The sequence below is a fragment of the Mercenaria mercenaria genome, chromosome 19 (genome assembly GCF_021730395.1).
Source record: "Mercenaria mercenaria strain notata chromosome 19, MADL_Memer_1, whole genome shotgun sequence".
Taxonomy (NCBI): Eukaryota; Metazoa; Mollusca; class Bivalvia; order Venerida; family Veneridae; genus Mercenaria; species Mercenaria mercenaria.
In genome coordinates, this window is record NC_069379.1 from 31,923,234 (window position 1) to 32,050,032 (window position 126,799).

The window sequence follows — 126,799 nt, forward strand, 5'->3', positions numbered from 1 at the left end:
ACAGTATTTTGGGAAGATAATGATTCAACTTCGTTGACTTGCTGTTTCTAAAAATAGCATTCATCATTTGTATCATATTTAACCATTTGATAGAAAAAAATTATTATGAACAGTTATTATTCTTACAAATGGTATTCACTTGTTTACTAAAACACAGCTTTTATGTGTTTGTTGTGACTTTTTAACAAATGGGATGAGTTAGTAAATTGAATAAAATTGTATGTTGGCGTTACTTAATATTTTTGAAATTTTATTATGTTATTAACAACACTTTGTTCTTAAAGTATGCTAAATTTCATAATTGTATTTACAGAATTTGCAAAGATATTGGAAAATTAGCAAATCCCGTTAGCTATTTTGTTCTGTATATATACCCTATGACCTTTAACCTTTATATATGAGCATACAATGCGTTTTCGAGTGCGAGTCATAATTTATTAATTTGATACAAGTGTATGATTTATTTAAACCTATAATTGTAAATCAAATCCTGTATAATGTGAAATTATTCATCAATCATTGCATCAGTGCCGAAAATTATGTGAAAATATTAGTTTTAATGCACGACCTTTTGATCTCTATGATTTGCATATAATAGTCATATATTTTTTGGAGATAGCACCCACATGAACCAGGAATGTTTAAACTTTAATAAAATCTTAGTCTCCAGGCATTAACATTCCGGCCCTCATAAACTTTTTTCAGGGGCTAAAACCACCAGACTAAATGTTAATTATTTGGGTTTTTTCTGACTCTTCCTTTATTATTGATTGTCAGTTATATATTTTGTTCCATTTATTCTAGGCATACATATTGTTTGTTATCTATTTGATTTTTTTCTAATCATCATCTCAGTTGTTTCCATCTTGTATAATTCTTACAAAATACAGTAAACAGTAGTCCTTTATTTGTCATATATCTTATCAGAGATCCTTTGTCATAAAGAACGTTGTATTTATTTATCATTTCCTAGATTATTGATTATCAATTTCACAACTGGTCGCTACACGTAAATCGGGAAGTAATTAATAAATACTTTGGACTAAGTGAATTTTGAACGTTCGTGGCTAACTTATGTGACTATGTATTGCTTTTCATGTAAAACCTATGACACATACTAAAATACAGGAATGAAATCCTACACATATGCTTACCCCAATACAAGTACGAATGCGCAACTTATCAGACTGTCTATGATTTGAATTCAAATTTCATGTTTATGTACAAAATTATATCTCTCTCTCTCTCTGCCGAGTGCACATCAAACATAGCATTTCAATAAATCATATCTTATAAGCTACATAACATATTATAATCAATTATTAACAAATAATCAAGGCCTTCGAGTTGTTTATCGTCTGATTTACCACGGTTCAGAGTTAAGATGCGTAGGAATTGAACAACGAGGGCGTTAGCCCGAGTGGTTAAATACTGAAGCATCTGAACGATTAACCGTGGTAAATTAGACGATCAATCACAAGAAGGCCTTGATTGTTTTCATTCTGACATGCTCATTGATATATTTTAATAAATATTATACTGGATTTCATTTACGCGAGGAATAATGTATCGGACGTCATGCGGCAATTTGACGTCATAATTGACGTCATAATGCTCTCTTGCCGGTCCGCGCGTCAACCGTTGTTTATCGCAGAATATACAGAGCTTGATTTTCTTCTTTGTTTAACTGGAAATCAAATCGAGCCATGTTAGAATGCACATTTTCACCTTTCATTTAACATGAGACATATTTACATAACCATGAAAACGATACTTGTACAGTCCAAATGCGTTGCCTTTGCATGATGAAACTGTTATACTAGGATTTTATTCAGCACAGCAAGTCGATTAATAGGTACAAAAAGGCCTGAGCACCAATTCGACGATGAAAATTTATAACATAGCAGATATTCGTGAAAATGTTATATATCTGCCATCTGATACTACGTCTGAAAAAAAACTTAAAACGACAATATATGAACTATTTAAACAATGCCAATGTTATACATCTTACTTACTGTTTTAAGAATAAAGTTCATTATAAAATTGGAGGGTTGTGATTTTAATCATGAAGTTTGAGAAGTGTTGTGATTATTATCATAGAGTTTGGAGGAGTGTACTGAATTTCATCATTAACAGGTTGATATACGGCTTGGTTGTGCCTTCTTGCCATAATAGCACTTCTGATGTCATCATTGCCCGTGTTCTTTAGCCCGAGGGCCAGCATGAAACTATGTGTGCTTTTTTTGGCTGGATGACACACACCAGCCGTTTACTTTTCTTTTCATTACATACTTTCGCTTCGTATTTATCTTGGTGTTTTCATTTTACATATTGTCCGCAAATTAATAAGCAACATTTGTACTTCCTTTTTTCATCAACAATGTCATCAATCTAAAAATGATTCAGCGCCATTTTACCCGCCATATTGACGTCGCTTCATGACGTCAACGTCAGACCGTACTGACGTTCCGTTTCCCTGCGCCATTAGGATTATGGCGCGTAAGGCACACTGCGTTATTATGGATCCATTAGTGATGGCCGTAATGGCCGTTAGTAACGTTGTTATTTTTGTAACTATTCATAGTAAGGTATATCATAAAAGTTTTATGATGCACACTTTAAGTGGCAATATGGAAGGTTAATGTAGCTGTGTGAAGTATAACACGGAAAATCAAAATTAAAACATTCTTCATTGTTTATTTATCGAAATGCATTTTAGCTCAACACAGGGCAACTACATAATTTTGATTTTGGTCGAGTCAAATTTGGGATGAAACTTATCGGTCACAGGCAAAACTGTTTAACATTGGTAGTGTACTGAAGTGTTTAGTCATATTGCAAGCATAGCATACATTTCATTTATTGTCGACCTCATTGGAGTTCTTCTTTGTTGCATACTGGGCGGAATTTCCGATGTTTTCACCAGAGCTGGAAAATCTAACCTAACACCCAGATGTAAGATTACTCTACTGTTGTGAATAAAGTATAACGTAGTACATCTATGTAGCGGATTTGTGCAGTATTTTAAAAGTAAAACTTTTTTCAGTATAATTGACTACACGTTTATTAGACCTTTTTGATTATAGTGTATTTCCTCGTAAGGAGACGTAATAATACAAATAAAACACAACGTTTCCCTGCAGATGATTAAACAACTCTAACTTTTATGTAACGTCATGACGTATTTCCTGTGTATGAACGTTAATTTCCCGCGCTTAGTTTAAAAATGCTCATGCAAGAAAAAAGTATCATTACGTTTACTATTATAGTAAAAGTGAATCGGGTTTTGTTAGAATTCATAGTTTAAGTAAATCAGAAAGCGCATTTCTTATTTACAAAATTAACAATTTTGTTCATTAAACGTTAAATATGTCCAAACTGCTTTAATCATTTAGCATCGTCAAAATTTGCCTCAGCAGATTCAGAGTCACGTAAACGGTCACGGCATGAGATATTTAATCACGATTCTTCGAAACTGTGATTATTATATACGTGTAAATCTGTTTCGAACAAATTTATGTGAAATCATTAAACCTAAAGGCGTATGAAGTGCGGACCGAACGTTTATCATAGAACGCATACGTTGTTACGCGATGTTAGAACATTCGATGCTATTCCTCAAACAACCAGTTGTTAATATTCCGTTAATGAAATATGTGACTTTAGTGTATTACTCGTTGTGGGTAACAAAACTCGTTTTGGATGTGCAATTCTTTCACGTGAGAAAGCCATCAAGAAAAACACCATTTCGTTTCTGACGAATGAGGTCAGATGTCGGATATCAATCCAAGCTTATTAAGGTTTCTTCGTCTTTCTCCGTCAAAAGGGAAAGCGATGTGTTTAGCTGTAAAAGGGCTGAGCATCAAACTTACTGTGTGTCTCAAAATAGTCAGGTAAAACCCCGAATGTTTTATAACCAATTTGGTAAAAACAGCTGTAACCCATTACCCAACATATAAATAACATGCACATAAAGAGTTTTCATTTACCGTCTTGTAGAAGTGCCTATAAACTACTATTAAATGTAAACCAAATCTGGATTACGAAAACTACTTAATAATAAATTAATATAACGGTAGCCCTAAGTTTATTTGTAATGTTTTCTGCATTCACTGAGATCCTAGAACTGTCTAATGTATTTGATTATTAACTTTGCATACGTCTATTTTCCCAATCAAATCAGTTTTCAACAACCATATTATGTGTTGATACGCCATAAAATCTACGGGCAAATCAATTGAATTAATTTCTTTTTCTTCTTCAGTTTTTTTTAATTCTGCATTGTATTTCAATAACAGTATACTATTACTGCAAGCGGTTGGTCAATACTCAAGATTCGTAAACAAAATGGCAGTAAAATGCTCCAGTTTAAGTTCTTTCAAGATAAAAGCTTAGCCTTTTTTATTTATCCTGAACACTGAAACGTAATGTCGTGACGTCATGTTAAGGCAATAATGTTCTATAGATGTTTTTCCGGTTCTTTTTTATTTCAGAATTAAGCATCAACTCGGGGACAGGTTAATGTAGTTGTGATACATTTTTACAATGAACTGAAAAGTATGAATAAAAAAACATTTTTAAGATAAACTTGTTTATTTCCTTACCTTTTACTTTACTTTGCAATGTTTGAATATCCGGTTGTTTCAAATGACAGGGCTGTTATGGTCAAATTAGGTATTAAAGGTGGTCAATCACATTTAAACAACATTTAATGACATTTTTTACTTTTTGTATATTCTGGTAGAGAATTATTTAAGGAACAAAAAGACCGATTATATAGAGTTAGATTCCTATTTGAAATGTATATTTTATTATTTTTATAAAATTTTGTAATTACTCCCCTTTAATATGAAAGTATATAAAAAGCTGGGTATTTCTTTTTATTTCGATACAATGTCTAGTTTTACATTTGCATTTGATAGACATATCAACTATTGAACAATCTGAACCAAAATGCAAGTTTAAAAGCTGTGTGTAGCTTCTGAATTCATTTATTTCCAATCTATCTTGGTTGCGCAACCAAGATAGGCAAAGGGAGGTAATAATAATTTTTCAAACTTGCGTTTCTAATGAATTCCATCTAAATACATAATTTTTAATGCAAATATTTTACAAATATATTACAATATGTCTAATATTTATACATTTCCTTAGGCAAAGTATGTTTATCAAATTTATACTTATGATAAGATAACTCTATCTTGGTTGGGCAACCAGGATAGGAAAATGAAATTTTAAAAATACCTCCAGTGGAAATCTAATTTGTATTAAGTGTTAACTGAATATATTAAAATGAGTGTAAATGATCAGATACTAAAGTTTCGAACAAATCCGTTACATGGCCAAAATCTGATTATCCACCTTTAAATGGAGGCAACTCGTGCATGAATTGTCAAGTACGCATTGTCTGGGTTGTCATTCGTTAATATACATGTAATAGGTTTATTATGTGTCTTTGTAATTAGCCTACGTAAATCGTGTTCTCCTTCAGGCCCATTTACGGAAAGTTCTGGAAAAAAATCACCTTTGTGTGTTAGTTATTCGTATCTACGATGATCAAAAAATGTATGGGTAGTGCATTGCGACCCTCTTGGCAAGTGCAGTGTAATTAAATCTTACGTATCAAAATAGCAATTACATAAAGGTAACAAACACCATAGAATATAAATTACTTATTTACATGCATGCTGTCTCCAAACAAGGACAAGCTAGGACCGGCTTTAATGTGAAGAACAAGTCACCAATATATACAATGAACTTAATTATGATGGGAAATGGTAAGTGCATAAACTGTAATAAAATATTATGTTCCTTCTCCATATGAGTGGCCACGGTAGTAAGCGCACATGCATGGTATCCGGGTCAGAGGGTACCACCGCATCCGTTGTTATTATAATGCGGTGTGCTTTTTTGCGGAGTTCTAGCCACATTTGTGAGATTGGGACGTTAAGCGGAGGTAATGGGCATCAAATTCATTCCAGAATGATTCAAAGACAAAACGGATTGCGTCGTCGGCGGTCCGATAACAATCATATGTATATATACAAGATCTAACGCAAGTTATGTTAACCCCATCAATGTTAAATAGTATGTCAAATATCGTTAATATGTAGTAATAAAAGTAAGACGTTTGATGGATAATACAGGAAATCTCATTTCGAGGGTTTAGAGCGAAACTGGTCTATCTGTATATAGAAATAGAAGCAGATAAACCCGATTTGCTCTAAGCTCTCGATTTGTTACAATTACGCTGAAAAATATATACAGAATAACGTAAAAAAGGATAAATCGAAATACATAGCTCAATTCTTATGCGTGTAAATAGCCAAGAGTTGATTTATAGATTTAGCTAATTAGATCTAAATTAAGAATAAAAGTAGGTTAGATATACATTATCATATATCTTAGTTGTTTTTAAAACACAAATTATGAAAAAATAAGTTTACATAAAAAGGCCATTAACGATAATGTATGGAGTTTTGGAGGAATGCAGTATAGTCAGAGTAATAATAAGGGAGACAACTACTCTAGTCTTACTGCAATGCTTACAAGCTGTTATTTGTTTAGCAAAATTTGAACTTAAATGTTCTTGCTGTTTGTTTGTTTTTAATTTATTACTTTTTTTGTGGGTGGGGGGGGGAGGTTAATACAATGATTAACGATAATATAACTGTTGTTTCAGCAGTGAATATAAGTTGAAGGGATATAGATGAAGAGTGCATTTCATAATTGAAAATAGAATAACTGATGAATAGAGTGTGCTTTTATTTGTTCGGTTTTAAATATTTTGACTGATCAATGAGCCGTGCATTTTTTCTAATTAAAGATTGTGTGACTGATATATGAGCAGTTAATTTCAAACAGAAGGATCAAACACGCAATGACAAATGCATGAACATTAAATTTCACAAATCAGAGTTAAAATAGGAGCAGTGTATTTCATTTATAAGAATTATAGATAGACTCTGTGACGGACTGGCGTAACGGTTGTGTTTCACTTAATGTTGCATTATATTAAAGATAGTTCTGCTGATTATTGAGATGAATTACATTTAGTTGAAATCAATAAACAAAATAATAGTATGATATGTGGAAAAGAAAGAACTTTCTCAAAACTTACAACGTCACACTTTGCGAAATTTCTTTACCCTTATCATATTCCTATAGCTGCATCAATCCACGGACGGCGTTTGATAAAAAAATCATTGATTGACTTTGTATCATTTTTGTGATTTTAACAAGAAAAAAAAAAACACTCATTTTCTAAGTACTAATCTGCATTTGTTAACAAAATGTTTTATTTTCATTATTTTATTACGGGCAGAATAATCAATAGTCTTGTTCAGTTTCAAGTAAAAGAAACCTGAATAATTTAAGGCTATGTGATTATAGTATAATATATCTTTCATCAAGATGAGAAGTCATACCTGATGGTCTCATAAAGGTATTCAATTGATATTTTGTAATGAATTTTAGGAATTGTTTTAAGAACAAAACAGTTTCATGAATATTTTATAAAGACATTTAAAAGACACTACGTTTGACGTTTACGTTGTATAATATTTCAAGCTACAGAACAAAACAAGGAATAAATCACGAACTAATAAACCTGACACAGGCTGAAATGGCTTGTTAACAACAAACAACAAACAACAGGTTGCTTAGTTTCTCAAATCTGCAAGTCACTGTCCACTGCAAATACAACTGTACTATATAACTGTAAAAACGCTTTGAATTCTTGCGATATTTGGTTTCGCTCTGACATGTCCTACTGTATTTGCGAAATGTCGAATTCGCTGCTTTGTGAAATCTGAAATCAGAAAACATTCAGATATACTTATTATATATTTTCTGATATGACATTGTCAAATTACTGTAAAATCTGGTTAATAAGCATATACGCTTATAATTATTTTAGTAGCACTTTTATGCGCCAAAACTATTCGCTTATATTTGATATGCGCATACGGACAACCCATTTGCGCCTATTATAGATATACTTGGAAGACTGACAGTGCTTGCCTCGGTTGAGAAAACGAAAATAAAACATGGACATGGACTTGCGCAGGGAACTACTTCCTTTTATTTTGTACAGTATTTATACATAATGAAAGCATAATGATCATATTGCAAATAATGTTCAATCTCTCGGACCATTCAATCACTGTTCAACACCAAAAAGATTGTAGCGTTCAAATTATACCACTTGCATGTGCGGAACTGATTCCCACATCTTTTGTAAAAGTCAACAAATTCTAATTTATTTTCCCTAAGATAGGATTTGTGTTTAAGGCATTTTATCCATATTGTTTTCAAAGATTTACACAAGAATGACCAACTGTAATGACAATGCAAACAACTTTTCTGGTTTCTTTAACGTTTATTTTCATTTACTTAGAACATTTTCTGTTCAAAAAGCATGATTATCGTAAACGATTAACATTTTACAAGACAATAGACGTTAAAATCTTTTAACGCTCATCGGCTATTCAACAGGTAAGAAAACTGGTCACTTGACTAAGGGCAAGATATGCGCTTAGTACCCCAAGACATGCGCTTATACGTAAAAACGGTAAGGCCGTTTGCGCTTACTTTTGATGTGCGCTTATATGCGCTTATGTACCAACCAGACTTTACAATATTTTCGACAACTTTGAATTCAAGGAACAAACTCACAAACATTTGTGAAAAAAAATGTTTAATATAATTATCAATATAATGAACACTTTTCTGTTTTCAGACACCATTCCACTAACTGTTTTGACCACTATAAAAATAATGAAAGAAACGATTTAAAACAAAACCAGCTTAAAATTGTTTTATTTCAAGTTCTCCGACACCGAGTTTTAGAAATGGTTATGAAGTTGTTTTCCTTACAAGATAGTAACAGAGTAACGTTATATTTCATTAAGGCTAACAGTGAAGTATTTCTTACATGATTTAATTGAGACATAAAGCCTTTACCGCAATGGACACGATAAATTTTAACTCGAAAAGAGAGAGAATGGATATTTGGCATTTACATTACTGACTTTACAGTATTTTTTCAGTGTTTAAATTTATTTAATTACTTTGTTGGGTTTAACGTCGCACCGTCACAATTATAGGTGGTATGGCGACTTTCCAGCTTTTATGACGGAGGAAGAATCCCAGGTGCCCCTCCGTACATTATTCATCACGAGTGGGCACCTGGTAGAACCACAGACTTCCGTAAGCCAGCTAGATGGCTTCTTCACATGAAGAACTCAACGCCCTGAGTGAGTCCTGAACCCAGATCGATGAGGGTGGGGGAAGTGATTTGAAGTCAACGACTTTAAACACTCGATCTCGGAGGTCCACTCAGGGTTTAGGGAGGAAAAACATGTCATTAGTAACTTAAAAGCAAAATACATGTGGTCTTTTGATGATATTTATCGAGCTTTTATTTCTGCTACTGTGTATAACGTTAGTTTTATCAAATTTGATAATGTCTGTTAACCTTACAGATTTAGTATGCTCATCTTTGATCTAAAACTTATCCATAGTACATGCAATTAACTTTTAATGTAGCAGATCGTCATCTTCTATTGTATGTCATTTGACAGAATGAATAAATCAATTTTATATGTAGAGCTGCATTCACAATTGAATATCGTATTTTAGCATTCTGTTGGTAAAAACAAATGCCATTATTTCTATTGGAAGTACAAATTGATACGGTATTAAGTTCTAAATTGATGAAGTGTGTACTATTGATACCTAAAATACAATACTGTTTATACACACACGCATGTTAATTCTGTGTTTACATACATGTATATTTGATTAAGTACCTGATCATTTTGTGACAAGAAGAATCGAGAAACAACTTAAACATGTGTTTTATTCTATATGTTAAACAATGTAATGTGCATGTAGTATGTATATGCAGACATTTAAAGGTTAGGGCAGATTTCCCGGAAGCACAGAACACACTGTCAGAAAAACAGGCAGAGCCAAACATCTCAAAATACGCCGACCATAAATAGAAACTTTAGCTGAAAATACAGGACAGGGGTTCGTTCAAAACTCCAACAACCATTACGTTTTAATTATAATTATGCAATATTAAAATTGGAATGGGGCAGGAAAAGGGTCTGGTCGTTGGGGGATGGGGAACATCAAGGATAAAAAGGGGGGATTCGCACTCCAAACACACAGCTCTCTAGTATCTAGACCACAAACTAAACAAGCATGATGCGCACAACGCCGGTGTAATGAAGTATTTCGACCCCCATAGAATAACGATCCCCCGGTCATTATTCTATAGAAAATGTGACTCCTTTCCTGTAAAATATTGACTCCCCTTATAAAACACTGACTCCCTTTCAAAACTCTATAGAATAACGACCCCCGGTCATTATTCTATAGAAAAACTGACCCCTCCAAGTAAAATACTGACTCCCTAAAGATGACTCCCTTCGAATCTCATAGAATAATGACCCCGGTTATTATTCTATAGAAAAAATGACTCCTTCCATGTAAAATACTCACTGCTGAAATTACTACATTCGAACTCTCATACAATATCGATTCCCGGACATTATTCTATTTAAAAAAGTTACTCTTTCCGTGTAAAACACCGGCTCCTAAAAAGACTTTCGACGATAATATCTATTAAAAAGTGATCCCCACCAAACCTAACGGATAATTTTACTAGATCTACAACTCTAATACCTTCCATTGCCAATAGTTAACATTTTGATTGTACTACTACTGGTGCCGCTACTTCTATTGCTATTACTACATGTACTTCTTCTTCTACTACTACTTCTACTACTACTACTACAACTGCTACTACTGATACTACTATACCTGCTTCCACTAATACGTCTTGTATATCTACCTCTTCTTCTCCTGCTGCTGTTCTTGCTGTCATTTATTCCTCTGCTGCTGCTGCTGCTGCTGCTGCTGCTACTGCAACTGCCACTACCACTGCCACTACTACTACTACTACTACTACTACTTTCTATTGTTGCCGCTACCGTACTTTACTGCCACTGCTAAGTATTGCAACTTCTAATAATACTAAGTTCTATGCTAACAGTTTCTTGTGCAGTTTTCTTCTGAAGAATTACTTCATACCGAAATTTGCAGGGATTATTGACACTGGTGTGTTTTGTGAACGTATTGTGAATTATTATTTTCCTGAAAAAAATGTATACACCAAGATACAGCGTCTAGAAATAGAATCCCTTTTCCCGTTGCGGAATGCTCTGATTTCTGTGTCAAGTGATGGTATCTGGGGCTAATGGTCAAACGGAAGGATGGACGGACGGACAAGGGCAAATCTATATGCCCCCCTCCCCCGAGCGGAGGCATAAAATGCAGCAATTAGGCCTTAGATACATGAGTTGTCACTAAATTTGACCAAATGACCGGGGTCGTTTTTGTTATGGGAGTCAATATTCTTCGTGAGGTTCAGTTTACTTCACGTAGGGGAGTCATAGTACTATGATCTGGAGGTCATAATACTATGACCGGGGGGTCACTTTTTCTATAGAATGATGACCGGGGGGGGCGGGGGGGGCGGTCATTATGCTATGGGGGGTCGAAATACTTCATTACACCGGCACAAAGCAACTTTTCACAAAAACTTGCTTACATGGAATAAAAGTGCAAAATTGATTTTTGTCAAATTATTTATTATGTAGCTATAAAAGATTTATCGTGGCGAAATCCAAACAGAAATTGCATACTTGTTGTAGATAGACTGGGGTTAGAAGAAAACTAAAATAGACAAATTTTCCTAGGAATGAAAATTATACTTAAGAAATAATAAGTTCCCAACCGTGGTTTTTCGTAGAATAACCCGAGTTTTGAGTTCTTATGTGTAAGAATATATCACGAAGGCCATAGGCCTGGATGATATATTGTTTCACATAAGAACGAAAACCCCGGGTTATTCTACGATAAACCACACTAGGGAACTTGTAATTTCGATTCTAACAAGACATACTAGTATCAATAGTTTTAGAAAAAAATGGTAACTACTTTTTTACCACTGTGCTACGCACCCGGATCGGATGACGTCATTGCACGAGAGTGGTTTATTGCAAAATAACCCGAGATAGATTTTGCTCTAAATGTATGTAGAGGTTATTTGCTGGTCGTGTTAGAATGCAATATAACATTTCAAGGATAGCTATAAAAGATTGGATTTCAAAAGCTTTCAAAACTAAGCCCATATAACAACTTTTCTACTGGTTTCCTAAAACATTTATGTAGTAAATTTTTAGTCGCTAGAAATAGGCTGTTAGTACCAACATTTCCTGACAAAATTTAAACATTTCTTATTGCAGCTACTGTTTCTATGTAATGCTAACCTCTAGTCCTTTACCTTATGATACATTTAAAGTTCGTTTAGAATTTCAAATAGATACATACAGAGCTGCATCAATGTACTGCCTGGTAGAAAGTTTTATTTCAATACAATTGACAATTGAGAATTAGCATAACATACATTATATATACTGAGGGTATAAGTAAGAGTCATCTCATCTGAGAGCCTTTTTAATGTAAATTATTCAAATAAATGTATTATCTTCGTTCATTCTGTCGTCGTATTTCGTTAAGCATAGCACGATTCATGTGCATACGAGCTTTATAGATGACGCTTGTTTTAAAGTGTGTTTAAAATATAGAACAATTGAAGCAAAGCTATGTCTCTTGTGTATGATAATTTAAAACCGCCTGAAACGTCATTCTGTATAGCTTGAGCGTCGTTTTCTACAAAGACATAACATATTTTATACGGCATATGTGATATCCAGAAAAATGCACATAGTATTTATTTTATAGCGACAAGTTCGTTCAGACAGAGAAACTTATCTGTGAGAACCCCCTGTCTATTATGTCTGTCTTCTTAGGTGGTGCTAGTAGCATAGTCACATAATATTTCAAATGCTAACATATAGTCAAGTTCATGCTTTTCCTAACAGAGTGCATGGTATATTGACATGATCATTCAAATACTAACATAAATTGTTCAAGGGTGGCTTCCTTGTCATACAGAGTATATGGTATATTGACATGATCGTTCCAGTACTAACATTAATTAGGTGAGAAGTGCATGGTATACATGTAGTGATATGATCATTCAAATACTAACATTTATTGTTCCTGTGTGCCTTCCTAATCATACACTTCATTATTATCATCATTTTTATTATACATAATAATATTATTATTATAATTAATATTATTATCACTATTACTAATATGTCCAAGCCGTTACATTATCATTACATAATATATGGAGGAAAAGGGTAAACATACTTTATATTCTAATTATTCAAAGCATGTTAGCATTATCACCTAACAAAGTAGTTTCCAAACATTACCTGGGCAACGTGCTATTTCATACAGAATACCTATAGTGCGATTTTACTCGGGCAGCGCGCTATTTCATACACCTATAGTGTGATTTTACTCGGGCAAAGCGCTATTTCATATACTTATAGTTTAATTTTACTCGGGCAACGCGCTAATTTATATACCTATAGTGTGGTTTACCTGGGCAACGCGCTATTTAATATATCTATAGTACGATTTTACTCGGGCAACCTGCTATTTCATATACTAATGGTGTGATTTTACAAGAAAGAAGTTATGTAGGGAAGTTGTGGGTGTTGTATTTTCTATATGTAAATTTTTTCTTGTTTTCGTGTAAAATTTCTTGTTTTCGTGCTGTCGTGTTTTCGCCCCGCTAACACTCCAACAAGAAATGGCAGAAATCAGCTACCATATATAGATTTTTAATAAATTACTACTGCAGAACAAAGAAAATGTATGTCTTTGTACATTAACATCTTGCTCAAAATGAGAAAATCCAACTAATTCGTCAAAAACATTTGTTGCTTAAAAGAAATATATAAAATTGTAATCCGTTCTTTTTCCACAAGAACGGATGAGCTATTATAATGTATTAATATAACTTTTGAGAACTTTAATAATAAGAGAAGGCTGCGACCGTCCTTATATGACTTTGATGAGCGTAACTAAACATCTGCAAAGGACCTATCATACAAAATGATACACTGTTGTTCACTATTATGTCTTACCTGAACAATTGCAAAACATTCGTATAAAGTAAGGTGAAAACAAAACCCGTTCCTGTCGTGTTATACGTGAAAATGTAACAGGTCAAAATTACCTTTGAACTTAACAAACGTTTGCATTCATTTTTCCCATCTGTTTTGTTTTTTCTTAACACGGCTCCCCGATATTTAAACACACAACTTATATATTTAAGCAAAAATGTAAATTATACAATGCGTTTTTCATTGTGCCTATTAGAGTGAAACTGAGATCCAGTATCTGCTGCATATTTCATGAAGCGAAAACAAGCCTCTTGAGAATTTATTCTGTCGTATTTTATTGATCAAAATAAAAGATCTGTAGTTACTATGCGCGTAATCAGTAACCACTCAGTGGGATTATTACTTAATATGCGAGTCCGTAAAGAAGTCAACGCGCATGCGCGCAACCACATCTGTTTATGGAACGCCGCAGCTGTCTTAGGTTAGGACATTTCGTGCTATCAGCGTGTGGTTTAAAATTGCCAATACAGTGTCTTATTGTTTTAAGAAATTACGTTGTAATGTCAAAGTACGTGTGGTGTTAACTTGTCAAAAAGTGTCTTAGTATGTTAACTGGTATGCTATCTTCACTAGCTGTGGTGTTAACTTGTTAAGTATGTGTCTTATTATAATATAAGCTATATTATCAGGCCTAAGTGTAATATAAACTTGTCCAAATGGTGCCTTCTTATGTCAAAAACTATGTTATCATGTCAAAGTGCCGTGTGTTCTTGTCCACACACATTGTGTTATTACTTTAAAAAGCTAGATTAGATCAAAAAAATACTTTTTAAAAAAATAATACATGTATAGCTTTTTGACATGATAAGACATTGTTTTGACAAGTTAGCATTACACTTTGACATGATAACATGTCTAGTAAGCATGTGACAAAATTGCATCACACTTTGACATGATAGCATAGCATGATTAGACACTATCATGAGAAGTAATACCACATTTTGACAATATAACATAGCTTTTTTATTGTAAAAGCACGCTCGTAGACAAGATCATACATAATTGTGATATGATAACCTAGCTTTTTGACAAAAGAATTCTTTGATTTTGAGAAGGGGGTGGGGGCACCAGTTTAATAGTTTAGAACGAAACGTTACCGGCAAGGTGCAAAGTGCCGAGATTGGATATGTGCTGGTGTAGGGCTTCCGCCCCTGTCGGTGGAGGATGTCAGTGGTTCTGCCCCAGGAATATTTTTATATACTGGTATGAAATGGTGGCCTCTGGTTTTGGTCTTAATTTTAATGTACTTGAGTACTTAAGAGGTACCCCTGCATTCTAGGTGTCAGGGGACTCATCCCCTGAATTGGTTTTAAATACAGGTACAGTCGACATTGTATTAAGAGACCACCCAAGGGACTGCTAAGAAGTGGTCTCTTAATGGAATGGTCTCTTAATGAATTTCAGTCAGATGAAAAGGAAAGTTATTTTTAACTGTTAATGTAATTGTATTTATTATGAACATACATGTATGGTTTCAAAATCTGTTTTAACATTGTGAACACTTTTCCAAGTCCACAAACCGTGCAATTTACGGCTAGATTGTACTGATAAAAAGGTCAATTGCATTCAGTCACGTTGAAAACGTACTCGCTAATTACACAGATGAAGAAATGCCCGGTAGAATTTTGGTACCCGGCCGCTTAATAGATACTTTTGTCGAATATTTTACCTATCGGGACTATATTAATGTGGTCGCTAGTCGTTTAATAAAAAAGTCGTTTAATGGAATGAATTTATATACTGAAAACGTATGGGAAGGAAAATCGCTTAATAGAGGTAGTCGCTGTATTCAATAGTGGCCTCAGGTGCGTTTTCTGGAATAAATTTTGAGGAAGTCTAGGGGGTAACCTCCTCAATTTAGGGGATTCCTGGAGTTTTTCTCCTAGAAAAGTTTCAAATATAGGTACGAAATGGTGGCTTCAGGTACTATTTTGGTCATCATTTTGAGATACTGAGGTACCCCATCATTATAGTGGAATCAGCGGGGTTCTCGCCTGGGAAATTTTTTAATTATAGGTATGAAATGGTGGTCTCTGATGCGTTTTTGGGTTTAAGTTTTGAGAAAATATTTCTTTAGCAAAAAAGGTTGGATGCATCTTTGATGTGCTTTGGTTACAACTAAGGGGGCACGTGCACCATCGGTCTGGCACTGGATCCGTCCTGTAACATGAAACGTCACGACCTACGACAGCTACAACGTTCCATACCTGTTCGTTCTGTCTGATCTCGACTGTTCTTACGGCTGTGCGTTATTCTGAACAGTTATGGCGACGATGTGGCGTACATGTTTCGGCCTTTCCTTGATATTCTTATATGAGATATCAAATGATGTTTTCGCGATCGGGAATATTAGGTTTACAAAGTATCGGCTGTTTGATGGCTACACCTGTTCTTCTAACCAGACTGTCTTTAACGCTAGAGACATAGGAAACAGAATTATGTGTGTATCAATGTGTTCCGCGTCACCGGCATGTCTTGGAGTTTTCTACCATCAAATGGAAAAGAGATGTATCGGCTGTGCATTCTACATGAACGTCAGCGCACCTGCACGTAATGGTACTACTTTTTACAGACGCGAGAGTAAGACCTTTGATGTTTCTGACTGCAGCATTTTAAATTTATTTGAACAGTTTTATTTAGGTTAGATTGTCAGTTGCCATTTCTATTACAGAACCCAAAAGAGTAAAATTTTAATATTGGCATAATTTAATATATAAAATTAAAACATCTACTATTTATACCAAACAAAATCCACTTTAAATTTCATATATCTTACGGCGACGTTTAAAAATGTCGGGAACTTATTTCAAGAGATGCTCATGTATTTTGTTATTATGTTTTACTCTATATATAAAGTGCCTTTGAACTTGTTCATCATGAAAAGGGCACTATATAAATCTGGTATGATATGTCAACCAAATAGCAGAATAAGAATATGTCCGCCGAAGAAACAACCAAGCTGTTTTTACGTCCGGTCATTTAACGAAGATTTGTTTACACTCTTCTTTACGTAAATTTCCTGAAATAATACATATAAACTTTCTTATCGAATTTGTCATTAATACAAACATATTAAACATTAATTTTGAAAAAAAAACCCAACACGTATTGGTAAAAGATAAATGAAAGATTTTCGGTATATATTTCTGTAAAAACAAAACAAAATCAAGTGTGCTACGAGAGGAGTATCCAACATTGCTCCGTCGTTTAAGGGGAGTGGGTTCAAGGATCGGAACCAGCGACATCTTTCGGACAACCTGACATTTTTAAACTATTTTGAAAATAATATAAAGTTCGGTAGACATACGCCTAGCAATATAGCAAGTTTTTTTTTCTGAAATAAAAACCGATTTTTGTTTCGTTACATATAATTAGACCTTTACACAAAACCATATACATGTACAATGATATATGAAATTCGATGATGAAAATAGAGTCCAAACTATTTTCACATATGTTAAACATCCTTTAATGCACGTGCCAAGCTGTAAATCTGAAATTAGAACTAAATACTGTGATGTGAGCTATGTGAAAAGGTATGATATAATGATAGTTGGCGTCTATATTTTGATGTAAGAGAATAATAATGAAAATATTTCAATATTTTCGAAAATTTCAGCAATGAACGGGTTGACTAATAAACCCCAAATGGCAAATTTTACAACGTAAAAGAACGAAAAACTTTTGCATATTTAATGACAAATCATAATCTAATTCCTATAATTTCCTTATAGTTCGGTAATAAATACTTTAATTTGACCTGTTAAAAAAGCTTTATATTACGACCGAAGGAAGCCGTATCAGGATACGAGAAAAAGTATTCGCACGGAATTTTCCTAATGGCGCCAGCATATCATTTTTTAAAGAATAAAAAGCAATGTTAATATAAAATTAGAACTTATTATTATAATGGAATTGTAGCAGAACAGTTTTACAACGTGTTTGACGCTTTTTAGGTATTTATAAAAATATAACAAACTACATTATGTATGTAAGGACTTTGCGTGCTTGCATGTCTAGGACTATAATGACCTCACATGTCTGCCTGTGTATGACTATAAGGAACTTACATGCCTGCTTGCGTAGGACTATAACGACATTGCAAAATTATCTGTGTATGCCTATAAGGTTCTTATATATCTACCTGTGTAGAACTTTAAGAAATTTTCATGTCTGTCTGTGTAAGACTACAAGGACTTTTCATGTCTGCCTGTGTAGGACTATAAAAACCTTACATGTCTGCCTGTTTGGGGCGATAAAGCCCTAACCTTTCTGCCTGTAAATTTAAAGGATTACGAAAACCTTACATATCTGTCTTCCAAGGCAAGGAAGTGCGGAAGGAAGAACTGAGCGTTTACGAGGACTTTCTAACGAAACTCTTCCAGCTACAATTTGCAGACAGACATGTTCTTGCCTATCATGTTCAAAATAAATCACGAAGACAAGAAGATTTATCAATGTATTTCTAGGAATTACTTTTATATCAAATCATCAATGTAAACCATAGATATTAATTTGAAACCATGCCTACAATTTTTGAAAAGTAAGGGTTTCATTCAAGTCAAAGAAGAGAAAACTAAAGGACAGCTATATGTGTTTAACAAATTCAAACGTTATTTTGTATGATATAAATATGGGTTTAAACTAAACCGTGACTAGAAATCGTATTATCAACGCAGTACTGCTCAAGAAAAAGTATATTTGTACATAAATGGACACCAACAATGTTATTTTGGCATAAGTCTATAATATTATAATATAAATATATCATATGATATGATATAATTCTTGATATAATTAGTATCAGATTTCCCTAAAATATCTTTGGATAAAAATGGCGGAGTTTTCAGTTGTAATTGTGAAGTACATAAGCTTTTATAGTCTATTACTCTGTTTTATGTAGCAATGAATACATTTTATCGCCGCGACAAAATATGAATTTACTGTTAATTATTATATATTTCACAAGAGATATCATAACAGTAATATTCACTGAAATAACAACAAAATCAACTAAACAACTAATAACGAAGAAATACACGCATAATATTATTTCTGTATCATTTTTATCTTTATACCATGCCATATGTCACACTGGCGACGTCTTTGCTCTGTCTTGTCGAGACATCCTGAATAGGTTTCACATTTTTTATTTTGGTTTAGCTTTCTATACTTATATGTCATAGATCTGTCTTGTCGCGAATTCGGGACATCCTGATTAGGTGTTTCTCATATTTTCAGTTTGGTTTAGCTTTCTATACTTATATGTCAGATCTGTCCTGTCGCAAATTCGAGACATCCAGATAAGGTTTCTCATATTTTCAGCTTGGTATTAATTCCATACTTATATATCATAGTTCTGTCTTGTCGAAAATTCGGTACATTTTGATTAGGTTTCTCATTTTGTCAGTTTGGTTTAGCTTTCTTCACTTATATTATCATAGCTCTGTCTTGTCGCAAAGTCGGTACATTTTGATTAGGTTTCTCATATTGTCAGTTTGGTTTAGCTTTCTTCACTTATATTATCATAGCTCTGTCCTGCCGCAAATTCGGTACATTTTGATTAGGTTTCTCATATTGTCAGTTTGGTTTAGCTTTCTTCACTCATATTATCATAGCTCTGTCATAGCTCTGTCCTGTCGCAAATTCGGTACATTATGATCAGGTTTCTCATATTGTCAGTTTGGTTTAGCTTTCTTCAATTACATTATCATAGCTCTGTCCTGTCGCAAATTCGGTACATTTTGATTAGGTTTCTCATATTGTCAGTTTGGTTTAGCTTTCTTCACTTATATTATCATAGCTCTGTCTTGTCGCAAAGTCGGTACATTTTGATTAGGTTTCTCATATTGTCAGTTTGGTTTAGCTTTCTTCACTTATATTATCATAGCTCTGTCTTGTCGCAAAGTCGGTACATTTTGATTAGGTTTCTCATATTGTCAGTTTGGTTTAGCTTTCTTCACTCATATTATCATAGCTCTGTCCTGTCGCAAATTCGAGATATCCTGATCAGTTTTCTCACCTTTTCAGTTTGTTTTTGCTTTCTATACTCATATGTTATAGCTTCGTCTTGTCGCAAATTCGTGACATCCTGATTAGATTTCCTAATAGTATTAATTCTCATATTGTCAGTTTGGTTTAGCTTTCTTCACTTATATTATCATAGCTCTGTCCTGTCGCAAATTCGGTACATTTTGATTAGGTTTCTCATATTGTCAGTTTGGTTTAGCTTTCTTCACTTATATTATCATAGCTCTGTCATAGCTCTGTCCTGTCGCAAATATTCTGTACATTTTGATTAGGTTTCTCATATTGTCAGTTTGGTTTAGCTTTCTTCACTTATATTATCATAGCTCTGTCATAGCTCTGTCCTGTCGCAAATTCGGTACATTTTGATTAGGTTTCTCATATTGTCAGTTTGGTTTAGCTTTCTTCACTTATATTATCATAGCTCTGTCATAGCTCTGTCCTGTCGCAATTTCGGTACATTTTGATTAGGTTTCTCATTTTGTCAGTTTGGTTTAGCTTTCTTCACTTATATTATCATAGCTCTGTCTTGTCGCAAAGTCGGTACATTTTGATTAGGTTTCTCATATTGTCAGTTTGGTTTAGCTTTCTTCACTTATATTATCATAGCTCTGTCCTGTCGCAAATTCGGTACATTTTGATTAGGTTTCTCATATTATCAGTTTGGTTTAGCTTTCTTCACTTATATTATCATAGCTCTGGCCTGTCGCAAAGTCGGTACATTTTGATTAGGTTTCTCATATTATCAGTTTGGTTTAGCTTTCTTCACTTATATTATTTGTCCTGGCTCGTCTTGTCCTCAGTTGGCCCACTCTATCTAAATTCGGTACATTTTGATTAGGTTTCTCATATTATCAGTTTGGTTTAGCTTTCTTCACTTATATTATCATAGCTCTATCCTGTCGCAAATTCGGTACATTTTGATTAGGTTTCTCATATTATCAGTTTGGTTTAGCTTTCTTCACTTATATTATCATAGCTCTGTCTTGTCGCAAAGTCGGTACATTTTGATTAGGTTTCTCATATTGTCAGTTTGGTTTAGCTTTCTTCACTTATATTATCATAGCTCTGTCTTGTCGCAAAGTCGGTACATTTTGATTAGGTTTCTCATATTGTCAGTTTGGTTTAGCTTTCTTCACTTATATTATCATAGCTCTGTCCTGTCGCAAATTCGAGATATCCTGATCAGTTTTCTCACCTTTTCAGTTTGGTTTTGCTTTCTATACTCATATGTTATAGCTTCGTCTTGTCGCAAATTCGTGACATCCTGATTAGATTTCCCATATTTTCAGTTTGGTTGTTTCAGTTCTGTCCTGTCGCGTTTTCCAGACCCTCACTTCTTCAAATTCGTTTAGCTTTCTATATTTATATATCATAGCTCTGTCCTGTTGCGAATTTGAGAACACCTGTTTATGTTTCTCACTTTTTAAATTTGGTATATCTTTCTCTCTTTTTCAATTTTGTTTAGCTTGCTGTTCTCATATTTCTCAATATTTTTCTCGTGGCGATCTATTTTGTCAGACTCTACTATTACTATTTTAAAAGTTTAACATCATGTTGCTATTTATCATTTTCAGAGTACCGACTCATTGAAGAACCAATGAACTGGAATGAAGCTAAGGTAGTTTGTGTTCTCCTTTTTTTTTTAATTTCTGTATACGAGGGACCTGCAAAAATGTCTGTCATTGGGTTCGGATTTCTTAAGTGTTAGGTTTTATCAAACTTATTTTTATTACAGACCTTCAAAGTATTCCCCCTTTATCGAACACATTTTTGCAACATGTTTACCCAATCCCGAAAAGCAGATAAATAGTCTTCTTTTGGTATCTGTTTGAGACATTGATATATGGCGCTGCCAAGAGAACTTTTTGACTTATATTTCTTTCCAAAAAGCATTTTCTTAACTAGGAAAAAAGTCACAGCGACTCTTTTTACCTCCATTTTGCTTAATATAAGCCCTTCTCTGTGGCTCGAACATGTGCATCAAGATTTCGTCACCTGTTAGCAAGTTAGAAATAACCATACTATCACAACTTTTGTATGTTTTTAAAAATTCACGTGCACGTTTAAGGCGTTGTTTCTTTTACTCCTCTGTGAGCAAATGAGGTACCTTTCTCAGTTCCAAACGCTTTTTCAGAAGCTGGTAGGCCAGTTCAACTGGCTGTATATTTCATTGACATCCTGTTCGATCACAAGTTTTTCAGCAGTGATGTTTGCCTTGGTAACAGAGGTTTAAGGCCTACAAGAACGGGTATCACCTTCGGCAGATAATTTCCCAGCTTTAAAAGGTATAACCCACATAAAAACTGTGCGCATTGAAAAGCAATTTGCACAAAATAAACGGATATCGTTTGCTCTTGAACATACAATTCAAGTGCAATGAAGCGTTTAAAAATACCTGGGAAAAACCTACGGAAACCTATTAGAGACAGAACTTTTGCAGGACCCTAGAGACGTTTTGATATTATAATAAAATCTATAAGAACATCTTTCGTTAGCAAAGAAAGCAGCGAATCAGCAATAATATCAGATACAGTTCATAGAATGTAATCTAAACGGCAATACCATTCCCTTTTTGAGAAATTACACTATGAAAGTACACTGAATGGTCCCAAAATGTCAGATATATTACTCCAGTTTCAGTTGGTGGTGCATCGGACTAATCTGTTTATAACAGTACACGAAGAAGTGTCTTAAAAACACTTCAAGACGGACAAAATACCGGGTATATACAGTTGAAACTTGGTATCTCGAATTCCAAGGAAGCGTTTTACTTCAAAATAACCACAATTTGACTTAAGATGATATTTTGTAAAAGTGTTTTCGGGACGGGACATGAAAATGTCTTTGAGATAGCCGGAATTTTGAGAAAAGTGAATTAGAGATATCGACTTTTAACTGTATTCGAAGGTTAAGAATTTAGTTCAGGATCAAGCGGACGCAAGATCAGGATTACTTTGATCTGTGAAAACGTTAATATTAGGGAAAATTGACGGACGGACGGACGGGTGGAAAGATCGACAGATAGACCGATAAATAGACTGATGAAACAAAATCAACTTTTTATTTCCACAGGATCATTGCACTGTACTCGGAGGACAACTTGCTACGATTAAATCTCTTCATGAACAAATGTTTGTGTCCGAACTCCTTAATCAAGGTACGTTTTTTCAGTGACATTATCTTGATAAACAGTTTCAATAAAAGTTTGGCAGTTTAATTTCATATACATGTGTGGTTATATAATAACCATAGAAGACAGCACTTGCAAAGAAACACGGAGTCTTTATATGCAAGTGGTCAGATGTGGACTGTCCACGTTGTACATTTACATTTAATTTGTACTATTTCAGCCTACGCGAAGTTTTAGTAGAAAATTGTATCAAAGAAATTACTGACATTGTTTACATTTTTCCGACATTCAGAGAAAAGCAATATTAAAATTCAAACCGGCAATCTAACGTTTTTATTTTAGGGATAACGTATTTCTTTGCAGAGAATCCCAATGGACTGGTTGGTGCCTTAGCACATTAGGCCGAGATAACCAACGTATCCATAAGGATAACAGAGAGCAATATGTGTTACCGCTATCTTGTCATAATAAATGTCTAAAAATTATTATTGTATTGATCAGCTTCATTAAACAACCACTGCATACTCACGAAAGTCAATATCGCGTTATCTGGTGGTATACCATCGAGCAGTTACGCTAAAAGGAAACAAAATTCATTTAGAAAAAAAGTCCCTTTGGGTTTATATATTGCAAAACCTGGTTCCCAGCCTTTCTTATGCATTTGCACTTGCTCGCACAGAAAGCAAGGTAAAACAGGCCTCCGTGCCAGCTTTTACGTTGTTTTAAACAAAAATCTTAGTGTAACATCGACCCGTTGAGACGGGCTTGAATTAAAGATTACGAAGCGCGAATCCTGCAATAACTTTGAAACTAGAAGATTTTTTTAACAAACCAGATATATAAAGAGAAGGCAATTTGGAAAATATGCATGTCATTTTCATTTGTGCGTCTGTTTGTTTGCTTGTATGTCTGTCCGTTAGTTTTCAAGGATGGATCCTATAATAACTTTAGAACTAGAAGGGATATCTTAAATAACAAGATAGTATGTCCGTGCAATTTTAATACCTAACAATTGTATTCTAATTGCCTTTTAGCTGACATTGGAGCGCTTGTATGGATCGGAGCATCAGATACCACGGCGGAAAGTACATTTGTCTGGATAGATGGAACTACCTTTTCTGCATTTACCTATTGGGAACCAGGCCAGCCAAACAACTACCTAAACCAAGACTGTGTCGAATTAGGCAACAGGAATGGAAAATGGTTATGGATGGACAGTCGGTGTACAGACAAACGGTTTAGCTTATGTGAATTTAATTGATGTTCTGCGTGCGTGCGTGTTTCGAGGTGAAAGAGGGGACAGAAATTTTGGGAAACCCTTTCTATACAAGGTGCAGCAAAGTAACAATGTTAACGTTTTGTTTCTTCAATATAACTCCTGCCTATTCCATAAAAATTGAAAGGTGAACTTTGATTTTGACTATGTAATTTTGTTCTGCATCCAATTAATTACATTTCAATAGAAAATTGCTTAGACAATAGTAAATAAACGTGCATCAGTGGCAGCAGCCATGGGGTTAATCGAATTTCAAATTCTGGCGACCTTATCTCTTTCACCATTCAAACTAATCGTTACATACGAAGTTTCGAAGTTTTAATTACTAAATATTAAAGGGAAATGATTGTAGCTGAGCAGTTTCGAAGAAGATAGCAATATACTGAATATCTGCTGGGTACGAGTCCAAATATATCTCGTATTGTACAGTACAATGTTAAATAACCTTTTCATTCTATATCTATTTTATTTTAGAATCCTGATTTCAAGACACATAATCAAACTCTGTACATAGAGCGCCTACTTCACCCGATTTACATTCGGAACATTTTTACGCGTTTCGGTTTAACATGGGACTTTTGAATCGTCCAAATACGGAAAAAATACAGGTTTTTTGTGCGTCCAATACGGTAATATATAGTATGGTCACGTGTTGCAAATAAACGTTCACGATTCGATAAATAAAATATAGAATAAAAGTCGATTTCTATGACTGAACGATATATTTGACAATATCCTTCAGAACTACTAAAGGTACATTTTTAAAATCTTTTTCACATTTAGAATATTAATATGTTTTTAATAACATATTACAATTTCAACAAAACCGAGTTATTCTATGGTATCATTTTATTTATTCTACTGTTTCGACCAAAAATATCTAGAATTTAGAAACGAGCGACTTTCGTTATAAAACAGGAAAATCATGACAAAAAAGATAAGTTCTTTATCCTGTCATATACACGTAAAGAGCGCATGCGCATTAAAGTCAAAACATCCGGTAAAACATCATGGCAGCCAATAGCGTTGTAAATCCGTATATAAGACGGGAAAATCATGACAAAAACAAAATAAATCCTTTATCATGTCATATATTGGAAACATATTTAAATTTTGTTTGATATTTGACCAAATATCAATGAAAAATCAATATCTACAATTATGTATCTTATAAATGATATTTGCGTGTTTTATAAAAAAAAAAAAAAAAAAAAAAAACATTACTTGTATGTTAATTTTTGTGACATTTTAATAATTGGTAGAGCTCGTGAAATAAATGAAATGATGTCTTTGCACTCTTCGATTTTGTTGAAACTTTAACATTTTATCGACAAGATATATTTTTTAACGTGTAGAAATTTGATATTTGTAAATTAGAGTTATAAAAGATATTGTCAAAAAATATCAAGGGTGAGTGTTGGGATGGGGTTCATAAGACGTTTTGAATAGTATAGTTAGATGGCAATATGAGGAATAAACATGTCATCTTATTTTGTTTCGCAATTGTTATGACAACATAATTTTAGACACGCTTTGTTGAAACTTATCTATATGATACGGTTATATTTTATGATACTACATGCACCTAGTGTTTTCAAAATGATTCTCATCAATATGGGTATACTATACATGTTTTTGAAAAAAATATTTTCAATGTCTAATATTGCTTACGTATTGCTTAGATACCAAGATATTATGTCTGTACAGTTTAGATACTAGTACCTAGAAATTGTATCCTGGACATTGGAGATATGCGTGTATGGATTTGTCCGGTCAGATGGAACTAGTTTTTCTGATACATTTAGCTATTGGGGCCCAGGCCAGTCAAATAACTTTTATAACCAAGACTGTGTCCATTTATTCAACGAGTATGGAAAATGGGAGTAAAATGACGCGGCGTGTACAGACAAAGCCTTAGGCTTATTTGAATTTAATTGATATCCTGTGTGTGTGCGTGCTTGCGAATTACAAGAGGGGGCAACAATTTTGGGAAACCCGTTCTAAACTTTGCAACAGAAACACAAGGTACCGCAAAATAACAATGAAAACGGTATTTTCTTCAATTTTACTGCAGCTGTTTCATAAAAATCGAAACGTTAACTTTAATTTCGATTATGTAAATTCTGCACCAAATAAAATCTTAATCACATTTCAATAAAAAAAGGAATTTATGACATTCGTTTATCTATGTGTATAATTGGCAGCAACCATGGGTCTTATCGACTTTCAAAATCTGGCTACCTTATCTCTTTCACCAATAATAATTATTTCTGTTTTGTTGCGAACAAAGTTGGAACTTAAAAATATTTAAGGAAAATTATTCTAGTTGAGTTGTTAGTAAAGGTTCTACAATTTGATTCTTAGATGAAAATATTCTGGATTATGTTCATAGCTTGAAAGGATGTCATAACTGTTATTATCATATGTACGTGTTTTTTTATAGACGTGTTTTTATCTTATTAGCGTGATTCCTAACGTGTATTTTTATCATATAGACGTGTTACTGAATATCTGATATCTTTGGAATACAGACAAAACCTTGGTTCTTTACTGTATCATGTTACTACGTGATTTATACAGTAATGATTGGTTTTGCACATATTAGAGAACACATAAAAGGAGAGTTTATGTGTATTAATACTTCCCAGAACTCGCAAAGTACGTGGTTTCGTTCTCATGCACGTTTGCAAACAAAATACCTTACTTTTACAATTTCGAAAAATATCACGACAATCTAAAAGTATACCCTTTTCTTATTGCCTTTCTGGCTGACATGAAGATTTATCAGCATCGACCAAGGACACCAGTCTCAGCATGATATCAGTTTTTTCTCAAGTCGATAAATTCTCATATTGACTGCACATACAAGGCAAAAACTGTTATTATATTTTAAAATGCAAGAACTATAAGGCTATTTGCGAAAACAGTTATTGAATTCACCAAGTCGCAGGTTACTTATGATAAATACATCAATTATCAACGTCAATCTTTAATCGTCGTGTTAATGAATTTGTTACTGATGTAACGGTAACGTCATAGTGATAACTCCGCTTGAGGATTTTCCACAAGTCGATACGCCCATGAGTCAATACCACGTTTTATTTAATTCATGTGAGTGTCTTTGAGCCGGTGGCATAACTACTGTAACACTGTAACACAATGATATAGTATGTAGGTCAGGCAAGTCATCAAGGAAGTATAACGTTATTAGAAAGGTTCTATGATTTGATTTTTACATTAAAGTATTCTGGATTATGTACATAGCTTGAAAAGATGTCATAACTGAAATTGTCATATGTATGTGTTTCTTTTTATTGACGTGTTTCATCTTGTTAGTGTGATATCTATTATATACGTGTTTTTTTATCATATAGACGTGTTACATTTTTATAGATATGTTTTTATCTTATAGAGGTGTTTATCTTTATAGACGTGTGTTTTCATCTTTAGAAGTGTTTTTATTAGTCCCCTTCGGGAACTATAGAATTGCGCTTTTCCGTCCGTCCGTCCGCAATTTCGTGTCCGGTCCATAACTCTGCCATCCATGAAGGGATGAGCACAAATGTACCTTATTATAAGACGATGTGCCATGCACAACTTTCAGACCCCTGGCTTAAAGATCAAGGCCACACTAAGAGATCAAATGTTAATAAGGTATTTTTCCTGTCCGGTCCATAACTTTATCTAAATATCAGTTGGCACAAATATCAGTTGGCACAGCTGAAAGGTCAAGGTCACACTTGGAAGTCAAAGTGCACCATGTTTTTTTTCCTGCCCGGTCTGTAACTCAACAATCCTTTATATTACTTGGCACAAATGTACCCAATTATAAGGAAATATGCCATGTGCAACACCCAGACCCCTAGCTCAAAGGTCAATGTCACACTTGGAGATCAATTGTCGATATAGTGTTTTTCCTATATGATCAATAACTCTGTCATCCATGAAGGGATTTGAATTTACTTAGCGCAAATGTTTTCAATAATGAGACAGCATGTCTTACGCAACCCAATATCCCTAACTCATAGGACAATGTCATTGACAGAGGTCAAAGTTCAGTAGGATTTTTAGCTCACCAGAGCACAAAGTGCTCAAGGTAAGCTATTGTGACCGGTCATTGTCCGGCGTCCGTCGACGTGCGTCGTGCGTCGTCCGTCAACATTTGCCTTGTGAACACTCTAGAGACCACATTTTTTACCCAATCTTTATGAATCTTGGTCAGAGTGTTTGTCTTGATGATCTCTAGGTCAAGTTCGAAACTGGGTCATGTGGGGTCAAAAACTAGGTCAGTAGGTCAACTCATAGGAAAAGCTTGTGAAAACTCTAGAGACCACATTTTTGATCCAATCTTTATGAAACATGGTCAGAATGTTTGTCTTGATGATTTCTAGGTCAAGTTCGAAACTGGGTTATGTGGGGTCATAAACTAGGTCACTAGGTCAGATCAAAGGAAAAGCTTGTGAACACTCTAGAGACCACATTTTTTACCCAATCTTTATGAAACTTGGTCAGAATGTTTGTCTTGATGATCTCTAGGTCAGATTTGAAACTGGGTTATGTGGAGTCAGTAGGTCAGATCAATGGAAAAGCTTGTGAACACTCCAGAGACCACATTTTTGACCTAATCTTTATGAAACTTGGTCAGAATGTTTGTCTTAATGATCTCTAGGTCGAGTTCGAAACTGGGTTATGTGGGGTCTAAAACTAGGTCAGTAGGTCAGATCAATGGAAAAGCTTGTGAACACTCCAGAGACCAAATTTTTGACCTAATCTTTATGAAACTTGGTCAGAATGTTTGTCTTGATAATTTCTAGGTCAAGTTCGAAACTGAGTTATGTGGGGTTATAAACTAGGTCAGTAGGTCAGATCAAATGAAAAGCTTGTGAACACTCTAGAGACCACATGTTTAACCCAATCTTTATGAAACTTGGTCAGAATGTTTGTCTTGATGATCTCTAGGTCAAGTTCGAAACTGGATTATGTGGAGTCAAAAACTAGGTCAGTAGGTCAGATCAATGGAAAAGCTTGTGAACACTCCAGAGACCACATTTTTGACCTAATTTTATGAAACTTGGTCAGAACGTTTGTCTTGATGATCTCTAGGTCGAGTTTGAAACTGGGTTATGTGGGGTCTAAAACTAGGTCAGTAGGTCAGATCAATGGAAAAGCTTGTGAACACTCCAGAGACCACATTTTTGACCTAATCTTTATGAAACTTTGTCAGAATGTTTGTCTTGATGATCTCTAGGTCGAGTTCGAAACTGGATCATGTGGAGTCTAAAACTAGGTCAGTAGGTCAGATCTATGGAAAAGCTTGTAAACACTCTAAAGACCATATTGTTGACCCGTTCTTTATGAAACTTTGTCAGAATGTTTGTCTTGATGATTTCTAGGTCAAGTTCGAAACTGGGTCATGTGGGGTCAAAAGCAAGGTCACCTGGTCAATTCATAAGAAAAACTTGTGAACACTTTAGAGGCCACATTTGTGATTCAGTCTTTATGAAACTGGGTGAGAATGTTTGTCTTCCTCATTTCTAGGCTAAGTACAAATCTGGGTCATGTGGGGTCAAAAACTAGGTCACTAGGCCAGATCAAAGGAAATTCTTTTCAACACCCTAGAGACCACAATTTAAGTTTGAAACTCATGGGAATTAGTCAGAATGTTTGTTTTGATAATCTATAGGTCAAGTTCGAATCTGGATCATATGGGGTCAAAAACTAGGTCACCTGTCAAATCAAAGGAAAAGCTTGTGAACACTTTAGAGGCCAGAGTTGTAACCAAATCTTTACGAAATTTAGTCAGAATGTTTGTCTTGATGATCTTTAGGTCAAGTTCAACTCTTGGTCATGCGGGGTCAAAAATTAGGTCATTAGGCCAGATCAACTCTGGTGAGCGATGTATAGGGACATCATGGCCCTTTTGTTTCCTTTCTGGTCCATAACTCTGTCACCAGTTAAGGTATTTCAATATTACTTAAGGTATTGGACCCCTAATAGTAATGTTTTAAAAAAGGCATTTGCTTGGTATATTCTTAAAGTTGACCATGTTTCACACTGTGTTGCAAATTTAAACAACTTTCACCGTGCCGTTTTTTGTAAATTTTGTATAATATATGGTATTTCCTCACGCTCAAGAAGAGACAAAATTCAATGTGATGGCCACTATCTAAAACGCTTGCAGAGAATTCATTACAACATTAATTTTGATAAAAGAAACATCAAACTATTGTTAAACAATTATAAAACACAAAATAAAACTTTAAAAATCATTTTTGTCTAGGGTGCCTCAAGTAAATAGATTTAATGAGACAGAATTCTAACTCAAACATTGAAAAATTAAGGTCGAATCCGGTGGGTCTGTTTTGAATTTTGCTCACTTAATTCAAAAATAACCTTGGGGCAATAGTAAAACCTACCTGCATTTCTTCCACAACATGTAATCTAACGAATGAAGGCAAAATAGAGAACTTTTACCGCACGTAACTCCGTATTTTTAAAGATGTCTAACTCTACCCCTCCTGATTCAGAGGTAAATTCACATTAAACGGCAAAAAAAATCGCTTATAAAATGAAAATGTTCCACTTTTTTACAATTCATCCATAATTAGTCTTGAAAGAAGTAAAAACTTACTAGAAAAAAAAGGAAAACATGGAAAAAAAAATGGTCCCAGTGGGGTTTGAACCTACGCCGCCCTGAAAATTGCAGTCAAAGTAGGTTTATGGTAGGAATTGAATACTCTCCAAAAAGGAGATACTCTATTACGGGTCCAATACCTTAACACAAAGTTTCCCCAAAAATTAGCCAATGTGTCATGTGCAAAACCCAGACCTATAGTGCAAAGGTCAAGGTCACACATGAAGGTCAAATGTCAAAATTAATCTTTTCCTGTCCAGTCTGTAAAATATTTTTATATAAACTCATGTGTCATATGGACCCAATTAAAACAGTTTGTGTTTTCTTCAGAATAACTTCCCTTTAATATGATGATTTCTTACAGTTTTTTCTCATATTTTCCCACCAATTTCAAAATAAAATATTTTCAAAATTGAAATTAAATACTTTTTTAGATTTATAGATGTTATGAAACAATCAACAACTGTAGAGTTTTGAATATGCACATTTTAATGCAGATGTTGTGTTATAACATATTTTACGTATAGTTCAATATTGTTTATACATCATTGACAGATATCAGATCATTATGTTAGACTGCAGTAGAGAAAATCAGCTGCCTTCCAGAAGGGACTTTGTATTGCATGGCAATACTTCATTCACTTGTTTCATAGACGTGATGTGCGTAGTTACAGATTTTATATTTACGAGAATCCTCATTTCATTGTTGTGTGCCTGAGTTTGACATTTACAATATTAGGAAAATTAAAGAGCCGAGCCACAATATTTACTTGAAAAGACAACAAGAGTAACTTGTGAGATCAAGTCAGATTAAAAACGTAATTGTAAAAGACACAACCTTACTTACCATTTGGTCATGTCAGTGCTTTAACCCTTACCATGCTAAATTTATATAATTAATTTGTTCATCTTTCAATTTGGACAAAACCATTAACTGTTAAAGGGGGTGTTTACCAAAAAAGATACTGACTGAATGACGAACAGTGAAGATCTTAACCAGACTGCACGGACGTGCAGGCTGATCATGATCTGCAGTGGTCGCAAAGGCAGAATCAATCGTGTCCAGTATAATAAGGGTTAAATGTGTTTGAAGAAATATATTAAAAAAAAGGTGAAACGCATTTGTATTACAAACATGTAGAGTAAGGTAGATATTTATATTTTATTTGAATGATGGTGCAAAAAAGTATAGACTTCAAATTATCAGTATTTAGTCTATTTCTACAATTGATAATATAGTAGCATCATGCTACACATGAAAATAATCAAACCATTGACAAATTCTCTGAGATAAAAGTTTGATGGTTCAATTTTGATATTCGATAATATATTCATCAAAGTATCATTAAGTGCAATCTAACGATAGGTAATATCTAAGAATTGTGTACGAGTATTTCGATTGGTTAGGGTAGTAATGTGACACAATGGTAGCACGTAGGTAACTTTTCAGTTAATGTATTGTTGTGTTTATTTTATTTGTTATTGTTTTAGGTAGAAAATTGAAATTATTCTTTAAAAACCTAATCAAATTGTTTATGAATCATTGTTGCAGTTAATCAATCATTGTGTTTATTTTATCTGTTATGGGTTTTGGTAGAAAATTGAAATAATCGTTAGAAAAACTAATCGTTTTCTTTACATGTCTAGATCATTGCTTATATTTAAATTACAACTCTAGAGAGCTTTGTAATGGCGGAATGTTGTATCCATAAAGTTTTGGCCTAATGACTTTGTTTACTTGTATAACTGTTCAGATATTTCGAAGTTCTTGAATGAAACTGATTTGACCTAAATTATTTTATTACTATTTTGAAACTTTCATTAATTTCTCAGAAATGTCAATTACTTTGTTTACCTGGTCAACAAATTGCTGTTATTAACAACTTAAGCAAAGTAAATCACAGTCGAATGCCTACAAGATGTGACGTTAATTATTTTGTTTGCTTCAGTACCAGTTACTTATTTATAAAAATAACCAAGATTTAGAAGGGATTTCAGTGGTAAGATTATTGTAACACAGAATTTGGACAGGCTTAGAATAATAAATAATTCAAAAGTTTGGTATGGGACAAAATCATTTAAGAAGCTGATGTATCTATATTTACCTAGATTGTATAATTCCTTTTGTAAATAAACCTCTGTGTGTGTGTGTGTGTGTGTGTGTGTGTGTGTGTGTGTGTGTGTGTTCACAACTGACTTTCTTATTTTATGCAACCTACATTGAGGTGTGTGGTGTTACAGCTTTTTCCAAATAAATCCGTAACATAAATGAATTAAACAGACATATAACAGACAGATTCCTGGAAAATGTGTTGAAAGGAGTTTAATAGTTGAATTCACATTGTGCATAAAGTTTCATTTCATTTTAACAAATTCTACAATGGTAAAGTCATCGATCCGTAACATGTTCCAAAGATCAAAAATAGCAAAATCTTAATCAAAAATGTAGGCTCCATTAAATCTAAGATTTAAAGGTGTGTGTGGCAACGTTAAATGTCGCAACGCCGCTAAATGTCGCAACCACCGTTAAATGTCGCAAGGTTGACGTTAAATGTCGCAACCACCGCTAAATGTCGCAAAATCGTCTGCCACTAAATGTCGCACCTTTAACGTTAAATGTCGCAAAAATTTGCCCACCGTTATATGTCGCAACTCCAACGCTAAATGTCGCACAGCAAAATAAGGTAAGTTAAACAGTCTTTACAACTTAGAGATCAGATTGGGTAATGCATGCTTACATGCATCAGTATGAAATTTGTTGATTTGGGAAGGCATGAAATGACTTTTCACTCTAATCTTCACGTTTGCTTTTCAGTGGTCCCGCACCATTCATGCGTTATATATTCTATATGTAAAGGTTTGAGCACTAACGTAGTACTCGCCACAGTACTAAATTTATTTCAGGTCTAAACTATGTAATTCTATGGAGTCCTGTTTAGCTCATGAGAAATTATTGTAGCGCGTTGTCGCGCGTTGTACACATGTCGCATATCTTGAGTAGAAATAAATTTCATTACACAACAGCCCGGGGCCAGAAATCGCTGATGGGGGAGGTGGGGAGGGGGGTGGGGGCACCAGTTTAAAACAAAAGCGTCATCGGCGAAGTGCGGTAGGTACGGGGTTCCCCTATCCGTATTTGTGGGAAAGTTTTTTATGTACAGGTATGAAATGCTGGTCTGTGGTGCATTTTTGTCTATTTTTTTGAGGCACGTACTAGAGGGGCAGTCCCCTTATTTTAGGTGGTTAGGGTCTTTTCCCCTTGACAATTTTGAAATACAGGTATGGAATGCTGGACTTTTATTGCATTTTTTTGTTCAAATTTACGGTGTATGGGAGGGATTATCCCTGCCGTTTTCTAGGGCTCAGGGGCTCTCGCCGGGAAAGTTTGAAAAACAGGTATAAAATGGTTGCCTCTGCTGCATTTTTTTGTCTTAATTTTAAGGTGCTGGAGGGGTACTCCCCTCATTTTAAGGGGTCAAGGGTTCTTCCCCCTGGGGAATTTTGAAATATAAGTATAAAATGTTCGCCTCTGGGGCGTTTTGGGTCTACATTTTGAGAAAATATTATTTCCAAAATAGTCGAGTGCAACTTAGATTAGTATAAGTCACTACTAAGCCAACAAGGGTGGGGTTGGGGTGGGGAGTCGGCTCGGGCCGTGATCCGGGCCTGTTACACAACAGGATGTTTAACTACGCGACACGAAGACTGTAACTGTGTTTTGTACCAGCTGTAGAAAACGAATATTTTCTATTAATCAGCCATGGTTTCTATTTCTTTGGAGGTTTACATTTAAAGTCATAAGGTGGCTATCAAGCTTCAATGGCGGAGAAAGATCCTATGTGGCGCTCTGTCCATTTTTTTTTTCAGATAAAACGGGAATTTTGATATTATTTTACTTTTAGTCTCTTAAAATGGTTTGGTTTAGTCTCATTCCCCTAATTATCCTACTTTTCCGCCTACCCACACATAACCCCCTCTCTCTCTTCCCCCACCCCCCCCCCCACCCCCACACTTCAGAAATGTAAATATTTATATTTTCTATTAATTGTCTTGGTGCTGTGTGTTTTTGTCTTAGATTTCTGTGTCGTTATTCGCCCCGTTCCCCACCCATACCCAACCCCCACAAACATTCAACATCATTACCAAATCGTATTTAGTTAGAAGAAACCTCAGAATATTTCTGTCCTAAAACACTGGCCCTATTACAAAATAATATTTTTTTCTTGCGTGGCTGTTCAAGCAAGGTGTGGAACTCAGATGAGCGATTTAGGGCCAACAAGGCCCGCTTGTTGCTATACGTAACAGCACTTATCATTAAGATAATTATTTGTATTACATAAACCTGTTAATTTTTCTTCCTTCAAAGAAGTAAATATACACAAGGAATTGATAGTCATAGTGTCAAATAGGAAGTGCGACATTTAGCGTTGGTGTTGCGACATATAACGGTGGGCAAATTTTTGCGACATTTAACGTTAAAGGTGCGACATTTAGCGGCAGAAGATTTTGCGACATTTAGCGGTGGTTGCGACATTTAACGTCAACCTTGCGACATTTAACGGTGGTTGCGACATTTAGCGGCGTTGCGACATTTAACGTTGCCACAGTGTGTATGGCGGTTATGTCATCTAATTGCATGAAACACAATATCTGCATCATAAAATATATGTAACGACTGAGGTTTCATTCCATTCTAAAGAGTCCGTGTACCTGTCGTAGAGAGAAAGAGGAGTAACATGGTGGCAAGACATTGTAGAATGATAGGTTACAACAAATAGCTGCTCTTTATTCTATATAAAATTGACATATTTCCAACGGCTGCAGTATACATCAGGAACCATTTTAAATGTCTGTAACTTACAGTTTCTTGAAGAATATTGTCAGTGCTGAATAAAATTCAAAAGAAAAGTGGTGGTGTGGGGATGGTGGGGGGTCATGTTTGGTACAAGAAAAAAAAATCAGTCAAACACACGAACTGCAAAATCAGCTACAAAATGAGACCACAAATTGTAGTGTTGGTGTGTGATAAAAGTTTCCATGACAAATTCTGTCATGTTATCATTTCTTTATGAAAATGCTACCTACATGTCAAGCATAAATCTGTCATGTGAGTTCAGCAAAAAAGAAAATACAAATAAATTAAGGAAAATAGCTCAGAGCAAAAACAAAAAACTCAGGACTATTTGAATCCGCCATTATGTGCACCATTTTCCTATTTAGTGTCTTTATACCATAAAAGAATTATTTGAAATTACTATTATCGGAACAGTAGAACAAAATGTCATATACTGTGAAATCATTTTTATTCGCGTAGGACGAATTTTCGCGTGTTTCGCGCTAGAACCGATGCGCGAATTTATGACCGCGCTAATATTATTTTTTAATTTTATTTTTTCATTTACAAATTGAAAACGCGCGAATTAAAGCCCGCGCGAAACAGTCCTTTTTCACGTTTGCGCGAAATTTCATGCCAGCGAATTTAAATGATTTTACAGTAAAACATGTCTAGATCATTATAAGACATCATAATTTCTAATGATTCAATTAGTTACGTTAACAGTCCCCTCTGTATGGTTTACAATTCAACACAGAATAACGTCATTTTTGAAACAGACCTCATTGAAGCGAAACTTAAAATTTTTAAAACGGGACATGAGAAAATATATTCCTGTTACAAAATATTCAGAAATGCCAATAATCAAGTTTAGCACCATTAAACTATGAGCCAGTAGTCAGGACAATAGAAAATAAACAGTCCAATCTTTCAAGAAAAACACTTCGTTTCTATAACAGTAAACTTACAAGTCAAAGCCTTTACTGTTATACAACTTTCTTCATGTTTTGCCATTTCTTCAAAGCATTCAAGTATACACTGACAACTTATTTTGACTTTTCTCAGTTCATAAAGAAACTGTTTGTTGGTTTTGGTTGTATCGCAATTTTTCAACAATGTTTCAGTTATGTAAAGGTGGGCAGTTAAACAAACCAGTGTTCCTGATTTATGTACAATTACAAACCTGTTCTCCGTAAGTAACTGCCAGCTTCATCACATGTATGAATCAGAGGTGAATGACGAATGATTTCAAACATAATGTCTTTTATCAAATCGTCACGGAAAACAAACACCGCTCCGAAGGATCGAACTCGCGTCCCCGCGATCCTTAGATCTGCGCTCTCCCTATTGAGCTAAGCGGGCAGGCTCAAATAAGTTGTGACAAGTAACACATCTGTTTTCAAATACTAGGATAAAAAAACTATATGTATTATCGACTAACTGATACATGTGAAAAAAAGCTGTTCAAATGTGCTTTCACAATAGGGTCCATGTGTACAGGTGGAAATATTTGCACAAAAACGATAGCGCCATTAGTAAAACGTTTTTTAGTTGTAATAATACCGCTAATGAGAGACTACGATACCCTGTTTACGTAATTCATAAACATTCACGAATGTAGGGCATATTAGCATGGCTCTTACATGAGGAATCACAAGGTGCCGCAAATACTTACATAGATTTCCTTCTGTCATTCAATGTGTTAATATTGACAACACCTTCTTCCATTCTTGAGACGGATCCTTGTTTCCTAAAACGCAAAAACAGCAACCGTCCGATGACATGCACGCCCTAGTAAGCACGGGAAAATATGAAAGATCTAGTCTAAATGACATGCACATCCCGGGATTTCCGTCGAAATATCCAAGATCTTATCCACATGCAATGCACGCCTATGGATGTACGGCTAAATTTATAAGGTCTCGTCCAGATGCAATGCAAACCTCTGGATGTACGGCTACATTTCCAAGGTCTCATTCAGATGCAATGTACACCTAAGGATGTGAGGCTAAATTTCTAAGGTCTCGTCCATAATCACTGTACACCTCAGGATGTACGGCTAAATTTCAAAGGTCTCATCCAGACGCAATGCACACCTCAGGATGTGAGGCTACATTTCTAAGGTATCGTCCAGATGGAATGCATATCTCTGGATGTACGGCTAACTTTCCAAGGTCTCGTCCAAATGCAATGCACGCCTCTGGATGCACGGTTAAATTTTCAAATTCTCGTCCCGATACAATGCACACCTCTGGATGTTGGATGTACGGCTAAGTTTCCAAGGTCTCTTCCGGATACAATGCACGCCTCTGGATGTGCAGCTAAATTTTCAAGGTCTTGTCCAGATGCAATGCACACCTCTGGATGTTAGATGTACGGCTAAATGTTCAAGGTCTTGTCCAGATGCAATGCACACCTCTGGATGTTAGATGTACGGCTAAATGTGCAAGGTCTTGTCCAGATGCAATGCACGCCTCTGGATGTACGACTTAATTTTCAAGGTCTCGTCCACACTGTACGGCAAAACCCCAAAAGCTTTCCAAATGATAAGAAACCTGTATCTGTTCGAAGAATTGATTTCTATTTCTCTGAAATTTATGCATGTATAACATCAGCAAAATCACGTGCAGATTAAATCAAATAATGTAAACTATGAGTAATTTGCAAGGTATTTTGCAAACACTATATCGGGCATAGAACTCTAGAAATATTTAAATAAATCCTAATAAAAAAAAATATGTTTAAAGTCCAATGGCACAAAAAAGACCGAAAACGTCTGTATTCCAATTTTCCAAAAAACACTGTTAAGAAAAAGATCTAACTTCGAAAAAAAATGAATAGTAACACGAATATTTTTTTATTAGTAAGCAAAATATTTTTGTCATTTGAGCCACGCCATGAGAAAACCAACATAATGGCTTTGCGACCAGCATGGATCCAGACCAGCCTGCACATCCGCGCAGTCTGGTCAGGATCCATACTGTTCGCCTTCAAACCCTATTGCAATTAGAGAAACCGTTAGCGAACAGCATGGATCCTGTCCAGACTGCGCAAATACGCAGGCTTGTCTGGATCCTAGCCTGGCTCCCTGGCTGCATGGTTATTTTTTATATGAATACAGGAAACATTTTGTTAGAAAATTTTAAGCCTCTAAAATAGCACAATTTTATCTGATGGCTGAACCATACCTATGTTTGGAGCCAGGGGCAATAAAAAATGTCAATGTAGAAACAACCCTCTGGAGTTACTTCCCTCTTAATGAAGAAAACTGATATATGTAAATAAGAACAAACATAGGGACGGGAGCCAGTCTAGTCTGGATCCATGCTGGTCGCAAAGTCACTATGTTGGTTTTCTCATGGCGTGGCTCATTTATTTTTCGTTTGAAACGTTTGATATGAATATCAAACAAAAAGAAAACCGGGATATACAATGAACAATAACAAAATTGATCATATACCTAGGTATCTTCTTTTTGAAATGCTACATGCATTTCATTAACAAATACCAGACCCTGTGTTCAGTTCCCATCGGATACGGAAAAATACCAAATGGCAGGACTACCTGCTAGTCTCGGGTGTTCCATGAGCCAAAATGTATGCCACATTAAAACAGTTTTAGTGTTATTTGTCTACAAGTAAAGTCAGTTACTTTAACAACATGTACATCTACATGTTTATAACACGAAATATCGGTAAAACCGATGGATGCTCCCCGAAATTTGCACTCATTTTAACAGATTGTGAAGAAAATATGCGCACGTCCTCTTGGGAGTGAAACGTCCTATCAATTTTTGCAAATTTCCATTCAGTGGTTGATAAGAAATATTACCGACTATGATGGCGTAATTGTTTACTACTGTTGAATAATCAAAGGGTAATAAATCAGTGACAAAACATCCAACAGAAACACGAAGCTAGTGGTTGCTGAGAAATACACCGGACAAGAATTGCACTATAGTATACTACTATTCAACAGTCAAAGGGTTATAACTCAATTAAAAATCCATACCGACCGGAAAGCGAAGATCATAATATGCGTACCTGCTCTTGATAGTAAAGCTTCCTGTGAGGTTTCCAGTTGTTGCTGAGAAATACTCCGGACAAGAATTGTGCTATAAATGTAAACTATTGTTGAATAATCAAAGGGCAATAACTCGATGAAAATCATTCAACCGAAACACGAAGATAAGATGCGACTTTCCTCTTGATAGTTAAGCTTCCTATAAAGTATGGCTAAAAATCAACTAGTGGTTGCTGCGAAGTACTCCGTAAAAGTACTGTACTATAGTATATAATACTGTTGATTAATCAAAGAGCAATAGCTCAATTAAAAATCCGTCCCGACCAGAATACGAAGATCATATGCGCATCTCCTATAAATAATGAAGCTTCCTATGAAGTTTTACTAAATTCCAACCAGTAGTTGCTGACAAATACTCCGGACAAGTAGTGTACAATAATAAGTTTTTGGTGAATAGTCAAAGGGCAGAAAACTCTGTGAAAAATCATTCGACCGGAACACGAAGATAACATGCGCATCTCCTCTTGATAGCAAAGTTTCCTATGAAGTTTGGCTAAATTCTAACCAGTAGTTGGTGAGAAATACTCCGGACACGAATTGCACAGATAGCATCTTATTGTTGAATAATCAAATGGCAATAACTCGGTGTAGAAATTCATCCCGCCGGAACACGAAGACAATATGCGCATCTCCTCTTGATAGTTAAGCTTCCTAGGAAGTTTCGCTAAATTCCAACAAAGCGGCGACTATATGCTTACCCTTCAATGATGCATTCGGCTCTTATACATTTCCCAGACCTGGTCACACTTGGAGCAGGATCAATGTCTGGCAAAATCGACCCGAGCCAGAAACATCGTAATAATACAGATCAAGGTATTATATAACCCTATTGTACATTATTAATGTCAAATTTCACATAAGAATAACGTTATACTGGATCAAGAATGTGGCATTGAGTCTCTTTTTTCCGAAACGGAACAAATATCTTATTATTGACCTAGTTTGATAACCTACTTTTGTTAAGTATAGTAAGAAGCATGAAGTACTTTTGCATTTTCTACACATGCGCGTGATCGAACTAACTTTTAGTTTCTACTGCAGCAGAGCGTACTACTTTCTATTACCGGAGGTGAAAAAGTAGTTTTATACATACCGCACCGCCCGTAATCAATACTTTCGACAATAAAACAGGTCACAAAAACATTTTCATTGCCTTCCAAGCATGTACTAGTCACTATATTACCACTTTCTATTTCGTTTCGAGTAAAAGTTGAACAAATGTGACTTACAACAATTATTTACAATATATTATTTACGAGTTTGCTGCGTAATTTATAAGAAATAAACGGAGTTAGCTCATTCTTGAGCACCTCAGATAAAACAAAAAGATCACATAACCATTCTGACACATTCAAAAGCCGCCCGTATGTTCTTGCTATCTTTTGATAGCAATAAAAAAACACTTAATTCAAGTAAAACTGAAAATCGCTGTTACCTTTCTCCGCCAGTTTGAAACAAGAGGAACAACGCTAACCTACAGAAAATAAGTACGTCATATCCATTTACTAAGGCTACTGTAAAATCATTTAAATTCGCTGGCATGAAATTTCGCGCAAACGTGAAAAAGGACTGTTTCGCGCGGGCTTTAATTCGCGCATTTTCAATTTGTAAATGAAAAAATAAAATTAAAAAATAATATTAGCGCGGTCATAAATTCGCGCATCGGTTCTAGCGCGAAACACGCGAAAATTCGTCCTACGCGAATAAAAATGATTTCACAGTATTCGATGAATACAGCTATAACAGTAGATCATCGAACTAGACCATTATAAAGGAGAGATAAAAAATACTAATTTGTTGAATTCAGTTTAAGGTTTTTGGCATTATATCAAGAAATATTACCCGCTTATTTCAGAACAATATCTTTTTCATCTTGACCGCATTTACCGATCATGAAGGCGTCTATCATTATGTTTACTCTTTAAAGGACTGGATTGTTTTTCTTATTGAACAACAGTTTGAAAAACACACGGCCGCCCTTGTTTCTGAGTTTTATAAAAGACAGGGTTTGTGACCGCCCTTCTTATGACTTTTATAGAAGGTAGGGTTTGTGTCCGCCCTTGTTTCTGACTTTCATAGAAGGTAGGGCTTATTAGCACATCTAAAGTACAATATTCAGCAGTGTAATTAACGCTGTATTTACGAATATACTCTTAATTAGAACCGCACGTTTGAAAGTTTATCTATAAACACCGCCGAAACCATATGGGCGACTCCTTCTCCGACTCCTGGTATAGTTGTTTTAATGGGAGGATATTGCAAGATACAGAAGATCGACGCTCTAATTCCAGAAGATTCAATCCCTTGTTCTTAAGCATGTAAGGATGTAAAACACCAATACATGGAACTTTTATCCCAAAGTTCGTAATTTTTGTTTAGGAGAGGGCGGTCGAACACAAGATCCCTTGTTTTAAAGTAAGACAGTGTTACCACCGAACCACTGCATTCTCTCGAACAGGCATGTGTCCCTTATATAATAAAAGAGAGACTGAACATTGCAATAGGATACATACACGATTCAACTGCAGTTGTTTGTCATTAACCTGTACCCTGCTAAGTTTCTAAAATGGACTAGTCTATCTTTAAAATTGGGCAGTACCGTTTTTTTTTATTTAAAGGGGTGTTCACTGAAAATTTACTGACTGAAGAGCAGGTTGATCTTGGTCCGCACTGATTTTGGTCTGCACTTGTCGCAAAGGCAGAATAACTTGCCGCCAGCAGGCGCAATGTTAAGGTTTATTTGGAACTAGAGACTGCTGTATGACAGTTTGTCATCATTGATGAAAAAACATCAGAAAAAGTTCAACAGTAACGGTGCTTATATACTGGGCGTCATTGAAAAGTTACCACTTAATATATACCTCTTTACTTTTTTATACAATATCGCCGTCACTTGTTCATGGCCTGTGCGCGGTCTGTTACTCATAGACCCTGTCTGATCATGTCTCCTAACCCATTTTATGACAGTCAGGTGAGAACAGCACATACGACGTGCAATTTCACGAAATAAAAGTTCGGCGTCAACCATGCCAATGGCCTGATGGCGTTGATCGTGCCTTCAACGCGACATCTTAGAAAGGATATTCTTTTTTTTTTTAACGAATTCCTATTAGTCTGTCGACTAATTTTCAAGTGCGATGAATGATTTGCGATAGAATTTTCGTACATTTCGACATCGCTGGAAAAGTCACTTTCCACGTGCAGCCCGTGCCTCAAAAGGAGTTAATCGAATTTTGACAATTTTTTACACCAGTGACGTCTCAGCTGCGTAAAAAATGTAGTCGTGTCATGCTTTTAACACAGTCCAATGCGATTTTTAAAATATAATGGCCATTAGGGTGGTAACTTTTTAGTGGCACTGAGTATATGAGTTATGAAACAACAGATGCTGTAAACAAACATTCAATGGAACAATGGCACATTTAAATTCAATACGTAGTAAATTATCAAAAATGTTTAGAACTCTTTATTATATGCGGAAAAATGGTCTTTTAAGTCTGGATTACCTGCCCCTTAACTGCTACACAGTGGTAATATCAGTACACGCCGAGAACCAGGCTATAACGTACCTTAGTCTGGATTAACTGCCCCTTACCTGCTACACAGTGGTAATATAAGTACACGCCGGGAACCAGGTTATAACGTACCTTAGTCTGGATTACCTGCCCCTTAACTACTACACAGTGGTAATATCAGTACACGCCGGGAACCAGGCTATAACGTACCTTAGTCTGGATTACCTGCCCATTAACTGCTACACAGTGGTAATATCAGTACACGCCGAGAACCAGGCTATAACGTACCTTAGACTGGATTACCTGCCCCTTACCTGCTACACAGTGGTAATATAAGTACACGCCGGGAACCAGGTTATAACGTACCTTAGTCTGGATTACCTGCCCCTTAACTGCTACACAGTGGTAATATCAGTACACGCCGGGAACCAGGCTATAACGTACCTTAGTCTGGATTACCTGCCCATTAACTGCTACACAGTGGTAATATAAGTACACGCCCGGAACCAGGCTATAACGTACCTTAGTCTGGATTACCTGCCCCTTAACTGCTACACAGTGGTAATATCAGTACACGCCGGGAACCAGACTATAACGTACCTTAGTCTGGATTACCTGCCCCTTAACTGCTACACAGTGGTAATATCAGTACACGCCGGGAACCAGACTAATCCTGCCCTTTAACTGCTACACAGTGGTAATATCAGTACACGCCGGGAACCAGACTATAACGTACCTTAGTCTGGATTACCTGCCCCTTAACTGCTACACAGTGGTAATATCAGTACACGCCGGGAACCAGACTAATCCTGCCCTTTAACTGCTACACAGTGGTAATATCAGTACACGCCGGGAACCAGGCTATAAAGTTACTTAGTCTGGATTACCTGCCCCTTAACTGCTACACAGTGGTAATATCAGTACACGCCGGGAACCAGGCTATAACGTACCTTAGTCTGGATTACCTGCCCCTTAACTGCTACACAATGGTAATATCAGTACACGCCGGGAACCAGGATATAACGTACCTTAGTCTGGATTACCTGCCCCTTAACTGCTACACAGTGGTAATATCAGTACACGCCGGGAACCAGGCTATAACTACTTATACATTGTAGATTGTGGAAATTTCAAGATACTTTTCATTTCATTACTTTAATACTGAGTTTTCATCTGAAGTAGATTGTGTCAATCATACATTTATTAAATTACATAATTTTTCTGTGTTTAAGGTAGTTCTGCACATTCGGGTCAAATTTCTTTCTTTAATATAGAATTTGAATCAACCCTCATTTCTCAAAACTTCAAAATATACTTATATTAGAAAATTCAGCAAATACCTTTGTCGGTCCCTGTTCGGAATAGTGTTCAACTGTTATGCAACTCTAGCTAAATCGTAGTTTGGCTACCGACTAGATAATCTTTTTGATTTTATTTTAATCATAACTGAGTATTACATATTCTGACCGATCTTTTTGGCACTTATTATCTAATGTTTTGTGAAGAAATGGGAATACAACAAGTAGTGTAGCACGTGGGGACTGGGTGATTTCACGTGACTTTTTCCCGATATGCGATTGGCTTATCGCATTTATGGAACGCCGTTTTTGCAATATAGCTGGCACTCTATATGACATATAGAGAAATGTTTGTGACTTGAATTCCTCATTCATTATTTCATATAACTTATTCAAACTTTCAGCAATGATCAATATTGATACATAGTTGTGCATAAGGGTTTTTGTGTGAATTGCTCTTCAGTTTCCTGGATTATGGTCCTGTGTTGTCAAATAAGTCCAGGTTAAGGCATGAATCACATTTGTGAAAGCTCTAGTAAAGTATTTCAGTATAGTCATCAAGGAATGTGACCACTTGAGCTAAAAGTTATGTTATACATGAAAGGGAAATATAGTTATTTTTGCTCAAAACAATAACTTTCAGAATTAAGAAATACATGTACATATTCCATAGCCATAGATCTACTTGTAAATCATGTAGAATGGAGTAATATTTCCTACATTAAAGTGTAATGGTATAATAATAATAATAAACAAGAGGACCATGATGGTCCTGAATCGCTCACCTCTTCCCACATGACCCAGTTTTGAGTATGACGTCGTTTTTTCTATTTTTTGACATAGTGACCTAATTTTTGAGCTCATGTGACCCAGTTTTGAACTTGACCTAGATATTATCAAGATAAAAATTCTGACCAATTTTCATGAAGATCCATTGAAAAATATGGTCTCTAGAGAGGTCACAAGGTTTTTCTATTATTTGACCTATTGACCTAGTTTTCGAAGGTACATGACCCTGTTTTGAACTTTACCTAGATATCATCAAGGTAAACATTCTCACTAATTTTCATGAAGATCTCATGAAAAATATGGCCTCTAGAGAGGTCACAAGGTTTTTCTATTTTTATAACTACTGGCCTAGTTTTTGACCGCATGTAACCCAGTTTCGAAACTGACCTAGATATCATCAAGGTGAATATTCAGATCAATTTTCATGAAGATCCATTGAAAAATATGGCCTCTAGAGAGGTCAAAAGATTTTAATAATTTTAGACCTACTGACCTAGTTTTTGACCGCAGTTGACCCAGTTTCAAACTTGACCTAGATATCATCAAGATGAACATTCAGACCAACTTTCATACAGATCCCATGAAAAGTATGGCCTCTAGCGAGGTCACAAGGTTTTTTTATTATTTGACCTACTGACCTAGTTTTTTATGGCACGTGACCCAGTTTCAAACTTGACCTAGATATCATCAAGGTGAACATTCTGATCAATTTTCATGAAGATCCATTCAAGGGTATGGCCTCTAGAGAGGTCACAACGTTTTTTCATTATTTGACCTACTGACCTACTTTTTGAAGGCACGTGACCCACTTTCGAACTTGACCTAGATATCATCAAGATGAACATTCTGACCAATTTTTATGGAGATCCATTCACAAGTATGGCCTCTAGAGAGGTCACAAGGTTTTTCTATTTTTAGACCTACTGACCTAGTTTTTGACCGCACATGACCCTGTTTCGAACTTGACCTAGATATCATCAAGATGAACATTCAGACAAATTTTCATACAGATCCCATGAAAAATATGGCCTTTAGAGAGGTCACAAGGTTTTTCCATTATTTGACCTACTGACCTAGTTTTTGAGGCACGTGACCCACTTTCGAACTTGACCTAGATATCATCAAGACGAACATTCAGACCAACTTTCATACAGATCCCATGAAAAATATGGCCTCTAGAAAGGTCACAAGGTTTTTCTATTATTTGACCTACTGACCTAGTTTTTGAAGGCACGTGACCCACTTTCGAACTTGACTTAGATATCATCAAGGTGAACATTCTGACCAATTTTCATGAAGATCTCATGAAATATATGGCCTCTAGAGAGGTCACAAAGTTTTTCTATTTTTAGACCTACTGACCTAGTTTTTGACCGCACATGACCCAGTTTCGAACTTGACCTAGATATCATCAAGATGAACATTCAGACCAACTTTCATACAGATCCCATGAAAAATATGGCCTTTAGAGAGGTCACAAGGTTTTTCTCTTATTTGACCTACTGACCTAGTTTTTGAAGGCACGTGACCCAGTTTCGAACTTGACCTAGATATCATCAAGATGAATGTTCTGACCAATTTTCATGAAGATCTTGTGAAATATATGGCCTCTAGAGAGGTCACAAGGTTTTTCTATTTTTAGACCTACTGACCTAGTTTTTGATGGCACGTGACCCACTTTCGAACTTGTCCTAGATATCATCAAGGTGAATGTTCTGACCAATTTTCATGAAGATCTTGTGAAATATATGGCCTCTAGAGAGGTCACAAGGGTTTTCTATTTTTAGACCTACTGACCTAGTTTTTGACCGCACATGACCCAGTTTCGAACTTGACCTAGATATCATCAAGATGAACATTCAGACCAACTTTCATACAGATCCCATGAAAAATATGGCCTTTAGAGAGGTCACAAGGTTTTTCTATTATTTGACCTACTGACCTAGTTTTTGAGGGCACGTGACCCAGTTTCGAACTTGACCTAGATATCATCAAGGTGAACGTTCTGACCAATTTTCATGAAGATCTTGTGAAATATATGGCCTCTAGAGAGGTCACAAGGTTTTTCTATTTTTAGACCTACTGACCTAGTTTTTGATGGCACGTGACCCAGTTTCGAACTTGACCTAGATATCATCAAGATGAACGTTCTGACCAATTTTCATGAAGATCTTGTGAAATATATGGCCTCTAGAGAGGTCACAATGTTTTTCTATTTTTAGACCTACTGACCTAGTTTTTGATGGCACGTGACCCAGTTTCGAACTTGACCTAGATATTATCAAGGTGAACATTCTGACCGATTTTCATGAAGATCTTGTGAAATATATGACCTCTAGAGAGGTCACAAGGTTTTTCTATTTTTAGACCTACTGACCTAGTTTTTGATGGCACGTGACCCAGTTTCGAACTTGACCTAGATATCATCAAGATAAACATTCTGACCAACTTTCATCAAGATCCCACGAAAAATGTAACCTCTAGAGTGGTCACAAGCAAAAGTTTACGGACGCACGGACGCACGCACGGACGACGGACGCCGCGCGATCACAAAAGCTCACCTTGTCACTTTGTGACAGGTGAGCTAAAAAACACACGCACGTCATTCACCCATAAGTTACTTTTTAGAATGAGTGGTCACACATACAATTTCTGGTCTGTATAACTTCTGGCCGCAGGAAATCTTTCGACTTGTACAGAATTTGAATAGCCCCAGGAGTTATCTACTTTGAACAAAACAAAGCGTTTGAACACTGCCTAGATAAATCCTTTAACAGTTCAGTTTATTAGGCAAATCGGCAATTAGACCATTTCACAAAGTATAAAGAGAATGAGGCAAACAAACAAAACAATGACAATACAATAACAAAATGAAAAACAAACATGCATGCTTTAAGAAACAGTTATGCTATCTAGGGTAAGAGATATTTTAACAAAAGCAGCGTTCACATAATTTGATCATTTGTACAACATACGCTTACTATATGTTGGCATCACATGTATAAATTTATTCCAATTTGGCCATGATACTGGCCCAAGATAGTTTCTGCGAATTTCAGAATAATGTGGGCAACATAACAAGAAGTGGTATTCAGATTCAACATTATTTTGGTTACAACATTTACAACCGCGATTTTTTCTATTAATACCATTGTATCTTCCAAGGTCAGTTTCAGGATGGTGTGAAACATAACCTAAAACCTTAAGTTAAACTGAAATCGCAAGTATGTCAGTGACATGGTATGTCTGTAACAAAAAAACGGATTCTTTCCCAAATGATAAATTCTTTGTTTATATTGGCATCATCTAAATATCTCCCTTATCATAGTCTACAAAACTAAGTGCAATAGTCTATACCGGTATATAGACAATGAGCATCTCGTCCCTACCAGGAATTTATTAATTATAAAAGTTTAAGAGTCTAATACTTCTCATCGAAGAACAATGGTTATCTGGTACTCCCCCCTCGTTCATGACAACTGTTCTCCATAATTTAGCTATCTATTCTTGTGTAAGTATACTAGACTTCTAGTATGGATCTAGTGAGTTCTATATTTCACTTTTGATAGCTTTCACCATACTTGTATTTTCATATTGTTATCACTTGTGATTGTTTCCGAGAACTACTTGGATCTTCAGAAAAATGTTTGTTATGAATCAGTTGAAACAAAACAAGCACTAAATAATATGTTGACTTTTTTATACTTATGTTTTGTTTTCAAGTAACTTATTCTTATGCCCTGTTTTAGTACTGTCATATATCGTGTATGATTATTTTTGCTTAAATGTTTAGCAAGCTTTGTGTCCCCAATAAGCATACCAAAACACACTAGCAACACATATGAGCCGCGCCATGGGAAAACCAACATAGTGGCTTTGCGACCAGCATGGATCCAGACCAGCGCAGCCAGCCTGCGCATCCGCGCAGTCTGGTCAGGATCCATGCTGTTCGCTAACGGTTTTCTAATTGCAATAGGTATTGATAGCGAACAGCATGGATCCTGACCAGACTGCGCGGATGTGCAGGCTGGTCTGGATCCATGCTGGTCGCAAAGCCACTATGTTGGTTTTCTCATTACACGGCACATATGTATTAAGCATTGCTGCTATTGCAGGAACAAGGGCGGACAGATCACTGACTTTGTGCACTATCAAGTTGTTCGTAGCCTATCTAGCATGAGCTCGTGTAAAGAAAGCTGATATTTCTCAGAATTGTTAGGCTTACATGTACTAGTATTTATATCGACTATCCAATTTAGAGATGGACAATGGTGTGTTAATATCCTTAGTATTTGTTATGACATTTCTACTAATGAAACGAGGAATATTGTTTGTCTGATAATGTACTATTATTGTACCGGTTGACCAGTGTCTAGGGGTACGGATCCTTACCTGTAGAATCTGATCGATCGATTATCTCTAGAAAAACGGAGGTCCGTACCCCTAAAAAGCTTGTCTAGAGATACGGATCCGTACCCCTAGACACTTCCTTAGATCTTTACAGCACTAAGCAGAATCGGTACATTTTCAGTTCAGTGAATTTGGTAAAGACTATGTAGAAATAATCTATCATGAATCTCGCAAGAGGTAATATAAATGTATATGAATGTATATAAATTAATATGCAATTTTAGTTTCCCGATTACCAAACACATTCAAAAAAGTTGATGTCCCCAGTTATTTTTACATTTGTACACTAAAAATTGATGTTGCTCTTGTAGGTGTTTATTTGTGCAGTGTTTTAACTGTGTGTTTACCTTTTTTTCAATTTCAGGCGGTTACTATTTTTACAAAAAGGATGTTGCAAAATACAACAGCAACTTTGGCAGTAATTCAGCAATCAACTGAAATAAAATATGATACAACGCTACCACACCGTTCCAAAGGCAGACTTCTATAAATAGAGGAATTTCTATTTTATTTTGTTGGGTTTAACGTCGCACCGACACAATTATAGGTCATATGGCGACATTCCAACTTTGATGGTGGAAGGGACCCCAGGTGCCCCTTCATGTATTATTTCATTACGAGCCGACACCTGGGTAGAACCACCGAACTTCCGTAAGCCAGCTGTTCAGGCCCCTGTGACCTTGACCTTAGGTCAAGTGACCATAAAATCTATAAGGGTCATTTACACTTTAAGTCCTATCTCTCTGTGAAGTTTGAAGGTTCTAGGTCAAATGGTTCTCAAGGAACCAAACTTTGGATCAATTCAACAGTTTTGTTTTTTACCTTTAAGGTATATCAGACATTTATGCCATATCTGAGGAGATAACAAAGTTTGAAAATATCGTTGTCTAACTTTATTGCATAATAAATCATCAACAACAGTGTACATACACAGAAAAACCATCCAACATAATAAAATGTAATCAACTTATTGCTTCTACGATTAAAACAAACAAATAAAAGGATAGTTGTAAAGATACAATCATTAAATTCAAAAGTACAACAATATGGCAATATTCATCAGAAAAAAACTCCACTCTCCGTCGTTAATATTCAATGAAAGTAACACACTTTTATTAACATTTACTCTATATATGTTTATCTTTACTATAATCAATACAAAAAATTCAGTGATCATTTTTCTCGATGTTTGTTCACAGGCAAATGTCTAACTCCATTTTTCTCTAAATAAAACAGAATATACAAGAATGAAAATGAACATTGTTATAGTCTTCTTCATTCAAAACTTTCTTTTTTTTTCCAGTTAAAGCTTTTACCTCTTAATCTCATTGTATGTTTGGAGTTTATCGTCGTTTTTCAACAGTATTTGTTATGTAATGGCATGCTAACGTTGTATGTTTGGAGTTTAGCGTCGTTTTTCATCAGTATTTGTTATGTAACAGCATGCTAACGTTTTATGATTGGAGTTTAGCGTCTTTTTTCAACTGTATTTGTTATGTAATGGCATGCTAACGCTGTATGATTGGAGTTAAGCACCGTTTTTCAACAGTATCTGTAATGTAACGGCATGCTGATGTTTTTAGTTAACCTAACCAGTGTTCCGGCATTCTGTACCAGTGCTAACTTATTCTCCGTAGGTAACTGCCGATTTCTTCATATGAATCAGAGGTGAAAGAGGAAAGAATTCAGAAACATATTATACCAAATCGTCATGGGGAACAAACCACTCGCTCTTACAATCAAACTCGGGATCCTGTGATTCGTACATATCACCCTAATCAGCTAAACGGGCTAGCTCTCCATTCCACGACCCAGCGATCTGCAGATATGTGATCTACCAATTGAGCTAAGGGACTGAGGTCTTCATTCCATGATCCCACGATCTGTAAATATGTGCTCCACCTATTGAGCTAAGGGGCCGAGGTCTTCATTCCATGATCTCGTGACCCTTTATTATAATTGCTCTCCCTCTTGAGCTAAGCGGACAAGAGCGATCTGTAAATATGTGCTCCATAATTTTAGCTTAGCGGACCAGCTCTTCTTTCCAATAATCATTTATTAACAAGTAATGTTATCACCAGGTCTACCACAAGTGATAATTCAATGGGATAGAAAATATCAATAAAGAAAATGTCACAATGACTTACGTCGTTTAATAATGGGGAAGGTCTTCCAATACACTGGGAGAAAACTGGCACAAATGCGATCAAAACTCTCATTTTGCTGCTTGTTTTATACACAGATCATTGGGTGGACGGATAGCTCAGTGGTTTGCACACTGGCCTTCCAATCCTGAGGTCGGGGGTTCGATCGGGAATTTTCAGAAACGCTTTTCAGTGTTTCCCACCCAACTAGAGGTGTACTGGTCAGGAACCCAGGCAATCCTTGCGTGTATCAGTGCTATACACTGGGCACGTTAAAGAACCAGGCTGTCTATTCGCAACGAGCTAGGCTAAGTTAGCCGGACAAGCCTGTATCTGATTTCTGATCTCTCTGTCGTGGGGGCTTTGTCTCACTCTGTCCCTCTGGTCAGATCGCTGAGTGTCTGTACTAGTAGAGGATGAATTATGCGCCCTGTATATGTGGCTGCATTTGAATTATGTAAAGCGCCTTTGAACGTGAAATTGACCATGAAAAGGGCGCTATATAAATCTGGTATAATAATAATAAAAAATAATCATTCAATTAAATTCATTCCCATACGAATAGTGAAATAGCCAGCAGGTGACTATTATTTCGGCAATTTTTTTTACCAAACTATAACGCATTTTATTACTTCCCTTTGTAACATCATAAACTATGTTAATACAATTAATTTATTGTTTAAAGTTTTTTTGATTGCCTTGATTGTAATGACCTGTTTCTGGTGGACACATAAATTTTTTTTATAAAAATTTAAGCAAGCTTTTCCACTTATCCGGTAAATGATTGTCTGCTAAATATCATATGTTTAAACAATAATTTAAGACTGCTTTAATCTATCTTATGCCAATGCTAACAAGAGAGTCTGTAAAATACTATCAAATAAGTAAAATAAGGATGCATCAAAATGAAAGATGGGGATAATTTGGATTATCTTGATCTTAATATGAGCCGCACCATGAGAAAACCAACATAGTGCGTTTGCGACCTGCATGGATCTGCGCAGTCTGGTCAGGATCCATGCTGTTTGCTATCAGTTTCTCTAATTGCAACAGGCTTTGAAAGCGAACAGCATGGATCCTGACCAGACTGTGCGAATGCGCAGATTGGTCTGGATCCATGCTGGTAACAAACGCACTATGTTGGTTTTCTCATGGTGCAACTCATGTAATAGTGTCTTTTACATCAAGAATACATATTAAAATGACGCAACAATTCTGTGCATTTATCATCTCAAAATGTGTATGTAATTAAAAGAACTACTTACTTGGGAGAAAAACTTTGGTATACATGTAAAAATAATTAAAGCTCATTGTAAATAACACCTGGTAAAATTAAAACACACAAAAGTATTCAAAAAAAAATTAATTTAACAAATGGGTCATGAAGGCCCTGTATCTCTCAACTGTTCCATTTATAACCTCAGTTTCCAATCTGACCTTAATTTCATTAGAGCACTCTGACCAGGTTTCATGTCGATCGGTAAGAAACTTGTGGCCAATGGAGTGCTGACAAGGGTTTTCAGTGACTTAATCTACTGATCTAGGTTTTTTACCCTAGATTACACAGTTTTTGCCTTTTTTAACATCTAATTTGAAAAACAGTCTGACAAAGTTTCATAAACATCTGGTAGAAAATGTGGCCTCAAGACAGTTGTCAAGGTCTTCTTTGCTTTTACTGTGACCTAGTTCATGATTTCAGATGAACAAATTTCAAACTTGGTCTACATTTCGCTGACCATGTGTTATAAAGGTCAAAATGGAAAATCAGAGGATTTCTTTAATTTGGCCCAGTGATTCTGCATGTAACCCCAGGTGACCTACTTTAACCTTAAATTATAAAGACACTAACTGAAACAAGAAAAGATAAAAAAAATTGTAAGATTTACTATTGTGCCCTAGTTTTAGACCTAATATGACCCATTTACAAATGCCACCTGGACTTTATTGATAGAAATATTCTGACCATCCTTTCTAACCCTAGATGACCCATCGTCAAACTTTTCCAATATTTATGCAAATATTCTGACCTTATTTTATTAAGACAAGACCTAAGTTATGGCCCCTGGAGGTGTTATCAGTTAAACTGTTGGCAAACATAAGGTAATCACAACAGCTCACCTCTAGCACTTTAGTGCCCAGGTGAGCTAAAAATTTGTAAAAATATCTAACTAGCAAATTTGCCAAAAATATACCCTACTCATGACTAGTATTCACATAATGATTATTTGCTGATACCTGTATTGCATTCCTTATCACTAAAGGCTTTGAAATCATTACATTTCTGACTCACAAATTTAGATTTAACAGACTTAAAGGTCCAAATATTCAATCTAAAATCATTTTGTTCACAATTACTGAAAAATCATTGATATTCCTGGGGGATTAATTTTTTGCGGATATTAGTGGTCAAATCAATCCACAAAAATTAAATGCCAACAAACATGTAAAACTTCCATGTTCAAAAGTGGACTTCCACAAAATCATTTCTCAACAAAAAAGTCTATTTCTACATAAAAAAAAGAGAGGAAATTTTGTGCCCACGAAATTAACTGATTCAACAGTAATTTATAGCTGAGCAGTCTACTGGCACATTCATGACAATTTTCATAACATTTTTGTTTAAATTCATCTGTGACAAAGCAAAAGGAAAAGTAAGTATCTTCAAATCAATGCCTAAATTTAAGACTACAATGCAGGTATGAATGGGCTATTTCTTCATATTTATTCAAATTCTTTCTCCCAACATTTGCACTGGGTATGTGTTCTGGTGTACAATAGCAGAAATGGACACTGTAAAGCCCTCTACAGACGGTAGGTTTTTTTTTTTGTACAACACTAATTATCTCAAAGATGTACAATTTTGAAATTGTACATTTTTCACATACAGACAGTATTCCATTCTAATATAAATCACAGAGATTTACCTAGCAAACATATAGTGCATCAGGTACTGAAAAGAATGTAACCATTGATAATATAAATGATATTCACCTTTTTTATGTCCCATGAATTTGATTACGCATGACACAAATAAGCCACGCCATGAGAAAACCAACATAGTGGCTTTGCGACCAGCATGGATGCAGACCAGCCTGTGTATCCGCGCAGTCTGGTCAGGATCAATGATGTTTGATTTCAAAGTCTATTGCAATTAGAGAAACCGTTAGCGAACAGCATGGATCAGACTGCGCGGAAGCTGGACAGAAACGCACTATGTTGGTTTTCTCATGACGCGGCTCAAATCATTTAACTTTCCAGTGTCATCCTTTTTCCATTATGCATTAGGAAGCCATTTTATATTCAGATTTGTGTTTATTTTTCGGGCAATTGTTTCTGGAATTTCATTCACTTGCCTCTTATCAACTAATTATTTACCAATATGTTGCTTGTCAACGAGGGTGGTATGTAAGGCAAAACTTACGAAATAGAACATGTCCTAATCTGTAAGTCAAGACTTAAGATTTACGAAATCAAGGAATAGCATCGTACACACGATAATATTTGGCTGTACATCTTAAATTTAATTGGTGTTGTACAACAAAAACCTACCTTCTGTAGAGGGCTTAAAATGGGATGTTTTTTTGCAAGGCTAAAATTTAACATTATCTAAAATTTAAATTGGTGAGTGTAAAAGCTTTTTTTCATTATCTGACAAACTTCAGAGATATACAGGGCTTTTCTGTATACAATTAAATATTGTTCCCTTGAACTCGGACAGTTTGAACAACATACTTTCAAAATCATTATCAGGTCTCGGCAAAATCCCTATATTATATATGAGCCACACCATGCATGGATCCAGACAGGCCTGCACATCTGCGCAGTCTGGTCAGGATACATGCTGTTCGCTAACAGGTTCTCTAATTGCAATAGGCTTTGTAATATTATATATATTGTTTGATAGCTCAAACTACTGATAGCTCGAACAAATTTTGCCGGCACCGTAGAGTTCAAGTAAACAAAATTTGACTGTAACAACTGTTACAGTAGGTTCTAAGCTCTTATTTTCACAGTTAAGGCAGATCTACTTAGCCAATATTGCAAGAAAGAACTTTCACAAAAATTTATTATTTTACAGAAAATTTAAACAAGCAACAATAATAACTACAGCATTACAAAATTTCTCAAATTTGTTTTGAAATAACTGATAAATATTGGATTGGCACTGGTTATAACATGTTAATGAAAGTCAACATTCTGACCTACCTGATAGTACATCAAACAAACAAATGAAACAAGAGCTGTTAGTGGACAGCGCGCTCGACTATTCTCAGTGCTTGATGGTATAATATAAGTTATGAGTAAAACATTAACATTACAATAAGCATATTCTAAGTCGAAAAGAGGCCATAATTCAGTCAAAATGCTTGATAGCGTTGTCTGCTCCTGTGCATAATATCAAAGCAATATCTCAATGGACTTTGAAAATATTTGGGGTGGTACACAAACTTTGTACATTTGTGTGACGCTCATGCTAACGCCGACGCTGGGGCAAGTAGGATAGCTCCCTTATTCTTCGAATAGTCGAGCGAAAAATCATTATGGCTCGATTGCAAAAAATAATTGGGATGACAAAAATAAATATCTTCACAAACCGAGTATATGTTAAAATTATGCTAAAACAGTGTTAAATGTATGGCAATTTAAGATAGTGGACCGGTAATGATAATTCGCATATAATTTGAGCCGCGCCATGAGAAAACCAACATAGTTGGTTTGCGACAAACATGGATCCAGACCAGCCTGCGCATCTGCGCAGTCTGGTCAGGATCCATGCTGGTCGCTTTCAAAGCCTACTGTAATTAGAGAAACCGTTAGCGAACAGCATGGATCCTGACCAGACTGCGCAGGCTGGTCTGGATCCATGCTGGTCGCAAATCCACTATGTCGGTTTTCTCATGGCGCGGCTCATTTGTTCTTCGTGTGTAATTTTGGCATGCTCTAGTTATTACAAAAAGGCATATGTGTGTTGAGCTACTTTATGTTTGAAGAATGCCAAACTGCCAAAAGTGAATACATTATCAAATAGAAAAAGAAGAGTATCATAACGGGTCCACTAACTTAAGAAACTTAAGTATCACTAACAGAAACAAAATAAAGAAATGTGTCTGATATACATTTTGGAGTTTTTTAAGTGGAAAAAGAGCACCGCCTCCAGGTGCCATCGCTCGTATGCAATTGCTGGACAGTATAAAAGAAAAGAGTTACAGTTCAGAATTTTTAAGTACAGAAAGGGCCATAATTCTAATCAAATGCAGATTAGAGTTATGGTTCTTGGCCTACATAGTCATCTAAAGATGATAAACAAGTGAGCAAAATTTCAAAGCTGTAGCTCTTAAAAAACCTCAAATTTTCTAAGTACAGAAAGGGCCACAATTCTGACAAAATGAGTATCAGTTATGGTTCTTAACCTACACAGACATCTAGTTATGATAAATAAGTGTGCAAAGTTTCAAAGCTGTAGCTCTTACAGCTTTTGAGAAAAGGCAGACCTAAACAAAAAATTTAACCAAGACATTCAAATTTTCTAAGTACAAAAGGGCAATAATTCTATCGAAATATATATCAGAGTTATGGTTCTTGGCCTACACAGTCACCTAATGATGATATACTAGTGTGCAAAGTTTCAAAGCTGTAGCTCTTAGCTTTTGAGAAAATGTGGACTTGAACAAAAATTAACACAAACTCCGACGTCGGCGATCAAGTGATGACAATAACTCATAGTTCAAAAATCAGACAAGCTAATAAACATATGGATAAAATTATTTTGATTAGCTAAATAATCATGTCAACCCTAAACAAGAGGGCCATGAAGGCCCTGTATCGTTCACCTGACCTACTGACCTAAAGGTCATCAAGATTAACATTCTGACTAAGTTTCATTAAGATATGGTCATAAATGTGGCCTCTAAAGTGTTATCAAGCTTTTCCTTTGATCTGACCTAGTAACCTAGTTTTGGACCCCACCTGACCCAGATTTGAACTTGACCTATAGATCATGATCAAGATTAATATTCTGACCAAGTTTCATTAAGATATAGTCATAAATGTAGCCTCTACAGTGTAAACTAGCTTTTCCTTTGATTTGACCTGGTGACCTAGTTTCTGATCCTACATGACTCAGATTCAAACTGGACCTTGAGATCATCAAGATTAACATTCTGACCAAGTTTCATGAAGATACAGTCATAAATCTGGCCTCTACAGTGTTAACAAGCTTTTCCTTTGATTTGACCTGGTGACCTAGTTTTTGACCCCGGATGACCCAATATCAAACTCGTCCAAGACTTTATTAAGGGTAACATTCTGACCAAGTTTCATTAAGATTGGGCCCAAATTGTGACCTCTAGAGTGTTAACAAGCTTTTCTTTTGATTTGACCTGGTGACCTGATTTTTGACCCCAGATGACCCAATATCGAACTCGTCCAAGATTTTATCGAGGGTAACATTCTGACCAAGTTTCATTAAGATTTGGCAAAAAATGTGACCTCTAGAGTGTTAACAAGCATTTCCTTTGATTGACCTTGTGACCTAGATTTTAACCCAAGATGATCCAATATCGAACTTGTCCAAGATTTTATTGAGAGTAACATTCTGACCAAGTTTCATTAAGATTGGGCCAAAAATGTGACCTCTTGAGTGTTAACAAGCTTTTCCTTTGATTTGACATGGTGACCTAGTTTTTCACCCCTGATAACCCAATATCAACCTCATCCAAGATTTTATTGAGAGTAACATTCTGACCAAGTTTCATTAAGATTGGGCCAAAATTGTGACCTCTAGAGTGTTAACAAGCTTTTCCTTTGATTTGACCTGGTGACCTAGTTTTTGAGCTTGGATGACCCTATATCAAACTCATCCAAGATTTTATTGCGGGTAACATTCTGACCAAGTTTCATTAAGTTTGGGCCAAAATTGTGACCTCTAGAGTGTTAACAGTCAAATTGTTGACGACGGACGACTGACGGATGACGGACACAGGGCAATCACAAAAGCTCACTTTTGAGCACTTCGTGCTCAGGTGAGCTAAAAATATTCACAGAACATTTAACATTCATGAGTATATCATGATCAACATCTGACTATGACAATATAACATGCATAATAAATTTGTAAGTGTCAAGGTCATGCACATTTTCTGTAGCTTTGAAAATTTTCATGTTACCTATCTTCCATTATTATTGGGTCAGGACTAATTCCCCAATAAATTTTAGTTATACATGTAAAAAATACTTAGATAATAAATGTAAGTTTCAAATTTGGGAATGAAAGAGATCAAAAATTTTAGCAAAAATTAAACTCCTGCAAAATGTTTCCCAATTTATGATATAATATATGCTAGGAATTTAAAGTGTAAACGTATCTATTCAAGAAGTCGCATGTTTCTGGAAACCAATCTCTCATTAAAACCAGTGGATAAATCTGCAACATCGGATAATACATTTGTCGGACACGTTTCGCGCCACTCCGGATGATCTGAAAAGCGGTGTCGCTGGGAGATGCAGCTGTCAGCATATTCAGCAACTGGTTCTGTCCAAAGCCTAAAAGTTGATTGATCGCGTTTTCTGTACCTGAAATAAACGTGTCAAATTTCTGATTAAAAGGTACTTACACAAAATTCTTTCATTCATTCAAATCTTAACTAAAAGTCCTAAAGCACACATTGTTGACTTTTTTTGTTAAGTTTAACATCGCATTGATGTAACTATAGGTCATATGGCAACTTTTAAGCGTATATTGTATCTGATATTTGGCAACAGGGTAGTTTTACTAGAGCCTTGCCTATTAATCCTATTACAAAATTAATGTAGTAAGAAACATTTGTTATTCAGGCCTATTTTTTACTAAAATCTTGCCTACAAGTCCCAATACACTTGAAGTAACGTATACTTTGCAATAATGCAGTTTTACTAAAATCCCACCTGTAAGGCCCAATACACCTGAAGAAATGGATATTTGGGAACAACAAAGTTTTACTAAAATCCTATCTGTAATTCCCAAAATGTAATACGGAATATTTGAAAATAAGGCCTTTTGGAGTCCCATTGGAAATGGAAATATGGCAAAGATTCAGCTATATCAAAACCCCACCTGTGAGCTGTAAGTTCTCATACTGTGCAGGTTGATCATGATCTGCACTGTTTGTTATTCAGTCAGAAAATTTTTCAGTAAACATCCCTTTGAATAATAAGTGGTACTGTCAATATTTAATGATGGACAAGTCCATTTTAGAAATTTAGCAGGGTAAAAGTTAAGCAAGTAGGGAGACATACTTTATCTTACCTATAAGTCCTACTACACAAGTAACAATGGATATTTAGCAATAAGGGAGATTTTTGTCACCAGAAAGTACTTGTAGTAATGACAAATTTTTTTGTTGCTGTTGGATTTAGCATTGTAACGACACAGTTATAGGTCATATGGCGACTGTCCAGCTTTGATGGTGGAGGAAGACCGTGCATTATTTCATCACCTGGGTAGAACCACCGATCTTCTATAAGCCAGCTGGATGGCTTTAGCAATAAGAGAGATTTACTTATATCTTACTTGTAAGTCTTAAATAATGGATATATAGGAGAGATCGTGTTTGTATACAAATCCGTTGTATTTTCTATTTTTAGAACTGATAAGACAATGGTCGGGTGGGCAGACGACAAGCATCCATGTCTTTTTGTAAACAGTGATGTTTTTCTAACAGCTTAAACTTTCTTAAAACGCAAATGATATCAATAAGTTTTTGATCAATGGAAAGGATATAAAACAAGCAGTGTTTTTTCTAAAAGTTTGGAGCATCGTTACGCCGCTATTAAAATCATATGTCATCTGAAATGGTTGTTCATTTTCAAAAGATATTTAAATAAGAAAATATGAAAATAGTAAGCATTTCAAAATTTTTTGAATTTTTAAAATCTATAAATTAAGGAAAAAGTTATTAAAAATTCCGATCCCATACAAAAACAATGTAAAAAACATTTGTTTTACCCACCACCAGATAAACAGGTGTTAATTCATGACATCACGGTGATCTCTCCTATAGGAATAAGGGAGATCTTCTTTATCTTACCTATAAGTCCTAATACACATGTAGTAATGGAAATATCACAGTTACGTAGTTTCAGCTCTTGTCGAAGTCCTCCAAAGAAACCATCTAAAGCAAACTTCGAAGCTGAATATATGGAGACAAAAGGTTGTCCAAATTTCCCTGAAATTGTATTGGAAAATGATATTCAAGATTTGGGAATTAAAAAATTTAAAACTGAAATCAAAGATCAACACTACTGTCAAGTGACAACTAAAGATAGCGAGTAGCATTTTTTTTCAGTAACAATAAAAGATATAAAACATGAAAACATGCAGATTTTCATATTCAATGGACATTGTTAGTTCAGTTTAAATCCATTAAATTTACTTTTGCTGTAGAAAAAATTACTGCAATTTATGCTAACTACACTCAAGTGTCTGGTTCTGTGATAACTGACCATTATCGGACCTAGGTAAGTGATTTTTTTAAATATTTTGTTGCGTTTAGAGTAAAAAAGAGACAATTCTTATCATCTATGGCAACTTTTCTAGCTTCTGTTGGTAGAGGAAAACCCCAGGTGTCCCTCCTGGCATAGCCCTCCTAGCATAGCTTCAGACATGGGTAGGCAGGTAGAACCCACCGACCCTAAGTAATCCAGCTTGATGATTTTCTCACTTGAAAAATTCTGCACCCTGGAGGAGGTTTCTTACCAACATCAGTTAGGAGCAAGTGTTCTAAGTCAGGGACCTTAACCACTTAGCCAAAGAGGCCCCTTGGTAAGTCAAACACACCATCATGTGAGAAGGAGATCAATGCCCATATCTCTGAAACACATATGAGCCGTGTCATGAGAAAACCAACATAGTGGGTATGCAACCAGCATGGATCCAGACCAGCCTGCGCATCCGCGCAGTCTGGTCAGGATCCATGCTGTTCGCTTTTAAAGCCTATTGGAATTGGAGAAACTGTTAGCGAACAGCATGGATCCTGACCAGACTGCGCAGATGCGCAGGCTGGTCTGGATCCATGCTGGTCGCATACCCACTATGTTGGTTTTCCCATGGCACGGCTCATATGTCTCTCCAAATAATTCAAAAACTGTAATCAGGCAAAAGACAACGCTGAATAAAAGTTATGGAATTATGCAATCACAAACACTATTTCTTAGTAAAATGAATGTTTCACAAGGACATCCCTTTTTAACCTTTAGTCTGCTGGTGGCAAGTGATTCTGCCTTTGCGAACAGTGCAGACCAGGATCAGCCTACACATCTGTGCAGTCTGATCATGGTCTACACTGTTCGCTACTCAGTCAGTAAATTTTCAGTGAACATCCCTTTGAATAAGAAGTGGTACTGCACAAATTGAGTGATGGACCAGTCCATTTTAGAAATTTAGCAGGGTAAAGGTTAATTTGATAACAGGTATATCAAAAGTTTCTCTTACCTGCAAATGATGACACAACAATGATGCTACCCTTGCTTTTTTCTAGATGAGGTAGAGCATGAGATGCCAGGTAGACGTATGACTGGAAATTCACATTGATGACTTTATCAATGAGAGATAGATTGTGACTGGAACCAGTCCACACTCCGAGATCAAGAAGTATAATATGATTCAAGACCAGATAATCCAGTCTGCCTCCTAGCTTACTGATAGCCTTCTGCAAAAGAAAGAAAATTATTGGGTATATATCATTAGGAACCAGTCCAAACTCCAAGGTCAAGAAGTATTACATGATTCAAGAGCAGATAGTCCAGTCTGCCTCCAAGCTTACTGACAGCTTTCTGCAAAAGAAAGAAAATTATTGGGAACCAGTCCAAACTCCAAAAGGCAGTCCAGTCTGCCTCCAAGCTTACAAGGGCGTAGGAGCTGGGGCGGCAGGGGCAGCACCCGCCGCCCCAATATTTCGAGGAGCGGCGAAATGCCGAACTCGTAAATTTTTGGAAAGGCTAGAAATTATAATTGAAAATAAATACAGCGGTCTTCCATTTATCATGAAGTGCATCGGCGACTGATATGTACACAAAATCTTGTCATATCGCTGACACCTTGCTAGATCACCTTGGTGACATGGTATTGTACAAAATCGATAATCCGCAACGACCAAGGTCTCTGTATTTTCACGCAACGCAGACTCGGATTATAGGCAATACATTAATTTAATTAATGAAAGTTAATTGTATTTAACTGCTTACTGCCAAAATTGCTAATAATGTTGTGTCTCAAATTCTGCCGACAAAGGAAAGTATCTTGAGTAAAACCTGGAACAACAGATACGTATTAGACCTTCCTGGTAAAACACAAACGCAAAACGAGACCTTTAGATGTCTTTACATAAAATATATTAAATATTTTTGACACTTAAACATATTGTTTGAAAATCAAAGGCACCAATTATAATGATTAAATTCAACGCATAAAATGTAGAAAAGTCCTCATAGATTTTACAGATCTAATTAAATTAACAAGTATTACAGCTTCTACATAAAAATATAAAAGGCCAATCAGCCTCGCAATTTTGCATTTCCAAATCGATCATATGGTTAAAAGAACCCCAAACTCCGTTCATTCAACCCTAAACAGGGAACTGCGTTTTACCTTTATAATGCCATTTAATGACTAAAATGCCACAAGAATTGGATTACCTCTTTAAGTCAGGGTATTGTGCTCGATCCCCTACTTAGATTAATTACTGGTTTTACCCTGGCAAGACATTGTCCTATCTAACATCGTGCCGCCATTACAGTGTTTAAACATAGTAAACTGTAAATAGGGGTGAAAACTCAAAAAAAGAAACGAGTATGTTCAACAGATACTGAGCAGTCCAAGAAGTCGCCAGATTGCACCATTTACTCTAGCTATATGCAAAATTTTCCCGGGGCCACCCTGTTCATAGGAGGGGGACCCCACCTCCCAAACCCACCCCCTCCGCCGCCCCAATGCTCAAATGGTCCCTACGCCCCTGGCTTACTGACAGCATTCTGCAAAAGAAAAGTAAATTATTGGGAACCAGTCTAAACTCCAAGATCAAGAAGTATTACATGATTCAAGACCAGATAGTCCAGTCTGCCTCCAAGCTTACCAATAGCATTCTGCAAAAGAAGAGAAAAATACTGGTAACCAGTCCATACTCGGAGATCAAAAATAATAATATGATTCATGACCAGATGGTCCAGTCTTCCTCCAAGCTTACATTCTGCAAAAGAAAAGAAAAATATTGGGAACCAGTTCAAGCTTTACTATTGACACTGCTTCTGTCGTCGCAAAGATAGACATCATTATCTGTATGGTTACAATTTCAAACTAAGAAACTTTGATGTTCATTAATTTTTAAGTCCGAACATTCCAGAGGTCACAAGGCTTGACTGTAAGCTTCTACTGATATATGAACTTTTCCAAATTTTACCTATGGAAAGCATGGGCCGTATTGCATCAAAGTTTGTTATTCCAACAGCTGCTGCTAATTGAAAAATTTGCCATTTCACAGATGAATATCTTAAGATTACTGCATTTATCATTAAAGTAAAGCTTCAATGGAATCCCTTGAGAGTCCCAACAGATGAAGAGTCCATACACAGTCATACTGTTCTGACTTGTGCATGAATTTCAGTCCTAACTTATAGAGTTCTGACTCATGCACCGACTGAGTCCTAACTTGTACACAGACGAAGAGTTCTGACTGGTGCTTGGACATACAGTCCTAGCTTGTACACAGATGTAGAGTCCTAACTTGTACCAGGATGAGGCATCCTGACTCATGCAGGCAGACAGTCCTGACTCATGCAAGGACGTACAGTCCTAACTCATGCATGGACATACAGTCCTAACATAGAGTCCTGACGTACAGTGCTGACTTTTGCACTCATCATGCTTAACATTTGGGTGAAATTTTATTGGAATCCTTTGAATTGTTTTAAAGACAAAAAGTATTTCAGACAGACTGACTGTCTAAAAGATGTACGGACGTACAGTCCAATTACTAAATGCCTCCTTTCTGAGGAAGGAAACTGCAAGCTGTGACATCCTTTGTAAGTTGTGTAACAAACTCTTTTAAAGTTAACACCTACCTGCAGAACACTTCCCGTTGCATTGAGATCTATCATGTCTGCCACCACATAATCGTAAGTTTGCTCTTTGGTACCCAACTCCTTACATTTCTCAATAACCTGAAATAACAAGATTGTCATAAGTTTGTTCTTTGGTACCATACCCTTTTCATTTCTCTTTCATTTGTTATAACAAGATGTAATAACTTTCTTTCCTTGACCTGAAATAACAAGATGTCATAAATTTGTTTTTTGGTACCAAACTCTTTACATTTCTCTGAACTGAAATAACAAGATGTCATAAGTTTGTTTTTTGGTACCAAACTCTTTACATTTCTCTGAACTGAATTAACACGATGTCATAAGTTTGTTTTTTGGTACCATACTCTTTACATTTACCTGACTTGAAATAACAAGATGTCATAAGTTTGTTTTTTGGTACCAAACTCTTTACATTTCTCTGAACTGAAATAACACGATGTCATAAGTTTGTTTTTTGGTACCAAACTCTTTACATTTACCTGACTTGAAATAACAAGATGTCATAAGTTTGTTTTTTGGTACCAAACTCTTTACATTTCTCTGAACTGAAATAACAAGATGTCATAAGTTTGTTTTTTGGTACAAAACTCATTACATTTACCTGACTTGAAATAACAAGATGTCATAAGTTTGTTTTTTTTGGGACCAAACTCTTTACATTTCTCTCTTACCTGAAATAACAAGATGCCATGAGTTTGTTTGTTTTTTTGGTACCAAACTCTTTACATTTCTTTATGACTTGAAATAACAAGATGTCATAAATTTGTTTTTTGGTACCAAACTCTTTACATTTCTCTGACCTGAAATAACAAGATGCCATAAGTTTGTTTTTTTGGTACCAAACTCATTACATTTCTCTGACCTGAAATAACAAGATGTCATAAGTTTGTTTTTCTGGTACCAAACTCTTTACATTTCTCTGACCTGAAATAACAAAATGTCACATTTCTTGATGACCTAAAATAACAAGATGTCATAGATTTACTCCACAGAACCAAACTGATTAAACTTTCTTATGAACTAAAGTAACAAGATGCCATTTAACATGACACATTATGATTTGTATCTGAAATAACAAGAATATTTAGCATTTTATCTTTGAGATAGAAGTGAAAGAGTATATGAGCCGTGCCATGTGAAAATCAACATAGTGTGTTTGCAACCAGCATGGATCCAAACCAGCCTGCGCATCTGCGCAGTCTGGTCAGGATCCATGCTGTTCGCTTTCATAGCCTATTGCAATAAGAGAAACCATAAGCGAACAGCATGGATCTGACCAGACTGCGAGGATGCAAACACACTATGTTGGTTTTCTCATGGTGCGGCTCATATGTATATCAGCTTATTTAAAGTCACCACTGGTTACTCATATGGGTCACTCCTCCAGAAAAAATTAGTAAGTTTAGTTTGTGGAAAGTGTAAAATACAGAACATTTCAAAGCTTCCCTAGCTCTGTAACATGCCAGGCATAAAGCATAAATAAAGAGAACTCTTACAGTCTCGAATTTAGTTGAAGCAGGGGCTTGAACTTAAGCATGGATGTGTGCGGATGTACCAGCAGGAAGGCGTGCTTTTTGAGTACACTAGTACAAATCTAGTATCTTGTTTTGAACCAATACAACAATGAAATGTATCAAGGTTGAATAAACTTTTAAAAGTTTATGCTATTTGTTCTCCTGTGTATGCTTTATTGATCCTAAGGTACTACTGACTAAGTCTATAAGAACAGAGATGACATTTGGCGAACAGTCTTAACACATCACAAACAGACGCACTCAAACAGCGTCAAATATTATTTTGTTATTTTGCTTAATTGAATTCTATGCTTTTATTTTCAATCTGTTTAGGCATACCACTAGGCAGTCTTTAAAGAAGTTAATGTTAACTTAGTTCTTAACTTAAATTTTTTTTACGTTTCATTCTGAGGATGAAAATCTATGATTGGATATATGCACAGATGAGTACTAGCAACTGAAGGAAAAATTCCCATCTTTCTATGTTAAAGTGCAAACTTGGAACTTCTGGTTTTGTAATGACAAATACACAAGTACGTACCTCCTTTAGCTTATTCTCCCGTCTTGCTGTGATGACTACATTAGCACCAAGTCTAGCATAATGATATGCTAACTGCTCTCCGATCCCTGTAGAGGCTCCCGTGATGAACACATTCCTACCTTTCACTGTTTCTGTAAAAATTCAGATCAGGTGATATAGTAAATGCAGTTTTTTTCTGGATAATTTGAATTTGGACCCAATATTGGGCCCCAATCCCAATGGTAGGGTATTTGTTTTTTCCAAATTTCAAAGCTGAAATTCCAGAAGTTTTGTTTTTTACATTTTTTTTCACAGTTTTCAAACAAGACTGTGTACCTATGAAATCTTAAACATATTTCAAACAAAAGACAGTTTACTATTAACTTAAAGCATGACGATAAATTTTATGACCAACTGTTTCCTTAAATGAGACATTTCAATGAAAAATATGACTTTGAACAATTCTTCATTTTAAGGTGTTTTGCAAAGCATTTTTCCCAATTGTAAAGGCCCCTGCCCCATTCCCAAATCAGAGGAAAGAAACACTGAAATGTTATGTGTTTCTTTATTATAGTGTGTCCTTGCCAAAAGCGCCAACCATGTTTAGATTATGAGACACCTACGTACACTGAACAGGATTACTTCCTGATTCCTATTTGTTTAACCCTTAGCCTGCTAAATTTCTAAAATGGACTAGTTCATCATTCTATTTGGGCAATACCATCTATTATTCAAAGGGGTGTTCACTGAAAATTTACTGACTGAATAGCGAACAGTGCAGACCATGATCAGCCTGCACGGATGTGTAGGCTGACCTTGGTCTGCACTGGTCGCAAAGGCAGAATCACTTGCCGCCAGCATGCTAAAGGTTAATGCCAGGCGCTAAGGCAGGTATGCAATCAGTAACCATCTATCCATCAAGCTGCAATCTAGCTTGTGACTAATCATCCGATCTCTCTTCAGTAAAAAGATCTGCCTCTGACTGGACCCAAATCTCTGTCCACCGGAATGTAGGGTGGGTCAGCCATATACAATAGGCCACTGCAGCTCAGTGTTATAACAAGCCTTACTGAGTTTTGAAATTCATCCGCACCAAACATCAGAATAATTATGGCCAAACTTCTTTCCACGAAAACGGTTAAAATTTCATGTATGCAAAGTATCACTAAACCACAAAGTCTGGCTGAGATTTTAAGTACTGACTGTTAAGTATTTCAAATCAGCTAAACTTTTATTGTCAAGCACAGGGGTCAAAAGGGTGATTTCTGCTGAGGACTCTTTGAGACTGACTAACAAATCATAAATTAACACAAGTCACATTGTTTTGACAGCATGACATTTTCCCTTATTCACTGACGTTTCAATACATCTTGAAACTTGAAATGGCAAATTAGCTCCCATGAAAAACTGTCTGAGTTTCTAAAAATGTCAAAGGATACTTCGGAGCTGAAAGAATGAGTAAACACTGCATAATTATCACATTTTTGTTAGCATATACCTCAAACAGTTAGTAACACAAATATAGATCATAATCATATGGCAACTTTCCGGCATTTCTTGGTGGAGGAAGACCCTAGAAGTCCCTCTGGGCATTATTTCATCACAAACAGGCACTTGGGTAGAAACACGGACCTTTTTAAAGCCAGATGGATGGCATTGTCACATGAAGAAATCTACACCCGAAGTGAGGCTCCACCCACATTGGTTAGGGATAAGGATAAATAATTTTGAAGTCAGCAATCTTAATTACTAGGCCACGGAGGCCTACCAGGCAGTTGACTGGGTCTGTTATATGAATATTTGCAGTACACGACGTATACTGCTTTACGGCAAACCAACTTTTATGCAGGTTTTTCATGTAATACTGTGCTAATGTTAGGTTCCTATATATCAGATGCTTAATAACAAAATTAATGCATACTGATCATTTGAAAGTGTAATACCAAAACATAAGTCTCTTGTCCATTTTGTTTTTGGTGACTTATTGTACTTTGACAAAAGTATTACTAACCCTTAGCATGCTGGGCATGATTGATTCTAACCTTTGTGAACAGTGCAGACCAAGATATAAGCCGGCAGTAACTGGCATTCCAAATATAAACACCATCTATTTTTCAATGCTATCCTATTCCCAATATTAATAATCCAATCCATCCATTCCTCCTAAAAATGCCATCCTTTCCCCAAACTAATGCTATCCCTTTCTCCATATAAACTCCATCTATTCCCTATTTTAATGCCATCCCATTCCCCATATAAACTCCATCTATATATTCACCATATTAATGCCATCCCGTTCATCCATTCCTCATAAAAATGCCATCCTTTCCCCATATTAATGCTACCCTTTTCTCCATATAAACACCATCCGTTCCCCATATCAATGCCATTCCATTCCCCATATTAATGCCATCCCATTCCCCATATAAACACCATCCATTCCCCATATTAATGCCATTCCATTCCCCATATTAACACTGTCTATTCCCAATATTAATGCCATCCCATTCCCCATATAAACACCATCCATTCCCCATATTAATGCCATTCCATTCCTCATATTAATGCCATCCCATTCCCCATATAAACACCATCCATTCCCCATATTAATGCCATTCCATTCCCCATATTAACACTGTCTATTCCCAATATTAAAGCCATCCCATTCCCCATATAAGCACCATCCATACCCCATATTAATGCCATCTGATTCCAATATAAATTAACAGCATCCATTCCCCATATTAATGCCACCCCATGCAACCATGTATTAATGCCACTACATTCCATGTATCAATGTCATTCTTTTCCCTGTATTAAAACACAACACATTAGTACAAAATGATTTGTATGTCCTCTGTCAAAAACTCCTTTATTCAACCTGGATTAAAGTATTTATTTATTTAACCATACTTTACCTGGATTAAAGTCATCTATCAACATAACTGAAGTCAGCTATCAACATATGATTTTATTTGAATTAAAGTCATCATATTTTACCTGGATTAAAGTCATCTATCAGCATGTAGCCTAGAACTAAGCCCAATAAAACAGCCAGGAACTTTTTTACCATCCCTCATTCAGCCAGTCATGGAAATCTGCAACATAAAAATATTCAGTAATTTTCAGAAAAATGTAGAGGCAAAACACAGAAGTTGAAAACTTTTTGACTTTTTTGTGTCAAGGGAACCTGAAACAAATTCTTTGAATGCAACTAGTCCTGCAGTGTGAACTGGCTACAATTTTCACTCTTCTTGCTAAAATATGTAATTTAATCCTGCAACTTACTGTAAACTGTTTAGAAAAGCTCTAAATAAGAGCTATTTAATTCAATTAAAATTCTAGACTTATTTGTTACTTGAAAAAAATAGCTGGGGTTGCTAATAAAGTCTAAACTATTCCAAACTATTTCAAACAACTGAACTGAATTAAAAAAAACTCAAAAGTTTTCCCAATATATTGGATTTAACTTGTATGGTTTTCATTGAGACACATGGGAGTCCAAGGTTATTTAATTTTTTTTTACAAATTGAAAACTTATGATTTCTCTCTGAAAGATTTAAAGTAGTTGTTATTCCAACACAGGAATCTAAACAATTTCTAGGATTTCTTTGCAATAAATATTTCACAAGAATCCATTCTTTTCTGAATGAGGAAAACATAACAATTGCATTCACTTTTTTTAGAAATTGTAGGATTTATTTGCAGATTAATTAATCTGCAAAATTTTGCAAGGACAGTTTAGTACAGGTTATCTCCCTTTGTGTTTATATAAACATCATGTTGAACTAGAATACAAAACCTGTTGTTGTAAAGGTCTGCCACAGTTAACCCATACCATGCTGCATGACACAAATGATTTTGCCTTTGCGACCAGTGTAGATCATGATCAGCGTGCACATCCATGCAGTCTGATCATGATCTGCACTGTCTGACATTCACTACCTTTTTGGCAGTTAATGGTACAGTCCAAATTCAAAGATGGGCCAGTCCATTATAGAAATTCAGCAGGGCAAGGGTTAAGGAACAATTTATCTCATATATTCTGTTATAGATTTATTGAAGTATTTAAGGAACAGAAATACCAATTACATAGAGTTAAAAGAAAACCAACATATTGCGTTTGCAACCAGCATGGATCCGGACCAGCCTGTGCATCCGTGCAGTCTGGTCAGATCCATGCTGTTTGCTAATGGTTTCTCTAATTGCAATAGGCTTTGAAAGCAAACAGCATGGCTCCTGACCAGACCTTTGCGGATGCGCAGGCTGATCTGGATCCATGCTGGTCGCAAACGCACTATGTTGGTTTTCTTGTGGCGTGGCTCATATGTGGAATATTTCAACAACCTGAACCAAAAGGCAGGTTTTAAAACAGTGTGTATAACTTTGGCATTCATAATTATATTCAAATCTATCCAGCTTACACAACCAAGATAGATAAAGGTATGTAATAAAGGGAGGTAAATTTATTTTAACAAACTGGCACTTCTAATGCATTTCGGCTAAATATATATTTGTCAATGCAAAATACCTGACAAATACAATACAATAGTTCTTATACTCATATGATTTCTTAAGGCAAAGTATGTTTATCATATTTATATGTATGCTAAAAATATTTTTATCCTGTTTTGGCAACAAGCTAGGACAGAAAAATCAAATTTTAAAGTGTCTCCAGTCCAATTCTAATACGACTGAAGCAGCAAGTGTAATTGATGATTTCTTTAACCGATCAAATTCCTAACTTGATTAAAATCTGACTAACCACATTTAAGAAATGAGCCGTGCCATGGGAAAACCAACATAGTGGGTTTGCGACCAGCATGGATCCAGACCAGCCTGCGCATCTGCGCAGTCTGGTCAGGATCCATGCTGTTCGCTAACGGTTTCTCTTATTGCAGTAGGCTTTAAAAGCGAACAGCATGGAGCCTGACCAGACTGCGCGGATGCGCAGGCTGGTCTGGATCCATGCTGGTCGCAAACCCACTATGTTGGTTTTCTCATGGCACGGCTCAAATGTGTTTATTTTGTTATTATTCACATTTAAGATGAGCGTATTACCAGTAGCTGGTTTTGATAGATAATGGGATATTTCAACCTATTCCAACAATAACCATTCATAGGGAAGTTCCTGTAGCTTCTGAATTCATTTATTTCCAATAGATAAAGGGAGGTAAATAATAATTTTACTTAATTGCATTTCTGTATATAGTTGTCAATGCAAATTTTTAACAAATATGTTATAATAGTTCTTATATTAGTATCATTTTTATGTATGCTTTTAAATTTATACTTACGAGAAAAAAAAAATCTTCCAAGTCTAACATCCGTTTAACACTCAGTTAACATAAATTAGTGTAAATGATCAGTTGTTAAAGTTTGGAACAAATCCATTTTTTACTTGAACATGTTGATAGAAGTCTAAGTCAAAATAACTGTTAAAATGTCTATATTTAGAATGTCATTTTTAAATGTCAGCCTATTTTCATAATAAATATTTACTTTCATGACAGCAGCATTATATCATCTGGTATTACACAACATATTTTTTAAAAGGGATGTTGGAGATTAAAGCTTCTTGCCCACATATGGTGAGAAATTTTTCAATCTGTTTATTACCACCAAGTTTGGCATAAAATATCTAAATAACATTGAAAAATGACAAAGTAAGAGAAAATAAGTGTTAGATCAGATGAATGATTTTCTACATTTAATGAATTTGACATTTACGAGAATTGAAAATTTTGGTCTTAGATAGTGTGCCAATAAGTTGCTTTAAGTGAATACTGCCCAGGGTTTTTTTCGGCCGTTTTTATAGCCGTTATTCGGCTAAATTCCCAATGCCAAAAAGTATGTTTTTTTTCCCAAAATGAGTGCAAAAATTCTCAATCTACATTCTGAAAAAAAATTCATCAAAATTGCACAAAAATTGACCAAATTATGGACAATTTTGTAATGGAAGTATGTTAAAGATGTTCTAAAATGTGAAATAAGTGTATGAGAAATGTCTTTAAACACATCCTTACTTTATCCTATGGGACTAAATATTTCCCAATTTGGAACATTTACGAGTCAAAATTCCCAATTTTGGGGGTATAGGCTATGTTCCCAAATTAGCTAGAAAAAACCCTGACTGGGAGACCTAAAATATAAATATACAAAATTGTTTACATAATAAAGTTAATATCAGATAAAATCTTACCTTGTTCCACACTAATACTGATATAAGAGTTCTAGGCTTTTTTTCCAACCACAAAAAATTATTTTACAGTATACATAATATTAACATACTGTGATAATCACTCTTGTGGCTCTTTAGAATGCAAAACTAATCATCTCCCTTAGGGTCTGGCATGAAAATCCTTATCTTCAGGTGCAAAAGAAATTTGCCTAGATAAACACTCAAGCCCCTGTGGAGTGATAACTGGTCCAGAGAAAACACATGTTAACCCCCCACAGTGACTTACGCAGTCCGAAGAAAACACATGTTTATTCAATATTACTAGTACTGTTGCTTTTTCTTGCTGAAGAAATGGAATTTTCCAACAATATTTTCAATAATCTTAAGCTTTCACTGTTAATATATTCTTATTTACTGAATTATTTTCTTGCAGCATTTAAATTAATTAAAGTACACAAGCTGTTGCCCAAAGAGTTTTAATTCAGTATATTGAAAAATAATTTATGTCTGCCTTCAAAAGGAGAACTTTCCCTTTCAGAGATGTCCTTTATATGCAAGATTAATCAATAATAAAAAAAACAAAAAAAACAAAAACCCTGCTTAAAAGGCAAGACTCATGGGTACAAAATTTAAAATTTAAAGTCAAAAAAGTTGTATATTTTGCCAAATTTAGAGAAACTTCTTACCGAAAAGATTAAATAAAATCTAATCCTGCTTTCATTCAGCATCAACAGTTACATAAACACCTAGCTGTGAGTACTATTAAATGCCAAATACTATCTACACATGCAGAGTGAATGTCATTAAGATTATTCAACCCTGGTATTTAAAATGCAAAAAAAAAAAAAGAGAGCAAATTTACAACCAGAGCAGATAGAAAAATCCAAATATAGATATTTTTAACACTAAATATTAGAAATTTTTATGTAAGACCTATCCAAAGGTAGTAAAGTGAAGAACAACAGTTTCTGTACAAATATTTACGCCAAAAGTATTAATTAGCACAACTGGCAAGGTCCACCAGCTGTAGAAATATTTACGCCCAAAGCACATTTCACTTTTCTGTAGACTCCAGAACTACATATACTTGCCATTTTAAATTTTAAGTTTTGTTTTCCTTAATACTAGGATAAAATCCGTAATAATCATCTGCCACTCAGTGACACTGCAAAATTCTGACCAAGGCAGAAAAAATGCCCACTTTGACTCTGCTTGAAAAATAAATCAAATTAAAAAAAAAAGATTAGCATAAATTGAAAAGAAAAAAATACTGTTTTTTGTTTGTTTTTTTTTTTTAGATGAGAGAGATGAGAAGATTAATCATCAATATTCAATTGGACTGAAGTTAGAATTAAGATTCTTTCTTTAAAATCAATTTGAGTTGTCCGTCTGCCTCTGTCAAACTGACAGATGGGTGTGGATTTCATCCCGATTCCTGCATTCCATGTCAGTGTTCACAATAAAAGTCTTACCAAAAAACAAATTGGTTAATAAAATGCAATGGTCTCCTTCACTATAGGTATAGCCTACTAAACTTGCACCATTCACCAAATATTAACACATTTATATCACCATACATTATTCCCAGTCACACATCAAATAAAAATATTGTTCCAACAAACTGCCAAGTTTACACTTCTATACTATAATATTTGCCTATAGATCTAGTGTACAGTCTTTGTATATCATTACTGCAACCACTCAATATATACTATTAAAGACACTGCCCTACTTTATTGGATTGGCAGTTCATTATACAGCTATACCTGCTTTCCTTATGTCTTTAACCCTTACCCTGCTAAATAGCGCTCTCTCGTATTCTATAAATAGAACACACCGCAGAGATACCATAATGCAACGCGCGAATTGCGGACAAGGGACCGTTGTTTATATATAACGTATATATACTAAATTTTTATATTAACCTTTCAGTAAACTTCGAAGAGAATTTAAAAAGGTAAAATACGGAAAATTCACTTTGCCTGCACAAAATTCCTTGAAAAACCTGTTAAATAAAGGAATCAATAAAGCATATACATTGTATATTGAAATAAACGTAGGAAATAAATAGGCATATTATTTTAGCGTTTCATTAGACCGGGGCCATTAAAAAGATGTTCAATTAATTTTTTTTAAAAAGTACAGTACATTGCATACAAATTACTCAATATTCTGCAAATTACATCAATAAAGTATAGCATCAGAAGGACTGGCTTAAAGTCTTTATCACAAATATACAATATTTTCAGATTCGAAACACCAGCGGTCGAAAAAGTAAGTGCAAGATAATAATTTTGATTCATGATTTTCAAAGCATATATCAGCACAATCATTAACACATGTACTTCTTTCCATACATTTGGTTCACACAACACCGCGCTGAGCCTCAATACAAGGTACTTGAAAGCGTGGTCCATTAAATACTTCATAATTGAAAAAATATATGACAGGACATAGGTAGAACTGTATGGTGTTGCATTAAATTAGCACGATGTTTTATCAGATCACATCTAAATATCAATGCTAAAAGTCAAATATCTATACATGTCACACTAAGGTGTCATTTGTAACATATCATTATACTGATGCATTTCACAGAGATGTTAATTGTTTCAATGAAGAACTATAGATCTAAGTTATTAAATATTGCTGACTTTCAGTTATACATATTGTTCATGACATTTCGAAATTTCAATCGGATTACTAGGATGTGATCATGTGATATCATATATTTACATTTTGCAAAAAATGCAGGATAGTGATAAATGTTTGAACCCTTACGAATGAGGTAAATAGCAAATGGATATAATTATATTGATATATGACCGTAACTGGAACGTGTAAAACAAATAGTAGAACAACATCATCCTTTCATATACTGATGACAATTCGATGTGTTATTACTGACGTGGATTTTAAAAATTCAAAACTGTGCTGTCAACATTTTTAAGAATTTCTTACTGTTCAGTATTTAGGCGTAGTATATAGAAATTGAAAGCTATGTGAAACACATTCGTTTGATATGCATCAACTTTAAAATACACGAGGAGATAAATGCAAAATCTGTGAATTACTGATGCAAATATACAGGAAAAGCACCGATCGTTTGTCCGCACATCGAGACCTGTGCTATTTTTAGATAGCAGACATTGTCAGTGACGTCACAGATCCTTACATACGAGACAGCGCTATACCACAGTTTTCCCCGATGTCTTTAAGTCTTGTAAAATTCTTTGCCTGCTTTTTATATCTAGGCTTCAATAAAACCTTTTGTCTTTAATGTTATTTTTTTCTTCTTTGGTAATTTTTACTTTATTAATTATCATAATCATTTTCTTTTTATAAGATATAAACATACTCAATAATACCCAAGCTGTAATCTTTCTGTTAAAAGAAACTTCAGTCCAGGCTCTGAACGGCACACTTTCCTAGTATTTTCATGATAACGCATTGCGGGATTCTGGTGAGTTTCAAATTGTCTCCCTTATTGGATTATGTCCAAGATAATAAAATTGTAAGTAGGTCCCATCATTTGGAATCCTCTGACTTTATGACTGTTTTGCCTATGAGATATCTCAGTTCTAGTATATGAGATATCTTGCATTTTTGTTACATGAAAGTAGAAGGCATCTGATGATCAATAACTTAGCTTCATTTACATCATATTGTTACAAATAACATAGCGATAACAACTGAGTAATCCAAATGAAAGGACATACCGCCTTTAATAGAGTATGAAAGGGAGATAACTGACCAAAGTCTCCGATTATGTGCTCAGACAAAGGCAATCCATTCCTTCATAAGCCTACAAACAAACCCATTTGCAGATAAATTCTATCTTTAATTTTTTTTTATCATTAACAGAACACAGAAGTTTTTGCTATGCATCAATATTGTCAACCTGTCAACCAATGCTGGAACCACACATCATTTTTTTATTTTTTTTTGGTACCTGAGGAATGTAGGTAGAGCGATGTCTTTAATGTATTTTTTTCTTTTCTTCTGAGAAACATCAATTCCAGCAATGCTGTCTGTAATGTGTATAATGAATCTAGTAGTAATTAATTTTGCAGTCTTATCTTTTTGTTATGATTACACTTTTTATAATGTTAATATCAATCTGTGAAGTACTAATTAGCAAAAATACCCACTCCACTTCGTATCTATGAACAGAATTTTTTCACTGATTTTTTTTTGGAAGGTACAAATCTTTTTTTTCAAATCTTTTGGGACATATTGACTAATTTTTATAATCTATTTGTTGATTTTGATCTGTATGAAATTATTTCAAAATTTTAAGAAAAATTTACCTGAGTATTGATTTTTAGAACTTATTTACTGAGTTTTTGAGCTTATTCACCAATTTTTCAGTAAACTGGATCTTATTCACTGATTTCCTGAAGTTATTCACTGATTTTAGTAGATATAAAATTATTTCAAAATTTTGGAATTTATTCACTGATTTTTCCTTCCTTATTGATTTCTGGAATATATAAAATTATTTAAAGAACTTTTGTAAATTTTTCACTGATTTTTTTGGACTTATTTCACTATTTATCTGAGAACATAAAATATAATAAATGAAAAATAGGTATTTATTCAGTGAATTTTTTTGGAACTTTCTCAGTGATTTTTTGGATATATATGAAATTACCTCAAATGTTTTGAAAGTATTTTTTTTCATGAAAATGACCAGTGATAGAAAGTTACCAACAATATCTTATATATATATATATATATATATATTTTTTTTTTTTTTTTTCAAATCATCTATTTGATATTTTAAGTAAGAATCCATGTTTCAAAAGGTGCATAAGTATGATAATATACTAACAGAATAATAATTATTTCAAAACCGATGACTAACCCCTAACAAGATAAAATGTGAGAATTTAACACCAAAAGGATTTGTAAATTTTTTTCCCCATCCTACTGACAAACAAGCAAGCAATGTTAAACCTTGTGACAACAACGAAAACAATCACTGCTTTTCTACTCTAAAAATAGAAAAAAAATTAACACATTCTCCTTGAAATCATTCCCCTTATTAGAAGCTTTAATCCAAAACGATTTTATAGTTTACTGCTTTCAAATACCAACAATACCTCACTTTACAATTTTACAATCGCGTGAAAATGTCAAAACACCGAAATAATCAATCCGAATAACAATTGAATTTTCTGAATTCAATTAAGCGCAACTCATTTGCGATTGTTCATTTAGCGAAATAGTAATTTTTCACAGGATTTTCTTTAGAAGCAAAATTTATTATTTAAATTAGGAAAGGCTTGATGAATGAGATTTTGGATCGAAAACATGAATAGAATATTAAAATCAACTTGTTTTAAATTTTAAAATCGGATTTCCTGAACAATATATGTTTGATATATTTTCAAATATTTTTGCATTGACGTAAATTCTAACGTGTTCCAATGCAGTTTGAAAAAGAAGGTAATTTTGTTAATCATAATGAATAAGCAGTTACATGTTCTTGTGTTCTACTGTGAAATCGTTAAATTTCGTGGGCATGAAATTTCGTGGTTTTGATCAAAACGGCAATTTCGTAGAGATATGACTTAGTGGATTTCTACTTTTGAACATAAAATGAATGGAAATTTTACTAGTTGGGATTAAATTTTGTGGATTGACTCAACCACGAAATCCACGAAAATTAGTCCCCCACAAATATTAATGATTTCACAGTATTTCTTTTCACTTATCATTATTGCATTTAACAACAAATAACATAAATTTCTCTTAAAAACCAATATGCCTGCAGAAAGCTCTCTCACGGAATAGTTCTGAAACAATTAACCTTTACCATGCTAAATTTCTAAAATGGACTGGTCCATCATTCAATTTTGACAATACCATTTATTATTTGAAGGGGTCAACAGTTTACTGAAAATTTACTTACTGTTTCAGAATAGCAAACAGTGTAGACCATGATCAGTCTGCAAGGATGTGCAGGCTGATCTTGGTCTGCACTGGCCGCAAAGGCTGAACCAACGGCAGGCTAAAGGTTAATAGACCTGTAAAAAGCATACAAATTTGCTAAACAGAAGAATTTATGCTGCTCTTTTATATAATTTACACAATAATTCAAATACCTACTTTAAATGATACTCCTTAACAGATTGAACTTTAATAATATCATAATTATGTTTAACTTAATTTATTTATGTTCTTCTAGAGTCTTCGCCTTTACAAATACAACATTATAAGAAATTAGTATTGTGTGTGTCGGATGCCCCCATTACTGTGCCATCCTTTAACCTTTAGCCTGCTGTCGGCAAGTGATTCTGCCTTTGCGACCAGTGCAGACCAAGATCAGCCTGCACATCCGTGCAGTCTGATCATGGTCTACACTGTTTGCTATTCAGTCAGTAAATTTTCAGTGAATACCCCTTCGAATAATAAATGGTATTGCCGAAATTAAATGATGGACCAGTCCATTTTAGAAATTTAGCAGGGTAAAGGTTAAACCATCTTCACAAGAAAGATATAAAAAATTATTTTTAGATTAAATGTTTGAAGCAATTTAATTTAATTAAGAAAGGGCCATAATTATAATTTTAGAAAAAATAGCACAGAAAAAAATCCATTATTTGTGGTCATCTTCACATCAAGGTCAATCACCTGTGAAACTTTCATGCAAATTTACTCTTTTTATTCTACTACTGGTTAGCATGGAAAGAAAATGGTGGCCTTTATTAACAGGTTTTACGGTAGTGGTCCTTATCTGAGGGTGATTTTTCTGACAGGTTAGATTGTAATAAATACACTGCTGACAAAATTGTAATTGTAAATTGTAATTATTTTAAAGGTCCAATACTAAGGAAAGTGAACATTTTAATTTCTTTTAAAAAGCACAGAAACTATTTCATTTTATTGGAAAATGAAAGCTGGTATGTAGAAATTCGAAATAAATCGCAGTATATGTACAATTATTTTTCTATGAGGTATGAAGAAAGTTAAAAAGACCTGGGGGGTCATTCTGTTGATTCATTGAAATTTCAACATAATACACATACATTTCTTTGAGTTCCAAAGACCTTCTGTAAATTTAGACCTGCCAATCTTCATTATTTAGTGTCTTGCAGAAGTCTATGCACTGGCTATGAAAAAAATTGCCAACTCACTTTCCCTTAGTAATGGACCTTTAATGTGTTTTAGGGGAAGAGACTTCGGTGTGAAAAATGTGCGGGATTTATTCGAAAAAAAAAAAAAAAAAAAAAATGTTTTTTTTATATATACTGCTATAGGAAATCCTGTATTCTTATATCCGTAATATACTAAACTTGCTATCTGTTATTCACATTAATTTATGTAATATTTTTAAAAAAACTGTATACGTTTTTCCGCCATTCAACGTAACGTTTACTTCATGACGTCACGTCCGTTGTTTTATTATGTATTTATCCTGATGAAGGCGTAAGCGCCGAAACGTTGATAAAAGATAAATATTCACGTGTTGTTGTTGAATTTTACCATCGGGATTTATTCGGACAGAGAAAACAGTACAGTTTCGTACGCCGTTGTTCGCTCATGATGCGTAAACTGTTTGGAACTGGGCTCTGAAGTAAGGTTTTTCTGAAAGATTATTCTTTTGCCCGAAAGATGGTCAATTATTGATAACGAAATACTGTTTTGAAAAAAATATATGGACCTGGAAGGAATGCACATGTCAAACTGTTCTTACCTACCTTTCTCATGGCTAATTGTCACAGGTGCAAATTTTTTTTCAAAATGGCTTTTTGTCATTTTTTTCCTAAGAAAACATTATAATTGTAATAAATTTAATATGTGCATATGGTTCATGGACCCATACAGTGAAGTTGAGTGTATCCGAGGTATGTTACTGCCACCTGTGGAAGAAACCTGTTCTCCACAAGTAACTGCCTGCTTCACCACATGAATCAGTGGTGGAAGATGAATGATTTCCGACAACATGTTTTTTATCAAATTGGTGTGGACAACCTTCACCTCGCTCAAGGCTCTCTCTATTAAGGGGGCGAGCTAAAAATAAAATAAGAAAAAAATAAATACATTCCATGTAATTATGATATTATACAAAGGTTATAATAAAATATTTACCCAAGAAAAATAAAATATTCCTTTACAGTCCTATATCTTCAAAAGAAGTAAAATCTAAAATGTAAAAGAAAAACAAAAAACAACATTGTTTTTCACAAAAAATGTCTGCACCTAATTAACTTTACAGTCACACTGAAAGAAAAATGCCCACTTTGTTTGCAACATGTACTATTTCAGGGGATACATCAATACAAAACAAAAACAAAGCCAAAAAGAAAGAAAAGTCAATCATGTTTCACACACAGATCATAAAACAAAGGAATCATTATAAAAGATCAGATTGTGAACTAGAGATATAAAGGAATGAGTAACAGTATTACCATATTTTTTCTATAGTAAGTAACTTGAAACCAATTTTTTTTTTTGCATACCGTATACCTTATAACATATGACCAAACTGCACTGCATTTTGCATAAAGGAAAACATTTCTGAACTGGGCCCCATCCATCCATTTTTTAACACAACAAAGAGTTGTTTCTTTTCAGTCTTGTAAGTGAATACCGTCATGAACTGAAACTTTTAATGGATGAATTTTATAATTTAACATTTTTCTTTCATGCTGAAATTCACATACAACATCACTTATTTTAGACTTTTTTGCATTTTAGTGCACTTATAATGATAAAGTGACAACTTCTTCTCATGAATCATGAATTATTGGATGAAGAGATATAAGTTTGTAAGTATTCATCATTGAGAACATTCTGCTGCTTAGCAACAACCTGGTACAGCCATTTTTATGAAGTTTGTGACTTAGATTTACCTTACTGTGTGTTAGAATTTCATTACAGCATATTTAAAGGCGCATAAATTTGGCTGCCACATTTTCCGTCATGAACTTAAATTAAAACTACATTAAATTTCTTGTTAAATCCTATTTCTGATAATTACTTTCTTTAACATTTGTCAAAGGTTTGAATATTGCTGAATATTCTAGAATGTTATATTGAATCCACTGTTTTTTTATTACCTCCCTTTATAAAAGGCTCTATCTATAAGAGTTTATGCGCAATATCAAAAGTAGCGCTTTCCTAACCAATAACTTTAACTTTGTGTAGAAAATAATCACCCAACCATTTGCCTAGAAATTTTTAACTATCCTGTATTATGTTGAAATTTTTATTTATCCTATCATTTGTTTAGAAAATTTGATTTATCTTAAAATGAGCTGTGCCATGAGAAAACCAACATAGTGCATTTGCGACCAGCATGGATCCAGACCAGCCTGCGCATCCACGCAGTCTGGTCAGGATCCATGCTGTTTGTAACGATCTCTCTAATTGCAATAGGCTTTGAAAGTGAACAGCATGGATCCTGACCAGAATGCGCGAATGCGCAGGCCGGTCTGGATCCATGCTGGTCACAAAAGCACTATGTCGGTTTTCTCATGGCGCGGTTCAAATAAAATTGACAAAGAACATGTTGATTTATCCTACAATATGTGTAAAAATTTTGATCTGTCTTAAAATTTGTGCAGAAATTTTGATTAGTAGTTATTTTAATTTCAGCTATCATAACATTTTGTGCGGTCAATCATGGCAGGACTGACAACTAAAAAAAAAGGAATAGATCCTTATACCACTTTTGCACTTGTTATGGACAACTTCCCAATAACCATGCAATTCTCTTGTTAACCCTTAGCCTGCTGCAGGCGAATTTAACAGCCTTTGCAAACAGCTTGGAACCAGATCAGACGCCGATTAAATCGGCATCTGATCAGGTTCCAAGCTGTTTGCTACTCTGACAATATTTCTTCCAATTTTGGAGCAAATTGAATGAACTTTACAATTTTAGCAGACGACATTTCCAGCAGACGACAATTTATCTAGCATGCTAAAGGTTAAAGTACTGATACATTATCCTATTATGCAGAAGAATTTTAGCTGAAGAGATTTTTTTTTTTTTTTGAAAAAAATATGTATCTATCAAAAGTTTCCGATTTCGCACAAAGTTAAAGAATGTGCTAGCTATTTCATCCAAAAAATTATAATAACTTTCTGACATGCACATTCCCCATCAAAACTGCAATTTTGTTTGAGGTATTTACGTATTCTGCAATTAATCAGCTGACAAATTAAAAATAAAGATTTCAATTTATTTTCTTAACTTAACTTATTGGGGTTTAATTCAACCCTTTCACTAGTAATTAATTACTGTGAAGTCATGATAACTTTAACAAAATGTGTTTGTATATTTATTGTTAATGATTGAATTTCAAATTTCAGATGTGCATTAACCCTTATAAGCCTGCTGATTCTGCCTTTGCAGCCAGTGCAGACCAAGATCAGCCAGCACATCCGTGCAGTCTGATCATGGTCTGCACTGATCGTTATTCAATCAATAAATTTTTACTAAACACCCCTACGAATACTTAATTGTACTGCCTAAATTGAATGATAGACCAGTCCATTAAAAAAGTTTAGTGCGGTAAAGATCAAATTTCACTGTATGAACAAATCTGCGCATGTCTCTAAATTGTTTTCAGTACTTGTAACATGTGCAAGGGCTAAGTCCAGCTCATCACGAGGGCTAGAGGGCATGGACGGTTACAGGCATTTCCACTACCCTCCATTAACAGCCCCAATCGAAGTGATCGTGCCTGCAAAATTTTTATTCTTGTATTTGGTGACCTATATTGTGTTTTTCCACTTTTTCTATTTATTAAGGGACATACAGCATTTATAATACAATACTGGGTTTAAGGAAATGGCCAAATTTCTAGAACACAAAACAGAAGGGTCCTAACTCTACATTTTAACCATTTTGTAACAACGAAATGTTGACAAATTTCATGTAATTTATCTTTCACAAAATGATTTGTTATTATGGATGATTAATAAAATTTCAACTTTTAAAAAGCTGTCAAATTTTTTAACCCTGACTGGCTAACTAATCTATTAAAATCAATTTTTTAAGTGAATGAATTTCATTTCAAAAGACCAGCATGCACAATCATTCAGAAAATGGCATAATTACAAAATTACAAGCCTTAAAGACATATTAAAATGAAAGGGTATATTTATTGAATATTGAAAAAAAAAATGAAAAGGGAAATTCTGTATACAGTACAACCTCTCTAATCCATATACTTGTCAAGACCAAAAGAAAAGTTCAGGTTTGCATTCCTGGCTTTACACAGTATATTTAACCTTAAGTCTGCTGGCGGCAAGTGATTCTGCCTTTGCGACCAGTGCAGACCAAGATCAGCCTGCAGGAAGATGCTCCACTGTACCAACATGTTAACTTGATGATGGCTAAATCATCAAACACATTTTGGTAATGTTTTCCTTTTATTTTTTATTTTATTTTGATAAATCTTATAATTTTTTTTTTTTTTATGTCCAAACACTTAATCTAACTGAAACACAATTCTTACTTTGATTTATGCTGAAACATGTCTGAACAAAAAGTTATATTGTATGAGTAATGACTTAGTTCTTTGTTCTGAAAAGAATCTAAATACTTTATTTTTATTTCTGATTTACGTCTGAATATTTCAATGATACGAAATTCATTATCATTACTGAAGCCTGCTTGCTTAGCTCAATAGTCCAAGAGCACAGATCTACGGACCGCAGGGTCGCGAGTTTGATCCTCAAGCGAGGCGTAATATGTTCTTTGCTGTGACGATTTGCTAACTGATCGACAGTGTCTGAAATCATTCAACTTCTGTCTCTGACTCGTGGGGAAGTTGCAGTTACTTGCAGAGAACAGGTTTGTACTGGTACAGAATCCAGGAACACTGGTTAGGCTAACTGCCGGTTGTTAAATAACTGAAATACTGTTGAAACATGGCGTTAAACCTGAAAACAAACAGAACAAAGTAAACTAGAACTGTCACAGGAGTGACTCATACCCCCACCATACAGTCTTGTCACAGAAGAATGGCAACCATAAGAAATCTTAAAAATACTTAGTCTTTGGAGTACTTCATCCTGGGCTTCCACATGTAAGTAATACTAGTATAATACTAGTATAGTAATACTAGTAAATATATTAAATCTCTAATATTAGAGATACACTAAAAGTGAATACAAGAAAGTGTCTTACCGACCCATGTTACCACAGAAAAATGTATTTACTTTTTACATAGGACTTATAATAAAAAAGTTAGAAAAACACCTAAAATATTGAAAATCTAAAAATAGGATTTCTAAAAGTAGATCAATTCCTGGAATTTAAGGTGAAGAAACTCCATACAAAAGTTAAAAAAAGGTTACTTGCCTTAGGCTCTAAGCCAATCAGAATGAGATATAGTGAAAATACATCAAAATTAACCTTAAATTCTAGGTAAAAGGGGACACAATTCAAGAAAAATTAGTGTCAGAGTTATGCACCTTGTGTCACATGATGTGGGTGATGAGGTGGAACATCTATTTTAAGTCTGAATCAAATCCATTCAGTAGTAACTGAGATATAGTGAAAATACATAAAAATTAACCTTAAATTCTAAGTAAAAAGGGGCATAATTCATGAAAAATTGGTGTCAGAGTTATGCACCTTGTGTCACATGATGTGGGTGATGAGGTGGAATATCTATTTTAAGTTTGAATCAAATCCATTTTGTAATAACTGAGATATAAAGGAAATACATCAAAATCAACCTTAAATTTAAAGTAAAAGGGGACATAATTCATAAAAAATTTATGTCAGAGTTAAGCACCTTATGTCACATGATGTAGGTGGTGAGGTGGAACAACTATTTTAAGTTTGAATCAAATCCATTTAGTAATAACTGAGATATAGTGAAAATACAACAAAATTAACCTTAAATTCTAAGTAAAAGGGGACATAATTCATGAAAACTTGGTGTCAGAGTTATGCACCTTGTGTCACATGATGTGGGCACATGATGTGGGTGATGAGGTGGAACATCTTTTTTAAGTTTGAATCAAATCCATTCAGTAGTAACTGAGATATAGTGAAAATACATCAAAATCAACCTTAAATTCTAAGTAAAAAGGGGCATAATTCATAAAAAAAATTGGTGTCAGAGTTATGCACCTTGTGTCACATGATGTGGGTGATGAGGTGGAACATCTATTTTAAGTTTGAATTAAATCCATTTAGTAATAACTGAGATAGAGTGAAAATACAGCAAAATTAACCCTAAATTCTAAGTAAAAGGGGACATAATTCATGAAAACTTGGTGTCAAGAGTTATGCACCTTGTGTCACATGATGTGGGTTATAAGGTGGAACATGTATTTTAAGTTTGAATCAAATCCATTTGGTAATAACTGAGATAATAGATTTCGGGACGGGACGGGACGGGACGGGACGCGACGGAACGCGACAAAACTGACTCCTATATACCCCCCTCAAACATGTTTGGTGGGGGTATAATGATATAGGTGACAAATAAATGACATAAGCTTACCCATTTAGCTCAGTAGGGAGAGACCTAGGTGAGGCATATGTTCTCTGTAACAATTTTATAAATTTGTTATCTGAAATCATTCATTCTCCCTCTCCGAATTTCTCACAATTGGGTTCAAGAACTGGTACTGAACTAGGAAAAGGTTCTGAATTTTAGTACTTTTAATGAATCATAGATATACTCATTAAATATTCATGACTTTTTCTTAAGAACACATAAAGAATTTTTTAAGAATTTAATATTCTTAAACTGCTCATAAAATGTTCATTTTTTTTCAAGAATTTTTCTTGAATTCTGTGGGTATACCGACATTCATGAAAAAATCTTGATACGTTCTTAAACTATAGTTTATGAATATTTCAAGAATTTTATGAATCTGTCAATAATGCTTGATATCTTCATGAAGTAGATCAAACAACACTTCATGCATAAAACTTCATGAAGTTAGATTAAGAAGTAAACCAGAACAGTTCATGAATAATTCATAATGGTGATGAAAAATTCATGATTTCATGAATGCCATTTCACCGGTGAGTGCCCTCCATTACATAACTGAAATACTGTTGAAAAATGGCAATTAATCCAAAACAAAAACAATCATTATTGAACCTGCCTTAGTGGCCACTTATAGTAATTAAGCAGCCACTTGCCTAAAGCAGCAGCTAATCTGAAGTAACTCAGAAAAAAATGCTTTTTGTATAATAATTATAAAACTATTTAATACTAAAATATTTGAAATGGCCACCAGTCACCTGAACTTCTGATATTCAATGACATTATTTAGCCTCTCATGATAAATGTTAATTAAGCTTTAGAATAGAACATTATGCTTTCTTTTTTTTTTTTGAAAAATGTAGAAGGCAAAACCATCAATTACAAAAATCTCATTGCACAAATTTAAGTTAATGTGCTAGATTTCATTCAAAGATTCGTTTATAATAACTTTCTGACATGCACATTCCCCATCAAAAACTGCAAATACATTTTGAGGTATTACCTATGCTGCATTAATCAAATGGCTATACCAAAATAAAGAAATAAATTCATTTACTATATACTTTTGAAAAAAAAAACACAAACTGTAAAATTAGTAATATTTGCAGGAAACTTATTTTCATTCTTCTGCCTGCGTCAAGCAATGAAATAGCTAGTCCCTTAAATTTTACAATATTCACACTATATATGAGCCCCACCATGAGAAAATCAACATAGTGTATTTGTGACCAGCATGGATCCAGACCAGCCTGCGCATCCGCACAGTCTGGTCAGGATCCATGCTGTTCGCTTTCAAACCTTATTGCAATTAGAGAAACCATTAGCGAACAGCATGGATCCTGACCAGACTGCGCGCATGCGCAGGCTGGTCTGGACCCATGCTGGTCGCAAAGCCACTATGTTCGTTTTCTCATGACACAGCTCATATATATATATATATATATATATATATTTATCCACAGCATTGCACAAAATAGCCATCAATTTATGCCTACAAAATTATTGTTTTTAAGTGAAATCTTCACTTTAAATGTCAATATAATGCTGTAGCAGTATTTGAATAATTAACAATGAATACAGAGGAGTCTCAAATAATTTTACACAGTGAATATTTAATAATTCTACAAAATCTTAATTTTCTAGTCATTTAATTACTATAACCTGCCAAATTGGTATACCTGTCAAATAACTTATAATTAAACCAGTCTGTTGAAATCAATATAAACAGTTAAATTACTATAACAAGGCAAATTACAATAACCTGTCAAATTGATATAACATGTCAAATAACTATAAACAGTCAAATTGATATAACATGTCAAATAACCATAAACAGTCAAATCAATATAAACAGTCAAATAACTATAACCTGTCAAATTACTTTAACCAGTCAAATCAACAATATAAACTGTCCAATTACTACAACCAGTCAAATTACTAAAATAACAAGGGACACATTCATTTTTCAGGAGGGAGACACTGAGTGTATAGTTGCAGCCCCTGGATACTGAGTTTAGCCACATGGTCATATAAGGACTTCATATCTACAATTTGAAAGACTCAAGATGTCAGTTTTAATTGATTTTCATTTCCCCTTAATTTTCACATCTCATAAAGTTTCTCTTACATCTCAGATGTCCTAGAGGGTTCCAATGCCAGTCCAATTTAGCAATGGAAATTTCTGAGATGCTCTCTAGTGTCTCCTAGAGGGTAGTACTGGGATGGCTTCACCTGTATCAGTGCTATACACCAGGCATTTTAAAGAACCAGACTGTCCAGCAAGAGTTTTTCTTTTTTTTTTTTGTTTTGGGGTTTAATGCCGTTTTTCAACAGCATTTCATTTATGTAATGACTCCTAACCAGTGTTTCTGGATTCTTTACCAGTACAAACCTGTTCTCCAAAAGTAACTGCCAACTTCCCCACATGAATCAGAGGTGGAGAATGAGTGATTTCAGACAAACATCTTATCAAATTGTCACTGAGAACATACTGCCCGGGATCAAACTTGCGCTCGTCTTATTGAGCTAAGTACTGTCAGGTGCACAGCAAGATTCAACTGAGTATCATCTCGAGTATTACAATAAAAAAATTTTTACCAACGTGGGTGCTGAGGCCAGGGCAAGTGCAATAACTTATTATTCTTCCAATTAGTGAGTCAAGCTTAAAATTAAGATTAACAGCAGTGTTCAAATGTTTGAAATGTTTGCTATTGAAGTGTGTAACATATCTTTTGCCTAATCAGTTGATATTATCTATGACATTTATTGGATGATTTAATAGATATTCAACTTTTAAAAAGCTGTCAAAATGTTTAACCCTGAATTGTTATCAAATCTATTAAAATTAAATCTTTTAAATAAATGAATTCCATTTAAAAGGCAAAATATGCACAATCATTGATAAAATGGTATAATTACAAAATTACAGGCCTGGGACATATTAAAATGAAAGGGCATATTATTGAATATAAGATTAAAATGAAATGGAAAATACCGTACCAAGTTTAATTCAAATGTGGTAAGAGAATTATTTGAAATGATGATCATATCCTTAAAAGGCTAACAAGAATCAAATTTATTAGCATATAATGCTCATCAATTTTATTTTAATCCCCAGAGGCTCGAACTAAAATAAAACTTTCTTCTTATTTTATTTTAAACAAAATTCCTTCCGAAACTGCAAAACAATGCAAATTTATTTATTTATTTTTTTTTTTTCAGAACCAGTCAATTCTGGAAATAACTTAAATACCGTTTAACTACTGCACAAGTAGGAAGTTAATACAAAAGATGATAAAACAGCATGTTGTTATAAAGAATAAGATGTTATCAAGGAGATAATGAAATATGCACATCAAAAACGCTGCTGGACTTTTCTGCTGCCAAGTATCAAGGGCAGATCATGTTAGCACTGGCGTAGAAATGTAGCTCCTTTGGCACGTAGGCCCAGATCTGCACATAGTTTATAGATATCATGATATTTACAAAACGCATATTTTGGTACTTGATTATAATGAAAAATGCTCCTGCACACTTTCCTAGAAGAAACAGAGCCTCAAGGTACATGCCCCAGCCCCCCCCCCCCCCCCCCCAGCACACCAGGCCTGCACATATACTTTGTTGTAGCTAACCACTGATATAAGCACTTGTCAATATTTTGCCCGCCCGGGGGAGCGGCGGGCATACACGGGACTTTAGACAGAAGGCCATTCCCGACAGGCAGGAATTAGACAAACATTTGATGTATCAACAAGGCTCTAGGGTGGGATTTAGACAAAAAAGGGTGTCTCTAGGGTGGGGATTTAGACAACAATTTTTTTGAAGTGTCAAATTCCCCTGGGTCAGCCCGCGGCCCCCCTGGGCAGGCAAAATATTGACAGGTGCATAAGGCATGTACTTCTTGGAGTCTTTTACTTAATATCTCTTAATTTAATATAAATCTGCTTGTTCTGAAAGGCTACAAAAGAGATGTATTATGCTCTATTGTCAATAATAGGAACAATTTTATCAATAACAAAAATTTCATATTCCAGATATATATTGTTATATAAATGCATTAATAAAATCTGAAGGATCCTTTGGAAGCATTGAATGCAACCAAGCAAAACTAGAAAATGCTTTTGTAAAAAAGCTCATGTCTCCCCCAATGCAAAGTCCTATAGGCAAGAAGTCAATAGGGGTCAGGAGCAAAAGTCAAAGAGACACTGATGGTTGGCTGCAATAGGGATCATCTACTTGGCATGTCCAATCATCCCGCTAAATTTCAACACTCTTGGCCTAGTGGTTCTCAAGTCACTGTTCAGGCTTCTGTGACCTTGACCTTTGATCAAGTGACCTCAAAATAAATAGGGGTCATCTACTCTGCAAGTCCAATCATCCTATTAAGTTTCAACATTGTAGGTCAAGTGGTTCTCAAGTTATTTCCAAAAAATGATTTTACATGAACAGGCCACTGTGGCCTTGACCTTTAATAGACTGACCCCAAAATCAATAGGGGTCATCAACTCTGCATGTTCAATCATCCTATGAAGTTTCAACATTCTGGGTCAAGTGGTTCTCAAGTTATTGATCGGAACTGGTTATCAATGTTCAGGCCCCTGTGACCTTGACCTTTAACAGAGTGACCCCAAAAACAATAGGGGTCATTTACTCTGCATGAACAATCATCATATGAAGTTTCAACATTCTGGGTCGAGAGGTTCTCAAGTTATTGATTGGAAATGGTTTTCCATGTTCAGGCCCCTGTGGCCTTGACCTTTAACAGAGTGACCCTAAAATCATTAGGGGTCATCTACTCTGTATGACCAATCATCCTATGAAATTTCATCATTCTGGGTCAAGTGGTTCTCAAGTTACTGACCGGAAATGGTTTTCAATGTTCAGGCCCCTGTGACCTTGACCTTTCACAGAGTGACCCCAAAATCGTTAGGGGTCATCTACTCTGCATGACCAATGATCCTATTAAGTTTCAACATTCTGGGTCAAGTGGTTCTCAAGTTACTGACCGGAAATGGTTTTCAATGTTCAGGCCCCTGTGACCTTTACCTTTAATGGAGTGACCCCAAAATCGATAGGGGTCATCTACTTTGCATGTACAATCATCCTAGGAAGTTTCAACATTCTAGGTCAAGTGGTTCTCTAGTTATTGATCGGAAATGGTTTTCCATGTTCAGGCCCCTGTGACCTTGACCTTTGACAGAGTGACCCCAAAATCAATAGGGGTCATCTACTCTTCATGACCAATCATTCTATGAAGTTTCAACATTCTGGGTAAAGTGGTTCTCAAGTTACTGACCGGAAATGGTTTTCAATGTTCGGGCCCCTGTGACCTTGACCTTTAATGGAGTGACCCCAAAATCGATAGGGGTCATCTACTTTGCATGTACAATCATCCTAGGAAGTTTCAACATTCTAGGTCAAGTGGTTCTCTAGTTATTGATCGGAAATGGTTTTCCATGTTCAGGCCCCTGTGACCTTGACCTTTGACAGAGTGACCCCAAAATCAATAGGGGTCATCTACTCTTCATGACCAATCATCCTATGAAGTTTCAACATTCTGTGTCAACTGGTTCTCAAGTTACTGACCAGAAATGGTTTTCAATGTTCGGGCCCCTGTGACCTTGACCTTTAATGGAGTGACCCCAAAATCAATAGGGGTCATCTACTTTGCATGTACAATCATCCTATGAAGTTTCAACATTCTGGGTCAAGTGGTTCTCTAGTTATTGATCGGAAATGGTTTTCCATGTTCAGGCCCCCTGTGACCTTGACCTTTCACAGAGTGATCCCAAAATCAATAGGGGTCATCTACTCTTCATGACCAATCATCCTATGAAGTTTCAACATTCTGGGTCAAGTGGTTCTCAAGTTACTGACCGGAAATGGTTATCAATGTTCGGGCCCCTGTGACCTTGACCTTTAATGGAGTGACCCCAAAATCAATAGGGGTCATCTACTTTGCATGTACAATCATCCTATGAAGTTTCAACATTCTGGGTCACGTGGTTCTCTAGTTATTGATCGGAAATGGTTTTCCATGTTCAGGCCCCTGTGACCTTGACCTTTCACAGAGTGATCCCAAAATCAATAGGGGTCATCTACTCTTTATGATCAATCATCCTATGAAGTTTCAACATTCTGGGTCAAGTGGTTCTCAAGTTACTGACCGGAAATGGTTTTCAATGTTCGGGCCCCTGTGACCTTGACCTTTGATGGAGTGACCCCAAAATCAATAGGGGTCATCTACTCTTTATGACCAATCATCCTATGAAGTTTCAACATTCTGGGTCAAGTGGTTCTCTAGTTATTGATCGGAAATGGTTTTCAATGTTCGGGCCCCTGTGACTTTGACCTTTGACGGAGTGACCTCAAAAACAATAGGGGTCGTCTACTCCAGCAGCCCTACAACCCTATAAAGTTTGAAGGTTCTAGGTCAAATGGTTCTCCAGTTATTGCTCGGAAATGAAGTGTGACGTACGGACGGACGGACGGAAGGATGGACGGACGGACGGAAGGACGGAGGGACGGACGGACAGGGCAAAAACAATATGTCTCCTGGGGGAGACATAATAATAGCAGACTCAACTCCTTGCAAATCCATTTCACTGCCAAAAAAGATCATTCTTAAGTACTCCTTGCAAATCCATTTCACTGCCAAAAAAGATCATTCTTAAGTACTCCTTGCAAATCCATTTCACTGCCAAAAAAGATCATTCTCAAGCCATTTCACAGCCAAAAAAGATCATTCTGAAGTACTCCTTGCAAATCCAATTTTCACTGCCAAAAAAGATCATTCTTAAGTACTCCTTGCAAATCCATTTCACTGCCAAAAAAGATCATTCTTAAGTACTCCTTGCAAATCCATTTCACTGCCAAAAAAGATCATTCTCAAGTACTCCTTGCAAATCCATTTCACTGCCAAAAAAGATCATTCTTAAGTACTCCTTGCAAATCCATTTCACTGCCAAAAAAGATCATTCTTAAGTACTCCTTGCAAATCCATTTCACAGCCAAAAAAGATCATTCTTATAAGTACTCCTTGCAAATCCATTTCCCTACATTATAAAGATAATTCATAAGTACTCCTTGCAAACCAATAAAAAAATTTAGTACTCCATGCAAATCCATAAAGATATATTCCTTGTATTCCCTGCAAATCCACTTAAAGGCTGAAAACATGTCTTCACTTTTTAGTGTTGCAGTGGCCTGGGTTCGACGATTCCCGACTCGACATCTTTGTGGTATTTTTTTATTTGGCATTTTTAAGATAGTAAACTTATATTCCAATGTTAATAATATGACTAAAGATCAATTTAAAGAAAGATCGATCATTTTCAGCGCAGCTTTTAGACATGTTCATTACTAAGGCAAGGGCCATAACTTTCGAGTAATTTAATCCTTCACAAGATGAATAACAATCCTATTTTGTGTCATGACTCTTAGGTCAAATTATACTTTTGAGATACATCTGACAAAAACTTATTTTTATAGTCATTTTACCCAAATAGATCAGTGATCATTGCAGAAAAACATCAATGAAAACATCAGTAATCATTGCAGGAAAACACCAGTGATCACTGCAGAAAAAATCAGTGATCATTCAGGCCTTTTTTTTATCAATTTGGGACTGCCACCGAGGCCGGTGGAATTGGGAAAATGCTCTCAGAAATTGACTTAATTGGGACAATTTGCAAATTACCAAAATCTACATAAATGTGTTTTTGTGTGAAATATTAATGAATTGCATTTCAGTAATTGTTCAACAGTATTATAATTTACCTAAATATACATACAAATTAGCAAAACTATCTTAAAACAGCAAAATCCCTAAAAGGTATGATCATCTGGGAATTCTAAATTCAACTTTGGGAAAAAAACATACTTTTTTGCATTGGGATTACCTCCTTTTACCGGAGGTAGGTTTATAGGGGAAAACATCATTGATCATTGCAGGGAAACATCAGTGATCATTGCAGAAAAACATCAATGAAAACATCAGTAATCATTGCAGGAAAACATCATTGATCATTGCAGGGAAACATCAGTGATCATTGCAGAAAAACATCAATGAAAACATCAGTAATCATTGCAGGAAAACATCATTGATCATTGCAGGGAAACATCAGTGATCATTGCAGAAAAACATCAATGAAAACATCAGTGATCATTGCAGTAAAACATCAGAGATCATTGCAGGAAAACATCAGTGATCATTGCAGAAAAAAATAAGTGATCATTGCAGAAAAAATCAGTGATCACTGCAGACAAAATCAGTGATCATTGCAGAAAAATATCAATGAGCATTGCAGTAAAACATCAGTGATCATTGCAGGAAAACATCAGTGATCACTGCAGAAAAACAAAACTAATATTTTACCTTTCCCGTTACTACAACAATTATGTCAAAACAAAGATCGACTACATGCGATAAACAGATGAAAAAAATATAACGATAAACAGCAACACTACTTGAAAATGGTTCAAAGTCTTAAATTCACTGTTGAATTTCCTTTTTTTTTTTTTAATAATTTACTTTTTCATAGTATGCAAAAGATCAACAGTTATGTAAAGAGAAAGAAACTCTGATATCTTAATAGCACACTGTAAATGTAAATCAAGATGACATCACTCTCACATATACATGATGAAGTTCTTACTTTCAAATTAACAAATTTTAATCACTATGACAATCAACAAATGAACATTTACAGAAAACTGTTGCTTTCTGAAAATTCACAACTCTTTTTATACAAATGACAAACCTATATACCAGTATTTTCCGCAGTACTAACATCAGGCAAAATACAAATGTGTATGTTAAATGTAATTTTCCAAGATTTAGATTTATCATCATTAGGCAATGAGTTATTTTCTTCGTTTTATATTTCTCTTTTTTTCTAGTATCAATTTATAATGTTTAAGGGATATGCGTATACACTAAAATACTTTCTGCTGAAGTACATTCTGTTTAGGTTTAAGGAGACAGCAAACCACCAGAAGAACTAGGTGTGTGTTCATTAAACACTGCAGTGTCACCCACTTCTTGTAATTGCATTGTCATACAATGCAAGATTAAACAAATTTTTATATCCCCTTAGGTTCAGGGTATGAGCCCTTTATGAAAACTTTTGCAGACTAAGTCAAGGGCCATAGTCTGGCAGAATGAAATTTCAAACATAACAACACCTGTACAACACCACATGCTAATATCTAACAATTCCCTAATTCATTTAGATTCTAGGTCAAATTCTTTTTGAGATATGTATGTTGCAGAAACTTCTTGACTTTTTAAAGTATAATTTAGAGTTGTTTTTTTTTTCATTCTATAATAGGGGATGGTAATAGGCCCCTTCCCTTAAGAAAATTTCTTTTAAATTATGCAATTTTCCCCAAAAACTGACATACATCAGGTTCTTTATTCCCCGCTATTTTTTACGCCAAATCACAGGCCTGGGCCCCTTCCCCTCCCTGGTAGGTTTGACAGTCAATAGTTATAATTCTGGTTTAGATCAAATACTTTTGGAGAAACATGTAAAATTTGGATATGGCCTTTATGCATCTATTTTTGACTAAGTAAAGGGCAATTACTCTGGGCTGGTGAAAATACCACTGACCATAATTTGAAGTAATTTGAACAATAATCCAGTAACTTAAACAACCAAAAGATAATCAAGTTGAATTTTGAAAGAAATTCTATCAAGATAATCAGGTTGACTTACGAAAGAATTTCTATCAACAGGGTTTTCATATACCTTAAAACAGTGATACTATCAATCATTTACATCTTAAGGCACATACTAATGATAATTAAGTAGCATAATCAATTAAACAAGGAACATCAAATACACATGTCAAGTCAGCCATAGAATTTAAATCAAGTAAATAAATGCTATGTTTAAATTTAGGTTGTATCAATCAAAATTAACCCGTAATTTGTTCAATGAACTAACGTACATCTTTCAATTTTGATAGTGCCAATTAGTGTAAAAAGCAGTGCTTACCAAAAAGGTACTGGCTGAATAGCGAACAGTGCAGATCTTGATCAGACTGCATGGATGTACACCGGTCAGAAAGACAGAATCAATCCTGTCTTAAATCAAGATAATGAATGCTACGTTTAAATTAAGGATGTATCAATCAAAATTAAACCAAATTTTGAATTTTTCAATACTGTCTGATTTTCTTTTAAGATGGTGCAAAACTAACGGTATACTTGTAATTGTAAGCCAATCATTTAATTTCAGTTAAGACATACCAGTTAAGCTTTAGGGAACATAGTATCATTACAAATTATCAAAGCAAATTACCAAAATCATAGACAAGAGCTGTCAGTGGACAGCGCGCTCGACTATTCTCAGTGCTTGATAGTATAATATAAGCAATGAGTAAAACTTTAACATTACAATAAGCATATTCTAAGTCGAAAAGGGGCCATAATTCAGTCAAAATGCTTGATAGAGTTGCCTCCTCCTTTTTACAGACTGGGGTCATGATGGTAAACAAGTATGCAAAATATGAAAGCAATATCTCAATGGACTTTGAAAATATTTGGGGTGGTACGCAAACTTTAACATTTATTATAAGTCGAAAAGGGGCCATAATTCACTCAAAATGCTTGATAGAGTTGCCTCCTCCTTTTTACAGACTTGGGTCATGATGGTAAACAAGTATGCAAAATATGAAAGCAATATCTCAATGGACTTTGAAAATATTTGGGGTGGTACGCAAACTTTAACATTTGTGTGACGCTCACGCTAACACTCACGCCGACGCAGTGGCTAGTAGGATAGCTCCCCTATTTTTCAAATAGTCGAGCTAAAAATGCTTCTGTAGAAAAGCGTATGCCTCCCCCAAAGCAAAGTAATAATAGGCAAGAAGTCAATCAAGGGAAAAGGAGCAAAGATGTATGGCTTAGTGAATGAAATGCAAGAGGGATCATCTACTCAGCATGTGCAATCATCCTATGAAGTTTCAACATTCCGTGTCAAGTGGTTCTCAAGTTCTTGATAAGCCCCATCACCCTATGAAGTTTCAAGGTTCTATATGTCAAATAGTTCTCCAGTTATTGATCGGAAATAAAGTGTGAAGTTTCAATGTTCTGGGTCAAATGGTTCTCAAGTTATTGATTGAAAACAGTTTTCCATATTCTGGCCCCTGTGACCTTGAACTTTGATTGAGTGACCCAAAATCAATAGGGGTCATCTACTCTGTATGTTCAATCATCCTATGGAGTCTCAACATTCTGGGTCAAGTGGGTCTCGAGTTATTGATCTGAAATGGGATTCTAATAAAAGAGCTCGTAGAACACAAAATGCCCCCCTTGATGCATTCAGTAACTGCACAAGGAACAGAAATTATTTGGTCACAGTACGCAAAAGTTCTACTGTTCTTGGTCAATGTGACCTTCAACTTTGACCTATTGACCTCAAAATCAATAAGGGTCATCTACTGGTCATGATCAACTTCCCTGGCAAGTTTCATGATCCTAGGCCCAAGCATTCTCAAGTCATTATCACTGTGACCTTGACCTTTGCCTTACTACCCTCATATTCAAAAAGGATCATCTGATGGTCATGACCAACCTCCCTATCCAGTTTCATGATCCTAGGCCCAAGCGTTCTTGAGTTATCATCCAGAAACCGTTAACTGTTCTGGGTCACTGTGACCCTGACCTTTGGCCTACTGACCTCAAAATAAAAAAGGATCATCTGTTGGTCATGACCAACCTCGGTATCCACTTTCATGATCCTAGGTTCAAGTGTACTTGAGTTATCATCCAGAAACCCTTTAACTGTTCCAGGTCACTGTGACCATGACTTTGGCCTACTGATCTCAAAATCATTAGGGGTCATCTGCTGATCAGGACCAACTTCCCTGTGAATTTTCATGATCCTAGGCCCAAGTATTTTCAAGTTAATGTCTGGAAACAGTTTAACTGTTCTAGGTCACTGTAACCTTGACCTTTGATCTACTGACCTCAAAATCAAAGGGGTCCTTTGTGGCTCATGATCAGCCTCCCTATCAACTTTCATAATCCTAGGCCCAAGTGTTCTTGAGTTATCATCCGGAGACCGTTTAAATATTCCTGGTCACTGTGACCTTGACCTTTAATCTAGTGATCTCAAAATAAATAGGGTTCATCTGCTGGTCATGACCAACCATCCTAATAACTTTCATGATCCTAGGTCAAAGCATTCTCCAGTTATCATCCCAAAACCGTTTAACTGTTCCGGGTCACTGTGACCTGGACCTTTGCCATACTGAGGTCACACTCAGAGGTCGAAGTACCACTTCCATTCAAACAAAGCAGTATGTAGAGGAATGCACTTTTTCAAAAGTAGTTCCTTGTTTAAAGTAAAATTCTCATAATTTAAGCGATCAGTTTTGCATACTTTAAATTATAAGTTACAAAACTCTTAATTATCTTTACATTCAAACAGGCAATATGCTTGAAACTGTCATGCAGAAGAACACATGATGTATTTAACAAGTAATACTAGTAAGTGCAAAAAAATATTTTAAAATTCAAGACAATCCACAACTTAATTACAAATGCAGTATACAAATCATCTGTTATTTGTGCGTGACTTATCAGTACGACATGAGTTAATTACAAATGCAGCATACAAATCAAAAATCAGAACAACATGACATTAACAATGTGTGGTCACATTGATACGATTCTTTAATGCATTCTGTGGTCACAAAATTTCAATCAACATTTTATTTCTTGAACATTTATTGAATATTGACTTTAAAGGTACTCACTTGTAGTTTGGTTGGTTTTTTTTCAATCACCAATTAAGTATGGCAAAGAATGTATTATATGACACTGAAAAATGACTGTGAAGGTGAAAATAAAGGATAAACTATATATATTGGTCAAAATTGTAATTTAAATGTTATAGAATCTGAGTATCATGTGTTATTGACTTGTCCTAAATATAAAAACTTACGTTCAAAATATTTGCCAAAAACATCGTGGCCAAATCTGAAAATGTTTGACAATTTGTTGTCATCTGCTAAGAAAAAAGTCCAATGGAATATATGTAAATATTTGAAGGAAATTTATTTGTTAAGGGTTTGAAATCTTGATTACAAATTATTTATACGCATGATTTGAAAGAACTGTATACTGTTCATTAGCCAAAGGCATATATATGTCAATTATGCTAATAAATGTTGTTGTTGTTGTTGTTGGTAAAAATACAAGAAGAATGTAAATCTTCTGCATTATTTCAAAAGCGTTGCAACGGTTTACTACTTTTGGTTATTCATTATAAAGAATATCAAGTCAACTGGTCACTTTCAGAGTACTCACTTTTTATGAATTTTGAGGAAAAAAATATTTTTTGCCCAGTATGTGTATAGGTTTAGTTCCTTTAATAGATGTTGCATTTAAAGGTGAAAATAAAATGATATGCAAACAGAAAAAAAAGGAAGAATTAAAAAAAAAATTAAACTGTTTTTTTTTAGATTTAATATTTATTGCTATATGCAATTTAAATACAAATGTTACATAATCATTGGAGTGTTAATTTGAAAATTTGCATTCTGACACAATGTTTAACAAATTGGATTCAAATTAAACTTAGATGAATTTTCTTTGTAATGGTAATTAATTTATATCATGAGCATTTGATTAATCTATCTCAATTTTCTATTTCATTTTTTTTTTTGGAGTAATTAACATTGCTAGTAAAACCTGCATGAAGATATATATATATATATATATAAACGCTTAAATGATACTAATAATTTTACGCCCAGTAAATGATACATCCATCAAACTAACATGTTGCCTTATGTCATATAAAAGACCAAATTAGCAAGTTTTGATATTTCTGAAGCAAACAATAATTAGTAAATGTCTTCAAAACTGCTGTTTAATGTCATTCAAATCCGACTGTTTTATACTAAGTGAAAGATCCGACATACAGTTTCACTGACATTGATGATTATGACCCACAATAATGTTATTAATATGGACAGAAAAAAAAGAGCTTTCCTATCAATCCTGAAATGAAAAATTCAACGCCCCAAGTGAGGCAAATGATTTAAAAGTCAGGAACCCTAACCATTCTGCCACAGATCGAGGCCCCTACTTGTGGTAGTGAGCATTATACCAAACTTTACAGTGCTGCTTCAATGAAATTTCAATGTGAAATCCATGCAAGCATAGAAAAGATCAAGTAAGATTTTCTGAGCACAAATAAACACATACTAAAGGACAAATGGACTGGCATTATATATATATATGCCCTAATATTTCACCCATTCCCATGCATCCCCTCCCTGTTGAGCTGTAGTTCATGAACTGATGAGCATTCATGAACTGTTCACGAACTGTTCATGAACATTCCTGAACCATTCATGAACAATGCGATGAATGTTCCTCAAAAAGTTTGTGAACTGTTCACGAACCAAAAGTTCATGAATTGTTCATGAAACTATTCCTGAAAAAGTTCACCAACTGTCTGTGAACCTAAAGTGTAAGAATTATTCATGAACTGGTTCTTCAAAAATTTCGCCTTTGGTGCATGATTTTAAGTTCACGAATTATAAGTTCAGTAATCAAACAAGTGACATCAGAACTCCAGTGCAGTATTTGATTTTATTTCAATTATGCTGATGGTTCATGAACCTGAAGTTCATACACTGTTCATGAACTTCAAATTAATGAATTGATCAATGAAGTCAGAAATTCATAAAATTCATAAAACAGGATCCGTTTACTTGTAAAAGCTTCTAGTATTTACAGCTGAAGGCTAATACCAGAGTTACTGATAACATACATATGACTAGGAATGTTACTACATTATTTTGTATTTTATGTTGTCTGCAATTTGTACAAAATTTTGATTAAACATTGGGGATAGCTAACAGAACTTTCAACATTATTTGGTAATTTAGAAAATGTCACTGGCAAAGAATAATGGTGTACACTGATACATGGTTGGTGAATTTATTGATGTCTTTCATTTCATACCAGAAATCCTTGAAATATTCATGAACTTGTTTAAGAATGAATCAAGATTTGTTCATGAATGTCAATATACCTATAGAATTCAAGAAAAATTCTTGAAAAAAAATGATGAACATTTTATGAGCAGTTTAAGAATAATAAATTTTGAAACATTCTTGATGTGTTCTTAAGAAAAAGTCATCTAAGATTCAATAAAAGTACTAAAAATTCAAAACCTTTTTCTAGTTCAGTACCAGTTCTTGAACCAAATAAGGAGTTTCTGAACTGTTCACTCATTAAACATAAAACTTAGGTTTTCCTTTTACAATAAATGAATAAGTTCATGAACTGTTCATGAATGTTCATGAACATTAAATTTATGTCACATGACCAGTTTCCATTATTTTGTTGCATGCTGGGAAATTTTTTGCACATGTGATTCAGCAATTTTTTAGAAGTTTGTGCAGCAAATGAGAAGGAAATATTTATCATACTACAGTAAGGAATGGTTTAAAAGGAACATGAGTATACTGAATAACAAATAAGTAATTATGGTGTGGTCATAAATTGTTCATTTTAAAAATATAAAATCCTTTTAAAATGTCACATGTTTTCACGACCCTGAAACAAAGCTAGTATCTAATCTGAATGTCAGTCTTGAGATTAAAGTAAATTAGACCATCTAGCAACTGAATTTTGGATAAAATTTCACTTGGGATTTTGTTGTTTTTTCTGCTTTTTTATATTTTGGAATTTAAAGACCTTTTTCAGTGTCGTATGAGGGCGTAATAATTTTTAAATGCAAAATGGACACAATCGGATGTCCTTGGGATTTAATCACAGGTTTAATCAGTGCAAAGTGTTCTCAAGTCACTGACCTGAGAAAGCCTGCTTTTCTCAGACAGGCTTTATCAGGCAGTTGCTATAGTAATGTCACTATTGTCAAAATCATTGTTTCTAATTCAGCTGGGTTCATCAACTTTCCATTTATCTTGTTACTTTCAGTTCATGAACCCCTGGTTCATGAACTATGGTTCATCAACTTGATGAATAGTTGATGCCGCAAAAAGTCCCATTTGTAGTTGATGCACTGTTCATGAATAGTTCATGAATAGTTCAAGAATTATTCATGAACTGTTCATCAAGTTTGCGAATTTCTGGTTCATCAGATTCATGAACCTATCAATTCATGAACTTTGATGAACACATCCAGTTCATGAATTTGATGAACCAGTCCAGTTCATGAACTTGATGAACCACGCCCAGTTCATGAATTTTTGATGCCGTAAAAAGTCCCATTTGTAGTTCACGAACTTTCGTGAACTATTCGTGAACTGTTCATGAACAAAGTTCTGGAATAGTTCAAGGATTATTCATGAACTGTTCATGAATTTCTCAACAGGGCAGTGTATCAGATCCTTACTATATGATTTTAAATGAAACAGAATTTCATTGAAATTGGCACAAGGTCATCAAAGGAACACTTTGTGAAATAATTTCAAAATCAGGCCAGTAGTTTCTTAGAGAAGATGTTAAAACACTGTTTTTTTTTGTTGCCTCTGGGCAACCAGAATTGTGCATACATGACCTAGATTTGAAGGAGTTTTTCTTTGGAGTTTGGTTGAAGATTGACACAGCAGTTTCTTTAAAGAAGACGGACAGACATCAGATATGATCAACAATTCTAAAAGTTCACAATAATGATCACCTCACACTCGACAAAAACATAATTCCTACCATGGATTTAACACACTCTAGCATACCCTTTTTGTTCCTTAAGTATTATTTTAGCCATGGAAGAATATACAGTAATTATAGCCATGGCAGAATAAACAGAAAGTGAAAAATGTCATACATCTTAAACCTATTCATTATGAATATTAACCCTTATGCTGGACAAGACTGATTCTGCCTTTGCGACCAGTGTAAATCATTATCAGCCTGCACATCCATGTAGTCTGATCAAGACCTACAGTGTCCGCCACTCAGTCAGTATGTTTTTGGTAAGCACGCCTTTTTAACAGTTACTGGTACTGTCCAAACTGAAAGATGAACAAGTTCAATACAGAAATTTATGAGGATATTTATAAGGGTTAATTTGATGTAAATTACTTAATTTTAGTGACTTAGTTAAAGTCATAAATGATGGATCTACATTAGAAGTAGGTTGTTGAACATCTTCATTAACTTCACTGTTTTATGAGGTCCCCTTAAAACATATCTATAAAAATTTTCACACTCTTACTTAACAAAATGTTAATGGTATATAGAAGAGTTTATATTAATGACAGAATTTTAAACCTTTCAAAATAATAACATTATATTCTCTTTTATTGCTTGAGATTTCCTATCCATGTCAACAGTTTTGTTTGTTTTTCGGTTAAAAGTAACAACAACAAGAATTTAGGTTATAAGGTCACCTTCCAGCTTTTGGTGCTGAAAGAAGATAACATGCATTATACATGTTATATGAAGCACGGCTCTACACCTTATAATGGTAGCACCTTCAACCTTCCATAAGCTGGTTAAATGACCTCGATCTGCCCATTAAGAATCTTACAGCCCAGGCAAGGTTTCTAACCCACAGTGCTAACAGAAAAGACAATGATTCTTGTAGTCAGAGACCTTGACTATTTACCCATCATAAGCCGATGTAATGAAAACCATTCCAAATGCGATTTAATTCAAAAACATACATTTTACTTTCACATTTCAGACAAATTTCTTACCACATGTAACTCTAAACATTTAAGATGCAAAGTAATGCAATCAGTTTAGTTTTGTGAAAATTTTCCCATTGCCCAATCATTACAACCAGAAGGGAACAAATGCCCTACCCCGAAAAGTGAGAAAAAAATTGCACTCTTTCATCAATCACAGAGAAAATGGAAAACTTTAAGTAATCTGGACTGTTCAAAAATGGAGTATTAGGGCCATAAGCCAAATTTATGACTTTTTTTTTCCAAAAAATACTTAACTCAACTGAAATTTTACTGATTATGAAATAGAATATAAATAAAATCAGTGTATTTCTTTTATAAAACCACCAATGCAGGCTGTCTGTTTAAGCACGTCCCTTTAAACCTGTTTTTTTCCCCCCAATGTCTTTAATACCGTGTTCACACTAGCAGATCGGTTTTATTTTTATCAGGCACTAATTGGCTATAATTGGTATTTGACATTCAAAACCCATCAAAATATAATCTAGTTTGCATCCACACTAGGCAAAGAAATGTGGTTTAAATATATACATGCAATGTTGAAAGTTAACAAATATCTTGCAATAAGCAAAAAAGGTTACAAAGAATTGAGGCTGAGTGAAACAAGAAGGGGTCATTAATGTTTAAACTTCTGTGTTCATCTAAGAATTTCTGTTCATTCCATCTATTGTCCATTTTGAGCGTCAGCATGACTCCATATCGCAATTTAATGTTTTTGTTTCATCAACAGTCCAATTACTTTTGCCAGCCACAGCATCAATTGTTTGATACAAAAGAGAAACACATGGTATTCTTCCGCCAAAGGATAAGATCTGTGGATTAGGGATTGTAAAACCAGATATAACTCACATTTGCGTTCACATTTGTAAAATAATGTAGTATTACTTTTTAATGTAGCATTAAAACCACCTCCCGAGGTAGTTTTAATGCTACATTACAGAAACCACTTGACCTTTACAAAATTCACGTTTAACACCACATATAGTGTGGACGCAAACGAGTTTAAAAAATAAACCCAAGTTAATGTAGGATTAAAAACGTAGTCTGAACACGGTATTATATACAACTACAAAAAGAAATAAATAATATAAAACAAAGAAATATTTCCACTCACAGAAAAAATGTTGAGTATCCTGAATTGACTTATTTAGCAGTATTAAATGCTTTCGGAAGTTCTTAAGTTATATTAACATTAGGTCACTCAAAACTGTATCAATGCTGTAAGAACATAATATTCTGCAGTAGATTTAATTTCTTTTATCTTTTGGTTACTAAATATCTGTCCTGAAATGTAAGTGGCCTGGCTATGACGAATAATTCTGGTAGAGGGTCAACTAAGAAATTTTTTTTATGTGAAATGTTTTGAAATCAGTCCAGCAGTTTCTGACAAGAAATGGCCCATGAAGAGAAGGATCTTCAAATTGTCTGCCCTATGCACTTTTAAAATTCCCAGTCTAATTCAATAACTTTGTGATCACTAAATGGAAATATATGAGGCTGATGGTAGTGCAGAGAACAAGAGTGGTTTTGAAACTTTCTCAGTCACATGATTGTGTCTAGCCCATTTAACAAGAATGTCTAGAACAAAAACAATTCCATTAACAGATACACTTTATGCACTTTTATCTAGGAAAGTACTATATCTTAACCAAGAAGTAGTAAATAAAACTCTGGTAATAAATTGCTTAGACCTCTATCCACCTTTTTAATTAAGGCACAAAAAATAAAACTTTCCCATGTTAATTGAAGAAGACACCAGGCATGGCCCTTTCATTACTATAATGGATTTTTTTCATGGGGTGGGGGCTGGGAGTTTAATGCAGTTTTTCAACAGTATTTCAGCTATGAAATGGCAGGCAGTTAACCTAACCATGCACCTGGATTTTGTACCAGTACATAGGTGTTCTCCGCAAGTAACTGCCAACTTCCCCACATGAAACAGAGGTGGACGACACAATTTCAGACACAATGTCTTTTATCAAAATGTCACAAACATAGGACCAGCCCAGGGATCGAACTCATGACCCAGAGTTCCGTAGATCTGCGTTCTCCCTATTCAGATAAGCGGGCCATTATAATGGAGAAATAGGGTTAAGTGCCTTTTTTAACATTTCTTTCTATCTTTCTATCTGTAGCAGTGAAAACAATGCCCAACTGTATAGTGCTGCCTTACTGGAATATCACACTCAAAACAAGTGACATGATACCATATCCAAACCAACGCCCTGCCGCACTTGAAGCAGACGCCCTACCAGTAGTCTGAGAAGTTTAAACCACTGCAAAAACCTACTGCAGAAAATGACTGAAGAAACTGGTTTTTTCATAATGATAAACTTATTATTCATGTTCACAATTTTGTACTGAACATGACTTCGACATCACATATAGGCAGAAAATTTCAGTGGACACAGAACACAAATTGGTTAAGGCTGTTCACATACATCATGTAGTCATATGAGATGCATGGGTTTTACAGGACATTGCTCAAGGAAAGCATGTGCTGTGACACAACATTAAAAATATGTCCTATCCACTGTCGCCATTATTTGATGCTTTTGTTGTTCTAAAGATCTGAAGTCCTCATACTTTATAAAACAATGCTAGGATAACTTCTATTTGTTATAGTTGCACAGAGGTACTAAGGAATTCATCTGATCAGAAAGAGAATTTCTACTTAAAATTGTAGGGAAATGTCCGTTTTTCACGGATGCCATTAACAGAAGTACTTACCTTTCTACAAAAGTGTTTGAGGTACCTACCTTTATACAGCAGTGTTCCCTTTTCACAGATGTCATTAACAGAGGTACCAACCTTTATAGAGAATTGTTCATTCTTCACATATATCACTAACAGAGGTACACCTTTGCAGACAATTGTTCATTCTTCACAGATCTATGTCATTTAACCGCAGTAACCTACCTTCATACAGCAGTGTTTCCTTTTCACAGATGTCATTAACACAGGTACCTACCTTTGTACAGCAGTGTTTTCCTTTTCACAGATGTCATTAACAGAGGTACCCAACCTTTATAGAGAATTGTTCATTCTTCACATATATCACTAACAGAGGTACCTACCTTTGCAGACAATTGTTCATTCTTCACAGATGTCATTTAACAGCAGTGTTCCCTTTTCACAGATGTCATTAACATATAGGTACCAAACTTTGTAGAGAAGTGTTGGCTTTAAATCTTAGCCAGCTTGCGGTGATTGGTTTTGCCTTTGCGACCAGTGCAGACCAAGATCAGCCTGCACGGATAGCCTGCACATCCGTGCAGGCTGATCATGGTCTGCACTGTTCGCTATTCAGTTAGTAAGTTTTCAGTGAACACCCTTTCGAATAATAAATGGTGTTGCCCAATCTGAATGATGGAACAGTCCATTTTAGAAATTTAGCAGGCTAAGGGTTAAACAGAGGTCATAATGTACCAAACAAGAAAATTTATTGCATAAAATTTAACCATGTATGAACTAAACTGTATTTACAGCTTTGTTAAATACTATCAAGATACTAACCTGATAGGAAACATACCATATAGACTTAATGGTTTAAGTCAACACGGTAATAAGTTTAATGTTATAAACTATATAGCTCAAGTACTAATTCTGATAAGGAGTTAATCTTTCACTGCAGCTACAATTAAGGCTATAAATTAATATTAAATAAAGGCTGTATGCAATGAAATAACTGGCTTTAACATTCCACTGTAAGAAAGTGTTTTATAAAACTCACAAAAAAAGTGCAACATTTTCTCCAAATAAATGTGCCATGGGAGTTGCATTTATCAAACAGGGCGTGTTTATATCAAGACTGCATTGTAACCCCGTCCTCCCCATAGTCTTTTTTTATTTTTTCGTTCAAGAACAGAATAAACTATCAATTCGCATTTTAACAATTTAATAATATGTTTAAGATTTCATATTGAACCATCAGAATGCTATCATAGTATACAAATGACATACTTCTGAGGTTTTTTTTATTCATTAGTACTGGAGGAGGGGAGCTTTTATATGGTGATATTATGGTAAAAGTAAAAAGCATTTCTTTTTCAGACTGAAAAAATAAGTAATTGCAGTATTTTGAGGATTTGAAATTGGTAACGTTTCAAGTGCTTAGGCAATATCCGAGTCATCCTAAAATAATCCTTAAAAAAATCCTGCAAAATCTTAAAAAAATCCTACAAAATAAACACACAAATTGTACAAGTATGGCACATCATTGCAATAGTGTGTGTGTGTGTGTGTGTGTGTGTTTGGGTTTAACATCTTTTTCAACAATTTTTCAGTCATATAAACGACGGTGTCTACTTGTAGCAGTGAGCACAATGCCCAACTTTATAGGCCTGCTTCACTGGAATATCACGCCGTAGACACATGACAAGATACCTCACCCAGTAACCATTATACGCTGACACCGGACTGACCAGTCCTAGCACTATCCTCTTAATGTGGAGCGCCAAGCAAGGAAGCTACTATATAAGTACCATTTTTTACGTCTTTGTTTTGACGCGGCCAGGGATCGAACCCATGACCTCCAACTCTCGAAGGGGACGCTCTACCACTAGACTACCGAGGCGGTTCATTGCAACAGAGTAGATAAACAAGATTAAATTTTTGGTATCGAGTGAAACCATCAAATTTTTTTATGTTGTCATACCGGAAAAGGTTACCCCATACTTGGCCTGTCCTTTAAATCATGGAGTCAATTTAATGTTATTTCATTAAACCAGTCTAATGGGTGTGAGGAGTGTTGCACAGTCTACAGCCTACCTCTCATTATCACAATCAAACCAGTCTAATGGGTGTGAGGAGTGTTGAACAGTCTACAGCCTACCTCTCATTATCACAATCAAACCAGTCTAATGGGTGTGAGGAGTGTTGCACAGTCTACAGCCAACCTCTCACTATCACAATCAAACCAGTCTAATGGGTGTGAGGAGTGTTGCACAGTCTACAGCCAACCTCTCATTATCACAATCAAACCAGTCTAATGGGTGTGAGGAGTGTTGCACAGTCTACAGCCAACCTCTCATTATCACAATCAAACCAGTCTAATGGGTGTGAGGAGTGTTGCACAGTCTACAGCCAACCTCTCATTATCACAATCAAACCAGTCTAATGGGTGTGAGGAGAGTTGCAAAGTCTATAGCCAACCTCTCATTATCACAATCAAACCAAGTAGATTATTTTTAGCTCGCTTGCATTCTATGCTTCCGGTATTTTTTACTAATAAATTCCAAGCATTACGTGACTTTCTACACTACTCTACGCGCCAGTCAACATCCTTAAGTAAAACGCAGTACAACTGAAACCCACAAAATTAAGAGAGTTATTAATTCTTTTGGACAATGTGCCATTGAGAGGAATTGTTATCAATACCAGTCAACATCTTAAGTGAAACGCAGTATAACTGAAACCGAGTTATTAATACTTTCGGACAAAGTGCCAGTAATTGCAGTTGAGAGGAATTGTTATCAATACATCTATTATCTGATATCACTGAAACCTAGCTGTTACCAATTACTTACTGTGAACCATTAATATTCGTGGGGGACACATTTTCACGGATTTTGCGGTTGAGTCAATCCACAAAACTTAATCCCAACAAACAAGTAAAATTATCATTCATTTTATGTTCAAAAGTTGAAATTCACGAATTCATATCCCCACGAAATTGCCGTTTTTACCAAAACCAAGAAATCTCATGCCCACGAAATTAAATGATTTTACAGTATTTTAGTTTCACATTTTATATATCTACTTACAAATCACTGTCAACAACAGTAATATTTATTCCACCCATATGAAATAATATAATTATATTTTGATATCCAGCTTCTCAACTGACAAGTTGTCCTGAAAGAGTAGTACATTTCCCTGAACTTTAAATATGGATACAAATATTCTGAAGCCATGGAAATGTCTAAAGATATTCTCTTCAGATACAATATCTTTATAAAACTTGATGATGATTTTCTAAAAGAAGGAAGAATGGAAAACTGTGTTATTGTTCTCTTCCTATGTAAACTTAAAGTAAGACTTAATTGTAAGTGAAAAAGGTTGACCGATTTTCACTTCAGACACATTACTGTCCTTGTCAAAATTGACGTCTCTAGATAATTCCTCAAAAGCACACATTGAACTCATTTGGTTTTCTGTAAAATGAAAAACCACATGAAAAGAAACCTTAAATAAATGTCTTCTAAAAGCCAGATTTAATTTATCACAGAAACAAATGTCTTTTGTACAGAGACTTTTGCTCTTGAGTGGTTAATTTACTATGACTTGCAGAGACATATATCTGCCATTACAGGTAGGAATTTCTGCAATTGAAGGGAGGTATATCTACCATTACAGTGATGTTTATCGGCTATTTAAGAGAAGTATATCTCCAATTTAGGGAGGTTTATCAGCCATTATAAGGAGGTATATCTGCCACTGCAGACAGCCATTTTAGTGAGACATATCTGCCATTGTAGAAATAGGGAGGTATATATGCCATTGTGGGGAGGTATATATGCCATTGTAGAGATGTATATATGCCACTGCAGGGAGGTATATATGCCATTGTAGAGAGGTACATATGCCACTGTAGGGAGGTATATACGCCACTGTAGGGAGATATAGATGCCATTGTAGAGAGGTATATATGCCACTGTTGGGAGGTATATATGCCATTGTAGGGAGGTATATAAGCCATTGTAGGGAGGTATATAAGCCATTGTAGGGAGGTATATAAGCCATTGTAGGGAGGTCTAGGCAATTGTAGAGGTATATCTGCCATTGTAGTGAGGTATATCTGCCATTATAGATAGCCATTGTAGAGAGGTGTATCTTCCATAATAGGAAGGTATATGTGCCATTATATGGAGGTATATCTGATACTGTAGAGAGGTAAATGGTTCCTCAGATCTGTCTTTAACAGAATTTATACAGTAGATAACGTAGTCGGCTGATAGTTTCCATGAATTTTAAATCATGCAGACACGATGTACCTGGAATACCCCGCAAAAAATGCTTGTTATCGTAAAACATATTTTACGAGAATAATCTAGTATTCATTTATGAAAAACAATTTTCTACACAGTGAAGGCAAAATTAAATGTTGTCATCATGACAAAATCTCGGGAAATCTATCACATGTTTAGCAACAATACTGATTCTGATATTTAATTATGTAATCACTTGTTTTCATTTTTTCCTCAAGCATTCGTACTAGATTGTAATCAATACAGTTTCGTCTCTTCCAATTTTAAATTTGCTGATTCCACAAATACTGATTTGTATTGGTCCAATACTGATTCACATCAATGCTGATTCACACCAGAATTGATTCATATTGGTCAACTTTTGATTCAGACTAATACTGATTAACTGATTCATACCAATACTGATTTATACCAATACTGATTCACATCAATACTGGTTTGTACTGGTCCAATACTGATTCACATCAATACTGGTCCACTGATTACCAACACAGATTCATAATGGTCAAATACTGATGCACACAACTACATATTCATACTAATATTGCTTCATACCAATACTAGTTTGTACTTGTCCAATACTGATTCACATCAATACTGATTCATACCAACACTGATTCATTATGGTCAAATACTGATGCACACCAATACTGATTAACACTAATATTAACTGATACCAATACTGTTTTGTACTTGTCTAATACTGATTCACATCAATACTGATACATACCAACACTGATTCATATTGCTCCAATACTGAAACAACAATACTGTTTTGTACTTGTCTAATACTGATTCACATTAATACTGATACATACTAACACTGATTCATATTGCTCCAATATTGAAACACCAATACTGTTTTGTACTTGTCTAATACTGATTCACATCAATACTGATACATACCAACACTGATTCATATTGCTCCAATATTGAAACACCAATACTGGTTTGTACTTGTCCATTATTTATTCACATAAATACTGATGCATACTATTTTAAATGTAGACTCATATTGGTCAAATACTGATTCACACTAATACTGATTCACCGCAATACTAAATTGTACCAAAGATTTAAAAATGTAACAGAAATCAAAATAAGACTTTTATGCGACACTTTCATATGCTGGATAACAGCAGCATCAACCGCTAATAAGTATATATAGTAAGAGAGTAAAACTTAAGCTGAAGAAACTTAAAAATAACTTCCTCAATATGTCGATCTCAAATCTGGCAAGAAAATGCAAACATTAAACTTCTATTTTTTTCTGTAAAAGACATAGGGATTTTAATAGAACATAATGGTAAAAGCACAAGACAAGTACTCTTTGTAACAAATATTCACTGAAGATGCAACAAAAAAGCAATAAAGTATATGGGATTGATTTTATTACTACTACTTATAGCTAAAAATAATAATTATACAATTTATAACAAAACATCACCCATTGATGATGGGTCAGTTTTTTATTTTTTTATTTTATTAATTTTAACTAGAAAAATGCACACTTGAAACACAACTAACAAAAGTTTTAAAAATAACTTTTGCCATTTTGAAATAAATTTGTTATCATTTCACTGGACATGCAAATATCTTTAAAATACTTGTTGTTATCATCAAATAGAATGATAAGATAAAATCCTTCAAGAAAACAGAACTGACTGCAATTATTTCAAATTAAATACTAGTACCTGAGGCAATTACAATTTTACAAAATTTGAAAATTATCAGGAAAGATCATGTGTTAAAATAAAATTTCAGCCAAAATAGTCAACAACTGAAAAATGACCATGTCCAAACACTTCAGAGTTTTTCAATACCTCTTTAAATATTGAATTTCTATTTAAATCTGAACACTCAATTTTTCAGTTTTATGATATATAAACACCATCAAATTATAACATGAAAAACCCTTAGTATTTTCTTCTTTCTGTTATTATAAAATATATTTTTTAAAGAAAAGAAAAAAAAAAAACAGCAAAAAATAAAACTATATTTAACCAATGTGCTTAAAAAATAAAACAAGTATCAAAAATATTACTCCCAAACTTCAGTTTTAAAGAAAACTTTAAATTTCTTACCAAAAAGTTCAAATTCCCGAAGGTAGTCCAAAGTCTTCTGTGTCCTAGATCTATAAAAGGTAACCTGTAAGCCCTTATCCAAAATGTTTATCTTAATATTTGTTTTCACACAAAATGCTAACAAAAATCACCCCCAGCTAATTCACAGACTTATGAAGGTAAATATTATTAAGTTATCTTTAAGGCAATATCAAAGAAGTAGATCCGAGCATACACAAACATATAAATATATATATATCTTCCCCTTGTATCGCAGTAATAAATACCCTAGCCAAGTGCTACTCTCATCTATATTATCTAGATTTTTATCCATCATGTATGGTGTAGTAAAAGGGTCATCATTATATCAAAGAAGTAGATACGAGCATACACAAACATACACATATTATCTTCCCCTCCTATCACAGTAATAAATACCCTAGCCAAGTGCTACTCTCATCTATATATCTAGATTTATATCCATCATGTATGGTGTAGTGAAAGAGACATAATTATAGACACATTAATCAAGTATGGTGTACTAGAAAGAACATCTTACAACATAAATTATAGGAATATACCTTATCATTTTTATCCATCATGTATGGTGTAGTAAAAGAGACATTATTATAGTACACATTAATCAAGTATGGTGTACTAGAAAGAACATCTAACAACATAATAGAAATATACCTTATTTATGTAGATCATTTATATCTATCATGTATGGTGTAGTAAAAGAGACATAATTATAGGACACATTAACCAAGTATGGTGTACGAGAAAGAACATCTAACAACATGTAAGAATATACCTTATCAGCTATGTAGATCGTTTCATCCGTATGGTGTAGTAAAAGGGCCATCATTATAGAAAACATATAGCAAGTATGCTGTACGAAAAAGGTCATCCAATGAAAAATATATAGGAACATGCCTAAGTAATAAATAAGCAAGATCATTTTAACAATCATGTATGGTGTAATAAAACAGCCACCATTATTGGACACATCAATCAAGTATGGTGACTAAATGGGTCTTCAAATAAAATCATAGCTTTGACGCACTATATAAAGTTTCTCACACTTGGACAAAACCGATAAAAGAGGAGTAACCTCGCAAAATATGATTTAACAAATAATCAATTATTTTTGATTGCAAACTTCTTAGACAATTCTTCATATAAAACTTCTACTTTTCAGACATCAAGAAATTTTTGCTACACACAAGGATCAAACTCTAAAACTCATGACACCTTGATTGCCTAATTAGGCAGTTTGGTCAAAAGTGAAATAATAACTCAATACAAACAAGATCACCAAACTGGTGGTCCCAATACTTGAAATTATGCAAGTAAAGAGCTTTAGTTCTTTGCATTCTTATTAATATACTGATGATAAAGAAATAAAGTTTCAAAGCTAAAGCTCTTACAGTATTCAATAAAACTTAGTTTCTTTTTTTTCAATTTCAAATCAGTTTCTCCAGACCAGTCTAAAATCTTCATCATCTCACTGGTTGTTTCTCAGATCATATATTTGAAACTGACCAATGGCAAAAGTGCATTCCTAGACTGGTTGCCAAATCACATGCAAGTTCCCTAAATTTTGCAGGTATGATAATGCAGTGAAACATCCTTTGCTCCAGGACCAGAACTCACTTGAAAACATTTTCATAGGGTCCAGACTGCATGTTTTTCTAATATTGGTGATAATATGTTTAGACGAAAATTCCAGCATAAGTTTATGGTATATTGCAAAGAGTATTTTTCAAATATGGTGTAAGAATAAGCAATAATATTAATTGTTTATGATATAGAAAATACATCAAGTAAAAGGTATGTATCATACTAAGCATCTGTCACACTAAAATCATTTAATTTCATGGGCATGACATTTCCTGGTTTTGGTCAAAATGGCAATTTTGTGAGAATATGAATTTGTGGATTTCAAATTTGAACATAAAATGAATGGAAATTTTACTTGTTCGTTGGGATTAAATTACGTGGATTGACTCAACCACAAAATCCATGAAAATTAATCCCCCACAAATATTAATGATTTCACAGTAAATCTTAGATCTAATTGCCTTGATATGACATTATTTTAACAAAACATTTACATAGACATACATATTCGTGGATTTCAAATTTTAAATGTAAAAATTTTTTAATGAAGAAGAATTTGACTTGTTTGCTGGGATTAAATATTGTTAAACTTTGTTTGTTTTGGGTTTAACACCATTTTTCAACAGTTCTGTGCCGTTTTTCAAATGTATTTCAGTTATGTACTTTTTTCAAGTATTTCAGTTATGTGCTGTTTTTCAAGTATTTCAGTTATGTGCTGTTTTTCAACAGTATTTCACTTATTTGCCATTTTTCAATAGTATTTCAGTTATGTAAATCATTCCTGGATTCAGTAACAATACAAACCTGTTCTCCACAAGTAACTGCCAACTTCCCTATATTAATGAGAGGTAGAGGATGAATGATTTCTGATATCAAATCGTCATGGAGAACATAGTCCTGCCCAGGGATCAACTCATGACCAGAGATCAGGTGTTCTCCCTATTGAACTCAAAGCAGACATTAACAGGAAAATAAATTAAACATGGCAATTAAAACATTGCAAATAAATTAAGACGAAAATCATCAAAATAAAGAAAGTAAAGAACATCAAAGTTCACAGCGATAGAAAGTTTTAAATGATATACATTGTCAGTACACTATGTGTGATCTTTATTTTAATACCTTTGGACCTTTGACATTTTGACATTTAAATAACCTTTTTCGACATGTGCTTTAAGAAAAGTGTGACCTGAAAAGGTTTATTCTTAAAACTCTCAAAAGTTTACAGCACAAATGCATCAGTGTTTTACATTCATCCATAATGGCTTTAATCGTTCATAAAATTGCCGTTTAATACAGCGGAAAAATGGATTTTCAATGCTATAATTGAAAGTCGGGTATAAAAAGTAATGCGTTTTTTATCACTACCGAAATCATAAATCAACCTGGTATGCAAAAAAAACCTTAACCTTTAAGGATCTGATTTTTTGATAAGCAATTTTATAGCAGTCATAAAGAAAATCCATAGGTGAAAAAATACTCATCATTAAAATTATGTGTTTATATCATTCATCCCAGGATAAACACTACATAATCTAGGCCAAATAAAACAAGAATTAAAAACTCCAATTAATATACTGCCTTTAATTATAGAAAAAACGTGTGTGGTGTCGAAATTGTTTTTTTTTTTACTTTAAAGATCTACAAAATAAAGTGAAAACATTAATTTTGAAGCTTTGGTAGGCCTGGAATTTCACTGTTTTTGTGAAAACTTCTATACCATGGAGATAGGAATTCATGGTTTCCAACTTCTGAAGACATTATAAATGTGACTTTTAATTAAATATTGTCGACTGAAAAAGCCATGAAATCTATGAAAATCAGCCCCCCACCAGCTACCAAAGTAAAAGGAATCTGAAACTTAAGTATGAGTACATAAAGCTAAAATCTCATAAAATCTCATGATAAACAAACAAGATCATCTTTACTGATATTTTTGCATAAAAAGTACTTTTTTCACTCGATTCGCCCATGTATTAGCAGCGAAAAAATTGTGTATAAACAATGTAATTCACGTGCTGTTAATACATGATTATTTTTTTTTTTTTAAATGCTTTGCCAGGGATATATTATAATATGAATTTTCGGCACAAATGGTATCTGCCTCTTGTTTTTCCTTGCAACCTCTTATTGTAACATGAAAGATGTTTTGCTGTACCAGCTACCAAACCCTAAAAACGCACTAAACTCCCCTACAGAGTCAACAATATGTTTACCAGCTACTCCCTCTGCTGACTCCATTTTTAACTCAGCATTGGTTCAACATTTGAGCTGCACCATGAGAAAACCAACATTATAGTGCATTTTGCGACCAGCATGGATCAAGACCAGCCTGCGCATCCACTGACGGATGTGTTGGTTTTTCTCATCATGCCGCTCATTTGTGGATATAAACCCTGAATGCCCTGAACCGTGTGTATCTTGTCCGATTCTTTGTTTTTAAGAATCATAGCAATGACTTTGGGAAGGATCTGAGTTGGTATGTTTTTATCTAATTTCTTACAGAATAATATAAATCTTGAAAGCTTGTCGTACTCATCCGTACACTAAGTAAATGTTCGTACTCAAAATAACTCAAATGTAAAACTATTCTTTGAATTGTTTCTGTTTGCAAAATTATTGGTATTGTCACGTGTGTAATAAAAAGAAATGAAAAAAAATGTTTAAAAACCTTCAATACATCCTTTTGGTAGGGTTGTTGACTTGTAGGCCCCAGTTACGGACATTCTATGGTAACTAAGAATTATATCGGAACCGCAGTCATCACATATGAAAACAATTACATTTAGTCTTTGTGTCAAACATTGTTTTTTATGCAAGAAGAGCAACAATACACGTTTGTTCTGCGTCTTTAAAAATAATGTCTGCAAAAGCCCTTCACGTGTATTATCCATGTAAAGACAATTTCTTTGTACTTTCCTAATAACGAAGTGCCTTGGTGTCTGACAAAATGGATCAGGGTGATACATGTTTTCATAAGAAAATTATCTGTCACAATTCTGCTACCCATCCCCCTCGCCGCCCCTCCCCGGTCAAAATTTCATGAATTTGAAATTTTATGTAAGTTTAAGAGGTTTTAATTAAAATTTGCAATTGTAAAAATGGTATCATACTTGTATCTGAATTATACGTACTACTGGTGAATATTTACATGAGGATTAATTTTTGCAACATGCAGGGCCTCGGGAATATAGCAAAAATTAAAACCTCGCAAAAATTTCTGATTTTACAGTAATGCATTAAAGATCAACAAGATAAGAAAATCAACATGATAAAAAGATCTACCAGATTATTAAACATTAGACTAGCCACTAGACTGATAAATAAAGACTTCGTCACAAAATTTCAACTTTTGTAATTTTTCTTTTATTTTACGAAATAGTGACAAATGTCAGTCTATTTTAGAGATTTTCTCAGAGAACTGATTGTAATATTATCATGATATTGGACACTGGATACAGACTGGCTATATTCACAATATTAAAAATTTAAAAAATAATATATCACAGTCTAGTTGCTAATCTAATTAAAGATCAACCAGATAAGGAAATTAACAAGACAAGAAAAGTTTTCTCTCACCTTGAAAAAAAAAGTCCTCCTGTAATTAAGAAATCAATCGCGTCCACTGGCTCCTCAATACATATCAATTAAAGACAGCTCTGGACAATTGCCAACCGTTAACCATAAGAGCATGGAAAACTTGTCCATTGGTTTTAATGCTCGGGGTGTGGACATTTCCCAGATGTTACAAGTAACTGATTGAAAAGATGTTAATGAAGGCCTCCAGTCAAAGGACTGAAAAGGCAAGGATCTGTTAATGACTGCCTGTGGGCTTGTGACTGCTCACCCATACGACACCTCCTTCTGCTGTAGAGTTTGTGATCTGTTAATTAAATGTATAAAAAAAAGTTATAAAAATAAACATTGCATCTATACAATATTCAGTAGATGGAATCACCAAAAAAGCTGTTACAAATGTATTTAAAAAAACAAAAGAGAATAAAACCAACACATTACTTTAATCATTTAAATGTATCAATATTTATTTTTGAATTTTTAAGCATGGTAATTGTTAATTTGAAAATATAATCACACAGAAATTTAACTTCTGATTCATTTCTTGCAGGGTTTTTTCTTTTTTTTTTTTTTTTTGGCTGATTTTATTTAGGCGTTATTCCCTTATGTTTCCAGTCGAAAATACAGTCTTTATCAGGAAATTGCTCTGTAAACTATCTTATCACACTGAGTTACAGTTAAACAAATTAAACATAACTAGAGCTATCACTAAAGGTGATGAATGTACCCCCCACATGCACTGACACAGTACATTGCAATTTGACGCACACAAGATTGCATAATTATGTGGACTGTATGTATATATCCTGTATGTATACAGTATAGTAACAAAAAACAAAGTCCCATAACTATGCAGAATATTTATCTAAAAGAACGTAATATGCACCATGCAAAACTAGGGTTGATACTGATCACTTGTGTGAAGTTTCATTAAATTGTGTGCAAGGGTTTGGAAGATTAGGCGCGCACAAGATTGCATATATATGCAGACTGTATGTACATAGTATGTGAACAAGAAACAAAGTCCAGTAACTTTGCAATTTTTATCGTTGAAACAACCGAACATGCCCCATGCACAAGTACTGTTGTTACTGATCACTTGTGTGAAGTTTCATTAAATTGTGTCAAGGGGATGAGGAGAGATGGTGTGCACAAGATTGTGTCTATGTATATAGTATAGTTATAAGTATAGTAACAAAAAACAAAGTCCTGTAACTATGCAATTTTTTTATCTGAAAGAACCTAACATGCCCCATGCACAACTAAGGGGATGAGGAGAGATGGTGCGCACAAGATTGTGTCAATGTTACATAGTATAGTAACAAAAAACAAAGTCCCGTAACTCTGCAATTTTTTTTCTGAAAGAACCTAACATGTCCCATGCACAACTACTGTTGTTACTGATCACTTGTGTGAAGTTTCATTAAATTGTGTCAAGCGGATGAGGAGAGATGGTGCACACAAGATTGTGTCTACGGACAGACAGACGGATGGACAGACAACCTGAAACCAGTATACCCCCCCTTACAACTTTGTTGTCGGGGGGTACAAAAATCAGTAATTGTGTTCATATTGGCTTTAACAGGTATGGACATTGAAATTTGTACTTTTTCCATATTTTTGGCAAAAATGCCATGAAAATTTCCAATCCCACAGGTATGGGTCATGTTCCCAAACGGTGAGAAAAAACCTTGTCTTAAAACAGGAGATTAAAAGTCATGTATCCTGGGAACCTTACATCTCTGGATTATTATCCTTTTTAGTAAATCTGTAGATTTTAAAGCATTATTCCAAAGTCTCTATTCCTCCATTAAATGAAATAAACTTGTGTAGAAATGGTTCAAAATACATGACCATCCTGCAGACAGATGATAAGTCTGTAAACATATATATAATAAATACATGATCTTCAAATAGATAGAAACATGATCTGCCTGTAGATACATTACCTTCGTGTAGATACACAACCTATCTGTAGATACATGACCTTCCTGTAGATACATAACCTATCGGTAGAAACATGACCTATCTGTAGAAACATGACCTTCCTGTAGATTCACAACCTTCCTGTAGATACACAACCTATCTGTAGATACACAACCTTCCTGTAGATACACAACCTATCTGTAGATACATGACCTTTCTGTAGATACACAACCTATCTGTAAATACAAAACCTATCTGTAGATACATGACCTTCCTGTAGATACATAACCTAACGGTAGAAACATGACCTATCTGTAGATACACAACCTTCCTGTAGATGTAACAGTAACACAACCTTCCTGTAGATACATGACCTATATGTAGATACACAATATATCTGTAGATAAATAACCTATCTGAAGATATATGACTTTCCTGTAGATACATAATATTTTTGTAGAGACATGACCTACTTGTAGATACATGATCTTCATGTACATACGTGATCTTTCTGTAGATACATGTCCTGTAGATACACATCCTGTTGATATACGTCCATCTTTATGCCGTCTAAAGCACAACACCATGAGCATCCAGAAATTTTCTTCTGAAATTATAAACATAATTGCAATAATATTGCAGTGACAGGGGTCAATGAGTACTTTCAGACCCACTTTAAATTCTATCAATAAGACTCCAGAAGTCTATTTGTGATCAGAAAAGTACCCTCTAAATATAAAAGAAACACCGGGAATGAAATGTCAAAAACCCAGGATCACCTGAAGATACAACTGGAACACAGGGTGATCGCAATCTGGTGAATGTGCTCAAGAAAAACAAAATACACCTATCACACTCGTCGGTCTTAAAATCTGATACACTTTACGAGAGTAATCAGACATTTTCTCATGTTTTCAGAGATTTTCATCCATCGCCGAAGCCATTCGCTGACATCACAACGATAACAACAATACAGTGTCGGGATAAATATAAAACTGTAGCAATTTTCGTACTTTCTTACATCGGAATTACTTTTGTTCATCTGAAAAAAGCGTTCTTCAACTGAAACAAAATTTGACAACTGAAATTCAAATTTTCCGCTGTATTGAAAAATAAATACTTCCAAGAGAAACGTCCCTTTACGGGAAAACCTGAGAAAATGTCTGATAACTCCTGTCAAGTTTCTTGTTTGGTGTTCTCTCTTGAGCAGGCTTGCTCGATTGTGATCCGTTTGTATTTTGTAGGTGACTCATGTGAACATAAAATGGTTATTATTTTCTTTTTATACAGCACTGCATACACCATAATATACTAATAAACTTTGATAATGTGGCAGTTGAGTCCAGTAAGTCCTGGGCTGTTCAAAGATAATCCCTCATAGATCTAATGTAAAGCAAATATTGGATTTACCTGTATTGGAAAATAAACAGTGTCGATTGTATTGAGGTCAACTGCCACATTATCAAAGTGTATTAATACTTCTCACGTTTCCATTGTAGTGATTACAATTTTTATTTACCGCTAAAATGCCATATTTTGGATAGAAAGCATTAAGAAATGTCCTACCAATTACCGGAATGTATAAAATTGCCTTGTACAAGATACAAAGTACGTACATGGAACATTTAAAGCGGCATGCCTCCAGATCTTTCGACAACAAAAAAATATTTTTTTTAGATATCTTGAAATAAATGCTATATTTCTTAAGAAGGCTTTAAAACTTAATTACTGACAAACTTTATGTTACGGAAACACATGAGAATTTGCTGTTTTCACTACTTTTTACAATGAAAATCAGAAAGCGTTTGTCACGCTTTTACTCCAGTTAAACTGTCTGGATTATAAATATCTATATATTTTGAAGTATTATTCACCACTTCAGCTATAGCGCTATTGGTTACAGTGACGGAATGTCTTTATTTCCGCGGCAGTCCAGGGTTCGATTCCTGGCGTGGTCATCCTTTTTTCTTGATTTGGAACTTTTATAATACTTTAGAAACAAAAATTCATATTCTAATGTTCATAATAAATATGACCAAAATTCAATTTGAAAGAAAGATTATTTTTAGCCAAATCTGGACACATTATTTCCGACAACTCTTTGGTACCTCTAGCAACAGGAAACTGTTAATAAAAACACATTTACACTTTACATCAAAGTTTCATTTGTTTTCCTGTTTTTGTTGGGTTTCATGTCACACCAACACAATCATGTGGGAGAACGATAATTAGGGGGAAGTCCTTACGGGATGAGTGGGTGGGGGAAGGGTTAAAACTTCATGTATGCAAAGTATCAATTAATACCACAAAGTCTGGCTGAGATTTTCAGCACTGACTGTTCAGTATTTCAAATCAGCCAAATTTTTTATCAAGCACAGGGGTAATAATGGTGCATTCTTTGAGACTGTCACTAACAAATCATCACATTGTTTTAATAGCAAGACTGTTTTTTTTTTGTACTGACCTTTCAATACATCTTAAAACCTGAAATGCCATATTAGCCCCTTTGAAAAACTGTCTGATTTTCTTTAAATGTCAAATGATACTAGTTGGACTGAAAGAATGAATAACCACTTTTTTTGCTTGGATTTACGTCAAACTATAACTCTCAAATATTGATCTTACCTTGACTTTCCAGCATTTGATGCTGGAGGAAGACCTTGTGTGCCCTTCTGTGCATTATTTCATCATAGACCTTATAATAAGGTTATGGTCATCCAGACTTCCTCACATCACTGGGGAGGAACTGTTACACGAGACTCGGTTGTGGAGGATATCATGTTACAGATTTAGGATGCTACTGTTACAGCATTCGGAGGATAAAAATCACTGTCGGTGTTTTGTTTGCCAAAAAAATAGTAAATATTTATCTCTATTTTGCAAAAGTAAAAATTGTTTCTCTAGATCAATGGTATGTACGTCTGCTGAGACATGGTTTAACATGTGAAACACAGTATATTGATGTCTATCAAGCGTTTAATGACAAAATCCGAAATTTTGATAGAAAATTATCTAAAAGAAGTTGATTAAAATATGTTTCAACCATATTTTATGCTCATTTGCATCGATAAAGACCCTGCAGTTATAATACGAGGTAGAAAAATCAATGTGGGTCTAATTTTTCGTGGTTTTATAGAATGTTACAGTTGTGGGGTGCTTCTTCTGGATGTGTTACAGATTTAGGATGATACTTTTTGGAATACATTTTGACAATATACAATACCAGGATAGCAAATAAAATTTAGATACCATGAATTATGGGGGATTTTTTGTAAGATGTAACAAATATATTATACCAAGTGCATTTTTTTCTAATTTCGAAATTCTAAATCTGATTCAACAGCTATTATATAATTATAATAAACTGATATATGAACATTTTCGGTGGAAAGCTAGTGTTCTATATCTAATGTATATGATACCATAATCACCAATTCGCACTGAATCGTCGTTTGCACTTTAATAAGCTGTTCTTTCATAAATAGTACCTGTTTATGCTACATGTATTAAGCTAGCAAACGATTTGTCCTAGCTTCAGAAGAGCTTGGCAATGCGTGTCTTTATCAACGATTTCAATTACTAATAAGCTTAAAAGAAAATATCCTCTCGGAATCGGTAAATGAGAACTTAAAAAATTAATTGGCTTTTCTCACGACAACTCGCACATGTGCAATAAAACTTCATTTCAAATAACAAAAGATTCTTTTTTGTTAAACATGTATACGTGTTTACTGTTGGAACAACCATCGAATCATAGTCTGCCTGCAGGCGCGTAGCTGCCTACAAGCAGATATGCATCTGCGCAATGAATATTTGGCAAGCATGCACAATCAAATAGGCTAATCTGAAGCACTGAATCTGTTTGGTCACAGTTAGGAGCCTAAATCATTTAACAGAGGATTTTATACGCAGTTCATTGTTAAAATGGATAATGTTTCAGGATTTTCATCTAAAAGTATATGCGTCTTTGTCTTTGTGTGTACGACGGTGGCAAGGGCTTTTCAGGACTGTGCGCCATTAGAAGGCATGTCTCAGGACTGTAGGCATTGCGTAAACGCGAGCACGAGCACAATAAATTCGGGTTGTTCAAAAATTAGGAGTTACCTTATAAACATAGTAACTCACTCTCTTTTTAGATTTGAACGAAAGTAACTAATCTATGTGAATATAAATAAATACACACTTAAAACATTTTTCGATTTTGCTCCGCGATATCTTTGGTGATTTATTAAGAGGTTATGGAAAAACATTTAACAACCGATGTATTTAGAGATTGTTCAAACGATTGGTCAATTTGCATGAAAAAGGGATGGGAGATTTGCTCTGCATAACTTGTATCATCAACTGTTCATCATATGTGATTCTTGACATATCACAACCGACATCTTCTCCCGTTAGGTGGACTTTCCTGTGTTTTTAAACGTCGTTACAGCAACGCCACTCTAGTACATGTCTGACTGCCTCAAATGACAAAATAAATGTTGTTTAGCAGTATTTACATCTAAGAACAGTAAGATTGGGCCAAAATTGTGACCTCTAGAGTGTTAACAGTCAAATTGTTGACGACGGACGGACGGACGACGGACGGACGACGACAAACGACGGACACAGGGCGATCACAAAAGCTCACCTTTGAGCACTTCGTGCTCAGGTGAGCTGAAAATGGAAATAAATTATTATATTTAATGGATCAATATCCAGGAAGAATATAAATGTGATTGTCTGGAACACAATTTCTTCTTTTTAAGTTTTAAATTTTCTTTAATTATAAAGACCTCTCCAGATTTATCTCACAATGTAAAAACTGTGAAGTGCTAGTATTCGATGAAAAAGTTATTGTGTAGACTGAAATAGGAGTGATTAAAATTGAAATAGGAGGGACGGTAACTGGTAATATTGGGTCTACATTTCGATAAGCAATAATAAGGACAAGGGTGCAAATGTTAAAGTTCCACAGGGCTTTAATTTTACGTTGAAAACAGCTGAAAACATAGGATATGCACAACTAATTGGTCAGGAAAATATCACACATGAACGTATACAGTCAGTCATAAAGGGAGGTAATTAAATCAATAGATTCAATAATACTGTCTATTATGTAAATCAAATATTCAAAATCGCGACAAATATATTAGAAAACAATTATTGGAAACGGAGTTCAACATGAAAAATAAAACATTTTATGTTCAAGCAAGTTGAGCCACATCTTATATCAGTTGCGATTGAAAAAAAAAAGTATTATTCTATTCAGTTTTTTTTCTCCAATCAAGTTGTGAAATTGACCTCAGAGCTACATGTTTTTTTTTCAATGGCCTTCGAAAGAAATGGTTGGGTGTAAATCAGAACCTTAAAATGCGTTACTTTTGCTTCTTGGCACAGATATTGCGGGTATTTACGCACATCACACTTTATGTCATTTGGTTTCGGAAACCCTTGAAATCTGAAGCTACACCAAAGCTTTTAAATCCAAGTTTGATCTTGGCATTGGAACTATATAACTAATAACTAAGGTTTGTGCATGAGATATTTTCATGTTACAACACGGGTTTATCACACGTATTTTCAGAACCACTTGATGTAGAGCCAGGTCATGTTTTGGTGAACGTTTTGGTCAAATATTGTATTAATTCTTTGATCAATGGCAGGGAGATTTTTACATTTAATTTTTGCCGATCGTCCTTCTTTCACTGTTTCGATGATGTTGTTCGCTTTTCATATGTTGTTCTCTTGCTCTTCATTTGTTATTTCTTCTGTTTTTTTCTCATAATACTTACTCTTTCGTCTGACAACTACTGTTAGCATCCCAATCTGACTAAAGTACTTGATCTTCTAAACGAAGATCTGAGAATGACCCATTCACATTCGTCTTCT

General features: G+C 34.8%; 2 protein-coding genes and 1 long non-coding RNA gene across 8 annotated transcripts; 2 read left to right on the forward strand and 1 right to left on the reverse strand.

Annotated features, from left to right (window-relative positions):
* Nucleotides 1-16,385: 16,385 nt before the first annotated feature.
* Nucleotides 16,386-28,250, forward strand: LOC123542624 (CD209 antigen-like protein C). Its single transcript, XM_045328551.2, has 4 exons — nucleotides 16,386-16,703; nucleotides 21,728-21,771; nucleotides 23,226-23,310; nucleotides 24,318-28,250. Exons 1-4 carry the CDS (start codon nucleotides 16,388-16,390, stop codon nucleotides 24,542-24,544), a joined length of 672 nt encoding a protein of 223 aa, XP_045184486.2. The 5' UTR covers nucleotides 16,386-16,387; the 3' UTR covers nucleotides 24,545-28,250.
* Nucleotides 28,251-57,153: 28,903 nt separating this feature from the next.
* LOC123543158 (hydroxysteroid 11-beta-dehydrogenase 1-like protein) lies at nucleotides 57,154-121,536 on the reverse strand. Of its 6 annotated transcripts, XM_053531029.1 has the most exons (9): nucleotides 121,431-121,536; nucleotides 120,952-121,164; nucleotides 119,006-119,309; nucleotides 70,414-70,511; nucleotides 67,435-67,565; nucleotides 65,359-65,457; nucleotides 62,735-62,951; nucleotides 61,332-61,469; nucleotides 57,154-59,838 (listed from the first exon to the last, which is right to left on the reverse strand). In XM_053531029.1, the coding sequence occupies exons 4-9, from the start codon at nucleotides 70,484-70,486 to the stop codon at nucleotides 59,606-59,608; spliced, it is 891 nt and encodes a 296-aa protein (XP_053387004.1). In that variant the 5' UTR covers nucleotides 70,487-70,511; nucleotides 119,006-119,309; nucleotides 120,952-121,164; nucleotides 121,431-121,536; the 3' UTR covers nucleotides 57,154-59,605. The 6 variants fall into 6 exon arrangements, with proteins under 6 accessions (XP_053387004.1, XP_053387002.1, XP_053387007.1 ...); XM_053531027.1 differs by lacking the exons at nucleotides 119,006-119,309; nucleotides 120,952-121,164; nucleotides 121,431-121,536 and adding an exon at nucleotides 113,825-114,100; XM_053531032.1 differs by lacking the exons at nucleotides 119,006-119,309; nucleotides 120,952-121,164; nucleotides 121,431-121,536 and adding an exon at nucleotides 105,866-105,936.
* On the forward strand, nucleotides 78,754-82,654 carry LOC128550935 (uncharacterized). Its single transcript, XR_008368570.1, has 2 exons — nucleotides 78,754-79,045; nucleotides 82,301-82,654. It is a non-coding gene; the product is annotated as an uncharacterized LOC128550935 (long non-coding RNA).
* Nucleotides 121,537-126,799: the final 5,263 nt, after the last annotated feature.

Excerpts from the sequence above, each read along its gene's own strand:
- LOC123543158 (XM_053531029.1), bottom strand. The coding sequence starts at position 70,486 with ATGGTAAAAAAGTTCCTGGCTGTTTTATTGGGCTTAGTTCTAGGCTAC. Across the intron at positions 65,458-67,434 it reads GGGAGAATAAGCTAAAGGAG|GTTATTGAGAAATGTAAGGA; the intron begins GTACGTACTTGT and ends TTGTTATTTCAG. Across the intron at positions 59,839-61,331 it reads ATGTGTATTAGGACTTATAG|GTACAGAAAACGCGATCAAT; the intron begins GTAAGATAAAGA and ends CGTTTATTTCAG.
- LOC123542624 (XM_045328551.2), top strand. The coding sequence starts at position 16,388 with ATGGCGACGATGTGGCGTACATGTTTCGGCCTTTCCTTGATATTCTTA. Across the intron at positions 16,704-21,727 it reads TACTTTTTACAGACGCGAGA|AGTACCGACTCATTGAAGAA; the intron begins GTAAGACCTTTG and ends TATCATTTTCAG. Across the intron at positions 21,772-23,225 it reads TGAACTGGAATGAAGCTAAG|GATCATTGCACTGTACTCGG; the intron begins GTAGTTTGTGTT and ends TTATTTCCACAG.